The sequence below is a fragment of the Phocoena sinus genome, chromosome X (genome assembly GCF_008692025.1).
Source record: "Phocoena sinus isolate mPhoSin1 chromosome X, mPhoSin1.pri, whole genome shotgun sequence".
NCBI classification, from domain to species: domain Eukaryota; kingdom Metazoa; phylum Chordata; class Mammalia; order Artiodactyla; family Phocoenidae; genus Phocoena; species Phocoena sinus.
The window spans coordinates 20249418-20392575 of NC_045784.1; the positions used below are offsets into that span (position 1 = coordinate 20249418).

Sequence of the window (143158 nt, forward strand, 5' to 3'; positions counted from 1 at the left end):
CTAAAGAGGCAGATGACCGCAACAGAAGTGTGGGTCACAAGAGAACAGGGTCTGACAGGGAGTTTATTGGCCAGTCAGAGGAAAGGCACTGGATGTGACAGGAGTCTGCAGGTGAGTCCCTTTAGGAAGCTCAAAATGTACCCATGAGAGTGTGAGCTCAGAATTTCCTCTGTATCACAAAGCCCCAAAGCCTCATTACAACTTTGCCAACCATAGGTATATGTTACTCTCACACAAGCACCTCTCTTCCTGGGGATCACATTTGGAGTGGTGGGGCAGATGGATAGATACATCCATCCTATATAAACATATATACAAATCACTGGCAGGATGGCAAAACTCATGACACAGACAGTTGCATATGTGGGGGGTCTCCACGCACCCTCCATGACGACTCCTACAAGGATGGGATAAAGAGACAATGGCTTACCTCACTTTACCTGAGCACAACTTCCCAGTATTCTCCTGTGCCCCCTCTTTTCTCTCCTTCTCTGCCGTGTTCCCCTTTTTCATTACTTTTCCCCACTTCTCTCCTATTCTCACTCATTATGCCAAGAGATATACCTAAGAATGCAGCACTTCTCTGGCTCAGGTCAGAGCCTCAATCCTACAAGGAGCCTTTCATAAGGGTACCTGAAAGAGTCCTAATAAAACCAGTTTCACATTTTCATCTTCTACATGTATGTTCTCCTAAAGTGTATCTACCTAAAAAGAATCCTGGCCCTCAATCACATCCACCTTCCCCCCTTTTCATAATCAACTTCTTATATTTACAAACTGTAAATCACTTAGAAAAAAAAGTATTTGTAAATCTTTGTGACCTTGTGTTACACAATAGTTTCTTAAGTATGACACCAGCAGCACAAGCAACCAAAGAAAAAGTAGTTTAATTGGAAATCACCAAAATTAAACAAATTTTGTGTCAAGGGACAGTATCAAGAAAGAGAGAAGACAATCTATAAAATGGGAAAAAATATTTGCACATCATATATTTGAAAAGAATTTAGTATTCAGAATATACAAAGAACTCAAAACTCTACAGTCAAAAGACAAACAACCCAGGACTGGTTGTCCAGTGGTTAAGACAAACAACCCAGGACTGGTTGTCCAGTGGTTAAGACCCCACGCTTCCACTGCAGGGGGCGTGGGTTCAATCCTTGATTGGGGAACCAAGATCGCACATGCCACGCAGTGTAGCCAAAAAAAAAAAAAAAGACAAACAACCTAATTAAAACTTACGCAAGCATATGAATAAACATTTCTCCCAAGAGATTATACAAATGGCCAAAATGTGCATGGATATCAATGCTCATTAAGGAAATGCAAGTCAAAACCACAATGAGATACCACTCCACATCCACTAGGATGGCTATAATCAAAAACACAGACAATAACAAGTGTTAGCAAGGATTTGGAAAAACTGGAATCCTCTTCCATTGCTGGCCTGCAGTGATGCAACCGTGGTGGGAAACACTTTGGCAGGTCCTTAAAAATTCAAACACAGAGTTCCCATAAGACCCAAGAATTCTAGTCCTTGGTATATACCCAAGAGAACTGAAAACATATGTTCACACAAAAATTTACCCTCAAATGTTCACAGTACCATAATTCATAATAGCCAAAAAGTAGAAACAACCTAAATGTCCATCAGTTGATCAATCCATAAACAAAATGGTTACACAGTGGAATATTATTCATCCATGAAAAGGAATGAAGGATTGATACATGCTGCAACATGCATGAACCTTGAAAACATTATGCTACATGAAAGAAGCCATTCACAAAGTAACATATTATATGATTCCATGTATATGAAATGTCCACTATAGGCAAATCCATAAAGTCATGAAGTAGATTAGTGCTTTTCAGGTGAAGGGAGAATGGGGAACTGGAAGTGACTGATAAGAGGTACTGGGTATCATTTCTGAAGTGATGGAAATGCTCTGGAATGAGCTAGTGGCAATGTCTGCACAACACTGCACATATACTAAAAACCAATGAACTATAGTTAATAATACTGTATTGCATACTGGATTGTACACTTTAAAATGTTGAAATCTTACGTATTGAATTATATCTCAATAAAAACTGTAAAATAAAATAACAATAAACATTATGAAACTCACAGGTTGTGTGGGTCTCAAACTCAGGAATGGCTGTCCCAGGGCATCCCATGAGACTGCGGCCAAGATGTCACCAGGGCTGCAGTCATCAGAAGTGACTGGAGCTGGAAGACCCGCTTCCAAGGTGGTGCAGTCCCAGGCTGGCAAGGTGGTGCTGGTAGCTCATGGAAGGCCTCAGTCGCTTGCCACGTGGGCCTCTCCAGAGGCTGCCTGAGTGTCCTCATGACTCTGTGGATGACTTCTCCTAGAATGAGAGAGGGACAAATGTTGCTACCTCAAGCAAATGACAAAAAGTTTCAGAAAACTTGTGTCTCCTGTAGGTTGAGTATCACAGGAACTAGCGTCTGACTCACTCAAGTGAACTCTAGAGGCTGGGGCTGGAACTGACCCTGGCAGAAGGGACAATAAAATGGCAGCCTGAGATTAAACTGAACTGCCTACAAACGCAGAAAAATTTGTGTTTCCAGGGAACACATGTGGACCCCACAAAAGACAGTGGTCTGAAACTGTCATAAAAGGAAAAGCAGCCAGGTGGGCCACCCAGGGGAGCAGAAGGATCCCAACACAGGGGTGGGTCACAAAAGCCTAGGGACTGAGGGAGAGTCTAAGTGGCTATTCAGAGGAAAGACAAGGGACGTGGCAGAGCCTGCACTCAGGTCCATCATGGAACCTGCGAATGTCCCCATGACAGTGTCAGACAGGGATTTCCTTCATACCACAGGGCCCCAGGCCAGGCTGCAACTTTGTCAACCATGTGAGGGTGCACCCTTCCCCCACAATCCTCACATTCTCTGGACCCCATTCTAGATCAGAAACAGTATGTGGTCAAATCTACATTTAGACATTTATGTCACCATGGACTAATGTCTGTGAGTGCCACTGGAATTTTAGCTCACTAGTAGTAGGACGTGTCTCTTTTGTTACTGCTGCACCCCAATGACAGTGTCTGGCACACAGCAGGTGCTCAAAAAGTATTCCTGATCCGTACCTCACACCATAGACAAAAATTAACTCAAAAAGGCTCAAATACCTAAATGTAAAAGCTATAACTATAAAACTCGTAGAAAGAAACGTATTATGTCTTTATGACCTTCGATTAGGCAATAGCTTCTTAAATATGACACCAAAGCACAAGCAAGCAAAAAATATAAATTAGACTTCATCAAAATTTAAAAAAGGACACTATCAAGTAAGTAAGAAAAAAACCCCAGAGAATGGGAGAAAATATTTGTAAATCATATATCTGATAAGGGTTTAGTATCCTAAATATATAAAGAACTCTTACAACTCAACAACAGAAAGAAAAACAACCCAATTATAAAATGGACAAAAGAGTTAAATAAACAGTTCTCCAAAGATGATATACATGAAAAGATGCTGAACATCATTAGTCATTTGGTAAATGCTAATTAAAATGATATCACTTCACATCCTTCCCATGACTACGACCAAAAAAACAGACAATAACAAGTGTTGAAGAAGATGTGGAGAAACTGGACCCCTCACACACTGCTGGTGTAAATGTAAAATAGGATAGCTGCGGTGGAAAACACTTGGGCAGGTCCTCAAAAAGTTAAACATAGAGTTATCATATAGCCCAGCAATTCCAGTCTTAGATAGATACCCAAGAGAATTGAAAACATAAGTCCACATAAAAACTTGTAAATGAATGTTCACAGCATCATTATTCATATTAGTCTAAAAGTATAAACAACCTGAATTTCCATCAATTTATGAATGGGCAAACAAAATTGGTATATCCATACAATGGAATATTATTCAGCCATAAAAAGGAATAGAGTACCAGTACATGCTAAAACATGGATGAACCTTGAAACCATTAAACTTAAGTGAAAGAACCCAGATACAAAAGGACAAATATTGTATCATTCTACTTATATGAGGTATCTATAGTAGTCACATTCACCTGTGGCTAATAACCTGCCTGCCAATTCAGGGGACACAGGTCCGAGCCCTGGTCTAGGAAGATCCCACATGCTGTGGAGCAACTAAGCCCGTGCGCCACAACTACTGAGCCTGCGCTCTAGAGCCCACAAGCCACAACTACTGAGCTCGTGTGCCACAACTACTGAAGCCCACGTACCTAGAGCCTGTGCTCCACAATGAGAGAAGCCACCGCAATGAGAAGGACGCACACCACAACCAAGAGTAGCGCCCACTCGCCACAACTAGAGAAAGCCCGCACACAGCAATGAAGACCCAATGCAGCCAAAAAAAAAAAAAGACAGTATGGTACTGGCACAAAAACAGAAATATATATCCATGGTACAGGACAGAATGCCCAGAGATAAACCCACGCACATATGGTCACCTTATTTTTGATAAAGGAGGCAAGAATATACAATGGAGAAAAGACAGCCTCTTCAATAAGTGGTGCTGGGAAAAATGGACAGCTACATGTAAAAGAATGAAATTAGAACACTCACTAACACTATACACAAAAATAAACTGAAAATGGATTAAAGACCCAAATGTAAGGCCAGACACTATAAAACTCTTACAGGAAAACATAGGCAGAACACTCCATGACATAAATCACAGCAAGATCCTTTCTGACCCACCTCCTAGAGAAAGGGAAATAAAAACAAGAATAAACAAATGGGACCTAATGAAACGTCAAAGCTTTTGCACAGCAAAGGAAACCATAAACAAGATCAAAAGACAACCCTCAGAATGGGAGAAAATATTTGCAAATGACACAGCAGACAAAGGATTAATCTCCAAAATATACAGGCAGCTCATGCAGCTCAATATCAGAAAAACAAACAATCCAGTTAAAAAATGGGTGGAAGACCTAAATAGACATTTCACCAAGGAACACATACAGGTGGCCAAGAGGCACATGAAAAGCTGCTCAACATCACTAATTATTAGAGAAATGCAAATCAAAACTACAAAGAGGTATCACCTCACGCCAGTCAGAATGGCCATCATCAAAAAGCCTACAAACAATAAATGCTGGAAAGGGTGTGGTGAAAAGGGAACACTCTTGCACTGTTGGTGGGATACAACCATTATGGAAAACAGTACGGAGGTTCCTTAAAAAACTAATAATAGAACTACCATATGACCCAGCAATCCCACTACTGGGCACATACCCTGAGAAAACCATAATTCAAAAGCAGTCATGTACCACAATGTTCATTGCAGCACTGTTTACAATAGCCAGGACATGGAAGCAACCTAAATGTCCATCGACAGATGAATGGATAAGGAAGATGTGACACATATATACAATGGAATATCAGCCATAAAAAGAAAGAAAATTGAGTTATTTGTAGTGAGGTGGATGGACCTAGAGTCTGTCATACAGAGTGAAGTAAGTCAGAAAGAGAAAAACAAATACCGTATGCTAACACATATATATGGAATCTAAATTTAAAAAATGGTTCTGGGCTTCCCTGGTGGCGCAGTGGCTGAGAGTCCGCCTGCCGATGCAGGGGACACGGGTTCGTGCCCCGGTCCGGGAGGATCCCACGTGCCGCGGAGCGGCTGGGCCTGTGGGCCCGGAACCTGTGCTCCGCGGCGGGAGAGGCTACAGCAGTGAGAGGCCCACGTACCACCAAAAAAAAAAAAAAAAAATGGTTCTGAAGAACCTAGGGGCAGGATAGGAATAAAGATGCAGACGTAGAGAATGGACTTGAGGACAAGGGAAGGGGGAAGGGTAAGCTGGGACAAGTTGAGAGAGTGGCATGGGTATATATACACTACCAAATGTAAAATAGATAGCTAGTGGGAAGCAGCCATATGGAACAGGGAGAGCAGCTCGGTGCTTTGTTACCACCTAAAGGGGTAGGATAAGGAGTGTGGGAGGGAGACGCAAGAGGGAGGGGATATGGGGATATCTGTATACGTATAGCTGATTCACTTTGTTATACAGCAGAAACTAACACAATACTGTAAAGCAATTATACTCCAATAAAGATATTTTTAAAAAATTGTTATTTTTAGTGAGGTGGACGGACCTAGAGAGTCTGCCATACAGAGTGAAGTCAGAAAGAGAAAAACAAATACCGTATGCTAACACATATATATGGAATCTAAAAAAGAAAAAAAAGTACTGATGAACCTAGTTGCACGGCAGCAATAAAGATGTAGACATAGAGAATGGACTTGAGGACAGAGGGTGGGAGGGGGAAGCTGGGGTGAAGTGAGAGTAGCATCGATATATATGCACTACCGAATGTAAAATAGCTACTGGGAAGCAGCAGCATAGCACAGGGAGATTGGCTCAGTGCTTTGCGATGACCTAGAAGGGTGGGATAGGGAGGGTGGGAGGGAGACTCAAGAGGGAGGGGATATGGGGACATATGTATGCATATGGCTGATTCACTTTGGTGTACAACAGAAACTAACACAGTATTGTGAAGCAATTATATCCCAATAAAGATCCATTTAAAAAAATTTTTTAATTAAAAAAATTTTTAATTAAATAAATACGTGCTACAGTACCACATGGTGTGGAACCGTGGCTACAGAGCCCACTATAGGACTTGAGTATTCCTGGATTCTGGCATTTGGGGGCGGGTCCTGGAACCAACCCCCAACAGATACTGAGGGACGATTGTATTTGTTTTGAAATTTTGCAGGTTAACTCTTTTTTTTTTTTTTTTTTTTTTCCACGGTACGCGGGCCTCTCACTGCTGCGGCCTCTCCCGCTGCGGAGCACAGGCTCCGGACGCGCAGGCTCAGGGGCCATGGCTCACGGGCACAGCCGCTCCGTGGCATGTGGGATCTTCCCGGACCGGGGCACGAACCCGTGTCCCCTGCATCAGCAGGCGGACTCTCAACCACTGCGCCACCAGGGAAGCCCCAGGTTAACTCCTAATTTGACGTGCATTTAAAGAGATGCTTTCAGACTTCCCTTGGCGGTCCAGTGGTTAAGACTCTGCACTCCCAGGGCAAGGGGCACGAGTTCGTTCCCTGGTCGGGGAAATAAGATCCCGCATGCCGCAGCCAAAAAAAATAAATAAATGAAAATAAATAAAGAGATTTAAAAAATGGTTAAAATAGTAAGTATGATGTTATGTATATTTTATCACAAGAAAAAAAAAGGAATGAAGTACTAATACATGCTACAAGAGAGATGAACCCTGAAAACATTATACTTAAGTAAAAGAAGCCAGACATGAAAGGACATATGTTATATGATTCTATTTATATGAAATGTCCAAAATAGGCAAATCTATACGACAAAAAATAGATTAGTCATAGCCAGGGGCTGGGGGGAAGGAGGAATTAACCACTAACAGAAATGAGGTTTCTTTTTTGGGGTGATGGAAATGTTCTGGAATTAGATAGTGGTAAGCACAAAGCACAACACTGTGACAATACTAACAACCACTGAATTTATTATATATTTTTAAATGATAAATTACATGCTTTGTGAATTTTATCTCAAAAAAACTTTTTGGACAATAAGTCTTCCAGCAGAATGAGTAATGTAAATAAAGACAGATACTATCTTTTTTCTGACCTTGAGTCAGAAGTCACAAAGCATTCCTCCCGTCATATGCATTAGAAGTGAGTCCCTAAGTCTGGCCCACACTCCAAGTTAGCTTTCACACTTATATCATGAAACTCATATCATTTCAGTCTCACAACATGGGGAAGGTATTAATGACTCCCATCTGCAGATGAAACTAAGGCTCAGAGAAGTTAAATTAACTTCCCCAGGCCATAAGGCCAATAGGTGGCAGAGCTCAGATTGGAACCTAGAAACAGCTGAGTCCACCACTTGTGCTCTTAACCTCTATCAGCGGTGGTTCTTAACCAGACACATCATTTGTGAAACCACAGACGCTTGAGACCGCCTCCACCCTGCCCCACAAACATCACTTAAATCATCATTTCTAGGGCTCGGTCCATACACTCGAATGTTTTTAAGCTCCGCACGTGTTTCTATATACACAGAACCACCTCCCTGTGTCTGATGGTTTTGTGTTATTAATATGGGCAGCTGACTCCAGCTGGATGGTGAGTGTCTTGGGGGAAGGGCCCTGCCCTGAGCCTCCCTGTGACTGCCACAGTGAAAGCACAATGTCTACCCGCGGGAGGCAGGCACACGGGGACTATCACTGGACATAAGGATTCAGAGCAACTGCCACCCAGAATGTCAGCTGCCAAGGGATTCCAGCGAGGAGTGCGGTTTGTGCCTGGGAGGTTCACTGGGGCCCATTTGCTGGGCAGCCCTTGCTGCCAACTGGGGCACCTCAGCTCAGCCCAGGGCAGAGGTGTCAGGAAATAACACTCTCCACGAGTTTCCTCTCCCAGTTCCTAAACTAAGAGACCCAGCTCAGGGCCTAGAATTCACTGAGGCTCTGTGGCTGCTTGTCCAATGATCAACATGGATCACCGAAGACGGCCTCGGGGTACAGGCCTGAGCCGAGTCCCTGGGACTGAGTCCTGAATCCCCTGGGCCCCATTCCCCTTCCCCTTAGAACTGGAGGCCAGAGAAGGAGAAGAAGGGGAGGTGCGAGGGCCACCTCACCCGAGGACTCCTAGCTACAGGACCATGGAAAGTGAAGAATTGACAGACAATGCTATGGGTAAGGACGTGCTTCCCCCCACCCCCCGCCTACCCCCCTCAGCAAAAGAGAGGTGGCTTCCTCCTTTGCCCACAGGAAACAGAGGTCAGGAAACAAAAAGCAGAGCATGTAATGGGCAGGACTGGGCTGAGGGATGAGTTTGTAAAGGGCAGGTTTCCTATCTGCCTCAAAGGGTTGCCACAAAGAATAAGGATATAATATGTGAAAACAACATGAAACTATGACAGGCTATCAGGAACATTAGGTGTTATTTACAAAATCAAGTGTTTACAATAGCAAATGCTCACCTTGTGCCAGGTGCTTTGGGAAACAAAGATGAATTCGACATCGATTTTGACCCCAAGGAGCAGACTGTGTAATAGAGGAAAGAAACTGTTAGGATGGCTTCTGTGGGATTCAGAAAGATGACAAGAGCTCACAGGAAAATAGAATGGACCCTGGGGGCATAAAGGCTGCCGATGGCTTCCGTCTTTCTGGTGTGTGTTGTGTTTCTCCCCTCAGTTCTCATCTGCCATCTTAGCAAATGGGTGAGTGATGGGGTAATTGTCAGAAGATGGAACAATATCACGCCTGGGAGAAAGGGTTTTGTGGGAACTTATCAAGTCTTGATTTAAAAAAAAATAATACACATCTTGAGACAGCCTGAAGTCACCAAACTGTGACTTTCCTGCCTGAGCTTCTTTCCCTTTGGAAGACAATAAATGGTCTCAAGATATTGCTTTTCAGGTTAGACTTTTCTTCTCTAAGTCTTCCCAGTACTTAAAAGGACTACAGCCAGTCATGGCACCGTTCGCCAAGCTCACTGCAGGAAAAGGACAATAAGTATCTGTTAAACGTATAAAATGCAAGCCATTCAGAGGCAGAAGGGTTACTTTCAGGTTTTCGGGGAGGGGGTGGTTTGGGGGGGGATGGTGTGTGGTAGTGAGACTCTGTAGGAGAAGGAGGCGCGGAAGGATGAGAGGGTCTAAAACAGTACTGCGACTGCACGACCAGTCACTGGCAATGGCGGGAAGACTATCACAGCAATGGCGGGGGACCAGTCTCTGGCGAAGTTATGTGAAAGAGATGAGCCTGGAAGAATGAAGAGGCCCTAAAACATTGCTGAGGGCGAAGGCGAAGAGGGGAGGGAGCACGAGACCTGTCGCCATCAACGTCACAAAATGCTATACTGAGTTAGGCGTCGCTGGGCATCCTGGGCCTGCCCCCAGGGCACAGACGCAAACGCCTGTGGGGTGGAGAGTCTCGGGAGAGACGGAGGCTGGAGCCAAGGGCCTTCGGGCCACAAGCCCATCAAACTCTTCCGGGTCCTATAATGGGCAGAACTAGGGTGAGGGATGAGTTTGGAAAGGGTTGTCACAAGGAGTAAGGATAAAACATGTGAAAGCAACTTGAAACTATGACTGGCTGTGGGGAACATTAGGTGTTATTTACAAAATCAAGGGCTTACAAGGGCAGGCACTAACCTTGCGCTAGGTGACTTGGGAAACAAAGATGAATTCCACATTGATTTTGACCCCAGGGAGCTGACGGTCTAGAGGAAACACAAACTATTGGATGGATTTCGTGGGATTCAGAAAGATGACAAGAGCTCACAGGAAGACAGAAGGGACCCTGGGGGCATAAAGGCTGCTGAAGACCCCTGTAAAGTGATGGGGTAATTATCTGAAGATGGAACTATACTGTGCTGGAACAAAGTTTGGTTTTCTGGGAACTTTTCAAGTGTTTAAAAAAAAAAGACACCTTTAAGACAGGCTTAAGTCACAAAACTGCCTGTTTGCCTTGCCTGCTGAAGGAGAGTAAATGGTTAGGCCTTTCTTCTCCAAATTCTCCCAAGACTTGGGCTGCAACTAAGGGCGGGGATGGGGGGGCGGGGAGTCATGGCGCTGTTCACACAGACCACTTCAAGGAAGAAACAAGTACTGTTAGAAGTATAAAGTGAAAGCTATTCGGAGGCAGAAAAGTTCGTCTCACTTTTTTGCGGGGATGGTGTGCGGTGGCGAGGCTTTGTGGAAGAGATGACGTGTAAGGACGTCTAGCCCAGAGCAAGGGCGGGAGCACAGGAGTCACAGGCGATGCCACACTCTGCAGAGTTAGTCTAAGCTCCCAGCGTTGGCCCGCCCCAGGGCGCATGCGCAAACGCCTGCAGGAGCGGAGCAGGCGGGGCTGACGCCCATGTGGCGGGGCGGGGTGGGGGGGGTGGGGGAGCCCGGGAAGCGAGGGACACGGGGAGCGGGGAGGGGCCGGGGGAGTGAGGAGGCGGGGCAGCTTTCTCTAGGCCGCGCTTCGTCTCTCGCGGGTGTCCGGCGCGGGATTGTAACTACCTGGCGGCGGGAGAAGTAGCTCTCGAGCCAAGGGACGTGCGACTATCCTCGCGTGGTCATGGAGGCGCGGCGGCCGCCGCTACCCGCGACGACTTCGGCCCCTGGCCGGAGCCGAAAGCTACTGCTGCTGCCGCTGCTGCTGTTCCTGCTGCCGGCCAAAGCTCTACGGGGCTTGGAGGCGGAGGAGAGGCCCCGAACCCGCGAAGAGGAGTGCCACTTCTACGCGGGTGGACAAGTGTACCCGGGGGAGGCGTCCCGGGTTTCGGTCGCCGACCACTCCCTGCACCTCAGCAAAGCCAAGAGTAGGTGGTGCCCCGCCAAGGCGGGGTGACCGGTGGCAGAGGGAGGCGGGAGGTGGGGAGGGCCAGGAGACACGTGTACCCTGGTTACGGTGGCTACCCGGGGGTCTGGCTTGGGCGGCACCCCCTGGGCTGCCTTCGGTCCCAGGGAGAGCCTGGCTCTCTCCTTGGGGGGTGGGGGGGATGGAAGGGGGTGCGAGGTGGGAAGAAAGGGATGGTTCCACTAATCAGATTTTGGAAGAAGTAGTGGTTACCCCCGAAGCCACAGATGAGGGAAAGAGGATGGCACTGGTCCGGGGCTTGCAGGCGACGAGGATGTTGTGCAAACTGAAACACTTCCTCAAACATCGCAAAGAGCCTGCAGCACGTCGCGTCTGTTCTGCGATTTCGGGGAAGAATGCATTGATAAGTTGAATAATGATTCACAGACAGTTTGATTAAACAGAAAAGCGGCTAAACAAAATGCTCAGGAGGGCAAGCGTTTCATTTTTCTTTTTTCTTTGATTGTTGTTGCATCTTATAAAGAAGACTATTAAAAGCCACCTTCCCAAAGACCTGTGTAGTTAATGGGTATCCTTTGTGTTTCTCAGAAATGAGGAGCTTGTTTACAGGGTGTACTTTGGAGGCTCTTTGTACGGAAATGGGAAAAGGGAGGTTAGAAGTAATGCATTTGGGTTGATGATAAACCTCGTGGCAAATTTGTGTCCTGCCAATTTGGCTTTTGATTATTTGCATTTCTGTCCAGTGTACACAACTAATGGCCACTTTCAGGAAGGACACATCAGACTAAGTAGATACTGAGAAAGTTGTGGCCTGCTGCATCTGGATGTTAAGATTAGCCCCAAAAAAGTGGCTAGGGGCTAAAGGATAAAGACTGTCCCTTACTCGGTTTTTTTTTTTTTTTTGCGGTACGCGGGCCTCTCCCCGTTGTGGCCTCTCCCGCTCCGGAGCACAGGCTCCGGACGCGCAGGCTCAGCGGCCACGGCTCACGGGCCCAGCTGCTCCGCGGCACGTGGGATCCTCCGGGACGGGGGCACAAACCCAAGTCCCCTGCATCGGCAGGCGGACTCCCAACCACCGCGCCACCAGGGAAGCCCCCTTACTCGCTTTTAAGCAACTTGCTTTTCCTACTTACCATTTGGCATTCTGAAGATGTGTATTTGGCTTTTGTGGTACAGTTACAGAATGCTCCTTGCCCAGGTTCAGTGAAAAAAAGTAGTGCTTCACAATTATGAATCCCCAGTGTTAAAATGCACGTTGCTATGCCTTAGGATGGAGTGGGAGTGATAAATGAGAAAAACTGTTTCGCCTCCTTAAACATCTGCAGTTCTTTCCTACTGAAAGTTATCTTTAGATTTTTGTTTTTAAAAAAGCTAGTGTTGCACTTCTAAAATCGTATTTCCAAGTCCCATTGGTTTTACTTGCCTGGGAAGATATTTTGAAATATGTCAGCCAGTTAAGTGTTTACTGGCATTGCATATATTTTTCATAACAAATCCCATCCAAGTCTGCACACGGAAGCAAAAAATAGTAGTAATAATAGATTTCCTTCTACCAGCAAACCTTTTCAAGTTTTAGGTATTTGCTATATTTCTCTCATGTGTAGGCTCATCTAGAATTAAAATTACAAGGACTTTTCACTCATAAAATGGAATGTTATGGCATTATTAAGTTCAGACTTTCAAATAATTTTTAGTAACATGAAAAACTTCATGATCTACTGCTCCCTTTTTTAAAAAGTGGGGCACAGAGCTTCCCTGGTGGCACAGGGGTTGAGAGTCTGCCTGCCGATGCAGGGGACACGGGTTCGTGCCCCGGTCCGGGAAAATCCCACATGCCACGGAGCGGCTGGGCCCGTGAGCCATGGCCGCTGAGCCTGCGCGTCCAGAGCGTGTGCTCCGCAACGGGAGAGGCCACAACAGAGAGAGGCCCGCGTACCGGAAAAAAAAAAAAAAGTGGGGCACAACGTGATCCAAATTTATGTGTTTAAAAAAGACTGGAAGGAAAGACATCAAAATGTTAACAGTAGTTAAATTATGGGGGTTATGGGGAGAGGGGATTTAAATATTCTTCTTTATACTGCTCTGCATTTGCTTTATTAATTATATGATTTATATTCGGGACAATTTTTGTTTGTTTTTTAATACATGCAAGGGTTTGCTTTGGGAATTCCATTTATAGATCTTAGCATACTGCATTCTTTTTGCTCTATAAACTGATGACAGTTTTTTTTTTGAACTAGCACTGCAGTTCTTAAATCAAGAACCCAAAATTTCCCAAGGAAAAAAAAAAAGCAAGCAAGCAAGCCATATCCAGGATATGAGGGCCTGCCTTTCCACCACCTTGCCAACATTGTGTTATCATTTAACAAATCTTTCCCAATTTGCTAAGCCAGATAATAACAATAAAGTATTCTATCAGTGTTTAAAAAAGAAAAAAGAACCCAAAATTTCCAAAATCAAGGTTTTCAGAACAGAATTTTTCAGTTTTATTGGTTTTCCCAATATGCTAAAATCATTAAGGACTATCATTGTAACACATTATTTTTTTTAATTATAGTTAATTTATTATAGAAGATTTATTTTATTTCATTTTATTTATTTGGCCACGCCACACCACATCACAGGGCGTGTGGGATCTTAGTTCCCCGACTAGGGAGTCTTAACCACTGGACCACCAGGAAAGTCCCTGTAACACATTGTTACAATTATAAACTCACACTTGAGTAGCATTTTAAGTAATGTATATAAAGCATATATAGTTCTGTATCCTTCTGCTATCTAATTCTCCCTCCTAGCCTTTACCAAATCATATCAAGATATTTCTGGCTCAAGATAAGGAATCATGTATTACATATTTTTTTTGGGGGGGGGTGTTTTTTACTCCATTTTACTAAAAATATGTTTTCAACTACAGTAAAATGAAAGCAAGCAATCCTCTGGTATTTCCTGAAATACATCCTTAGGAAAATAACCACTTTGGATCTAGAAACTTGGCCTCTTTATAAATTACCTTGCAAAATAGAAAATATTTCTCAATGATGAAATAAAAGATTATTCTTATAAATCTAAAAACAAAAAATAAAAAACAAAAAAGTCAGCTGAACTCTACAGTGTGCTTAGTGACATAGTCTATTCACATTGTGATGCAACTCCTTATCTGGGCAGGGACTGCTAGCCAACAGATCACGCCCCACCAGGCGTCTGCAGGCTACTCTTTGAGTAGCACTGTACATATGGGGTAGGAGTAAACACCTAACACTTCAGTTTAAGCAGGGTTCAAGCTAGACTCAGAGAACACGAACGTTTGTGTGAAATGTTCAGGGTATTTCTAATCCCTTCTTGCAATCAATCAAAACACTAGTTTCTATTCTGTATACACAACAAATAAGGCACATAGTAGAAGGTGGGGGTGATTTTAAAACTCAGGATCCTTGCCCACCATAGGAAGTTTGCCACCTGAATAGAGAGAAAAACTAATGCCAAAAAAACCTACTTATACTTAGGCATTAATGATAAAGGCCCAATAAATGATCTGTGTAGACCACAAGAGCTCATACGTGCAGCTGCGGGAAAAAGCTCTGAGGCGATCTGCCAAAGCTTCAAGGTAGAGGGAAAATGTAAGCAGGTCTTTTTTTTTTTTTTTTAACATATTTATTGAAGTATAATTGCTTTACAATGGTGTGCTAGTTTCTGCTTTATAACAAAGTGAATCAGTTATACATATGTTCCCATATCTCTTCCCTCTTGCGTCTCCCTCCCTCCCACCCCTCTAGGTGGTCACAAAGCACCGAGCTGATCTCCCTGTGCTATGCGGCTGCTTCCCACTAGCTATCTACCTTACGTTTGGTAGTGTATATATGTCCATGCCTCTCTCTCACTTTGTCCCAGCTTACCCTTCCTCCTCCCCATATCCTCAAGTCCATTCTCTAGTAGGTCTGTGTCTTTATTCCTGTCTTACCCCTAGGTTCTTCATGACATTTTTTTTCTTAAATTCCATATATATGTGTTAGCATACGGTATTTGTCTTTCTCTTTCTGACTTACTTCACTCTGTAGGACAGACTCTAGGTCTATCCACCTCATTACAAATAGCTCAATTTCGTTTCTTTTTATGGCTGAGTAATATTCCATTGTATATATGTGCCACATCTTCTTTATCCATTCATCCAATGATGGGCACTTAGGTTGTTTCCATCTCCGGGCTATTGTAAATAGAAAAGAACATCATATATTTTTCTTTCTTAGTTTCCAAGCCAGCACCTTATTGGGAAGGAACAGCTGTGATAAATGGAGAATTTAAGGAGCTGAAGTTAACTGATTATCGTGGGAAATACCTGGTTTTTTTCTTCTACCCACTTGATTTGTAAGTAATACATGTACATAGCACCTAGTAAAACCTCAGTCATTATCAGTCATTATTCAACAACATCAAATAGTTAGAAATTATTTTATTTAGCACTTGTTCTTAAAGGGAAAACTGAGATGAGTTTTTTCAAGAAGGTAACATCTTGAATATATTTCAGAATCATAAACCATTGATCCCAGTACTTATATCTACATGATTGTGTTATCAAAATGTAATCATTAGAGGAAAGCCACATTTATATTCATTAAGCTATACTTACTAAGGCAAGAAAATGGACTGAGAATATTTTAGAAAGCATTTAATTGCAAGACTTATGCCACAAATCTGTTTCTCTGTTAACTTGAATGTTTATATGCCTTTTTCTCTGGTGATGCCATTTAACTGTGGTTTTACTATTTTTATTCTTTGCTACATCTGTTGCTTTTCTGTGATTTGAACATTTTCCTGAAAATACTGGATATGCTTAAGGAATAATACCTATTAATATAAATTATGGTTATGGGGGTAGTTCTCTTACTTTAACTCTGGCAGTGAGCACTTTTGTAGATAGAAAGTTGACTCAAAGTAAATACTCTTGGAACTTTAGTCACATTGAGGATTTAACTTTGAGTGTTTTTCAAATTCCATGAAAGTGAAAAGATACCAAAGAGAGTTATCCCAACTTTTATCTTTTTTGTTTGAATATATTTTTTGGTTACAAAAGTAAATAGAAGATTCTTCTGTCTTTGCCACTGTATATTAAGGTCGTTTTTACATTAGGAGTAATCTAGAACTAAGTAAATATATTTTAAACTTGCAGGGAGGATATACTTAAGCTCATATCTTTAGGTTGTCTCTAGGCCAGAGGTCAGCAAAGTTTTTCTGTACAGGGCCATATAGTAAATATTTTAGTCTCGAAGTGATCTTCATTGCAACTACTCAACTTTGCCTTTGAAGCACAAAACAGTCATAGACAATAATGAATGAGTGTTGTTGTGCTCCGTTGAAAGTTTATTTACAAAAAATAAGATAGGCCAGATTTGGACTCTGAACTGAAGTTTGCTGACCCCTACTCTAAATCCAAATCGAATTCTCATCAAAATTTGTACATTGAGGCTAAAACAAATCATGAATCTGCATAATATGTAATATTTTAAATTAGTAAGAACTTGCTTCTTTCTAATCAACTTGTACTATGGCTTGACTAGCTAAAATGTATTATATAACTTAACTTCAAATAGAAACCAGAAGTAGAAATTTTAATATATATAAAACGATAGGCCTTCTAAATTCATGCTGTAAAACTGAAAAGCAACACATATATTAAATATATTTGATGCTAAACCTGAATTTTGAAATTAGTGGAACATAGACAAATATGCCGTTTCTCCAGTGTTATTTAAAACTCCATAATGAATAAGATATATCTAATTAGAGCATGATGTTAGCAGTGGTCTTCTGGGGCAAGGAGCTGAGAGAGCTTCTTTCTGTTGTTTCTGTGTAATGCCTGCCGGACTGGGCCTGGTTAGAGAAGGAAGAATCCTGGGACATTTGCCACAGTCTGCAAGGAAGAAAGTCAGAATTCTGCCGAGATTCTGAAGAATTTCAGTTTTCTGCCTAAACTTTAAGTTGGGCCAGTGTGTCTCTAGGTAGCATTTCTTGGAATAATAGGAAGGAGGGCAGGGGCCGATCATTCCTACCTTTTGGAAAATATTAAAAATACATTCATAGGCCAGGTTTCCAGGGACATAACCTGGATTAGAATTGTCTGCTTGCATATGGCAGTCCTCCACTCGAACAACTGAAACATTTGAAAAGCCTGTATTGGGCTGTGGTAGGAACTTGTTGTCCTGTAAGTCTATTTTTCAAACTTTCTTGACGATGACACATGGTAGGAAATATATTTTTCATTGCCGCCCAATACACTTATACATACAAGGTAATATTTAGTCTGTATGCACCGGTATAGTTCATGCTCCTTAAAATACTGAACAACTTCCATACCAACGCCCTCCCCAAGTTGCCCCTCCCACCTAGTCCCTTTCAGAAACCTCCAGAGAGAGCTAAAGCCAACCTTGAGTTAAGGTGGTTAAATATTTTTAATATCACTCCTGAATACACACATATATATGCACTTATATATAAATATATATGCTTTATAACTTACCCTTACTGTGTGTGATATATGTGTGATCATACTTTCTATTTCACTTTTTTAAAATGTTGGTTGGAACTCAATAAATTGGCTTAAGGAGTCCCTAACACTGCTTGAAAAATACTACCCTAAGGTAATATTCTCTAAATGTGCCCTTCTGACAACAGGACTGGGAGACGAGGTAGTAAGTAGAAGAGGACCTTCTTATCAAGGACCTTTTCTTATCAAGAAAGGGAGAGGGGTGGGAGAGTATTTCCTCATCTCCAAAATAGAGATAGATGCATCTAGCTCATAGGGTTGGCATAGGAAGGTTAAAAAATAATAGTGAAACAATGTAAAATTTGTATTGATCCTTTGAAAGCTATAAAGCACTATATAAAGTATTATTGAATAAAAGCTAATAAAATGGGGGATGCTGCCATAAGGGAGACGAGAACGTTGGTTGACCACTGATCCATTAAGTTATAAAAGTAAAGTTTATCAAGATGTAATTGGGAACTCTGTACTTTTTAAATTAAATAAGATTTGATCAAATAACCATTTTTTTAGACTACTCCCATCTTGAGAAGCTTCATATACAAAATTGTTCTTCATGTGTGTTTTTATATACTAAAGGTGTTTACAAAAACAAAATCATTTGAAACTAAGTATATGTGTATTCTGAGAATAATTTTTTTTTTTAACTTTCAGCACTTTTGTGTGTCCAACTGAAATCATCGCCTTTGGTGATAGAATTGAGGAATTCAGATCGATAAATACTGAAGTGGTAGCATGCTCTGTTGATTCACAGTTTACCCATTTGGCCTGGTCAGTATCTTAAACTTAGTATTTGTAGGGGAAAAAATGGACATACTCTTAAATTATGGGCAGACAACTCTTAACATGACAGGAATATAGAGGCGCTCCAGTGGCACAATCAGTTAGTGCATGGTACTTGTATGACAGGAATATAGTTATTTATCAGACAGTTCAGGAAGAAATTTATCTGAGAGCTGCTAGTTCAATGAAGGTACAGTAAAAATGCTTAAGGATTTTATAGGACATTGCAAATTTGGGGAAAAAAAAGTTAAATTCAAAAGATGTAATATCCATAGCAGAAACCACTGAATTGTATGATTACTTTATTATCATAAATTGGGTAACCTTAATCTGGAGAAATAAAATCTAAAATACTATGTCTCTCTGTTACCCAGTTGTCTAGTATTAAGTCAAACTCAAAATAGCTTTTATCATTACTTTTTAAGAAGCAATGATTTTTTAAATTAATGCTTTAAATAATTTTTAAAAATTCATTAAACGTGAAAAGATGCTCTGCCTAATTAATTGCAGAGAATTTACAATAAAATGACAAGAGATGCCATTCTTTTCCTCTGTCTGGCCAAGAGTTCAAATATTTAAGAATTTCATCCAATGTTGATAAAGGTGTGAAGAAATGGTACTTACACAAACACAGTTGATTCAGCATTTCTGGAGAGCAGTTAGGCAACATGTTTCAAACATTGAAATGTTCATGTTGATGTGAGTTTTGTTTTATAAATTTATTTATTTATTTATTTTTGGCTGTGTTGGGTCTTCGTTGCTGAGCACGGGCTTTCTCTGGTTGCAGCGAGCGGGGGCTACTCTTCGTTGTGGTACGCAGGCTTCTCGCTGCGGTGGCATCTCTTGTTGCGGAGCATGGGCTGTAGGCTCGCGGGCTTCAGCACGCAGGCTCAGTAGCTGTGGCTCATGGGCTCTAGAGCTCAGGCTCAGTAGTTGTGGAGCACGGGCTTAGTTGCTCTGTGGCATGTGGGATCTTCCCGGACCAGGGCTCGAACCCATGTCCCCTGCATTGGCAGGCGGATTCTTAGCCACTGCGCCACCAGGGAAGTCCCTAATGTGAGTTTTTAATAGCATCCATAATTTTGTTCACAAAATTTTTGCACAATAAAGATTGTGCAGAATTATTTTGCTTTTAAAATTTAACATTCAATTCATTAAAGTAACAAAGTCAAAACAGGTTTTTCTCCATTTACAATTATGTATATAAATATATATACATGGATATATTTGTGTATATAACTGTAAATGTATATAAATTATAATTGTAAATTATACATACACACATATATGTATGTGTATATGTAAGTAAAAGTTTAATTGGTTCAGGAGCTACAATTTAAATTTAATTTACATTTCCTTAAGTAATTGATTCTCTTAAGTATTTTAAGATGCAGTTATATATTTAATATATTTAAGCATCTCAGTTTTCAGACAAACTTTCCCAAGGACTTAATTCTTGCAAATCTAATAAATAAATAGGTGTGTCTTAAGTCCTTTTAAAATGTTTCTTTACTAGTTATAAACTAAAATTTCAGATTACACATTTCGAATTGGAATCATAAAGTGAATCTGTTATTTTAACATGCCAAATCTCTTAAACATTATAATTTAGTATACAAATATATACTGATTATTTCTTAATATAAAAATATTAAAACTATGGTTTGAATTTGCTTCATCATTTCTATAGTAATTCTAAATCTTTGCAGGATTGAAACACAAATCCACTAAGGAGAAAGTTATGTCATCCCAAATAATTTGGGATTGCTTTCCCAAGGAATTTTGGGGGATACATTCTCAGCTGGATAGGTTTCATATCAACCAGAGATTTCTACTTGGATGTCAGAACTGCGGCTGCAAACATCTGGAGCCACAGTTCCCTGTTTCCTAACGGCTACGTCAGTGTCCTACCATGAGGGCCCCAACCCACATCCTCCAGTTTCAAGTTGCAGAGTACTTAAATCTGAAGACTGATGAGTCAGATTACAGCTAGCGTCCTTGCTGCTTCAAGTGGACTTGGCGTTTCTTGTCTCTCAGAATATTAAAATGCCATCCAGTTGTATCATGCTTATCTCACAAGGCTTTGTCTTGCAATCACAATTCTAAGCTTATGCTCATGACAGTGCATATCCTTTGATCCATAATTCCACTTCTAGGAATTAATCAGACAAGTATACAAAGTTGAGAATTATCAGGATTTTCCAGCAGTGTTTATAAAAGCAAAAAAAAAAAACGCAATCAGTTTAAATGACTGTCAGTAGAGATTGGTAACATATATTATGTCTGTACATTAAAAATGTGACGTATATCTCCATATTTAGTGTTTAAAGGATATGAATATATTGTTAAGGGGAGGGAGAGGCAAGAAAAATAGAATGTGTATTAGCCTGTCTTTGTTAGAGAATGTGTGTTGTGTGTTTGTGTGCATATGTGAAGAAAGAGTGCTGTTTTAATATATGCCATTTACTTAACCCTGAAAGGTAAATTTTCTGTTACAGGATTAACACCCCTCGAAGACAAGGAGGACTTGGGCCGATAAGCATTCCACTTCTTTCAGATTTGAACCATCAGATCTCAAAGGACTATGGCGTATATCTGGAAGACTCAGGCCACACTCTTAGGTATCTTTCAGTGGTTTTACATTATGACAAATATGAATATATTTGTAATCCTCCTTGAAATGGAGTTAGAAGATACAAGGTTTGATCAAGAAATATTTGCTCTGTTTGCAAAAATGTTGTAGATACCGTTAAAAATAATTGGTAAGTGCCCAACTTAAGCTATGTGAGTGTCACAGACTGTTAGAGCCAGAAGATTATTTAGAGGTCTTTGACCAACCCTGTCATTTTACATAAAAAACAGATTCAGAGTCCCATGGACTTAGCCAAAGTTACTACAGTTAATTGCAGAGCCCAGACATGAACCCGGGTCCCCAAATGGTTTGTCCATTTCTTTCTCCTCTTTTCCAAACTGACTCTAGTAATGGTTTTTCTAAATACAAGTATCATAGTATTTATTTAACAAACCTGTGTCCTTGGAGTAGGAAAAATTAAGGAAATATTTTACCCAACAACCCTCATTGAGTTACTTGAGTTAATAAATACTGATAGAATTCTTTGGAAGAAAGGGCAACTTCAACTTGAAACAGTTTTAATTTTCTTATATACTGTTGATTTGCTTTGCAGTGCTAAGTTTTTTTAATGTTTTATGTGAAGGTGTCAGTATTTTATAATCCTGTGGGTTTCATACAACAGCTTTATTGAGATACAATTCACATACCATACAACTCACCCATTTAAAGCATACAATTCAGTGGTTTTTAGCATATTCACAGGTGATGCAACCATCACCACAATCAATTTCAGAACATTTTCATTGCTCCAAAAAGAAATCCCATCCCCATTAGCAGTCGCTCCCCGTTTCACCCAGTCCCCCTCCCCTAGCCCTACACAACCACTAATCTACTTTATGTCTTTCGAGTTGCCTATTCTGGACATTTCATAGAAATGGAATCCTACAGTATCTGCTCTTTTATGACTAGCCTCTTTCACTTAGCATAATGTTTTCAAAAAAGGTTCATCCATATTGTATCATGTGTCACTACCAAGTTCCTTTCTCTTTTTTTTTTTTTTTTTTTTTGTACTTGCCAAGTCTGTAATGGTTTCTGCCTAGAGTTTATTACTAAGTTAACTCCCGAAGAGTAAATATGCCACTAAAAAGATTGAGGCACTTTTAAAATTTAGAATTATTTGAACATTAGCCAAGTAAAATTATCTAATATTAGCTATTTTATGTGATTTGAACCAAGTTCGTTTTTTTAATTTTTTATTTTCATCAAAGTAATATATGCACATAGTTTTTAAAAGTCACATTTTCTTAAACAGTCCTCTCCTTACTCTTAGCCCTGCTTCATGGAGGAAGCTACTTTCAGCCCTTTAGCTACTGCTTGCATTATTTGACTCCATATTTCTAAATAGTATCTTATATAATACATCTGGATATATCAATTTTGGTATTATTTTTCATGGTAAATAGGACTTCATCTTTCTTACATCATCCCCAAATTAATTTTCCCAGTATAATGTGTCACAGTTTTGGATTAAGTCAATATTCAGTGTTTATATAAATATTATTCACTGCTAAGCCTTTAAGTGTAGTGTGCTGAAGATTACCTTCCCCTGTGGCAAATTTGTTTATTTTCTTGTAGCTAATAAACTACTTCATTTCTTTCATTCCCTTAGTTTTCTATATATCCATCACTAATTATTCCTCAATTCCACACCTGGATTGTAACCCCTCTAAGTACTGCATTTTTCCTCTGTCAGTTTTTTTCCTCCATCCTCCTGCTTCCAGTCAGACTGATGGCTCGCTAGGCCTGCTACATAGCTGTTGTCCTAGCACTTTCTGCACCAGCATCCTGGGACGTTCCTTCACCTCCTCTCTATCAGATACCCAATTTTCTGGCTCCCATGCCTGCCTGCCTTCTTTATGTAATTCTTTGTTATGGTGAAGCACATCCTCATAGCTTCCGAATACAAGGTCATTGGAAGGTAAAATGCTTGAGGGCCTTCTGTGTCTGAAAATGTTTTTATTCTGCTCTCATGCTTGATTAATAATGTGGCTGGGTGTAGAATTCTAGATTGAGAGGCATTTTCCTGTGGACATTTGAAAGCATTGCCCTGATACCTTTAGCTTCTGGGGCTGTTATTGAGATGTCTGTTGCCATTTTAATTTCATACTTTTTGTAAGAATGACCTGTCTCTGTTCTGTGGAAGAGACATATATACATATTACACCAAGTATGGCAAATGCCTTAGTCTCATAGTCTACCAAAGAAGCAGTTCACACAATCAGAACAGAAAACAGAAGCTACAATTTGCTACCAAAGAAAAGGCAGATTTGTTTTTGTGTGGTGTGTGTTGGTATGATGTGCCTTACAGAGGCAAGGTCAAAATTTCCCATCAGGGTCACTTACTTCAGAACAGACTTGATCACCTTTGATGAGAATTTTCAACTGTAAAAGTAGTACATGAAAGGATACCCATATGAGTAGTAATTAACAATTTTGCCTGAGTTTGGCCAAGTTGATCTGGTCTAAGGAGATTGAGCCCTAGTTACTTCAGACGTTGAGTTGCTCATTCAAAAAAGCTGTTGTAGAATGAGGAGGAACACTTCAGTAATGTTTAACATGATTATGGAATAAGATTTCATGTAATAGATATGTAATGCCATGTATTTCTACTAAATATATATATCTCATCATTATTTTAATACTTGTACACAAGCAGTTAGCCCTAGTACCCGAGATCCTTTTCTAATCCAAAGTAAGTATTGGGTTGAAATCCATATTGACTGAAATAAATAGATAGTAAAATCCTTTGACAATTTTTATCTCTAGTATACTTTAACTCTTAAAGTGCCACCCCGATCTCAATAGCAGGTCTTTTAGGTCGAACTATCTCATTATTCCCCAGGCCTTAGTAGTGAATCACATATAGAAAGATTCAGAAGGAAAGGCAACTTCATATTGGTGACTTTGTCTTTTTCCACCACTGAAAAAGGAAATACAAAGACATTCTAAACAGCCAGTGATAAGAAACATGGATCACTCCTTCACCCAAAGGAAAGCTTTGCTAGGTAGTTTAATCATTTCATTTACAGTACAATCCCAAACCTAGTACACGTCAAGATTCAACTGATAATACTACAGTACATTTCATAGACAAAAACAAATCATTAAAGCTACCGTTTAACAGTGATAATCCCAAAATATACAGTAGATAAGTGTGGGTATGGGGGTGTGTGCATGTGCATACCAGTCAGGTAGGTAAGTAGTGAGTTTTTGGTTCTGTATAACATCCTTCTGTGTGAGCGGTACAGGGATTCATGTTAACTCATATTTTTCTTGACTGAGAACAAATGTCCTCACCTTTACCATTCTTATGTTTTACAGAGGTCTCTTCATTATTGATGACAAAGGAATCCTAAGACAGATTACTCTGAATGACCTTCCTGTGGGTAGATCTGTGGATGAGACACTGCGTTTGGTTCAAGCATTCCAGTACACCGACAAACATGGAGAAGGTGCCCTTCCCTTCTAACCATCATAGCCTCTTGATTTTTTAGTTTGAGAGATACTAGCATAATTAGTTTGGTTTCTTATCTTACAAGTAATTTTCATGGTTCCAAATCTTCTGATTGTTTTCAGATTATTAGGTCTTTTGAGCAGATCAAATTATAATTTAAAGTGCTTTTAACAAAACATCACTAATATTTTCTACTAACTGAATACGATGGACAAAATATTATTTTCATAGTCCTTTTGGCTAAGCTCAGAGAAGTTTCTGCTACTGTAATTTTTCAAATTATGTTTCTATAAACTTAAAATGCACCTGCCAATCTGGCAGTATCTAGTAACGTAGGTTTTATTTGCATGTTTACATTATTTGATTTAGCTTTTTCTCCTCAAAGTAATTCAGAAATCCTTAAGGTTATTCAGTATCACACTGGTAACCTGTCATTTCATCCTTTCACTTCAAGTTTTTGTAGTAGCCAAATGGAAAAGGTCAGATCTTCTTAAAATAGAACACATGTTATATATTCCTTTCAAACGTGTAACTCAGTGCCTGAGTCAGGGTGCACTCTAAATCAAGGGGAAATCCTACCTTCCAAATAATGTTAAAGTCTTTTTCGACAAACAGTGAACCATGGCATCAGTACAGAATACTGCAGGACATAGCAGATAAGCTTAAGGGAATGTACATTCAAGGAATTTTTGCTGTACCAAGACCTTTCAGTTTACCAGATTCCCAAACTTTCCAACTGTATTACAGGAACACTCAATTTGGTTTCTTCTATTGTAAATGTAACTAAACATAATTGACAAAAGTGAAAATAGATTAGCTGCCTGCTGATAAGCTCCATGACTAAAATTTCTGGCTGCAAGCCAGTAAGCTAACAGAAGTCAACTGTCCTGTAGCAATGTTCTCATTAATATAGGCTCTATTTTCAGTTTCATTTGGAAAAAGAAAACACAAGAGCTGCTAAAGAGAACTGAACTCTGTTTTTAAACTGTCTTTTGCCAATTTTTGTTTCTTTCAGTCTGCCCTGCAGGATGGAAACCTGGTAGTGAAACAGTAAGTCAAATTGATTTTTCTGTTAAGAGGATGGCTGGGGCAAAAAAAAAAAAAAAAAGCCAACCCTAGGATAATCTTTCCTTGTAAAAGAACTCCCTTGATTTTGTAAATGAAGTAAACATTGCTAGGCAGAACTCATAAGACTACAGACATTCTTTGGACTGTAACGGAGAGTAGCTGCAACTGGGAAAGCAGAATATGGGACCTGACGCTGTGAATTTTAAAGCCAAGTATACAGAGAAAGATACCATTAAAAAAGGGGAGGGCGACAGTGGAGACGTGGTAGAATCAATTCAGGGCAAAGAAGACAGTCACAAGCAAAACCTTCAGTGTATATTAAACGCTTTTAAGAAAATCTGGCTTACTGGGGGCAGACACCAAAAACAATGGGAACTACGAACCTGCAGCCTGTGAAAAGGAGACCCCAAACACATTAAGTTAAGCAAAATGAGAAGACAGAGAAACACACAGCAGATGAAGGAGCAAGGTAAAAACCCACCAGACCAAACAAATGAAGAGGAAATAGGCAGTCTACCTGAGAAAGAATTCAGAGTAATGATAGTAAAGATGATCCAAAATCTTGGAAATAGAATGGAGAAAATACAAGAAACGTTTAACAGGGACCTAGAAGAACTAAAGAGCAAACAGACAGTGATGAGCAGCACAATAAATGAAATTAAAAATTCTCTAGAAGGAATCAATAGCAGAATAACTGAGGCAGGAGAACAGATAAGTGACCTGGAAGATAAAAGCGTGGAAATAACTACTGCAGAGCAGAAGAAAGAAGAAAGAATGAAAAGAATTGAGGACAGTCTCAGAGACCTCTGGGAGAACATTAAACACACCAACATTTGAATTATAGGGGTCCCAGAAGAAGAGCAAAAGAAAGGGTCTGAGAAAATATTTGAAGAGATTATAGTTGAAAACAATCAGATTAATGAACAAATCCATCATCTCACAGTTAGCCTTTTTTGTGTGGGGTGAGAAGGCTTAAGATCTACTCTTCTAGCAAATTTCAGGTATACCAACAGTATTAACTATAGTCAACCGTGCTGTGCATCAGCTCCCCAGAACTTATTCATCCTAAAACTGAAGGCTTATACCCTTTGACCAGCGTCTCCCCATCTCCCCCAGCCCCAGCCCCTGGCAACCACCATTCTACTCTGTTTTTATGGGCATTCATTCAACAGACATTCCTTGGGCACCTGCTATATGGCAACTATTCGAACTTGGATGATAGCCAGATGATACTTACTACTGAACACCACAGCCAATGTCCCAGCCCTCAGAGTTACGTTCTAATTTCAGCTGTGGCCAATGCTTTTAGAAACAGGTTGATGGCAGTTGGTGAGACAGTGCCTGGGATGGGGATAAAGTGGTCAGGAAAGACTTTTCAGATGATATTTGAGCTGAAACGTGAGTGAAGAAAGGGAGCCAGTCGTGCATGGAGCCGTGCAGAAAGAGCATCAGGGGCAGAGGCCCTGAGGCCGGTAGCAGCTCAGCGTGGCGGGGGAGCAGAAAGGGTTGGCGCGGGCAGAACGCTGAGCTGTGGGAATGGGAGAGGACGCCAGTGTCCCAGTGCACGGAGGGTTGGAGTCCCATGAGTTGACTGAGCAATGTGGAGTCCCTCGTGACCACAGGGAGGGCAGCAGGTGGTTTGAGGATAGGGCAAGAAGGAAAAGAAGGAAAGAAAACAGCTGGAGGGGGGGTGTAGGATCAGAAAAGGTTTGGTGGTGGCGTTTCTTTGAAGACAGATGAATTTTTCATCTCCATTGCACAGGCCTCCTGATTTGTCTCCCCGACCTCGGTTTCTCTCCTCTCCAACACATGTCATTCTGCAGACCGGAACCTCTTAGTGGCTCTGCAGTACAAAGTCCTCATGCTCGGGCACAGCCTTCAAGCTTCTGCGTTCTCTCGTTCCACTGCCTCTCCCTGGTCATCATCCCATGATTCACACACGCACACACACATGCACACATGCTATGCTCCCACCAAATCACGTGACTCATCCTTCCCCAAACTAAGCCCTACTCTGTCACGCTTTTGTGCCTTTGCTCAGGTCTTTCTTTCTGTAGCCTGGAGTACCTCTCTCCCCTTCCCTAAATTCCCCAAATTCTTCTTTCAAGACCAACTTAAATGCTACTTCCACTCTGAGGCCTTCCCTGATGCCATCTCAGCCTCTGTTGAGTCACAGAGCCTGTGTCCTAGTTTTGTGTGTTGCACCAAAAGCAGTTATGTACACGTACATCTTCCCCACGTGCTTGTACGAGCCTCCAAGGCGGGGACTTCGGTGGTTACCACTGGATCCCCCACCGTGCAGCATACTGTTGGCACCCAGTTGTTATGCCATAAGTACTCTTGAATTGAATTGGAATGCAGAGAGATTATACATTGGCAAAGACAAAATACTCCTGGAGTGATGCCTGAAATGAGGTAACATTTATTTTATGCTGAAGAAAATGCATATAGAACTATCATAAGCTGATTACAATAAAGTACAAGGTTATTTTTTTATATAGGGATAAATGTACTTTACCTGTAACTAGCAAGTAACAGTTACTGTGAGAAGTTAGAAACCTAGGAGGTTTCTAAGGCTGTAACGCTCTAGGAGGAAACACTTTTTCTTTCATTCAGAGTATTTGTCCATTCACTAAATAGGTACCCACGTTGTTTTTAGAGTACTTCTTCTACTTTGCGGTTTGAGATTAAAAGGTTACAGTTCTGGACCTCCAAGCAATCCATTTGAACCCACTGCCCCCTTTTCAGGTTGTAGCATACCATCACTTCATCAGCAGATAATTTTAAAAATACATTAACATCTGTAGCCATGCTCTCTCAACATGTTTGATTTTACACCATACCTGAAGATGCCATGAAAGCCTGGTGGCAAAGAGAAGAGCTGTAAGTAAATTTGAGGTGCTTGAGTACAGATGTTAATTTACTAGCAAATTATCTGCCTTCTGGGAGAGCTGAGATTAGCACGACAAATCCAGTTTTTCCTAAATATATATGATATAATTTGGTACACAAAATAATCTTTATCTTTAGTCAAGAGATAAGCAACTAATGTCAGACTACTGTTGATATACTTTGGCTTTTAAAATGAATAATTTGCTTTTTTTCTTTAACAGATAATCCCAGATCCAGCCGGAAAGTTGAAGTATTTTGATAAACTGAACTGAAAAATACTTCCTCGGGTCATGATGTTTGAAACTTCTCAGTAAAGTTCACTGTTTTATTACCACATTGTGTTGCAGTAGTAATTTCTTGAATAATATAAAAATCCATGTCAGGGTCCAAAGATATTTAGTGTTTGGTAGACACTGATGCCAAAAGGTAGGCAGTTATTCTCTATCTTTCCAATATACAAAAATGTCAGACTGACTCAAACTCGTAACAAGAGTAATAACTGACATTTATGGAGTACATGCCATCTACCAGGCATTGTGTTAGGAGGTTAGGTGTATTATTTCACTTAATTCTCACAGGAACTCTTTGAATTCTTTATTTTACAGATAAGGAAACAGCTAGCTAGCAAAGGTAAACTCAGTCTTTGAACCCAGACAGGCTAATTTCTAGTTTCGGGGCTGTTACCACTCCACTGTGGCTCACCTCTCTGTACCTTTGAGGGTGGCAGGAAAGAATAGGTTGTGAGCACAGTCACCTTCTATAGAGTCTGGTAGGGACGGTGAACCCCAGACTCTCTGTATACAACATAAAGCCCCTTGGTTACTCCTTTTTTCTAAATTTACATTTACAGCTTGTACTAAATTTATAAGTAACAACTTACATGTTTAGATTAACAATGGGAGTTCCCTGGTGGCCTGGGGTTTAGGATTCCGGGCTTTCACTGCCATGGCCCGGGTTCAGTCCCTGGTCGGGGAACTAAGATCCTGCAAGCCACGTGGTGCAGCCAAAAAAAAAAAAAAAATGGTATTTAGTTTAACAGAAGTTGAATCCCTAAGTATATGTAGCCAGCTATTCACAAATGACCACATATAAAGCTGAACTCCAGTGGTACTTCGTCACCCCAGTATGGCAATGGCTTTACTATAGTTACATACATGCCATGTAGTTTAAGGGAACTGGGACCCGAGAGCATCTGCCTCGTCCTGTCTTCCACGCTAATCCCCTCTCAACGCTCGCAAAAAGCCCCTCGCCCCGGGGAGGCCGTCCTAGAGTTGGGGATGTCCCTGGCCTCCTGGCTGATGCTCTGAGTTCTGTCATAAACGGCAGGGGATTAGTGACAGGCATTCAGACGTGGACACAGGAATTCAACTGCCATTTATAACCCTCTGCTATAGCAAAGTATGTTCTAAGTGCTACCTTACAGTCAACATTTTAGAAGCCAACTATTAGTAAAGTTGAAGACTGCTACTACTTTGGTGTTCAGACAGGTTTGTGATAATCCTGTCAATCAATACTTGCAATACAATTGGAATCTTATTCTCAGGTTTCCTCTTTCCAATCTGAAAAGTATAAATTTTTTTACTCATGGAATAAGCTTGTATCCTCTTGATTAATAGTTTCCATTCTTTGGAGCTTTTCTAGCCTCATGTTCATTTTAGGTATGTTTACAAGGAAGACAGCTATTTTTGGATCCATTCAAAAAAGCCAGTCATTAATGTTTTCATTCAACTTTCAGGAACTATTGATCACCTACTCTAAACACCTGGCATATATCAGTGACCGAAGACAAATTTCTGCCCTCAAAGAGCTTAGTATTTGATTACAAGCAGGTCCTAATAGTATAATTTCCAGGTACCTACAAATAAGTGACAATACATCCTGACTCACCACTTTTCATATTAACTGGGTAATGTTAATAGCCGATAAACGCACTCCTCAGTGCCTTTTATCCCTTCAAACAGCTGATTTCTGAAAGTCCACAGGCCCAAAAGTATACCCTAAAGATGATCTCATGTGGCCATTTACAGAAGGCTAGAAAGTGTTCCAAAAGCACAGTCCCCTGCTCTGCTGGAGAGGATGGGCCCAGGCCTGACCAGGATGAGCTACAAGAGACAACTCCCAAACATGCTGACCTACCGTAATCTACAGCAGTGGTTCTCAACTGGGCACAATTTTCCCAAGGGACATAGTAATGTCTGGAGATGTTTTTGGTTGTCAACTATGGGAATGCTACTGGCATCTAGTGGGTACATGTCAAGGATGCTGCTAGACATCCTACAATGCACAGAACATACAACACGATTATCTGGTCCAAGTTGTCAATAGTAGTGAGGTTGAGAAACCCTCCTCTAGGGACAGTTGCCAACAGATTATGGAAAGGAGACCAGTATAGCTTAGTAGCTACCTGTGCAAGAGGAGGACAGACCATGACGTGACAGTAGCTCATCCAAAATAATAGGTCAAGAGGTGGCCCGAAGTCTCTATGAAACACACTAGGCAATGTCTTTTCAGTGCACTTACATATATACGAATAACATCTGTGATCCCCTGCTTCTCCCTCAAATTTCTGACCTTCTGTTGAATATTTCCCAATTAAGCCTAGCCAGTGTTCTGACCTTTACAATGATCAGAGTGGACTGCTCTTTCGGGGATTTCTTAGTCCCCAGAATCTCATGCAAGGAATCATTCCCCACCCCCATCATTTCTTCTATATCCAAGGGCACATCTAATCCTACACCCTAAACTTTCTATGTCAGTAGACTTCCAGGTTTTATATTTTGTTCTTAAATACATTAACCACTATTTTATTAATGATATTTTTATACCCTAACCCCCCCCATATGATACCATGGAATGCATCCTTGTATTTTGTTACCCATGAATTCTGATGTTATGTCACTGAAATATCTTTGAGTAGAATTCTTAACATATGAATGTGAAGAAATGTATATTTCAGGTAAATATGTCCATAAAGGTCTCCATGCCAGTGTGTGGGGGGGGGTGTGTATAAATATTAATGTTTGTGTATACATGCATATACATACACATACACATATACCTACACACGTCTATAAAATCATTAAATTTTTTACTTAGCTTTTAAAAGGAAATAAAATATCATAGCTACTGTGTATTTAGTCTCAGACAGCAAAGCAACTTTTAGCAATTCCATTATTAACGTAATAACACAATTTGGGCATAATGCTGTACACAAGTAAAATCCTAAAAAAAAATTTTTAAAGATCCACCTTCCTGAGCCTTAAGCTTAAATTTTTTAAATTAACAAAAAAGTCAAACACCCAAATTCACCTGAATCATACACAATCCGTTCCCTCAAGAAGCCCACAGTTTCCCAAAATCAGCATGTAAAAAGAGCAATACGGTGAATAAATGCTAAAAATGCTGACACCTGTGTTGGCTCCAAGGCCAGCATGAGCAACAACAAGGAAATATAGGGATGATGGAATGTGTCACAGGAGGGGAGGAATAAGCCCATTTGCTATTCGTCCACTGAAGGCTGTTATCTCCTGCCAGTGTACTGTCCTTATACAAAAAGGCAGTGCTTGGGGCTTCCCTGGTGGCACAGTGGTTAAGAATCCGCCTGCCAATGCAGGGGACATGGGTTCGAGCCCTGGTCAGGGAAGATCCCACATGCTGTGGAGCAACTAAGCCTATGCGCCACAACTACTGAGCCTGTGCTCTAGAGCCCGTGAGCCACAACTACTGAGCCCACGTGCCACAACTACTGAGCCCGTGCTCCACAACAAGAGAAGCCACTGCAGTGAGAAGCCCGTGCACGGCAACAAAAAGTAGCCCCCCCTGCTCTCCGCAACTAGAGAAAGCCCGCATACAGCAATGAAGACCCAATGCAGCCAAAACTAAAATAAATTTAAAATAAAAATAAAAAGGTAGTGCTTGTGACCCAGCCTCGAGACAAAGCGTTGACTGGTCTTCCTCTCTCATGATCATCTACTGGGAGATGGCACATACTACAGAGTTGATTGGCTAGATTCAGGGGTCCAGTGTGCGGCCAAGGATAGTAGGTAAGAATTGAATCTGCAGGCCTGGGTTTGTTAACTTCAAGTTCTGGCCATTTGTGCAGCTCAGCCAGGACATCAGAAAAAGGATTTGCAAGTTTTCTATCAAAGGGAGTTATGTTGCACTGTAACCCAAAGCCCATGAGATGGCTCCCAGCACACCGAAATCCCCTTGTCCTGAGGCACCCTGTCAGGATAAACTAAAAGAGCATCAACTAACTCAAACGATTTTTGTTTTTAAACCAATCTAATTTACAGAAAAAAATGGAAAAAAAACTTTTAAATTCAGACCAATCAAAACTAAGTACAACTCAAAGAAGCATGTTAATGTGTACTGAGAGGACCCCTTCCATTAATGACCATGACCCATTTAGATGTGTATTTTACACGGTGACCTAGCACACCCATACATGTGCATGTGCACCATGCATAACAAGTTACACAATACTATGGGTGATGCAGTCTTTTATTTTTGTCATGTTGGCCACAACCCACTAAATTTCATGACCTACTAATGGGTCACTTTTTTTTTAACAAATACATACATATAAAATATAAATTTAAATTTATATATGTGTGTGTGTGTATAAATAAAATCAGGATACAGTAAATGCCTGGCATATCAATACCCTGTCACGTAATTTTCCTTCCATTATGGTACAGTTCATTTGTTTTAGCCATACTATTCCCTCTATTAAAGGTACACAATTTCTGTGACAAAAAAACCAAAAATATCCTACCCTTTCTTTTGTTACTACAACCCCTCCTCTGAGGTATTACTTTTATCGATGCCTCTGGCTTACTGAATGGTTTTGAGAAGGTCCTGTTTCATTCTGAAGATCCTTTTTTTTCTTAGCATACACATCTTAACTGGAACTTGATTTTTTAAATTACGTGCAATATAGTCATTAAAATGTTTCTCTAACCAAACAGCAAATCAAGTGAAGGGAAGTAGGTCGAAATCAGGAAACTCTGGAATGAGAAAGCTGCCTCTCCTTTTATGGAAAAGGAAACAGAACCCAAAGAGATGAATCCTCTACCCTATGCCCTGAACTAGCTGGCTGCAGACACAGTTGAGACCTCAGAGGTGCCTAAGAGCCAGCATTCGAGCCAGCAGCACTCCTCCCACGTCACACTGCCTGCCCGAAACCCACCTGCTGGACCAAAGGACCCCAAATCCACCTCAGATTGATCCCCTTACATCAAAATAATCCCACGATACAACAGTTTTACTAGAAGCAACGTGACTGGTCAGGGGTCCTTAAATCCGTTTTTTGGGGGGTTTTTTTGTTTGTTTTTTTGCGGTACGCGGGCCTCTCACTGTTGTGGCCTCTCCCGTTGTGGAGCACAGGCTCCGGACGCGCAGGCTCAGCGGCCACGGCTCACGGGCCCAGCCGCTCCGTGGCATGTGGGATCTTCCCGGGCCAGGGCACGAACCCGTGTCCCCTGCATCAGCAGGCGGACTCTCAACCACTGTGCTACCAGGGAAGCCCTTAAATCCGTTTTTGAACTTGCCGAATCCCTATTTTTAATTCCTCTTTCTTGTTATCTATTTTAAAGTAGTTCATTATTTGTTGCCCAGGGAGGGACAGAAAACATTCACAAGTCAATTTAGAGAGTCAATCACAACTGCAGCAAAAGTTTTTCTCTAAGAGCAAATTAAAACAAATGCCCAAAATATTTCAGCCATCCTTGTCTCTTATGGTTGAGACCAGATTGTATTCTCATGTATGTGTCTGTGTATGTGTGTGCGTGTGTGTGTGTGTGTGTGTTTATCTCACAAGTTAACCCTTTATCACACTAGTTGAGAGAATATATATGAAATGTGGCAAAGGGCCAAGATTCTAGACCTGGTCTAGGCCTACCCCACCTAACCTCACCTATATACAGTTACAAGGTGGGCTGTGGGAAGTTACTTTCCCTCTCTAAGTCTCACTTTCCTCGTCTGAAAAAGTGGGTAATAATGGTATTGACCTCAAAGGCTGATTCTAAGGATTAAATTAGAAAATACATTTTGATGTCATTAGCAGCACAGTGCTAAGAATCCAATATGTGTTAGCCATATATAAAATGTCTTATTTTATGATGATTACATACTGTGACTGATTTTTTCCTGCACTGCACTAACATACAAGTTGCCACGGGGTTCTATATTACCAAATAAAGAATCCGTAATTACTTCCAAATGTTTTCATGTTAAAGCATAAAGCACTGAATTTGAGCTTGAGGCTCTTATACAGAAACAGAATAACACAAACTTATATTCTCCGTATCAAAATGGAGGCAAATATCTTATGAACTAACCTTCACCATCTTCCTGATGTACTTCCTTTCGCCTCCCTCTTCTAATCTATAAAGGAGCATAATGCTAAAAAATTACTATTCAGAATTTGTTGTAAAGTTAAACGCATTGTTACAAGTTAACGTTTTATAAAACATCAGCAGTGACAGCAAGAAATTATGCTCCTGTTGAAAAGCAAGACTGCCAACCCTTGGAAAGCAGGAAAGTCAGTGAGATCTAAAATGCTGCCCTAAATTTGTTTTTAAGAAACATAATACTAATACTTGATTCTTCATAGCAAAAGAGGGCATAACGATTTACCCCTTAGACAATAGAATACAGAGTATAATCCCGGCTCTGTAAAAGTTATTAAAACTCCTAGTGTGTTCCATTTATTCATAGGTATTAACAACAACAACAAAGTCCATTATCAAATAAGTTTCACAAAAGCTGACATAAAAACTTAAACAGGTGTTCTAATGGCCCTACTTTTCAGTCCTTTGTAAGCTAATACGCATTATAAAATACCAGAGGAGAGGTATCCGATGCAGTATCTCCTAATGTTACTTGTCAATAAAATGTTTAAGACATTTTATAAAATCATATATTGTATTAAGCTGTTTATAATATAAACATATAAAATGTTTATGAAAGAGCATCTCACCAGTGACCAAGGACTTCACCCAGGAAAGAGAGTTGGATGCTTGGAATTACTCAGCCCCTTGCCATCCAGCCCTAGATACCACCGCTTTTTGAAACTGTTTTTTCTTACCAGCGGCCTTTCAATCATCCAACCAGTCGCCTCTCCCCAGTGATCATCTTTGTGAACTTCCATGACACCACTGATCACTCTGCACAAAAATGGCTTTGAGAAGCAGGAGGATAACGTGGTTAGGAGCTGGGAATCCGGCTGTTTGCTCATGGAGCCCCCGCGCCACCATTTAAGAAGTCCAACTAGCCTCTTAAGAGAGGCCTGGCTGGCCCCCATCCGTTCCAGCCTCCCCAGCTGATGTGCCAGATGGTCTAGCCCCTGACGAGCTCCCAGGTGAGCACAGTTGCCTGAGTGACCCCAGCCAATGCCACACAGAGCAGAAGAACCTCCCAGATGAGCCCAGCCACCCCACAGAATCAAATGTGTCTTTTGAAAGATGAAAGGCCTTTTTCTCTGCCCAAGTTCATTGAAAAGAAAAATAAAATGTTGAACTCCCTGGGGTGGGGGTGGAGGGCAAACTTCAGTTTTTCAGGACTCAAGCTACTGGCTCTATTCACAGAGAGGAGAAAGAGCAGACGGTATAGAGAATGCCAGTAGCAAAGGGAACACGTAGACATGCAGAATACTCGGGCTACCACGAGAAGTGGAGCCACAGCACCACATGGGCACACGGAACACAGTGCAGAGCATACTAGCGTGAAGTGAACTCTTCTAAAGAAACCAAAAATAAAGACACCATCCTCGAAGACTGCCCAATGAAGAACTACCTAAGCAAAAACTAAGAACTTGGTAATAAATGCCTGATGTAAAATGGGGTATCTCAGCATGGACTATTCAATACAAAACTATGTCCAACCCACATTAGGAAGTTCTGTGCTAGACAAGTAGCAGTGCCGGTACTGGTTAAAAGCCTACTACTCCTTAAAGAAGAGGAACAAAACACTAAACATCGACAACCTACTGTATATCCCTTGGACTTTCCTTCGTCTCATCTTCTTAAAGTCCTGTATTAAAAATAAAAATCTCTAGCTCTTACAAAAACTTTTACTGGTAGAAAACGTACTTTGATTTAAAAATCTGATATTCAAAATTAATTGAACAAGTAATTTAACTAAAAAGACAATAAGCAATTTTTTAAGAGTTCAGTCTCAATAGAATTCAAAGAAAGGCAATTAATGAATGTCATTTTTCACCTACTGAAATGGCAAAGATGTTTTGAAAAGTAAAGGATAAGGGCTTCCTTGGTGGTGCAGTGGTTAAGAATCCGCCTGCCAATGCAGGTGACACAGGTCCAAGCCCTGGTCCAGGAAGATCCCACATGACGCAGAGCAACCAAGCCCGTGCGCCACAACTACTGAGCCTGCGCTCTAGAGCCCACGAGCCACAACTACCGAGCCCGCGTGCCAAAACTACTGAGGCCCACGTGCCTAGAGCCCGGCTGTGCTCTGCAACAAGAGAAGCCACTGCGATGAGAAGCCCGCGCAGTGCAACGAAGATTAGCCCCCGCTCACCGCAACCAGAAAAAGCCTGCGCACAGCAACAAACACCCAACACAGCCAAAAATAAATAAAATAAATTTTTTTAAAAAAGTAAAGGATAAAATTCAGCCAAGTTCAGGGAAATTGCTAATGAGTTAAGTGCATGTGTACAACTGCTCTGGAGGGATACGTGAACTATTCAAAGCCTTGAATGTGTGCATACGATTTTGACCTACAGATCACTTATCAACAATTTTCCAAAGGAAATAGTTTAATGATTAAATATTTTAGTTTTAGGATATTTACTGCAACATTTCTTACAACAGCGAGAAAAGTTCTTGCAAAAGCTTCCGTGTACAGCACTAAGTGGTTAAATGCATAACGTACAATCTATACACCAGCATGCAGTAGGTCTCTTAACTGAACTCCGCTTAACACGTTCACACAACTCCCCAGGGCCGTCCCTTCCTGCGAGGCAGCTCAGGGACCTCACCGGGTTACAGGCAGATCTGCAAAATGCTGTACTGAAGGGCCAGGTGAAGCTTAGGATGGTAGTAAGTACAGCGACGGGGGCGAGGACTGATGCTAGCAAGCTTACGGTGCAGCACACGCTGGGTGCCATGAGTCCAACTGCACGCCTCCAGAGTAGTTGTTTGTTCCCGTAACTATTTATGCCAGAAGTGCTCATTCACATTAACTGTGATTTCAAAAAACATTAAATTAATACAAATGTTTTTAAAAGCACTCCAGCCGATTCTGACGCAGAGCCAAGTTTGTGACCGCTCTGTGTTTAGAACCCACACTCAAGACTGTCTCTTTCCTGGGAGGCCCTTTTCAGAGCTGAATTCTTTCCCTCTGTGCAGCCTGGTTTCTCTTTCTTCTGAACTTGATCAACTTCCCATCCCATCAAAGGAGAAACTGGGTCTTGGCTGCAGACTCGTCGGAATACGTCCCTTTGGGTTCCTAGGTGGCACTGTGACATTGGGTACGGCCTCCCTTACTATCAGTACATTCCCAGCTTTACTGTTTACTTCGGAACCAGGTAGTGTGAACCCCAGCACCACCATCTACTAGCTGGGGGAGTCTGAGCAAATTATCAACCTCTCTATGCTTCAGATTCCTGAGTGGCCAAACCCTACAAGCGGGTTACAGAACCTACCTCATAGTGTCGGTGGAAGAAGTAAACACGTCAAGTGCTTAAGAGAGTGCCTATCTAGCAAGTGGCAAGTGCTCTGTGAGCAAAAGCATCTGTAATTATTATTACTGTTCATGTTTTTTAATCAGATATATGCTGCCCAGCCCCTAGCAGAGTGTGCTGAACAGCTGTCAGGTGAATGGAGGAATGAACACTTGGTCCTGTGTCTCCTGTGTTCACCATCTGTGAACACCTCCTCTTGGCATGGTTCCTTTTTTTTTTTTGATACATCTTTATTGGAGTATAATTGCTTCACAGTGCTGTTACTCTCTGTTGTACAGCAAAGTGAATCAGCCACATGCATACATATATCCCCATATCCCCTCCCTCTTGAGCCTCCCTCTCACCCTCCCTATCCCACCCCTCTAGATGGTCACAAAGCACCAAGCTGGTCTCCCTGTGCTATGCGGCTGCTTCCCACTAGCTAGCTATTTAGTGTATATGTGTCAATGCTACTCTCACTACACCCCAGCTTCCCCTTCCCCCCACCCGCCAGTGTCCTCAAGTCCATTCTCTATAAAGCATCTTTATTCCTGTCCTGCCACTAGGTTCATCAGTACCATTTTTGTTTTTAGATTCCATATATATGCGTTAACATATGGTATTTGTTTTTCTCTTTCTTACTTCACTCTGTATGACAATCTCTAGGTCCATCCACCTCACTACAAATAACTCAATTTTGTTTCTTTTTATGGCTGAGTAATATTCTATTGTATATATGTGCCACATCTTCTTTATCCATTCATCTGATGATGGACACTTAGGTTGCTTCCATGTCCTGGCTATTGTAAATAGAGCTGCAATGAACATTTTGGCACCTGACTCTTTTTGAATTATGGTTTTCTCAGGGTATATGCCCAGTAGTGGGATTGCTTGGGTCGTATGGTAGTTCTATTTTTAGTTTTTTAAGGAACCTCCATACTGTTCTCCATAGTGACTGTATCAATTTACATTCCCACCAACAGTGCAGGAGGGTTCCCTTTTCACCACACTCTCTCCAGCATTTACTGTTTCTAGATTTTTTGATGATGGGCATTCTGACCAGTGTGAGGTGATACCTCATTGTAGTTCTGATTTGCATTTCTTAATAATTAGCGATGTGGAGCATCTTTTCATGTGCCGCTTCGCCATCTGTATGTCTTCTTTGCTGAAATGTCTATTTAGGTCTTCCACCCATTTTTACATTGCGTTGTTTTTTTGATATTGAGCTCCACGAGCTGTTTGTATATTTTGGAGATTAATCCTTTGTCCATTGTTTCATTTGCAAATATTTTCTCCCATTCTGAGGGTTGTCTTTTCGTCTTGTTTATGGTTTCCTTTGCTGTGCAAAAGCTTTTAAGTTTCATTAGGTCCCATTTGTTTATTTTTGTTTTTATTTTCATTACTCTAGGAGGTGGGTCAAAAAAGAACTTGCTGTTGTTTATGTCAGAGTGTTTTTCCTATGTTTTCCTCTAAGAGTTTTATAGTGTCTGCTCTTACATTTAGGTCTTTAATCCATTTGGAGTTTTTGTGTATGGTGGTGTTAGGGAGTGTTCTAATTTCATTCTTTTACATGTAGCTGTCCAGTTTTCCCAGCACCACTTATTGAAGAGGCTGTCTTTTCTCCATTGTATATTCTTGCCTCCTTTGTCATAAATTAGGTGACCATATGTGCATGGGTTTATCTCTGGGCTTTCTATCCTGTTCCATTGATCTACATTTCTGTTTTTGTGCCAGTACCATACCATCTTGATCACTGTAGCTTTGTAGTATAGTTTGAAGTCGGGGAGCCTGATTCCTCCAGCTCCATTTTTCTTTCTCAAGATTGCTTTGGCTATTTGGGGTCTTCTGTGTTTCCTTGGTATGTTTCAGATCTAAAGCTTCCCACAAATCCTTACAAATGCTGTGTCTTTTGTTGAATCCCTTTACTACAACTTTTCATCTACCCTCTGCTAACAACAAAAGCTGGGAAATAGAAGGAGGCAAAAATACAAAGGAATCACATAGGGTTGATGGGATTTAAATAATACAGGGGAATTGCAGTAAAGGTCAGGTTTAAAGAATGCCCTCCAAATGCCCTGGCAGGAAACCAATGTAGATCGATAGTTGCAATATGTGTAAGAAAAGAATGTGTCCAGTCACATAAAAAGGCATTCAGCCCTCATTTCCTGAGTAGACAGGAGGAAACGTGGTAGGTTCACAATTTAAATTGTCTTGAAAGTATTTATTATTCAATAATTCTTTCCCCCTCTGCCCCACCCAGCCATTCTCTCATTCTACTTTTCTGATCAACCTAAAAGCTGAATACATCCTTCTTCTCTATGGAGCATGAGAATAAACACTAAGAGCAATATACTTGCTCAGGCCTTCATCAGGCACCGTGTCACTGTGGGGCACTGGCCTTCAACAAACGCAGTCTTCCTAGGGCTCGATGAGGTGGTCCTTTTTCAAGGTCACTGGTGCACTCATGGAGCTGAAATGCCTCTGCCCATCTAAATACAACATGGACTCTGGAATATAAGAGAGAGAGCTCTGGAGACACGTGCAGCACCTAAGAAAATCACTATACGAACACAAAACTACTTGGGAACACTGGGACAACAATGAAAATTCAAAACCGGCACCAGGCATGTGCTGCTGGGCCAGAGAGTGCCTCGACTCTGGCCCTTTGGCTGGACTGGTCCTGACCACCAGTGGCTGCCTGCAGCTGACACTGGCCCTTCAGACAACAGCCAGGCAGGCAGACCAGCAATGGCCACCTGAACGCCATGAGGCATCCTGACCTTCAGGGCTGCAGAAACTCAAAAGCACAATCCCCTAAAGACATGCTCTAGGGCTGATGGGCATCAGAGTACTTCCTACAACAATTTAAAAGGAGAGAAATGTCTTTAAAAGTTCCCCTCGTTAGGGACAAGCAGTCATTTGCCACTTACCTCCATATGTTCTGGGGAAAACCAAGGGCACTTCTTTTTCCGACATGAACGTGAAATGAAAGACATTGGTGGTCATATGCTCTTTATCCTGTAGAGAGGCCACCTCACTGTGTACTCTGACTTGAATGTAATTTCCCTGAGTAAAGCAAACCTAAGCGATTATGGACACGATAGTTAGTTAATTGCATTAGGAAGGGGGAAGAAAGCAGTCATAAGAGAAACGGTGGCTTTAGAATATAAAAACCTCTCTTCTAGGCCCAAATAATAAAAATTGTATTTCATCTCTCATCACACACCTACCTGCGAAGAAAGAAACAGCAATGATCCAACCTCAACAGGTTTCTGAAACATGATATCATCCACGGTGACTATAAATGGTCGAGAACCACTGTTGGGAAAACACAGTACTTGGGGTCAACTGCAAAATTCAGATGATCTCTAGTTTTTTCCTGACAATCAGCTGAAGCAAACTTTAAATGGTCAAAGAATAAACCTAGAGAAGGAGGGAATAACCATACCAGATGGTAAGAGATGACACTGTGACCAGATCAGTATCTAAATCATCTTTTCCCTTCTGCGTGTCATCACCCCTTTTTCTCAGCAGGCATTTAATGTACTAAGTGACAACATCAGAGCGAGAGCCTTCTAAAATGAAGGTCAAACCCACCTGGTACAAGTGTAGCATTTATTTAAAAACACAATATATTCCCAAACACATCCAGACGGGTCCAAAATGTTTCACTGAGTGAGGCAGTATAAACGGCTTCTCAGGAGTTAAGACTACCTGAAATCCAACTCACCCGAAGTTACAAGCAGTAGCCCATCCAAGTTCATATGCTCTCCTCATAAGGAAACCACCAAAGATTCGATTGAAAATGTTCCGCTCCTACAGGACATAAAATAAATATTAATAAATACAAGCCCTGTGACGATCCGAATCTGTAGAACAAAGGAATTCACAATGCCATAGAACAGAGGTCAGTTTGAAGGCGTGTCAACTCTTAGATGAGTGTCCTGAGTCCAAGTTATCCTGTTTAGAAGATTTTTCACTAAATTCCAATACCTGAGGGTGGCAAATATCCAAGCTCTTCAGTTTTGAATTCTCCATCCACACTGCATTAGGAGGCAAAACTCGACTTCGAAAACTTACAGTCCTGTACAAATGGAGATCGAGTAAACCCTGTCAATGCCATGGTTTTGCTGCTGAAAAGTAAAATATTTGCAAACAATGCCCAATATGTTCAAGCAACTGTAGCTTGTGAGAAGGCCAAGGATTAGATGCTTTCCCAACCAGGAATCTCACCGTCCTAACTTACTTTGGATCCAGCGTGTTAAGAAACATCTCATGTATGGTTGTCCTCTCCTCAGCAGTGGGAGCCATTTTCAGTAATGACATGGAGCTGAAGGCGACCCTTGTCCCCTTGTTCACTGGAACAGGAGACAGTAAGGAGCTATGATCAGGAGGGCCACACTACAGCACTGGGTTGCCGACCGGGGCTGCCTCGGACCCCATAAACGCAGTATTTCCAGATTTCGAATAGCCCACTGGAAATTGCACATCTATGCCAGAGAAGGCTGCTGAGGCTACATAACACTTTCAGTGATTTTTTGCTTTCAGATGGAAATCATGTCTGCTCAGTGTGAGACCACTTATAATCACCTTGACCTACAGCCCCAACCAGCAGTTATCTCATTAAGATACATTTCCCATTTCATTAAATGTGAGAAAACAGATTACTTCACTTAATATTGTATCATCAATAAAAACCGTTCGGGGCTTCCCTGGTGGCGCACTGGTTGAGAGTCCGTCTGCCAATGCAGGGGACGTGGGTTTGTGACCCGGTCTGGGAAGATCCCACATGCCGTGGAGCATCTAGGCCCGTGAGCCATGCCTGCTGGGCCTGCGCATCCGGAGCCTGTGCTCCGCGGCGGGAGAGGCCACAGCAGTGAGAGACCCGCGTACCGCAAAAAAAAAAAAAAAAAAAACCGTTCAAAGTATGGACTCTGTGGATACTTTACTGGTATGAGGAGTCCATACATACTCTTAAATAATCTCCTCTGCAGTACAGTTAATGTGCTTTTTAAATTGTATCTTATTATGAACAAATTAATATACATTCTCCTTGTCTAAAGATCTCTTCTTCCTCTGGGCTTTCAAGGATGAGTGGATTTACAAATGCCGGCCTAAAGAGAAGAAAAGAAAAGAAAAATTTTAAGACATGCCATTATCTAATAAAAACTGAAGGTGTTCATTTTGGGTAACACTTACTGATTGCTTCACATAAGAACTCTGAACAATTAGGGGACTCTTCTGGTTACAGACTTATCTACACACTAGAAAGTTCACGTTGTAAAAGGATATGGCCACTTGCCAAAATGTTTCACCTGATTCTAATTATGAGGAAACAGTAAAATATAGGTTGTAGAACATTCTGTAAGACAACCGGCCTGGACTCTTCAAAAATGTCAATGCCTTCCCAAGGCAATCTACAAATTCAATTCAATCCCTATCAAACTACCAATGGCATTTTTCACAAAACTGAAACAAAAAGTTCTTAAACTTGTATGGAAACACAAAAGATCCCAAATAGCCAAAGCAATCTAGCAATTTGGCTAGAAAGAAAAACAGAGCTGGAGGAATCAGGCTCCCTGACTTCAGACTATACTACAAAACTAGTCATCAAAACAGCATGGTACTGGTACAAAAACAGAAATATAGATCAATGGAACAGGATAAAAGACCCAAAAATAAACCCATGCACTTATGGTCAATTAACCTATCACAAAGGAGGCAAAGAATATACATGGAGAAAAGACAGTCTCTTCAATAAGTGGTGCTGGGAAAACTGGACAGCTACATGTAAAAAAATGAAATTAGAACATTCTCTAACACCATACACAAAAATAAACTCAAAGTGGATTAAAGACCTAAACGTAAGACCAAATACTATAAAACTCCTAGAGGAAAACATAGGCAGGATACTCTTTGACATAAATCGCAGCAATATCTTTTTAGATCTGTCTCCTAGAGTAATGGAAATAAACACAAAAATAAACAAATGGGACCTAATTAAACTTAGAAGCTTTTGTACAGCAAGGGAAACCATAAACAAAATGAAAAGATAACCCTCAGAATGAGAGAAAATATTTGCAAATGGTGCAACTAACAAGGCATTAATCTCCAAAATATACAAACAGCTCATACAGCTCAATATCAAAAAAACAAACAACCCAATAAAAAATGGGCAGAAGATCTAAATAGACATTTCTCCAAAGAAGACATACAGATGGCCAAAAGGCACATGAAAAGATGCTCCACATCACTAATTATTAGAGAAATGCAAATCAAAACTACAATGAGATATCACCTCACACCAGTCAGAATGGCCATCATCAAAAAGTCTACAAATAATAAATGCTGGAGGGACTTCCCTAGTGGCCAGTGGGTAAGACTCCGAGCTCCCAATTCAGGGGGCCCAGGTTCGATCCCTGGTCGGGGAACTAGAGCCCACACGCATGCCGCAACTAAGAAGTCTGCATGCCACAACTAAAGATCACATATGCCGCAACTAAGACCTGGTGCAGCCAAGATAAGTAAATAATAAATAAATATTTTAAAATAATAATAATAATAAATACTGGAGAGGGTGTGGAGAAAAGGGAACCCTCCTATACTGTTGGTGGGAATGTAAATTGGTACAGCCACTATGTAAAACAGTACGGGAGTTCCTTAAAAAACTAAAAATAGAGCTACCATATTATCCAGCAATCCCACTACTCGGCATATATCTGGAGAAAACCATAATTTGAAAAGATACATGCACCCCAATGTTCACTGCAGCACTATTTACAATAACCAAGACATGGAAGCAACCTAAGAGTCCATTGACAGATGAATGGATAACGAAGATGTGGTATATATACAAAATGGAATATTATTCGGCCATAAAAAGAATGAAATAATGCCATTTGCGGCAACATAGATGCAACTAGAGATTATCATACTAAGTAAAGTAAGCCAGATAGAGAAGGACAAATATCATATGATATCGCTTATATGTGGAATCTAAAAAAAATGATACAAATGAACTTATTTACAAAACAGAAATAGACTCACAGACATAGAATACAAACTTCTGGTTACCACAGGGGAAACTGGGGGGGGATAAATTGGGAGTTTGGGATTAAAATATACACTCTGCTATATATAAAATAAATAACCAACGAGGACCTACTGTATAACACAAGGAACTATACTCGATATTTTGTAATAACCTATATGGGAAAAGAATCTGAAAAAGAATATAGATAGAGATAGAGATAGAGATATATAACTATCACTATGCTGTACACCTGAAACTAACACAACATTGTAAATCAACTATACTTCAATAAAAAATTGTAAGAAGTCAATGTCTTAAAAGACAGAAAGCAGCAGGGGGATTATTTTAAGGGGAATTATTTAAAGAAACATGATTACCGCATATAATATATTGTCCTTAATCAGACCCTGACTCGGGGGAAAAGAATATTTTAGGGACAATTGGCAATTCATATATGATATGAATCATATATTAGATAATATAATTGTATCACCGTTAAATTTCTTGGATATAATAAAGGCACTGAGGTTATGTAGGAGAATGGCCTTATTCTTAGGACATACATGCTGAATTAGGCTAAAGTAGTCTCAAACTTACTTTGAAACGATTCCAGGGGAAAAAGTATATATGTTTGTATTTATCGAGAAAGGACAAGAGTAAGGCAAATGTGGTAAAATGTTAATTCGAGAATTTAGGTGAAGGGCATATGGGTGCTCATTGCATTATTCTTTCTACATTTCTGTAGATGTGAAATTTTCCAAAATAAAACACTGAGAAAGGGATAGTACTTCACTGTGGTAGAATCCAAAGGTTGGATGAAAGAAAAACGGAAACAAAAGTACAGAAATGGGGGCTTCCCTGGTGGCACAGTGGTTGAGAGTCCGCCTGACGATGCAGGGGACACAGGTTCGTGCCCCGGTACAGGAAGATCCCACATGTCGCGGAGCAGCTGGGCCCGTGGGCCATGGCCGCTGAGCCTGCGCGTCCGGAGCCTGTGCTCCACAACGGGAGAGGCCACAACAGTGAGAGGCCCACGTACTGCAAAAAAAACAAAAAACAACACAAAAGTACAGAAATGGCAGCTTGGAAAATTAGAATGCACCAGCTGGGAGAGAAGCTTTAAGTAACGCCCTCAGTGCTGGAAAAGGAGCCCCAGGGTAGCCCCTAGGAGCGGCAGGTCAGCTGGAGCTGGTGAGAGGAGCTAGAGAAGATGGGTGGATTCTTTGCTCAGATCAGAGTCACCAAGGGGTTTTTTGATCTTAAGTCGGGTTTCCAAGTCAGCTTTCCATGCAGCAGAAGAGATTTCTCATTGCAGACTCCTAACTCAAGTTTCTAAAACAAATTAGACTTCCCATAGGCCTCTAGACTCCGTCTGTACAAACAGCAATCCTGAAACGTTCCCCCCCACCCCACTCCCACACACATAATTAAACAGTTTTTCCCAGTCTGAATGCCTTGTGTAACTGGCATTAGGGAACCAGGAATCCAGTATAAGAGAAAAATGATAAAGTGTTAAAGTCTGTACAGTTAAACTGGACTTGGAAATGACAGTACAAATTTATGAGGTTTTTTGTTTGCTTTTTAACATACATCCAAGCCCTGTCTACTGAAAAGGCCTAGAAACATGACAAACTAGTTAACAACGTATAGTTCTAGTACCCAGATTTTGGTGTCTAAATACCAGTTTCCCACTAAAAGGAACCTGAGGACTCCTTGGAAAACTGGCTGATTCCAGCCCTGGGGCAGGAAATGTACAGAATGAGTCCAAGACATCTCATTGTACCAGAGAGCAGGAAGTTATCAAAGACTAACTAGGAAATGTCAAAATAGCTTATCACAGCAGCCAGCTTAAAGGAGTTCCCACTGACCAAAGATGTTCACTCTGAGAAACAGGAAGAACAATGGCTGCAATGTATTAAAACATATTTACTATATTAAAATCCACGAACACACAATGATACTTTTTTAAAAAGCAAAATAGCAGAAAAACTATGTCATCACTAGCTAGTAAATGTGTAAATAAAAGCAAGAATGAAACACTGATCCTAACTTTCCTTTACAAACCAAATTGCCCTAGTTGATAAGGGAAAGCTCTTCTTTACAGATCTCCAGCTAATAAATATAGAAAGAAATGACAGAATTTGAGAATCATTTTACATCCCCTAATGAAAATAATAAAAGCAATGATCAGCAAAGGACATTAAAAGCACTGGAAGGGGCTTCCCTGGTGGCGCAGTGGTTGAGAGTCCGCCTGCCAATGCAGGGGACACGGGTTCGTGCCCCGGTCCGCAAAGATCCCACATGCCGCGGAGCGGCTGGGCCCGTGAGCCATGGCCGCTGAGCCTGCACGTCTGGACCTGTGCTCCGCAACGGGAGAGGCCACGACAGTGAGAGGCCCCGCCTACCGCAAAAAAAAAAAAAAAGCACTGGAGGAAGACTGACAGGAAACTAGCTATTCATAAGACTGGATACATTGGATACACCTTGTACTGTACTACACCTGTAGATTATTGCTGATCACAAGAGGATAAACTGAACTACACAAGGCAAAAATTAAAGTGTGTCGCTACTTGAACCCACACACTAATCTCAGCATTACTATGAGTGGGACAATCTATACCTCCTGACATGATACAATATGAGATACAGAGACATCATCACCTAGGAAGCGCTCTCACCAAATACGCTGAACTCAAATCTAATCAAGGTTTAGACCTAACTTCAATTTACAGAAATTGTAACTACCATTTACAGAAATAAAAAAAAAATACCACGAGGAAGCAATGAGACAAATCCAGAAAGTGGGACACTGTAAAGAACAGTCAATCTGGGCTTTCAACCAGTTGATGATATGAAAGGATAAGGGGACAGTGGGGACACACAACCATTCCAGATTAAAACAGACTGATGAGACTGCACAACTCTTTGAATATACTAAAAGCCATTAAATTGTACACTTCCAATGGGTGAACTGTATGGTATGTGAATTATATCTCAATAAAGCTGTTAACAAAAAAAAAACAGACTTAAGAGATATACAAATCAAATGTAACATGTGGACCTTGTTTGGATCCTGATTTGAATAAGTCGTTGAAGATACGTGGGGAAAAGTGAATATGAACTATTAGAATATATTAAGGACTTACTATTATTTTTGTTAGGTGTGCGAATGGTAATGTAGTTATTTAAGGAAATAGGCTCATTTTTAAAGCAGTGCCCTACACTGAAGTATTTAGAGGTGAAATGTCATTATGTCTGGGATTTGCTTTAAAATATTATAAAGAAAATAATATACTTTAAAAAAAACATAAGAAGCAAATATGGCAAAATTTTAAAACTCTTAAGTCTAGGTGATGGTATCCTAGAAATTTATTAAAGTCTTCTCTTCAATTTTACGTATCTTTGATATTTTTCAAAATAAAGAATTAGGAAAAAAACTGCAATTACCCTTTGTTTTCAGAATCACGAGCCACCATTACAAATGTCGCATCCAAAACAGGGGAAAATTCATTGTCGTGTAACTAGAGAACAAAGGAAAGAAAATGCAGATGTAAAAAATGCATTTACTGGGAAGACCTACTACAATCCTAACTGATATCACAGCCTTTGGGAAAGGCTGAAATTAGCAAAAGAGGACGAGTGCTTTCACTAACCACCATCTGCTGAGATGCCAGGCACACAACTGGGCTCTAGGGGGGAAAAGGCAGCAAGAGTAAAGAGTCTGTGGTCTAGCGGAGGAGAGAGATACCCAAAAACCCAAACAGTGCACAGTGTGAGAAGTGCTGGGATGGGCACAAACTATGGGCCTTGGAGCTGTGAGTGACTGGGATCCAAGGGCAAGGGTCACGGGGGGACCTTGTGCATCACCATCATTTAAGTGTCCCGCATCTTGCAGAACGCTGGCTTTCTCCAGGCCTACCTGTCCTCCCAAAGGCACACACAGCCAGGCGGACCTCCCATCGCTCTCCCAGACATTTGTATTTTCAGGGAACTTGAGTGTGCCAACTACCAGGATGTGTTTGTTTCCTTAGCCTGGCACGGGGGCTTCCAAGAAAGGGTAAGATCAATGAGAATTCTGTGGATTAAGCTAAATATTTACAATGCAGAGGCCATTGAGATTTTTAAGGTATTTTTTTTCCCCTAGAAGTCTGTACTTCCAGGAGAGTCATATCATCAAGTCATATCGTAACCTGAGGGTACAGGTGGTTCCATCCTCAACAAACCGACCACTAGTCCTCATCACCACTACCTGTTCAGGCCGTTATGAGCCTTCCCCTTCGACTTTCAGAAGAGTCTCACCAATCTTACTATGTCCCTGTCCTATTCAAACCTTGCAAGAGGTCTTCCTTTATCCCAGCATCTGGTCTACGCCTGCTGGCATTCTATGTAAAGCCTCCACCACGGAGCCCAGATTCCACTCTAGTTGTTCACCAAACACTCCCGGCATGCCTGCACTCCTTTCTCCAGCCACAGCTAACAACTTGGAGGTCCTGAAATGTCCCATTTTGTCACCTGACCGCCTCCCCTCCAGGCCTCTGCCAGATGCCTTCCTCAGGGCCGGATTCCTCAAGACACTCCTCCCCTCCCCGGCCCCAGCCCTACTCCCCAGGCAGAGTTCATCACTCCCTCCTTTGTTTGCCACCTAAGTGGAAACAAAGTCCTCTCCTGACAGCGGTTCTCAACATAAGTGAGGAAGATGTCATCCCCCGGAGGGCATCTGGAAATGTGCAGCGCTAGTGATGGCTGTCCCATGAGCTGGGGGACACTACTAGCGCAGCGAGGGGTAACCAAAGAGCTAAACAGCTCACAAGGCAGGGAACGGTCCTGCAGAGCAAAGAATTTTCCCACATACAATGCCAATACTGTCCCTGTTCAGAAATAGTGCGTAATAATTTACTGTATCATAATCATTTATTTATGTGTCTGTCTCCCTACTGCACCAAGAGCTCCTTGAGGACAACGACCATTTTTATTCTCATTTGTTTCCCAGCAATTGACACAAAGGCTGGCAGACAGCAGATACCGGATCAATGGCTGCCAACTGCCGACGAATGAACTGAGGCAGCTAACTACTGAGCACTACTAGAGTGTGAACTCCAAGAGAATGGAACGTCCTGTTTTGCTCACTGTTGTACCCCAAGCACAGACGGGGCACTCCATAAATCACTGCTAAGTCAACGTTAAATGAATGCCGTCAGGAAGTGGGTGAGGTGACTCACACCCGGATCCTGTTGTTGAGGCGCACATAGTCGAGTGGAAAAGAAAAGACGTTCATACACAGCTCTGCAAGGCAGAGGACAGCAGGTACCAGGAGAGAAAGTCAGAGGGACGAGGCGTGGGGAAGGAACAGGTACTATGAGCTGAAAAGATCAGGGAAGGTTTCGAGCATGAAGTGACCCAGAAGCACAGGTGGAATACGGATATGCAGAGACAGAGCCCAAGGAATCCCGGCAAAAGGAAAAGTGTGCGCGAGGACGCTCATCCGCTCACCTACTGTTTACGTTCCAGTGTATTACAATGAACACTAGTGCTGAGCATCGGGGATGCAAGGTGAACAACTCTCTACTCTTAGGATGCTCAAGGTCTCCAGCTGTGCGCTCCAATAAGGTGCGTGAACGGTAAGTTGGAGGGAGTATAGCTGCAAAGGTAGGTTGGTGCTAGTTTATGGAGCACCTTAGATCCTAACTAGTCAAAGCAATTTAGACTTTGATCCGCAGATAATGGTCACGGAAGGGTTTTGAGAAGGGAAGAGATGTGATTGAAGATCGGCTTTGCAAGACCTATCTGGAAGAGATGTGTAAAATTAACACAGAGAGAACAGACAAGAGGCAGGCAGAGTAATTAAAAGATAGCTAAAGTACTCACACAAGAGGCAGTGAGGGCTTGAATGAAACACAGAGGCCAAAGGGAAGGGAAAGAAAGGACTCTGGTGAGTAGCTGTGGGTGATGAATTCGCAAGACTTGGCAAAAGGCTGCACAGGAAAGGGAAAAAAAATTAAAGCTTTCACAAAGGTTTGGAGCTGGGAGAAATCGGAGGGTGGCAAAGGGGAAACGGGAGGAGGGTCAGGATCGGAAAGGAAGCCGATGCACTCAGTTTGGAACACACTGGACTTGAGGTAGCGAGAGCACACTCGGAAGAGAGATCTAACAGGAACCCCAAAAGGCAGGTCTGACGGTCAAGCGGGACCACCTCCATAGTAATGACGATAAAGTAATATAATGGCCAACATTTGATTAGTGGCTACTGTGATAACAAAACAGCATCTCAGAGAAGGCAAGAAATTTGCCCACAGTCACATGGCTAATAAGCAGCAGAGCTGGGATTTGAACTTACATTTCAGCCAAACCAGAGGCAGGGTACCTATTGCCAAGCTGCCTCTCTGGAATAAAGGATCACTCAAGCCGTGAGTTATTAATCAAAATGGCCAATGAGAAATGCAAATTTAAAACAGAAGTCTGTACTTCCCTGGCACTGATTTTCACTGGCTCTCTCCTCCCAATAATTCCTGTATCTCTTTTTCAACCTATTTGTCCAAGATTCCTTAGAAAGCAGGTCTTATGCCAGGAATTCACCGTGCATCAACCATGAAGATTAAAAAAGGGTGCGAACAAATCAGAGGAGCATCCCCAACAACTTTACGATATTTGCTTTAAAAGCAGTATTACCGTCAGTTACAGCAACATGGAAGTTAAAAAATTCAACTGTTTACATACAGCATCAAATAAAAAACTACTTACCTATTTTGACAAATAACTTTTAATTACTGCAGAGCAACCTTCAGACTTTTTCCAAAACGTGAAAGGCTTCATAATTTCACGTATCTGAATGACAGATCCACTGAATACCCTGACATAACTGAATAAGTCACTCTTAAGTAAGTTTTCACAATGAAATCTTCAACATACTCTGAATTATTTGATTTCTGTACTATTACCCTCTTTGAGGTACTTTTTCTTGACAAATTTCTTCATTTCTTTATAATAGCTATTCTGAGTTATGCTCATTAGAGAGGCTGTTCCTAACTGCTGTAGTAATCTCAGTGACTGTTATGGGTTGAACTGTGTCCCCCAACAAGATATGTTGACGTCCCAACCCTCAGTACCTGTGCACGTGACTTTATTTGGACATAGGGTTGCTGCAGATGTAATCAGGTAAGATGAGGTCACACCAGAGTAGGTGGGCCCTTAATCCAGTATCACTGATGTCCTTATAAGAAGAGAAGAGGACTCACCTGGTGGCACAGTGGTTAAGAATCTGCCTGCCAATGCAAGGGACAGTTTCGATTCCTGGTCCGGGAACATCCCACATGCTGCGAAGCAACTAAGCCCGTGTGCCACAACTACTGAGCCTGTGCTCTAGAGCCCACAAGCCACAGCTACTGAGCCCATGTGCTGCAACTACTGAGCCCACGCTCCATAACTACTGAAGCCCGTGCACTCTAGGGGCCCGCATGCCGCATCTACTGAGCCCACATGCTGCAACTACTGAAGCCCACACGCCTACAGCCCATGCTCTGCAACAAGAGAAGCCACCACAATGAGAAGCCCACACACTGCAGCAAAGAATAGCCCCCCGCTCGCCCCAACTAGAGAAAGCCCACATGCAGCAACAAAGACCCAACGCAGCCAATAAATAAATAAAAGAAGAGAAGAGAAGAGACACAGACACACAAGAGAAAAATGCTATGTGATGAAGAAGGAAGAGATTGAAGTGTTACAACTACAAGCCAAGGTATGCCAAAGGGCCAGCAAACCATTAGAAGCTAGGAAGAAAGCACGGAAGGCTTCTCCCCTACGGGTTTTAGATAGAGCATGGTCCTACTGAGACCTTGATTTTGGATTTCTAGCCTCTCAATTGTTAAGACAATTAATTTATGTTATTTTAAGCCACATGGTTTATGGTACTTTGCTACAGCAGCCCTAGGAAACTAACAGTCACCAATCCGATTCATGCTTAACAGAACTCAGACTGTAGGGAAATTCTCTGGGGCAAAACTAGAAACAAGTACCTTAACATGGAGCTGTATATGATTTCAAAGTAATAAACAGTAAGCATAAACACCAAATTACGTGTCAGTCTATGTCCAGGAGGAGGATATTAATAACACACCATCTGTATGACATGAACTTGAATTGTTTTTCTATAAATGGGTGAACTATATATCTGTCTATGGATAGACAGGTGAATAAGCTTTTCTTTCACTGAGACTAGCTGGTTGTATTGGAACAAGGGGGCAGTCTTCGGGCACAGACACACCTGGAACATATGCATCTTCACTTCCATGGACGTCTTCCCAACCCAACTAACATGGCCACTGAACTTGATGTCCTGTTCTGGGCTTAAGCTCTTCTTACACATATCTACAAAACAGAAAAATCAACCTGAGCCCAAACCATACTCCAAATGTTCTATACTGTAAATGGACAATTTCATTTGAAATTTTGGCAAATTTCACTATATTTCCTTTTTGTCTTCAAAACTAATTTTTCAAAAATAATTTTTGAAAAATTAGACAATGCAGAGAATATAAAAAATAAAACTGGAATCATGCAAAACTCTTCTACCCAAAGATAATTATAATAAATATCTTGGTATATTGCAATCTAGACATTTTCATATGCACATATATACATAAAAATTCCCCCATAAAAGGAAAACATTTCCTCTAATCTCAATAATATTTTATAATTACTAAAAATTCTAAGTATGTCTAGAAAATAATATCACTTACCAATCCTGTCCACCAGGGCTGTAACTATCGATAAAGGAGACATCTTAGCTGAATGAATTTTGTTGTGCATGTAGCAAATAAGAACTGTAGGAAAACAGAAGAGAACCAAATAAAGGAAAAGCAAAATTATTTTTTAACATTCGCAATTTACTCCCTGAAATCAGACGGGGACCTGCTGGGGAATGGACTTGGGGATATGGGGAGGGGGAAGGGTAGGCTGTGACAGGGCGGGAGGGTGGCATGGACATATATACACTACGAAGCATGGAATGGATAGCTAGTGGGAAGCAGCCGCATAGCACAGGGAGATCAGCTCGGTGCTTTGTGACCACCTAGAGGGCTGGGATAGGGAGGGTGGGAGGGAGGGAGACGCAAGAGGGAAGAGATATGGGAACATATGTATATGTATAACTGATTCACTTTGTTATATAGCAGAAACTAACACACCATTGTAAAGCAATTATACTCTAATAAAGATGTTAAAATTAATTAATTAATTTTTTAAAAAAGAATTGATATGTGAGAACAAAGATGAAAAACAGGAACCTGATACAAAATCCTGATGTCCAGGCTGAACTATATAGACCATTTAAATCAGAATCTGCAAAAGTCGAATCCAGGCATCAGTTTTTAAAGCTACTCAGGTGATTTCAATGAGCATCCACGGCTCAGAACTGCAGATAAAAAATAACAACCCTTTCTGACTTACTTATATACACTACCAAATGTAAAACAGATAGCTAGTGGGAAGCAGCCGCATAGCACAGGGAGATCAGCTCGGTGCTTTGTGACCACCTAGAGGGGTGGGATAGGGAGGGTGGGAGGGAGGGAGACGCAAGAGGGAAGAGATATGGGAACATATGTATATGTATAGCTGATTCACTTTGTTGTGAAGCAGAAACTGGCACACATTGTAAAGCAATTATACTCCAATAAAGATGTAAAAAATAAAATAAAATAAAATAAAGTCTTATCTGGTTTTGAAGACCCAATCCTCCATATTCCACTAGTGGTCTTTTCCTAGAACCAAAGACTGTTTTATACGTTGAAGAGATCTGGGAATCCTCTACTCTGACTGTTCAATTTTAGATTTGGTGAGGAAACTGAAGCCCAAAGCCCAGGCCCGCCAGGTGGCTTATTACCACTCAACAGAGACACAGTGCCTAAATCAGAAAAAGACCCCAGCACATGAGTCTGACAGCATCAGACATCTTCAAAAAAGAGAAACCAATCACAAGGGCTCAGCTACCTGTTTTCCTCTTGACTCCTTCCTAATCATGAAGCTATTATTTGCCTCAGAGTTCTCCCTCCTTCCCTCAATCACCCTCAGCTCCTACACCACCCTGTGGTTATCTGTGTACTTTCCATATTTTAACAAGCATTTAAAGGTGCAAAGCATGTTTCTACTCATTTAAAACTGTACTGTACTTCTTTATAGTGGTCTCCCTGCTTGCCCTATGATTCATTCAAATTTGTATCATCGGGACTTCCCTGGTAGCATAGTGGTTAAGCATCCTCCTGCCAATGCAGGGGACACGGGTTCGAGCCCTGGTCTGGGAAGATCCCACATGCCACGGAGCAACTAAGCCTGTGCGCCACAACTACTGAGCCTGTGCTCTAGAGCCTGTGAGCCACAACTACTGAGCCTGCGTGCCACAACTACTGAAGTCCATACGCCTAGAGCCCATGCTCCTCAACAAAGACAAGCCACCCCAATGGGAAGCCCGCACACCTCAACGAAGAGTAGCCCCTGCTCGCCACAACTAGAGGAAGCCCGTGCGCAGCAACGAAGACCCAACGCAGCCAAAAATAAAAGAATAAATAAATTTATTAAAAACAAATTGTTTATCATCAACCCTCAGGACAGGGTCTGTGCTCAATAAATACTCGTTGAGTAACAATAAACCCTTTCATCCATGCACCTGCTAAAGAATGCAGTGGGGGGATGAGGGGCGAAAGGCAAGAAACTCCATTCAAAAAACTTGTGGTACCCAGAGAAGAAATCCTAAGTGTTTGACCTTCCACAGCATTAGTGGAAGTGAAAGCAAGAGAAAAGGTCCAAGAGCTAAGAAGAAGGCAGGCTTGACAAGACCTGAATTAACTCAGGTTTCTAACTTACATGAGTGAAGATAGTGTACCATTCACTGAGAAACAGAATACAGCACAGGAAGAGCAGAACGGACTGTTTTCAACATGCTGAATTTGAGAAGTCCACGGCACATCCAAATGAAGATGGCCAGCAGGCAGGAGGACAAACTGGTCTACAACTCACAAAGCACGTCAGGAAATGTAGCTTCTGAAGTATTCCACATACTGAGAGCAACTGAAGCACCGGGATTGAAGATTATTTATAGAGAAAGTGCAGATACCAACAACAAAAAGGGCAGCAGACAAAACCCTGAAGATAAGCGACATTTAAAGGATCAACAGAGAAAGAGGAATCTACAAAGGAGACTGGGAAGTAGCAGCCTGAGAGGCAGGAGGAAATGTCACCAAGGCCCAAGGGTGAGTTCGACATCATTAGGAGCTTCAAAGAGTTTGGCACAATCAGCTCAATGGCATGGAGGAGCAGAAGCCAGAACACAAAGGTAGCTCTAAAGTGAGAGAGAAAGAAAACTGGAGAGTGTTATAAGGGAAGGAGGCTTTACCTATTTTTCATTGCAAGATGCAAGAGCCTTGAATATGTTTAGAAGTTAAGGGAAAAGTGAGGTTGAGAAAAGGCTTGAGATACGAGGGAGATATCTTCAGGGTACGTGATAAGGCAAGTTCCTTGAAGAAACGGAAGGAATAGAAACAAGTGAACAGGTGAAAGGGACTGGTCATCAACAGGAGGTGATGAAGAAAAACAGGGTAGTGGCAGGGGAGTTTGTATATTTAGGGACACCTAAGTAAACCGAAGTCAAGTGAGTGAGTGAGTGAGTGTGTGTGTGTGTGTGTGTGTGTGTGTGTGATTATTTTTTAAAAGGCCAATAAGAATTTTAAAGGTTTATTTAATCTAAAGAAAAATGTAGCTAGCCGTAAGCCTAACAATGGATTTGTGTCTCTATTTTAAAGATTATTACAGCCTTTTTTTAAACCTTTTCCCAACATTTCAGTCCAAAAGCCATTACGTAGGAGCAAGCAAGACAGACAGCCCAGAGTCGGGTGCTGAAGCCCAAGAGGGGTCAGGAAGATATGCAGGGAGGCAATGAGAGTGATGGCCCAGCAAGCCGCAGCCCGAGCACGAGGAGGGGGACCTGGGATGGAGCAGAATCCCACTGAGGTGAGGAGAGCGTTCATGAGGGTTTCGGGATGGCAGCAATATGAAATTGGCTACATACGGGGGAACTGATCAAATAAGTAAATATACTACAGATAATGGAGCCAGCTGGAGAAGGGAATTACAAATATGAAAAGGGAGGAATTAAGAATGAACCTGTGGTTGAATTAGAATTGGAACTATCAGTATGAACCCAGGGTTCCGATAGATAGATAGATAGACAGACAGACAGACAGGTAGACAGATAGGTAAGGAGGGAGAGACAGGGAGGGAGGAAGGAAGGAAGGAATACACATACAGGCAGGTATAGATGTAAATGTACATGTACGTGCATATATTCCCCAGCTCATCCACTGAAAGCACAGAGGAATAGTGATACCCCAGCAACAATGACAACTCCCAGCACCCAGATCTTGGTTTCTAAATATCATTCTCCATTAAAAAGAATCAGGGCTCCTCAGAGATTTGGCTGATTCCAGGACTGGGGCAGGGAAAGTACAAATGAGCCTAGAAATGTTGCACCACAAAGTGAGGAAGTGCTCAAAGAATGATGGGGACACAGCCCAAAAAAATCCACAGAAGCCAGCATGAAGAATGAAGGGCAGTCCTGGGACAAGCTGAGCATCAAAACAGATGATAGAAATATATTATAATCCATTCAGTAAAATAGGAATCCCTGAGTCCATACTGATTTTAAAGTAATTGATAAAAGTCTAATGAAGAATGGGATATTTACAAGGTCTCAAAGTACCTCCCTACAAGGTACTTATTAATTACAAAGGGGAAAAGAGTAACTACAGCAAAGAACCCTGGAAGACACCACCTTCATCAAGGAATCAAAGTCAACATCACAGTAATGGGACAAATTAGAACTATGCACTACCTGCTAAGATGCAATAAAAACACAGCATCCCTTCTGTGGACACTCCTGCCAAAGATGCACATCCCAAATCTAACTTTGGGGAAGCATCAAACATACCCGAATTGAGAGAAATTCCACAAAAGAACTGGCCCATAACCTTCAAAAGTATCAAGGTCATTAAAGTCAGGAAAAGACTGAGGAACTAACCCTGACACAACAACTAATTGCAACATGTGATTCAGAACTGGATCCAGATCTGGATCCTTCTGCTATAAAGGACCTCTGGCCAAAGCTGAATGGGGTCTGAGGATTAGACTGTCTAAATATCAGTGTTAATTTATTGATTTTGAGGGTTATATTGTGGTTATGAAGGAGAATGTCCTTGTTTGTAGGAAATACACATGAAAATATTTGGGGGTGATGTGCATCGTGTCAGCAACATACTCTCACATGATTCAGGGGAGAACAACTCTTTGTACTCTGCAACTTTTCGGTAAATTTAATTAAATAATTATGACAATTCAGAAGTAGCAGATGCCCTTCTTTTTCTGCTCATTTAGAATATCTTCAGCTCTGCAAGTTAAAGAATAAAAAGACCCTTTCCAGGGAAACTGGGATGAAGTGAGAGAGTGGCACGGACATACACTACCAAATGTAAAATAGCTAGTGAGAAGCAGCCGCATAGCACAGGGAGATCAGCTCGGTGCTTTGTGTCCACCTAAAGGGGTGGGATAGGGAGGGTGGGAGGGAGACGCAAGAGGGAGGGGATATGGGGATATCTGTATATGTATAGCTGATTCACTTTGTTATGAAGCAGAAACTAACAAACCATTGTAAAGCAATTATACGCCAATAAAGATGTTAAAAAAAAAAAAAAAGACCCTTTCCAGCCAGAGGATTCAATGTATTACTGTAAGTACCAGTTTAAAAATACTAAAATATCAGTACCTCCTAAGCTGTCAAGATCCTCAAGAATCCTGCCAAACCTGTGAAATAAAGAAAACTGTGATGAAATGAAAATCATAATGATCACCCTTTAAAAAGAAGAACACTATGGGGTGATAAATATCTACCAAAATTGATTATGGTGATGGTAGCACAACTCTCTAAATATACAAAAAACCAGAGAATCACACACTTTAAATAAGTGAACAGTATGATGTGTGAATTATATCTCAAAGTTGTAATAAAGAAAGGAAATAAAATAAAAACAAACGACACAAACAGAAATAGTGCCATGTTACCTTACAGTGTTTTGAACAGTCAAATATTTCTCTCTTAATTCAGGCTGACTGCCCAAAGGTAAGAGAACTTCAATGTAACTGTCTTTCATTCTCCTAGGTGGCAGACCTTTCTGTGACGCAGCCAAAAAACTATGAAGTAATTTTCTTTCCTCCATTGCTTTCACATGGTCTCTGAGAAGAACGGACACAAGCTTCATAAAACATAGGACAGTGCTATCCCCCAACTCCAGTGACATACAGGTCAGTCAGACACCATCAAAAGAGGAAACAGCAGGTCCGGACCTACCTCATCTCCTTTTCCTTCCCTCCCTTCCTACCTGCCACTTGGTGAAATCAAAAATTTCTGTTAAAATTTCTCAGGCTAGTAGATAAGAAAAATACACTTATAAGTGATATAGATATATCCAAATGAACTATATATTCACCCTCATCAAAAAGTGTATTCAGGGCTTCCCTGGTGGCGCAGTGGTTGAGAGTCCGCCTGCCGATGCAGGGCACACGGGTTCGTGCCCCGGTCCGGGAAGATCCCACATGCCGCGGAGCGGCGGGGCCCGTGAGCCATATGGCCGCTGAGCCTGCGCGTCCAGAGCCTGTGCTCCGCGACGGGAGAGGCCGCAACAGTGAGAGGCCCGTGTACCACAAAAAAAAAAAAAAAAAAAAGTGTATTCAAAGAATAGAATCTTTGAAATGAAATTAAAAATACAGAAATGGACATAATAGAGTGTAAATATATGTACGTATATATATATAACTGCGCTAAAGAACAACATAGCCACTGAACTCCATATTCCCATTTCTCACCTTGACAAGTCTCGTAACCTCTGTGCCCCAGCTCTCTCTCTCTCTGCCTTCAATTTCAGGAAAGAGAGACAGAGGAGGAAAAATGGAGTATATCCAATAGAAGTTTGGAAGGCAGAGCAAAAGGTAAAGAGGAAGGGAACATGAAAAGGAGACAGAAAGGGAAGAAAAAGAAGAGACGATTAAGGTGGAAGAAAAGAGAGAGACAAGGGGACAGGGAACTAAAATGTTGACAATATCACTCTTTCTAAGCTTTACTTATGAAGTATTATTGCCAGAAAAGTGTAGCCTACAAAAATATAGGGAGGGAACTGACGAACAAGTTAAATGGCACCAGGTAAATCCAGAACGTGGAACATTCAACAAGACACATGGCTTGGCCTCTTTAAAGTCAAGCTCGTGGGGGAAAAAAAAAAGAGGGAGGGATAACTATTATTCTAGATTAGGGGAGACTAAAGAGTCATAACCATGAAATGCAATATGCAGTTGTTTACCGGATCTTGATTTTTTTTTAAAAAAAGCTATAAAAGATATGTGGGGAATAATTGAGGAATTCTGAATATGGGTAAATAATATGCTATTAGGGAATTACTGTCAATTTCATTATGTAAGAGAATATCTTATTTGTTGGAGATGCACGACTGCTGATTTTGTTACAAAGGAAAATATATTTATTTATTAGAGAGGTATTGGAATATAACTGGAGCTGAAGTGTCACGATACCTTTATAGTTTAGCCAGTATATGTATATTGGCAAATCTGGAAAAACGTTCATAAGTATCCAATTCAGATAGTGGGAACAAAGGTATTCATTTCTTCTACTTTTCAGAAAACTGAAATTTTTCATATAAAGAGATAAAAAGAAGTCATTAGATAATTTTTATACCAAATAGATTATTATTGTTATTGTGCTTTTTCTTTTTATCTCATTTTAGCCTCAAAATTCTATGCACCAAGAGGGATACTATCCTATTTTAAAGCAGGGAAATACTTAGAGAAAAGAGAAAGATTGTATGGGAGGCCTGGTTAATTGTGACCTGACAAGAAGCAGTAGTCAGGGTGCATGAAATAGAAAAACCAGGAACTTGGGTTCAAGTCCCAAACCTGGTACTCAATCACTCAATGTCTGAGTTTCAATCTCATCATGTGCAAAAAAGGAAGAGGAACATATGTCATAAGCACGTCACAAGTTTCACTGAGAATCAGTGAGGTAATACTCCTGAATGCACTTTGAAAAATGCAGAGTACGTGTAAATTACATGATTTTATGACAACAAAGCATCACCTGATGAGTATGTTGTAATTTTGATCTTCTCCCCCAAGTAAAAAAACCTCTCAACCCATTTCTGAACAAAGGGTTCCCCCCATTCCTACAGTGGGACCATCAACTGAGCCTAAACACAGGCTAGCACACCACTTAGGGATAGAAGAACGAATAAACACAGAGCACATACCTCCAGTTTGTGGATGCTCCTACTATCTCCCGCAACTTATCTCGAACTGAAACAAAAATAAAGAGGTCATTCCATGAAACAAAGAAAGTAAGAAATGGATTATGGCAACCAGCTCAAAAACTACGAAAAGCGACTCATGCACTCAAAAGCTTCAAAGATCCATGAATTTCCATTTAATGCCACAAAACAAACAGCTCAGGGAAGGGATCAGGCCTCTGCTTCCCAAAAACTTGAAACAATTATTGTCTCCTTAGTGCAGAAAAGAATATCCTTGTGTCAATCACTGGGATTTATACAAATAAGCAAAAAAGGATAACTCCAATTATTCATCTGCTGGGGCTGTATCAGTGTTGGTAGGAGTCCCTTTACGATGGAGATATTATGAACAGAATCCCTGCCTATCTTCTTATAGGCAGTAAGACTAAGACTAATATCAAAATTTGAGTCTCACTCTAATTGATTTCTCATATATGTATACTACCCTAAATGTTAGAAAAGTTGAGGCAAGAAAAATGAAGCAAGAAAGGAAAGGCAAAAAAAAGCAATTTAAGTTTAGTTAATGCCCATTGCCCAAAAGTGCAAGAATGAATTAGTGCGAAAAAAAATTTAAGCACTTATAAAAAAATTGATACTGATTACCACACACACCATGATTCACATGTATTGGTGAACATGCTATATGGATAAAGGGGAAATAAATTAGATAAGCAGTAGTAAGTCAATACTAAAAAATAAATCTATAGGATTTTAAATGTTTTGAGTTCATGTGTTTTTTTCTATCATTTTAAAATACATATTCTGGTTACAGAAAATTAACTATAGCAATCCTTGGTCCTTCAACAACTAAATATCTGATCAAAACCAAATATGGTTAGATGAACATACATCTTAATTTTCATGAAAAAGTGGTTGATTTTTCTATCAATTGTTAATTTTTCTATCAATTGTTATAGGGAATTCCCTGGTGGTCCAGTGGTTAGGACTTTGTACTTTCACTGCCAGGGCCAGGGTTCAATCCCTGGTCAAGGAGCTAAGATCCTGCAAGCCACGGCCAAAGGAAAAAAAAAAAAAAAACCCACAATTGTTATATACCATAAATTAGGTGCAAACTCTAATTACAATGAAATCATAGAGTAGTACTGAACCAAAAATATCCATTAGTAGATTAGTCTTATTTCTGATTTTTTTTCCTCCTGAGTTCCTTGAATAAAAGAATGGACAGAAAGTATCCCAAGTAGTACACAGACTACTGATGCTCAGTGACATAAAATGATTATTACTAGTTTATATTCAGTGTAAGAAGAAAGGCAGGTGTTGAGGGCCAAGAAACAAAGCAGAATTTCAAATTACATATATGCATATATATTCATTGGGATCCTTTAAACAAGTCCCAGTTTTCATTATAATGAATATTCCTACATTGACAAAGACATCCATAGTTTGCATATGGATTAGTTACTGAAATTAACTTCAATTAACAGGGTCCCTCTAACAAAACTATAGACTAGGAGCATTTAGTTGGTACAACTGAAAGGCCTGTCTCTTGTTTATGCATTAGATCTCTTTTTTCCATGCCTTCCACTTCAGTACCTACACAAAGGAAACAGAAATCATTTAACTAAAAGAGCTCAGTCCCCAAGGCTCCCAGGAACCAAAGCTCAAGTACTGTATGTGATTTCTACCCCAAGCTATCCTGGTCATTTTCTAAGTGAGAAGTTTATGAAAGATCTACCTTTAGTATGCCTCATTTGCCCTAAACTGTCTATCTACATGCTTCATAAATAAAGCAGGGTTTTCCCCCAACATAGGCCTAAAAGGTAAACACCCATGCTTGCCTTCATGAATGTGGAAGACTCTCTCGGGATTCTGAGATCCTTGAGTCAGTCCTCTGCTGGGAGCAAGCAGCCCTCTGCTCAGGGTACAAAGCCTACAAAGCAAGATGAAACACGCTTCGAGAAGGTTCCATGACTTCTTCCCTGGCAACCCCAAAGACCTGTGCCTCCTCCAGAGCACTCAGCCACCCCACACCCTTAGTAAATACTGTCTTATAGGGTCTGTACGTGTTTCTCAAGTGTATGTATATTTGCATATGAGGCTACTCCGTAAATCATCTCTCCAATAAGACTAAACATTTCTTGAGAGCAGAGACCAATTAGGTAATGATCTACAAAATAAATAAAAGATATCAACCAGGTTTAATGGGTTTATTCTTATTAGCTTCAGAAGCCCAAAATCAAGTCGGTAAACAGCTGAGTAAACTAATTATGAACATTTATTTTGTTATTGTCATACCATACTTCCTCAATAAATAAGCTAAACCCAATTATAAGTCAATCAACTTTGACAACAGAATTAACCCTTTCCAGGATTACTCAAAGAGAGTATTTATTGGACCTAGGCAGAAATTTCCTACTCCCCAATGGAATAAAGTCAAAGCTATTTACCCCAATATGCCGAAACTGTTCTCCCAAAATAAGTTGTTTAACTTGATTTTGGCTCACTATTGCTTAACTGTCGACTCCTAACCACACACTATCCTATCAGGGCTAACACACGTATAGTATCAGGGACTGACAAACTGATCTGTTGAGAGCACAGTGGAAGAAGGCAAAGCATTGAAAAGGTAGAGAACCCCAGATACTCTTACTCATTCTAGCTCAAGTGACTAGTAAATTCTTACTACCTAATGCCAGGTCCAATGATGACTAACCTATTTTTTTTTTTTTTTTTTTTTTTTTTTTTTTTTGCGGTACGCGGGCCTCCCACTGTTGCGGCCTCTCCCGTTGCGGAGCACAGGCTCCGGACGCGCAGGCTCAGCGGCCATGACTCACGGGCCCAGCCGCTTCGCGGCATGTGGGATCTTCCCGGACCGGGGCACGAACTCGTGTCCCCTGCATCGGCAGGCGGACTCCCAACCACTGCGCCACCAGGGAAGCCCGACTAACCTATTTTTAAAAAGCATATTTTAAGTTTTCTTTAGAGCCCAAATTTATTATAGATTTCTCTTCTGAATTACAGCATAAAGGAAGAGCCTCTGAGTAAAAATATTTGGTAAAATCTACATGTAGTTTTGATACTTGTCCTACTGGAACAAATCCTGGTCCTTTCACCAAGTCAACTACTCTAACTGCAGAGAACACAAAAATAGCAGCACAAGCTCACTGGCTAATTCAACTCCTTAGCCAGCCACTCATCACACTGGCCCTGATACAATCCCTGCTGGTTCACTAAGCCTGGAATGCTTCCTAAAGCGTTTGGGGTTTTGGTTTTGTGTTTATTCTCCAATCACACAGCTAACAAGCCTCTACCTTCCATAGTTGTGGTTTATTTTTTCACAATGAATTTTCAATTTATGTACTTTTATATGTGAATTAATATTTCAGTCTTCTTGCTCTTGACCTAATTTGCATTTTCTCAGAACGTTGAGTTAAACTTTTTTCTTTTTCACTATTTCATTTTATGTATTTTCTATAGGTTCAAATCCCTCACTGAAGGAAACAAGAGCATGTGGTCCTTCCTTCTGCCATCTCAGAAACTATCGTTCTGCAACTGAATATATCGGGTTTTAAAAAGCACACTGGAAAAAGCTAAAATCTTCCATTGCTACTATTAACTGAAAGAGCAAAAAAAATCATGCCCTCGATACATTAATTAGCAATAATAATAGTTGCTGTAGATGATCTCAATATAAGAAATGAGATCTGACTCTGAATGGCTAAATACTGTGAATACTCATCACAAACTAACAGGAGCTGTAAAACTGATCTCACATATTTGGGTAAATACACATATATACAAGCATTTGTTTTGTTCCTTAAGAAGCAGCATTTTCTGAAAAGTGATGAAAACCATCCCATCCTGCCTGAGTGAAAAGCAGTGTAGTATACGGAGGTTCAGAGCCTGACCATGGGGACTCCCCTGGTGGCACACTGGTTAAGAATCCGCCTGCCAATGCAGGTGACACGGGTTTGAGCCCTGGTCCGGGAAGATCCCACCGCAGAGTAGCCCCCTCTCACAGCAACTAAAGAAAGCCTGTGTGCAGCAATGAAGACCCAACGCAGCCAAAAAAAAATACTTAAAAAACTCTATTCCAGAAAGGCAAGCTTCTCCAAAGTCTCCCCTAAAAGTCAAAAATGACCAGAAATTTGGAAATAAGCCAGGCACTACAATGGACCATCTCTGAATGGAGACTCAAACGGAGATAGTAAAGAGGGGGCTGATGAATACAGAGAAACAGTTGGGCCAAATTATTTGGAAAACTGTGGTCCTGCAGCCCTGTTGGTTGCATACTGCCATAATAAATTTGAAAACATATCCCTGTAACACAGCAAAGGCCTAATGTGAGTGCTTTTTAAAAAATCATTGATTAGGGCTTCCCTGGTGGTACAGTGGTTGGGAATCCGCCTGCCAATGCAGGGGACACGGGTTTGAGCCCTGGTCCGGGAAGATCCCACATGCCACGGAGCAGCTAAGCCCGTGCGCCACAACTACTGAGCCTGTGCTCTAGAGCCTGCATGCCACAACTACTGAAGCCCGTGAGCCGCAACTACTGGGCCCGCGAGCCACAACCACTGAAGCCCACGCGCCTAAAGCCGGTGCTCCGCAACAAGAGAAGCCACCGCAATGAGAAGCCCACGCACCGCAACGAAGAGTATCCCCGCTCGCTGCAACTAGAGAAAACCCGCGCACAGCAACGAAGACCCAACGCAGCCAAAAATAAATAAATACATAAATTTATTAAAAATATATATATTAAAAAAATAAAATCGTTGATTATACTAATCATATACTGGTATAATAAATTTCTATTCTCTTGTGAACATTCAGCTTATTGTAACTTTTCACTACAATTTGATATAATCTCTACTGATAATCAGATGAAACCTGTGGACCCTCGTGCCTAGTAGTTGGTGGGGGGGAATACATTTTTATCGATACACAAAATAGTATATACTATTTCAGATGGTTCACAGACCACTCCCTTTTGACACCCCCATGGGCCCCTCGATTTAAAAAATTGTGATTCAGACCAACCTCCTGAAAAAACTTGAGGCCCGAAGGAATTAGATGACTTTTTCCCTGCTAGTCAACTGGCACACTGGATAGAGCCCAGCTCTTCTAATCCCTCCCCACCTCATACACACCATACATGTAAGGAAACTGCTCTTCTCACAATCTCAGGCTACTTCCCTTTATGTATGCAACACTGAGGTGGAGGGAGCAGGGGAATGGTTCAATCACTGCTTAACACCTCAGTACCTCAGGGTTAATGGCTTATTCCCTGCGAAGCCCTCAGGAGTTTTACCTACAGCAAATCCCTAGGCCTTTAGAAGAAACTGTCAAGAGGCCTCTACAGTCAGGCCCTAGGACTCCATGATTCAACCTTTCCAATAAAAGGAGACCAAGGAGCCCAACCTCTCCATGGCTAGCCAAGGGAGTCACAAAAGTCGCATGAAGGTGTGAACGTAAGTGTCTTAGCTGTTCTGGGTTCCAAGCTTAGGGTGGGTGTCCGGGAAGAGTTTTCAGTACAAAAACAGGCAATGCCACTCATATGCCCTCCACTCTGGGGAAATGCCTCAATTTAGAGACTAAACAAATTCAGATGGCTCTTTTGTGAGCTGGGGGAAAAAAGAAGTACAAAGATTGCCCACCAGTCAAATAACCTAATCATGTCAGACAGTCTGTATTCATTTATGTACTCTTTCTCTCTCTAGACACTAATGGAGTACCTGCTTAAGGTTCAACAGGACTCAAAGGAAACGAGCCACAGGTTTATAAGGAGTTCAGGGCAAAGACAGAGGACTTCCAAACTGGGGGGGAGGAGAGACCAAGGAAGGTTTCCTGGGAGAAGACACATGAACCAAACCCTGGAGCTTGTAAGAAGGCCTGTCACATCATGTCCAATGCAAGCTAAAGCCAACTGTGGCTCTTCTTGTAATGACCTTCAACCCATCTTCAAACGGTATAACAAATAAGAGAATGAGAGAGACAGAGAGACACAGAGAACCTTTTTCAAATGAGAGCAAGGTCCACAGGGACAGTGAGAGAGATCCAGGGCCCCCAAGAGAACTGCTGGGGATCACTCGGAACCACTGTGGGCCACACCAGGGGGGCTGGCATACCTATAGTGGGATGAATTCAGAAGCTGCAACAGGGGTGAGCCCCCTGGGACCCAACCAGGCAGAAAGAACTTGGAACAGCCGGAGTGCTCCGGTGAAGGGGGTTGGGGGAGAGCCAGACATGCCCTGGAGTCTAAAGCCCTACACCTTAACTGGACAAGCTGGGATGATGACTTACGCAAAAAGGCATCCTCCTTGTCAAAGGGGCCCAATCAAAGCCACTCCCCCACCTAGCCTTACCGGCCTTGCTGCTCAGTAAAAGTAAAGTGCAATCAGCACCAGGGGCCCTGGTCACACAGTCCTGAGGTCCTGAAAGCCCAAAAGATGCCCTGCAATCTCTACCCACATTACAACACACTTAAGTCGAGTCCAAGTCAGTCAAGCACTCAACCTTTAAAACGCTCTGCAAAGGAGGGCAGAGGGCCGGAAACGCAACGTGCAGCCCTAAGTACTAGCTTTCTGACAAGGGGCTAACTCCAAACCACCCCCCTGATGAGCAAAGAGATAGGAATTTCAGGGAACGCCCAACTTCCTCCCTTAAAGTGCCTCTTCGCTTTTAACATCAAACTCCGGGCCGGAACACGCGAAGGTGGGGGGTGGGGGGCGGGGGGCGCTGGGCCCCACCCTAGGCCGGCAGGGTCGCGGTAGGCGACCGCCCTTCCCCACCCGGCCCTATTTTCTGCCCAAAAGCCCCGGCACTAGTTCCGCCCTTCGCAGCCCGCTCCTCCCGCCCGGGCCAGCAAGCGGCGCGGAGGGCGGGTGTGGGCGCCCTCCGGTCCGCGCCCCGCCAGGCCCCTGGCTACCTACCGCAGCGCCGCCCGCCTCATGGCGCTTGCCCGCCGCCGTGCACGTGACCACAGACCCGAGCCCCGCGCGCCGGTTGGCGGAGGGAAGTTGAGGCAATGGAAGGCGGGAGATGGAGAGCGTTCGCGGGCGCCTGACCGGACCCGGCTCTCCAGGATCACACCCTTGCAGCGCGGCCGCGGGCGGGGGCGGGGCCTCGTTGCCCGGGGGCGGGGCCACGCTGCGCTTGAAGGCCCACTCTTTGGCGAGAAGCTGGAGTTAGTCTCTCTCCTCCGTTGTTTTTTTTTTTTTTTTTTTTTTATCTTTCTGCCATGGCTGGCCTTTTTTTTTTTTTTTTTAACATCTTTATTGGGGTATAATTGCTTTACAATGGTGTGTTAGTTTCTGCTTTATAACAAAGTGAATCAGCTATACATATACATATGTTCCCATACGTCTTCCCTCTTGCGTCTCCCTCCCTCCCACTCTCCCCATCCCACCCTTCCAGGCTGTCACAAAGCACCGAGCTAATATCCCTGTGCCTTGCGGCTGCTTCCCCCCAGCTATCTACCTTACTACGTTTGTTAGTGTGTATATGTCCATGACTCTCTCTCGCCCTGTCAAAACTCACCCCTCCCCCTCCCCATACCCTCAAGTCCGTTCTCCAGTAGGTCTGCGTCTTTATTCCTATCTTACCCCTAGGTTCTTCATGACATTTTTTTCCCTTAAATTCCATATATATGTGTTAGCATACGGTATTTGTCTTTTTCTTTCTGACTTACTTCACTCTGTATGACAGACTCTAGGTCTATCCATCTCATTACAAATAGCTCAATTTCATTTCTTTTTAAGGCTGAGTAATATTCCATTGTGTATATGTGCCACATCTTCTTTATCCATTCATCCGATGATGGGCGCTTAGGTTGTTTCCATGTCCTGGCTATTGTGTTCCTCCGTTGTTGATTAAGTGCATCAGGCGGCACCGCTGGGGTGTGCCTAGAGGCTAGGTGCAGCCACGTTCTTGGAGCTTCGTTATCCCGCTTCGCTGAAGGCTGCGCGACCTTCACCCCCAAACCCCGGCTCCCGGTTGGCCTTTAGCTGCACGTTGGAATCTTCTGGGCAGCTTTCCAAAATACCGATGCCTGGGCCTCACCCTATGGAGATTCTGAATTAGGGGTGCAGCCTGGTCTTCAGGATGTCTAAAGGCGCCCCAGATGATGCTAACGTTGAAAACCTTTACTCGAAGGGGAAAAAAATTGTTCCTCTCCTAATCTCGGTCTGCCCCCTAGTGTTTGACAGTTGGAGATCTTGGCCCGCCCAGAGAGATTCAAGGCCGAAAAGTTAAGATGATTTTTACCCTAGGATCTGATTCTCCATTTCATTCAACGAATTCTTATTCAGCTGTTTGCAGTGCGCAAGACGCTGTAGATTCTGGAGATGCAACAAAACAGACAAAACTCCCTGCCCTTAGGGGGCTTACCTTATAGGGAAGGAAAACAAGTCAGCAAGCAAGTTGGCAAATTATATCGTTTCAAACGTGATAAAGTGGTCTAAGGAGGAAATAAAATAAGGTAATGAGGGGGGACCTTTCCAGAATACATGCCCGTCTTGCTTTGTCCTTGAAGATGGTAATTTCCTAAAAGGCAGGGTTGATACCGTATGTTTTTTGATACTCCATGCTTACTAAAAGTTTGTCAATTTTAATTAAGCTGGCTTTTTAAAAAAATCACTTTATGAATTACAAATGGAGCACGGTCTTTGGCTTCCTCTTTCCTCACCACCTAACTTTCCCTGCTTTTATCAGTCCCACATCCAGAAGACTGTCCTTTTGGCCTGCAGAGATCTCGCCTTCAATTCATGTTGTCCATACCTTATGATTGACGGTTTTGTTTTGTTTTGTGGCGGCTATACGGAAACTGAGCAGTACCCCACAGGGCCTTCCCAGGTACAGATTCCCCCTTCCCCCACCATATCTCCTGCCTCTCGTTTATAGAAAAGCTTTAGCCTCCTAGGCCTTCCCCAAGTTCTATGAAGCAAATTTACTCAGAGAAGTGAGAAGATACAGAAACAAAGGGAAAACAGTCAAGCAAGACAAAATAATAATAATTTAGCCATAAAGCAAAGTCAAGGACCTTTAGCTCCTCCTCAAGAGCTATAGACAATATCCTGAGCCACGTCCTTGATTTGTTTGGCAGACACTGAAACTCACACCAGGTGGAAGAAGTTTACTGCATGCTGCCCATAAGCACGTAGACCCCAGACCAGCTGGAACCAGAAGGTTGATGACTTTTAACTCCCAAAATACCACCCTGTTACCTCACCGCCAACCAATCAGAAGAATGTCCACAAGATGATCAGGCCCCCTACAATCCTCACCTATAATATGGCCTTTAAAAGCCCTTCCCCGAAAGCCATCAGGGAGTTCGGGCCTTTTGAGCACGAGCTGCCCTATCTCGTTGCTTGACCCCACTTTGGGCGCCTTGCAATAAACACTATACTTTCCTTCACCACAACCCGGTGTCAGTAGATTGGCTTTACCATGAGTCAGGTGAGCAGACCCAGGTTTGGTTTGGTAATAATACTTCCTTATACTCTACCACACCTAACACAGTGCAATAAATATTTTATCAAATTACACTTTTTGGTTGGTTTTTACTCGAACTTTCGGTTGAGGCAATAGTAGGTTCAGGGAAAAAAATTAAGTTCAAGAGAATTTTTTAGGTTACATAGCTGGTGTAATGATACGTAGGGGTAGCTTGTAATTTTGTGCAATCAAGTCACCTTCCAGCCAGACACATTCTCATCAGTATAATCAGGGTATAAACAGTGTCAATGTTGGCTGGAACAGCTAGAACCAGGGACTCAATGCCATGAAGATGCCTCTTCTCCATCATTTATCTTTGCTATACTTTGCATACTGGCTTCATTCTTTTTTTTCTGAATAATGGCTTCCTCCACATGGCCAAAGCATCTCCTGAACTTCACATTTTACAATCGCAGACACATCCACGTGCTTGGAGACTGACCCAAAAATCTGTATCCCAAATACAAAAAGTCCTGAAAAGAGATTCATTGGCCCAGGTGGGATCAGGTACACACCCCTGGACAGGTCAACTGTGGCAGCAGGGCAAGGTGATGTGATTGGCCCATTTGACTTACCAGGAACCTCCTTACCCAGGCCCATGGACAGGTCACCATCTACTAGTATGGCTATTTCCATAAGTAGCCTCTCAGAGGGGAATATGCAGCACTCCTTAGAAAAGGAGTACAGAGCAACCAACCCCACAGATGTCCCACTGCAGATGTTATTTATTTATTTTATATTTTCTTTTTGGCTGTGTTGGGTCTTCGTTGCTGCGCACCGGATTTCTCTAGTTGCGGCGAGCAGGGGCTACTCTTCGTCATTGTGGTGCGCGGACTTCTCATTGCGGTGGCTTCTCTTGTTGCGGAGCACGAGCTCTAGGTGCATGGGCTTCAGTATTTGTGGCTCGCGGGCTGTAGAGCGCAGGTTCAGTAGTTGTGACGCACGGGCTTAGTTGCTCTGCAGCACGTGGGATCTTCCCAGACCAGGGCTTGAACCCGTGTCCCCTGCATTGGCAGGCTATTCTTAACCACTGCACCACCAGGGAAGTCCCAGATGTTATTTAAAGAGAAAAAAAATGATCTCATCACTTAGCCCACTTACCTTAGTTCTAACCTCAGGGAACCCCTGCTAAAACCCAGCCAGCCCAGCATTCAACCACATGTCTACAATTATCTCAGTTGGCAGCATGAGTAAAATTCTTAAAACAGCTTAGCAACCCTGATTTCTATGTGTGTGGTGGTAGTGGGGTTGTAAGTGTGGTATATGCTACACCAAATTTTGGACAGCAGGGATAGAAAGGAAAGTGGTCACAAAATCAGGCCAGGAAACATGCAACAGTTGTATGGTGGTGAGGATCACTGTCCTGAATAATAGATTGTCCACCCCACCTGTTTGTTGTTATTCTCCGTTAGTTCTATTCTGAAATGGTCTCAGGGTAACAGAAATGGTATCAAATGTATCATTAAAATCAAAGACACCTCATCATACACTGACAGATACATAAGACATTATGAATGTCATTATTATTACAAGTAGAAGAATCATAACAAATAACAAAACCTAACAATACGTTATCAGTTCAACCTAGCATTAAGAGTGAAAAGTATCTAGTAAGCATCCTTGGGCTGCTAAACCATACATACTTTTGGATATCTAATTCAGGTAGAAAATGTTGTTGGAAAACTGTCATCAACTTTCAAACAAATTGATTCATGCTATTATTTCATTAGGATAGAGAAACCACTTTTTAAAAAATAGCTTATTTCCCAGACTAGAGATTATACAAAATAAAGTTGTGAGGGGGAGGAGGAAACAATGGAAAGGTGATTTTCTCCCTAAACCTGAAAGACTAGTGAGCTGTTACATGAAAATGCTTAGTATTATATCCACTTGTTCCAACAGAAGTAAAACCCAGGCTAGGAAATTTCAAAAGAGTGGTGATTTTTTATCACTTTCCTTACCTTTCCTCAGCTCCACCTTTATGACTGCTCATCAAATCCAAGTGTTGAAAGGTTTTATATCTTTAGCAGTGCTCTTTTTCCTCTAACAATTTCCTCTTGCTTAAAAATGGCAAACATGTAAAACATGTCATACTGTTAGTGACATGGGATCAGAGGGTTTCTTTAGGATAGGACATCTTCATCTCAGGGTGTCCTCTTCAATAAAGATGTCTCTTTCAATAAAATAGGACTTAAAAGGTAAAATTTCAGTGGGCAACTCTCCTACCCACGCCTAATCTTCTGATCATTCTTCACCTTGTCATGGCCACCCTCCCTCCCACTTCATCCACTTTCTCCAACAAATTCAGTTCTCTTCCATTCGTTCCTCCCTCTGCATCCTATTTCTCTCCATTCTCTTGCCCACCCACTTTCCATCATTTTTTTCACACCACCCCAACTGCTACCATCCTAGCTGGGAAATAGAGCCTCCCTTCAGACCCCAAGGCAGCCCATTCAGCTGGGCCAGCGTAGGAGCCAACCCTGCCATTCCTCAGCCCAAGGAAAATCAACAAGAACCTCTGATACAATTACAGCTGCACCAGGATGCATAGCCATTGAGGGAACAAAGCTATAAACATACTTCACTATCTCTGCAGAAGCACATGCTTCAGAGTGCCCGCAAGCTTTCGAAACTGACTTTACGATGAGGATTTGTATATTTTATAGACATTAAAATCATGCTGGTTGTTTGAATTTACATAACACGTTTTCGGGTATAAATTTGTATCTTGTGCTATTTGGAGATGGGGCCACACAAAGACAGGATGGTGCCATTAGTATTAGTTGACTTTATCTTCAGAAACAGTGGCATTATTCTAGCTGGTTTATCGGTATATGTGATCTTTATGGGATTGCTAGACTGCTTTGTTCTGTTTATATAAGTAACTCATTAGCACACTGCACAGGACACCACATATGGCTTCTGTCTGGCCTCGTCTGTGGAGATGAAAAAACCAAGCCTGGAGAGAAGAAAGATCCTTGTTTTACTCCGAAAAAGGCTCTTCAAAGTGGCCATTTTTTCCTTGACTCCAGTTCCTATTATAACCCACAGTTATTCCCCATGTATTGCTCAGGCTCTTGCATCTCCCTCACCCTGGCCCTAGCAGTTACTGTAAAAATTCCCTGAGGAGATATATATATCTCCCTGAGGAGGTATAGGTATAGATAAAGACATAGATATAGATATATAGATACCGTAAAAAATGGCACAACTAAAACCACCAAATCAATAAATAGTATTTAGCTCTCAAACTGGGAGCTTCCAAATTCAAAGATTGATATGAAGCTCATGGGCATGAAATTAAAGGATAGTTTATAAAGTGAAAATGAGAAAGTTATTAACGTTTACAATGACTCGTTATTACAATGGGGGTTCCAGATGGCAGGAGATTGGTTAAAAGTGATTCTCTTATACCATTTTTAGGAAGATGACTTAAGTTTTATTATGACTGTCAGAGGCATTTATAAGAAATAACCTAAGGGGGCTTCCCTGGTGGCGCAGTGGTTGAGAGTCCACCTGCCGATGCAGGGGACACGGGTTCGTGCCCCGGTCCGGGAAGATCCCACATGCTGCGGAGCGGCTGGGCCCGTGAGCCATGGCCGCTGGGCCTGCGCATCCGGAGCCTGTGCTCCGCAGCAGGAGAAGCCACAACAGTGAGAGGCCCGCATACCGCAAAAGAAAAAAAGAAATAACCTAAGTTTTGCTTATGTTCATGAAATAATCTAAACTTAGTTTTGCTTCCGTGGCTTGCATGGTTTTGTCTGCCCAGGGAAGCCTCAGGTTTGGTCTCCCTTTTGTTATGTTTAGCAATTCCCCCCTTTCTGGTCATTATCTCAGCAAGCTAAGGGTGTGGCCGACTAGTTTAGCATTACTCTTGGTAACCACTGTTGATACAGCCAGGCTAAAGAATCACACGTTCATTGTTTCCAATAGTTGAGTCAACAGGATGGAGGGTCATGTAGTTGCTGTTACCAACAGCTGCATCATCATAGACATGGGAAGTTAGATCACTGAGTTCTTCAGGTTGTCTAATCCTGATGGATGTCATTTGGTGTATGAGAGGCCAGCAAAAGGCATTTAAAACCCTTGGGAGGATACAATGCACTAGAAAGGTTAACACGATGACTATAATCAGAATAGTAGCCAAGAATTTTAAAAATTCTCAAGGGCAGAGAATCCCAGAAGCTAAGATCTAACCAACTAGATAACTCGAATGGGCTGTAATCAAATTCAGGCTTTACCTATATATACACATATTTTATATATATATATATATATATATATATATATATAATATATTTTTTTAACATACGCACAACGTGATGTATTAGCAATCATATATCCTCATGATTACCTAGGACAGGATGAACATGAGGATATTTTAGTTCAGGAGGTGGTACTGCAGGTGTGCCTCCACCTAAGTTAGGCCTCTATACGATGTGAGCAATAAGGTAATTTAATAAGACGCATTTCTATGGAAATAAAAGAAAAACAAGGGTTAACAGTTCGAGCAAATTATAAATTCAGTTTCTGAGTTTGGAGAGCAGCCAATTGAGAACATTTCTAGATTTGAATTCGAAGCATCTTTAGGGAGTGGAATAAGGATGGCAGTTTCAATCTGTGGATTTTCCTGGTTTGCAGCTTAACTGTCTTTGATGTCATCAAGTATTCTACTGAACTTTCTTGAGCAGCCTTTACAGCAACAAGCATGAAGGTTGTCCGTACATGATCTATTGTGGTGATTTCTCTGAAGTTTACAAGTAGATAACGAAACCTCAAAGACAATTAACAGGACTAGAATTTGATAATGAATACACCATACTTTTCTATACTTACCTGGTAGGAGAGATACCATGATAACCATAGTTTTCTAGTGAAACAATTTTTTCCATAGTCATCCCACTTTTGTCAAAATACTTATAGTGAAACTAATTTGTTTATAAGTCATCTTATTAAACTTGGATAGATTATTTACATAAATGTAGTAAGAATAGTAATTCTATGCAGATTCTCAAATATGAGATTTTGGTCAAAGCCTTGGTAATATCCAAGGGGCTTTACTGGCTCCATAAAGTCAACTTTAGTTCTTTAAAATTGCCTGGTAATAAAGAATTTCAGATTAGACCTTTAAAGTCTCTTTAGGCTAAGAAGCCAAGCTAAGGACTTGTTTACTTGTGTCCTGCTACAAGAAGAACAAATTCTTATTGAGTTTATATAAAAACATATATTGTCATGAAAAGAAGAGTATTTAATAAGAGTTCCTGAATTCTGGAGGGATTAGGTAGGGAGAAAAAGATAAATGTTTCAAATTTTGTTTACAAAAGTATACTTTCTCAAATTGCTGTCAAGTTATAAATATTAATAGCTTAAAAGAGAGGAGCAAAAGGAGTCCTTTAAATCTGGAAAACAAAACATTAAACAACCAGCAATATTTAAAATGAAGTCATAAAAGTTATAATCATCTTCATCAGTTCATTCAGTCTCCTGTAATTAATTTTTGTTTTGCTTCATCTTGGGTTAGTAGCTTTATGAATCAATCACTTTTCCAGTAGAGTCTTAGAAATTCTTACCCAGTTCAGTGTCATGATCTTAAAGTTATCAGAAACTTGTATTCTAGAGTACTTGTTAATATATTTTCCATAAATCTCTTTGAAGATGAAGCATTTTGCCTGTAGATGATTACAAGTGCTTTCAGAGAGGAATCAAGAGTAAAACAATAACTGTGACAAAAGACTTAAAAACATCCATGGTTAAAGATCTAGTCAGAATTCACCAAAAAATGATGCCCAAATTATTATTTTGTGACATACAATATTATAAAATAATCACTGGAATTTTGACTGATAACATTATACAAGGACATATCAGGTTTTTAGGAATTTCATATAATTTCTAGAACACACATTAATAATATATACTATGTAAATATAATCTAAGAAGGTCAAACATTACTTTTTATTTGACAATGTTTGCCATGCAATTTAATATCAAATAAGCCTCAATAAACTGAGATTTCTCTTTTATAAGGAGAAAGAGCAAATTTTTTCAGAACTTCCAGGGGCCCTCTGGAAAATTCCAAAGTTAGTTTGAGGTCAAAAAGACTTCATTCAGAATTTGATTTGGGGAAGTTTGTTAAAAATGTCAAAAGATTTGAAACCCTTGATCAATTAGGAGTGTAAGTTATCTGTTCACCAAAGTGATAACTGAAAGATTTCAAAGGCAAATATAGGAAGTTATATAGTTGTAAAAAACCTTAGCTCTTAAAATTGAAAAAACTCAGTTTTCCTAATTAAAGATCTGATAAAGACAATGTGGAACACAGGAAATATTTCCCATGACACGGAATCCTTGTTTCCTAGGCAGATTACATTAAAGGTAAAGAAAAACCTTTTATAATATTTTATTAAGAACAGACCAATAATCTAAGAAATTTTGTGATTTTAACAGAGAGAAAATTAAACTCTAGTTTTGTATCAGTACATTACTGGGCTCATTTTAAAAATCCTTGTAAATAAATCTATTCAATTTTAGCCAGCTGTGACCTCACAACATAAAATTTCTCTTCCACAAACCTTTTGCATCTTTCTATATTCATTAAGGTTTTGCCTTCTTCTTTTTCCTTTCATCTTCTGAAAAAAAAAAGTCATTTTATTTTACACATTACTCTCTTTCTCCTTAACAAAAACACATCCTATATTCCTTGCATACTCCTCATATGAAAATACATTTTATTGTAAATCAACTACAATTTTTTAAAATTACAAGTTCAAACCTCATAATAAGGATCACTTTGATGTTCCATATCCCTAGAATCAGCAATATTTCACTATTATATTGATTTCTTCCAATCAATGTGAGGGAGAGCAATGTCAGTTTTCATTTCTTTGAATCAAAGTACAAAACTGCAGGGCAGAATAGTCTAACAAATAATGTTCATGTGCTGTTGGTTGTCAAAGAGAAGAGTTAGAGGGAAAGAGAAAACCAGACATCAGCTCCTCTCCCTAAAATACACTAAACAACCAGCTCAGGTGGTTTTGTGTCCTATTCACTTGTGCAGTAACTATTGCTCGTATCCATGCCATGTAAACTCAGTCTATTATTTTCAGGATGTAGAACATACCTCTACATCCTTAGCAAGGAAACGGAAGAGCCAGTCTCATAATGAATGAGTGCTTTGGCACTTGTTAGGGGTTTGTATCCTCGGGTTTAGACCAATGAGTTTATTAATTTCCTAATGCTAGATATTCAGGGGCTTTATGGAGAATGAATAGAAGTTCTGTTAACAGAATTAAAGGCTATGTAGCTGTGACAACATTAAGAATGTCTCAGTTCTACTCTGTTTTTGGAATCTGAAGGGAGAAGGAAGTATGTAGAAAAAATATGCAAACACTTACTGAAAACTGTTCGTTCCTTTTTTATTCAAATATTTTATGGAGTTGTTTTTTATGAAGAAATGAAATAAATCTCTACTGATATTTTTTTAAATCCAATTTTCTTCCCTTTCTTTGTATACAAAGTTGTTTTCCTTCACTGTTTATTGTTTCTAGTAGCTCTATTTTTACATATGAAAATTACAAAGCAGGCAGCAGTGAACTATCTATCATATATTAGCACCCTATAGTAAATTAGCAAATTTATAAATACATAATTGTAAAAACTTATATTTTTCAGAAACACGTTTTTCATAGTACAATATTTAATGTGGTTTTAATGTGGCAAAAGACATATTTATTAATAGACCCAAATATCTTTGTCTCTGTAAAAATTAAGAAAAATAAATAAATTTAAATTTATGTTTAGTGATCAATGTCTCAGTAAATTATCTTATTTGGAAATGATCTAGAGAATAAATGTTCATTATTTAGTTTAGCTTAGTATAAACTTTTATTTTATTTACATTTATTTAAATTACTTGTTTTTAACAATTATGCTTAGATTAGCCATCAAACAGCTAGCCATCATCTTAAGTTATTGTTTTTTGTTTTTTGTTTGTTTGTTTGTTTTTGTTTTGCGGTATGCGGGTCTCTCACTGTTGTAGCCTCTCCCGTTGCAGAGCACAGGCTCCGTATGTGCAGGCTCAGCGGCCATGGCTCACGGGCCCAGCCGCTCTGGCATGTGGGATCTTCCCCGACCAGGGCACGAACCCGTGTCCCCTGCATCGGCAGGCGGACTCTCAACCACTGCGCCACCAGGGAAGCCCTTAAGTTATTTTGTAACATAAAGATAGCATGAGCCTATTTGACAAATAAACCAAGGTAGAAAAAGTTATATGTTTGCATTACATTTAGTATTGACAATTCCAAAGACAAGGCTGTTTTTATTAAACCAACAAACTTAAACTGACTTTTATTTAACAAAGATTATCCTGATCATGTGAACTTGAAAACAGTTGGATTAGAGTTTCCATTTCTGAGAGTTTTAGGAATATTTAATTTATACAGGCACTTATTTCTCTTTAAGCTAACTAAGTAGAATTCTTTTTAAAATATCAGGGGCAGAGTCAAGATGGCAGTGTGGGAAGATGTAGAGTTAGCGTCTCCCCACAACTAGGGCGCCTGCCGGCCGCTGGTGGGGAGTCCCGCAAGGAGACAGGAGGAACCCCAAAGTGAACCAGTAGGACGTAGGGGTACTGAGCAGGGAGGAGAAGTGGAAGCCAGACAGAATCAGTGCCCCTGAGGCCAGGGAGATCAGGAGAAGCAGGCAGTAGGGGCCCTCCCAGACCGGAGAAGCAGGACAGGAGGGCGTTTACACCACCCACTCGAGCCCAGGAAGCCTGCTGGGCTCCTAGGTGAGGTCCCCTGCCCTCTGAGACCAGGGGTTGGTGGGACACACCTGGGCCCCTTCTGTTCCTTGATCCTAAGCCCCAATCTCCACAGCCCCCAAGGCCTTTTCCAGCCCTGTGGGTCCTGAGCATTGGCCCTGCCCACCACCCAAACCTCACCCTTGCTTAGGCCCTGCCCTCCACAGCCAAGGCCTTCCCCCACCTTTTCTTCCCCCTCCTCCTCTTTTTTACTATTGTGGTACTGTAGTTCTTTCCGGTTGTTGATTCATCTATATTTTTATTTTTATATTCTTCATAACATATCTGTTAGTTTCCTAGTCTAATTTTATATTTCACTTTGTTATTGGGGGTTTTTTTGTTTTTTGCTTTTTCTGCCGCTCCAGGTGGCTTGCGGGATCTTGGTTCATGAGCCCAGAATTGGGCCTAAGCTCCTGCGGTGGGAGCTCCGAGTCCAAACCACTGGACTAACAGAGAACCTCAGACCCCAGGGAATATTCTTTGGAGTGAGGTCTCACAGAGTTCCTCATCTCAGCACCAAGACCCATCTCTACCCAAGAGCCTACAAACCCCAGAGTTGGAAACCTCAGGCCAAACAACCCGTAAGACAGGAACACAATCCCACTCATAAAAAAAAAAAAAAAAGAGAGACACGGCAAAAAAAAATATCACAGATGAAGGAGCAAGGTAAAAACCTACAAGACCAAATAAATGAAGAGGAAATAGGCAATCTACCTGAAAAAGAATTCAGAGTAATGATAGTAAAGATAATCCAGAATCTCAGAAATAGAATGGAGGCATGGATTGAGAAAATACAAGAAATGTTTAACACAGATCTAGAAGAACTAAAGAACAAACAAACAGAGATGAACAACATAATGACTGAAATGAAAAATACACTAGAAGGAATCAATAACAGAAAAACTGAGGCAGAAGAACAAATAAGTGAGCTGGAAGACAAAATGGTGGAAATAACTGCCAAGGAGCAAACTAAAGAAAAAAGAATGAAAAGAATTGAAGACAGTTTCAGAGACCTCTGGGACAACAATAAATGTGCGAACATTCGAATTATAGGGGTCCCAAAAGAAGAGGAGAAAAAGAAAGGGCCTGAGAAAATATTTGAAGAGATTATAGCTGAAAACTTCCTTAACATGGGAGAGAAAATAGTCATTCAGGTCTAGGAAGCACAGAGAGTGCCATATAGGATAAACCCTAGGAAAAACACACCAAGACACATATTAATCAAACTAATAAAAATTAAACTCAAAGAAAATATATTAAAAGCAGCAAGGGAAAAACAAAACATAATATACAAAGGAATCCCTATAAGTTATCAGTGGGCTTTTCAGTGGAAACTCTATAGGCCAGAAGGGAGTGGCAGGATATACTTAAAGTGATGAAAGAGAAAAAGCTACAACCAAGATTACTCTAGCCAGCAAGGATCTCATTCAGATTTGACGGAGAAGTCAAAAGCTTTTCAGACAAGCAAAAGCTAAGAGAATTCAGCACCACCAAACCGTCTTTACTGCAAATGCTAAAGAAACTTCTCAAAGGGGGAAACACAAGAGAAGAGAAAGACCCACAAAAACCAACCCAAAACAACTAAGAAAACGGTAATAGGAACATACGTACCGATAATAACCTTGAATGTAAATGGATTAAATGCCCCAATGAAAAGACACAGACTGGCTGAATGGATACAAAAACAAGACCCATATATATGCTGTCTCCAAGAGACCCACTTCAGACCTAGGGACACATACAAACTGAACATGAAGGGATGGAAAAAGATATTCCATGCAAATGGAAATCAAAAGAAACCTGGAGTAGCAATACTCATATCAGATAAAATAGACTTTAAAATAAAGTCTGCTACAAGAGACAAGGAGGGACACTACATAATGATCAAAGGATCAATCCAAGAAGAAGATATAACAATTATAAATGTTTATGCACCCAACATAGGAGCACCTCAATACATAAGGCAAATGCTAACAACCAGGAAAGGAGAAATCAACAGTAACACAGTAATAGTAGGGTACCTTAACACCCCACTTACACCAATGGACAGATCATCCAAACGGAAAATAAATAAGGAAGCACAAGCTTTAAATGATACAATAGACCAGATAGATCTAACTGATATTTATAGAACATTCCACCCAAAAGTGGCAGAATACACTTTCTTCTCAAGCGCACATGGAACATTCTTCAGGATAGATCACATTTTGGGTCACAAATCAAATCTTGGAAAATTTAAGAATATTGAAATCATATCAAGCATCTTTTCTGACCACAACGCTATTAGATTGGAAATCAATTACATGAAAAAAACTGTAAAAAAACACAAATACACGGAGGCTAAACAGTACACTACTAAATAACCAAGAGATCACTGAAGAAATCAAAGAAGAAATTAAAAAATACATAGAAACAAATGACAACGAAAACACAACGACCCAAAACCTATGTGACGCAGCAAAAGCAGTCCTAAGAGGGAAGTTTATAGCAATACAATCTCATCTCAAGAAACAAGAAAAATCTCAAATAAACAATCTAACCCTACACTTAAAACAACTAGAGAAAGAAGAACAAAGAAAACCCAAAGTCAGTAGAAGGAAAGAAATCATAAAGATCAGAGCAGAAATAAATGAAATAGAAACAAATAAAACAATAGCAAAGATCAATAAAACTAAAAGCTGGTTCTTTGATCAGATAAACAAAATTGATAAACCCTTAGCCAGACTCATCAAGAAAAAAAGGGAGAGGATGCAAATCAATAAAATTAGAAATGAAAAGGGAGAAATCACAACTGACACTGCAGAAATACAAAGGATTATAAGATACTACTACAAGCAACTATATGCCAATAAAGTGGACAACCACGAAGAAATGGACAAATTCTTGGAAAGGTACAATTTTCCAAGACTGAACCAGGAAGAATTAGAAAATATAAACAGGCCTATCACAAGTAATGAAATTGAAACCGTAATTAAAAATCTTCCAACAAACAAAAGTCTAGGACGAGATGGCTTCACAGGCAAATTCTATCAAACATTTAGAGAAGAGCTAACACCGATCATTCTCAAAATCTTCCAAAAAATTGCAGAGGGAGCAATTCATTCCATGAAGCCACCATCACCCTGATACCAAAACCAGTAAATGATATCGCAAAACAAGAAAATTATAGACCAATATCACTGATGAACATAGATGCAAAAATCCTCAACAAAATACTAGCAAACAGAATCCAACAGCACATTAAAAGGATCACACACCATGATCAAGTGGGATTTATCCCAGGGATGCAAACATTCTTCAATATACGCAAATCAATGTGATACACCACATTAACAAATTAAGGAATAAAAACCATATGATCAAAAAAAAAAAAACCATATGATCATCTCAATAGATGCAGAAAAGGCTTTTGACAAAATTCAACACCCATTTATGAAAAAAACCCTCCAGAAAATGGGTAGAGGGAACCTACCTCAACATAATAAAGGAAATATATGACAAACCCACAGCAAACGTCATTCTCAATGGTGAAAAACTGAAAGCATTTCCACTAAGATCAGGAACAAGACAAGGATGTCCACACTCACCACTCTTATTCAACATAGTTTTGGAAGTCCTAGCCACAGCAATCAGAGAAGAAAAAGAAATAAAAGGAATGCAAATTGGAAAAGAAGAAGTAAAACTGTCACTGTTTGCCAATGGCATGATATTATACATAGAAAATCCTAACGATGCCACCAGAAAACTACTAGAACTAATCAGTGAATTTGGTAAGGTTGCAGGATACAAAATTATTGCACAGAAATCTCGGGCACTCCTATACACCAACAACGAAAAATCAGAAAGAGAAATTAAGGAAACACTCCCATTAACCATTACAACAAAAAGAATAAAATACCTAGGAATAAACCTGCTCAAGGAGGCAAAAGACTTGTACTAAGAAAACTATAAAACACTGATAAAAGAAGTCAAAGATGACATAAACAGATGGAGAAATATACCATGTTCTTGGATTGGAAGAATCAATATTGTGAAAATGACTATACTACCCAAAGAAATCTACAGATTCAACACAATCCATACCAAACTACCAATGGCATTCTTCACAGAATTAGAATTAAAAAGTTTACAATTTGTATGAAAACACAGAAGACCCCGAATAGCCAAAGCAATCTTGAGAAAGAAAAACGGAGTTGGAGGAATCAGGCTCCCTGACTTCAAACTATACCACAAAGCTACAGTAATCAAGACAGTATGGTGGTACTGGCACAAAAACAGAAATATAGATCAATGGTACAAATAGAATGCCCAGAGATAAACCCACGCACCTATGGTCACCTAATTTATGACAAAGGAGGCAAGAACATACAATGGAGGAAAGACAGCCTCTTCAATAAGTGGTGCTGGGAAAACTGGACAGCTACATGTAAAAGAATGAAATTAGAACACTACCTAACATCATACACAAAAATAAGCTCCAAATGGATTAAAGACTTAAATGTAAGACCAGACACTATAAAACTCTTAGAGGAAAACATAGGAAAAACACTCTTTGACATAAACCACAGCAAGATCTTTTTTGACCCACCTCCTAAAGTAATGGAAATAAAAACAAAAATAAACAAATGGGACTTAATTAACCTTAAAAACTTTTGCATAGCAAAGGAAACCATAGACAAGACAAAAACACAACCCTCACAATGGGAGAAAATATTTGCAAATGAAACAACAGACAAAGGATTAATCTCCAAAATATACAAAGAGCTCATGGAGCTAGCTCAATATCAAAAAAACAAACAATTCAGTTAAAAAATGGGCAGAAGACCTAAACAGACATCTCACCAAGGATGACATACAGATGGCCAAGAGGCACATGAAAAGATGCTCCACATCACTAATTACTAGAGATATGCAAATCAAAACTACAATGAGGCATCAACTCATGCCAGTCAGAATGGCCATTATCAAAATATCTAGAAACAATAAATGCTGGAAAGGGTGTGCTGTAAAGGGAATCCTCCTGCACTGCTGGTAGGATACAACCACTATGGAGAACAGTATGGAGGTTCCTTAAAAAACTAAAAATAGAACTACCATATGACCCAGCAATCCCACTACTGGGCACATACCCTGAGAAAACCATAATTCAAAAAGAGTCATGTACCACAATGTTCATTGTAGCACTATTTACAATAGCCAGGACATGGAGCCAACCTAAATGTCCATCAACAGATGAATGGATAAAGAAGATATGGCACATATATACAATGGAATATTACTCAGCCATAAAAAGAAACGAAATTGAGTTATTTGTAGTGAGGGGATGGACCTGGAGTCTGTCACACAGAGTGAAGTAAGTCAGAAAGAGAAAAACAAATACCATATGCTAACACATATATATGGAATCTAAAAACAAAAATGGTACTGATGAACCTAGTTGCAGGGCAGGAATAAAGTGACAGACATAGAAAATGGACTTGACGACATGGGGTGGGAGGGCGAAGCTGGGGCGAAGTGAGAGTAGCATAGACGTATATATACTACTGAATGTAAAATAGTTGGCTGGTGGGAAGCAGCTGCATAGCACAGGGAGATCGGTTCGGTGCTTCGCCGTGACCTAGAGGGGTGGGATAGGGACGGTGGGAGGGAGGCTCAAGAGGGAGGGGATATGGGACACGTGTATGCATATGGCTGATTTGCTTTGTTGTGCAACAGAAACTAACACAGTATTGTGAAGCAATTATACCCCAATAAAGATCTATTAAAAAAATATATAGGGCTTCCCTGGTGGCACAGTGGTTGAGAGTCTGCCTGCCGATGCAGAGGACACGGGTTCGTGCACCGGTCTGGGAAGATCCCACATACCGCGGAGCGGCTGGGCCCGTGAGCCATGGCCACTGAGCCTGCGCGTCGGGAGCCTGTGCTCCACAACAGGAGAGGCCACAACAGTGAGAGGCCCGTGTACCGCAAAAAAAAAAAACCAAAAAAAAATATCATATATACATCGGAATTCCGTGGAGGTCCAGTGGTTACGACTCGGGGCTTTTACTGCCAAGGGCCCGGGTCCAACCCCTGGTTGGGGAACTAAGATCCCACAAGCTGCACGGGGCGGCCAAAAAAAATATCATATATGTATATATATAATATACATACATATATGGATATACATAAACATGTAGACAGAGACAAAGGTCTTATAGTTTTTAATTTTAGCCATATCTCAGGTATAATAATACAAAACTCAAAAGAATCTGGATCCAAATTGTGTTTCTGGCCGACAGACTAATTTAAGGTTACCTGCTCAGATGGCCAAAGTTTTTTAATGAAGATTTTGTGCGTGTGTGTGTGTGTGTGTGTGTGCGCACACACGCACACACGCACTGTAAGGATTCTTTTAGAAAAGTTATTTTTAGAGTCATTTTTTCTCTTAGAAACTTCTGCATACCAATCAAAGAGTATCTTCCATCGTCTCTGAGAGGTTTGCAATCCTCTTTTCAAGGGCACCCCGTAAAGTGGACTATCTTATCTAAGTTAAAATTTCCCCGAAGTGGCCACTACAATTCCAAATTATCCTTTGTAAAGTTCATCCATTTTGCCAGAAAGGCACAAGATCCTGGTCCATAGTAGGTATACATACAAGAAGCAAGAGTTTTTAAGGGAGGAGGAGAATGAGATTTAGATGAGGTGGAACCTATCTCTTCCTCTAGATTCCCTGAAACAATCTGTGAGGAGCTCAGTAATCCTACCATTGCCTAAATCCCAGGGAATCACAAGTTTCTCCCCTTTCAGACAGAAGGGTGACTTACCAAGAAGCTTCAACAAGCAGAATACAGGTATGCACAATAAATTCCGAGAGCTCAACATGCAAAGAGAGCAACATTCAGGCTGACTGCAAGGTTGGCAAGAAAGTGGTGAGCTCAATGGGCCCAGTGGGTACCAGCACATGGCTGCTCGCTGGCCTCAGAGCTGTTGAGGGTCTTCTCTGGATACCACTTCTGATGTCAGAAAACTGTCAAAAATCCAGAAATAACATAATCAAAACCACCAAATCAATAAATATTATTTAGTAAGAGTTTGTTGTGTATATAAAAACAGGAACTGGGAGCTTCCAGAATCAAAGATGGATATGAAGGTCACAGGCATTAAATTACAGCAAGGCTTATAAAGTGAAAATGAGAGGAAAAAAAAGTGAAAATGAGAAAGTTATTAACGTTTACAACGACTGGTTATTACAATGGGGGGTTCCAGATGGCAGGGGATTGGTTAAAAGTGATTACCTAATACCATTTTAAAGACCATGACTTAAGGTTTTTTTTTTATGATTGTCAGAGGTATTTACAAGAAATAACCTAGGTTAAGTTTCATTTATGTTCATGAAATAAGCTAGATTTAGTTGAGCTTACTGGCTTAAATGGTTTTGTCTGCTCAGGGAATTCTCAAGTCCAGTCTCCATTTTGTATTTAATTTTAACCACACACACACACACACACACACACACACACACACACACACACACACACACACTGAGAGCAATCTGCTTTAATGTACTAGAATAAATGTCTCAGGCCAAGCCTGCCAGAGTTTGGTTTTGCTATTAAAGGGCACATTCAGGGCCCCTCAACGTACTGAAATCTAGTGTTGGGAAACTACAGAAACAGTGTCACTCGCAGGAAGCCCAAATTGAATAATTTAGTGATTGGAGCTGCTCCAATTCTAACTGAAGTCTGTGCCTTCCTGTATGGGACTATAAGCGTTGAGAAACACTCTGGGTGAGAGAGTGGGTGGGACGGAATCAGAGAGGGGTTCACTACTGAGGAGGCGTATGCGGGAGACTCAGAAGTCTGTTCAATCATTCCCGGACCGAGAGCCCCATGGAAATCAAGCTGCTTTGAGCACTTCCTCGTCATGCCCGCAGTGAACCTGCAGATTCTCTGCCTTCCAGCCCTGCCAGCCCACACCGCTGAGAACTATCGTCAGCCCATCCGGTCCCCGCCAGTTCTCGCAATTTCCCTCCCTAATGCTGACGCCACCATCAACAGGTCTCCGCCCCACGTGCCTCCCCACTTCATCCTTTGTCACTATAGAAACACACAGAGATTCAATGACGTTTGAGGCACTAAGAATACAGATATGAAAAAAAGCACAGTCTTGCACCAGAAGAGGCACACAGCCTACGAGAGCGAGAACACGGAAGTAAATCAATATAATATGACATTAACTGAGGAATACGCAAAATACTCCTGATACAGCAAGAGTGAATTATTCCTGAACAATGTGATTTGGACAGTATTTTCCTCACCCACTATATTAGCTTCCTATTGCTGCTGTAACAAACTACCACAAACTTAGTGGGTTAAAACAACACAGATTGATTATCTTACAGTTCTGGATGTCAGATGTCTAACACACGACTCAGTGGGCTACAATCAAGGTGTGTTGGCAGGGCTGTTTTCTTTCCTGGAGGCTCTTGGAGAGAAATCATTTTAGAATCCCCTGAAAACAAGTTCTGGGGATAGCTTTTACTTGGCCAAGAGGCTCTTACAGTCTCAGATAAAGTCAAGATAATGAACAGGAGGAATTTTTCTGATGAATTCTATCTTAAATTCTTAAAAAATCATCAATAGAGGGCTTCCCTGGTGGCGCAGTGGTTAAGAATCCGCCTGCCAATGCAGGAGACACGGGTTTGAGCCCTGGTCCAGGAAGATCCCACATGCCGCGAAGCAACTAAGCCCGTGCGCCACAACTACTGAGCCCGCGTGCCACAACTACTGAAGCCCACGCGCCTAGAGCCTGTGCTCTGCAGCGAGAGGCCACCGCAATGAGAAGCCCGCGCACCACAACGAAGTGTAGCCCCCACTCACCGCAATTAGAGAAAGCCCGCGCACAGCAACGAAGACCCAACACAGCCAAAAATAAATATAATAAATAAATAAATTTATTTTAAAAACCAATAGAGCCAATATATTAATTTAATCCATTTATTAAGCACCTACTATATGCCAGGTGCTTTGCTGGGTGCTAAGGCTACAAAGATCAAACAGAGAGAGTTCCTGACCTCCAGGAATCCACCACCCAGAGAGGAAAAAACAGAAATGTGGTCAAATGCACTGTGATAACTGCTCCAGTGAATAATGTGCCATAAGATCTCAGAGGAAGCAATATAAATAATGCATTCTGCTGGTATGCAGTGTTGGAGGAGTCTTGGTGAGGAGACAGGATAGTGGCCTGTAGAGCCACAAGAGAAGGTGACATTTGAGAGTTCTTCCCTTAGAGAAAAAGAGACTAAATAACCTAAATTGAATTTTCCAGTTTCATAAATACACTTTTTATAAATAGGCTAAGAACGCTTCCCAAATAATTAAATGGAAACGTGTTTGTTCATTCTTCTGTCTCACATTATCACACATACATGGCTAATTAAAATATGTCATTTTAGGGACTTCCTGGTGGTGCAGTGGTAAAGAATCCGCCTTCCAATGCAGGGGACGTGGACCCGATCCCTGGTCAGGGAACTAAGATCTCACATGCCGCGGGGCAACGAAGCCCACGCGCCACAACTACTGAGCTCGCGCACCTCAACGAGAGAGCCCGTGTGCCACAAACTACAGAGCCCACTCGCCCTGGAGCCCGTGCACCACAACTAGAGAGAGAAAACCTGCATGCCGCAACTAGAGAGAAGCCCACGCGCCACAACGAAGAGCCCACACGCCACAACTAAGACCCAACGCAGCCAAAAATAAAATCAAATAATAAAATAATACTAATAAATAAATCGTTTAAAAAAAAATAAAATGTCATTTTAATTAAAGGCATCCATGGAAGGTGGTCAGGTATCAATGTACCGATGGCCCAGCTGCTCATTTCCTGGCAAGCAATTTCCCTGAGTAACCTACCAATATCACCATCATCCCCAACCCAGGTGAAACTTATGCTGGAGGCAACCAGGGCTATGTGTCCTCAGAGGAAATGAGTTGCATAAGCAAGACATCCTTTCGCTGTATTCTCAGAGGACTTAGCTCCACGCCCAGGGAGAAGTAATGTGACTCTCTCAGGATGGTTCAGAGCCAAGCCCCAGATTCCTGAGGGAGATTCATTGCTTGCTAACATGAACTTTGGCCCTGGGTAGACAAATCTCCAAACCATCCCCTTCATATGTCATGTTTGTTCAAGTCAAGACACACGTATCAAATGCCTACTCTATGAGAGAAACTGCTTTGATGCTGGAGCCACGAAACTGAAAACGACAGTCTCTGCCACACAGGGGCTCATGTCTGGCTTCCTGACTCATTTCCCAGATGAGGAAGCTAAGGCTCTGAACTTTCTGGTTTCTTTCTCTGGTCTGTTCATGTCGTACTCTCTTCATGGAGTACTTTCCTCCCTTCCTGGATTCGCAGAGCCCAACTGAAGTCCAACTTCTTCTAAGAGGATTTCCTGACTCCTGTAATCATTAACTTTCACTTTCTCTACATTTCTATTTCACTAAGTCTGTATCTGACAACTTATCACTTAATTATACTTTGCTTTGTATTATTTCTTTAATTATTTAAAGTGTCCATCACGGAACTCCAATGATATTGTAAGCTTCTTGAAGGCAGGAGTCATCATTTAAATTTCGAGTCTGAGCACAAAGTTAATTCTCAATATTTAGTTAAGATTTAACTGATTGGATGATGGAAACCAGCTCTCAAGCAGTAATGGAAGGACAGGAATGGTAAGCAATGCTCCCGCCTTCAACGGCTGGTTTAGTCCTAACCCAGGCTTCAAAAACCAGCTGCATTGCATTTAAAGAACCTTCCACAAGAGCATAACATAAAAACAAAAGGGTCCACATTACAGATCATATTCACAATCCATCCAATTAAAGATTGAGTCCATCAGAGTAAAAACAAAAAAAGGATGATTTATTATATGGGAGAACCATGTAAATGTCAACCTCAAAAGCTAGCCTCCCAGCATCCTAAATTTAATTTAACCAATCTATTATCCATGCATTAATCTAAACCCTTTGAGATGTTTTTAAATTAAAAATAACTTTTTTTCTTATTGCCATAAAGGACTGTTTTTTCCCTCCCTCTCTCATCCCTATTCTTGGGGTCTGGCATCTTCTAGGAAAGCTTGATTAACAGAAGTAGGCATTTAGTAAGGAAAGAGACAGCAACTCTTTGTAACATTACAACGCCTGAAAGCACATGAATGTTGGCAGTGGGAAAGGTCTGATTTTTTGTAACCATGGTAAGGGCCTCTTTCTTTTCTCCCCCCTCCTACTTACTTGCAGGATTCAAGCCCAAGGAAATCCTCAATCCTTTTCTAACCCCTGGCCTGTCTCATCCAGAAGGAACTGGATGACTGACACCCAGCTGAAGGCTATGGAGTGGAAGAAGGCTGAAGAGCTGCGTTTCCCCTGTGGGCTGTAAAAAGGCAAGTCCACTACTTTCTTCTGGTCTGTGTTGCTCTGTGTCTATATTCTTTTCTCCTGTTACAGTAGAGTTTTTCCCCTGGTACTTCGGCAGAACTTTTTCCCTAGTACACTAGGTTCTGGGAAAGGAAAGGGAAAGGGATAGGGATAGGGATAGGAAAAGGAAAGGAAAGGAGAAGCAAAAGCAAAAGCCCCATCAGGAGCAGGTTATCTGCCACTTGCCTATGTGGAGCAAAAGCTTTTCACATCCTTTATACCCCTCTTCCATCCTATAGTCAGCCAGAACCTGGCACACTGTAGGAAGGCATCTGACAGTGATCTCTTTCACTGCAGAGAAGATATCATTGAAGAATTCCAAAGAACTCATAAGGGAGAAGAGGATTCCCATTGGTAGAACCAGAAAAGCTTATCCAGAGTCTTGAAGGTTCTGTCTTTATTTACTGGCTCCTAAACTTGGCACAGTGCCTGATACCCTGTAATTATATAATGATATGGATTGATGAAATGGCTAAATAGCAGTATGATAGCTACCATGTATTGAGTACTTACCTCAGTGCCTAACACGTTGAAAATCTATAATAAATATTTGTTGAACAAAGAGGGAATAGCAGTAAGGATAATATTATTTGTTGAGAACTTATTGCTCAATTATCTTGTTTAATCCTCACAACAACCATAGGAGATCGGTATTCCCATTATTCCCATTTTACAGATAAGGAAAAATCAGGGTTTACAGGCATTAAGTAACTTTCCCAAAAATCAAAATGGCTAGCAAGAACTTCCCAAATAGCTATTACCAGACGCACAGTGAATGGTGTCCTTCACCAGAGGACATAGTCTTATACCCCAGACTTGCCCTGAAAAACTGATGATGCGGGTAGATCTGGGGAAGTAGACTCATGATCCCAGCCATGTATAACAGCAATCGCTGCTGGAATCAGGGGATTCTGCACGGTCAGAGGAACCAAACTGGGAAATGAGAAGGCATCTCGAAAACTAGGTGATCACAAGGCCTCAAATCATAATCCTCAAGTTCCCCTCTCATGTACATATTCAGCATTTTCTAAGCCTTCAGCCAATATTTCTCCCTTTCTGGTTTGTTTCCCCATGTGGACAAATGTATTCTACATCTAATTTTTACTTTACTAAATTATAAAGTAATGACACATGGTTCTAACTTAATGGATGTGTTAGCATCAAATGGCTCCCCAACATACTGTAAACAAAATGTTTTGAAATTCGTCATTTCAGAATCCTATATCTGAATGTTAATTTTCCTAATCCAGGACTCTTTTCTATCTCAAGCCAGTAAATAAGGAAACTCTATTTCTACTTCTTTCCTTTCCACTGTGTTTTAGCAAAAATAGATTCAGAACTTATTACTATTTAATTTGATCCTTTCAGGTGGATCTGAGTCTGTCTCATTTATTGGCTAGATCCTTACATACATATCATTCTCATCCACCCCTTGGTCCTGTCCACCATGGAAACAGTAAGTGATAAGGGGACAGAAACAAGCATGAAATTCAAAACCAGATGCAACCTGGTACCAGGGCTACAGGGCCCTTATTTTCTGTAACTGGGGTGGACCATTCCTACTTGCCTGTTCTCGGTATAATACAGTAACGTTAAAGTCAAGATTGGGAGAAAAGACATACCAGGTAAATACTTACCAAAAAAAGCTGTATTAGCTGTATTTATTTCATAAAAAATGTACTTTAAATAAAAAACCACTATAAAAATAAAGAGGCACAAACGTGAGAATAGAAAAAATTCACCATGAAAGTATAAAAATTCTGAACTTGCTTGAATTGGCAATTCAATAGAAGAAAAAATATATGGCCAATAAACATATGGAAAGATCAATATCACATTAATAAAATTCAAACCACAGTAAGATACCATTTTATACCCATCAGATAAGCAAAAACCATGAAGTGAAATTACCAACTGTTGGTGAGGATGGAGAGCGCTAAGAACTCTCATTCACTGCTGGTAGAAGTTGTGAATGGCAGAATCACTTTGGAGAACAATTTGGCTCTATTTCATAAAGTTGAATCCAAATATTATATGCTTTGACCCAGCATTCCAGTCCTTGGCAAGTACCCTATAAATTACTGCTCCTGTACTCAAGGACATATACAAGAATGTTCATAATAGCATTGTTTGAAATGGCAGGGAGGGAAAAAAGGAAACAATCTAAATGTCCATGAATAGGAAATTTTTTTAACCTTGAATCCTCTGAGGATGATTTTTTTTTTTTTTTTGTCTGTGTTGGGTCTTCGTAGTTGCACATGGGCTTCTCACTGCAGTGGCTTCTCTTGTTACAGAGCATGGGCTTTAAGCGCACAGGCTTCAGTGATTATGGCACATGGGCTCAGTAGTTGTGGCTCGTGGGCTCTAGAACACAGGCTCAGTAGTTGTGGCGCACAGGCTTAGTTGCTCCGCAGCATGTGGGATCTTCCCGGACCAGGGCTTGAACCGGTATCCCCTGCATTGGCAGGCGGATTCTCAACCACTGCGCCACTAGGGGGGGAAGCCCCTGAGGATGAATCTGAATCCAATTCATTCATAATACATTGCACAAATCATGGTTTCAAGGTCAGGACTTTTTTTTTTGATAGATTTCAATGTTTATAATTTAATATTTCCTTCTTGTATCCCTTTCACACATATGAATAAGCCTAAACATTCCAAATAGGGAAAACATTCACTATTGGATTATTAACTGGAGAAAGCTGTGTAGCTCTCTGTCTTCCACAATGGCTCACAGCGTTGAAATGCCTTGTTGAATTTACCATGGTTCAGGTACTAGCCCTGAGATGTGCAAGTCAGAAACTTGAGTTGTCACTTCACTAAAGGTGAATCTATGTCCTTAGGAAGACTCACATCAACCAAGAGACTGATACATGAAATAAGAATATCAATTTCTTAATTCATAATTAGATGTGAGACTGCTTGGGGGGCATGAGAAACCCGGTCGTAATCAGAAAATTTACTGATAAGCAAGGAATCAGTTGCATTCAGCTAAGACACATTCACTAGAATGTAAGCGCCATGAGGACATTTTTGTCTGATTTTTCCACTGCTAAAATTCCAGCGTCTATAACAACACCTGATTCAATAAAAATCTATTAAATGAATGAATAAGGAGAAACTTAATTATCCATCTCCACAATATGCAAAGACTGATCTCAAGATTCAGCTACTGGAGTTCTTGCATCAGGGTATTCTAGTTCCACTACAGTGCCAGAGCAGGAGGCGCCAATTTTGGCGTCTGAGATTCTTATCCTATGCTTCCAGGACTGATCCTAGTAGATACATTTAGTTGCCCAGACTACAGCTATTCCCTTCTAATACCTTGCTAACAGCATCCCAATTTTGTTCAGGGCAGCAACGTGCTCAACCTCAAAGAACGAATCACAATTCATCTTGGCCAAACATAGCATCTCTGTTCCCCTGTGCCAAATACTCACTGTCCCAGCCTCCCTTGCAGCCATGGGTAGCCGTATTACCCAGTACTGTCTGATAAGACATAAAGGGAAGACTTCTGGAGTATTCTAATAAAGATGTTGCTTTCCAGATAAACAGACAGAGCCTCAGCCAGAGAAAGATTTTAGCTCCTGACCTTCCCTCCCTGTTTAGGATGCAGATGTGAGGAAATGATGCTTGGAGCTACTGCAGCCCTTTTATGTTCAAGCGATGAGTTGAGAATAATTGGCAGAGTGGAAGAGTTTTAAAAGCCCAGTTCCTCTGTAACATGGTTAATTGCTGAAGTAGCCCGGAAACTGGCTACCTCCAGTCTTCTAATTGAGTTTTTTAAGTTTTCATGGCTTAAGCTACTGTAAGTAGGTTATTCTGTTAGCTGTAGTCAAAAGCATTCCTAACTGATACAATGATTAAGGTTGTTATAAGATATACCTTTTCTCTTTAGGTATGTTAATACAGTCAGTCAGTTTATAGTCAAATATTAACTGGCCTAGGATACAATTTGAATATCTCTGCTCGATTTTAAATTTCACTTTCAGAGCCTATCCTAATCTCACTTGATTTCTAATGCCACTACCCAATGTGACAGCACTGAGCACCTCAGGTCTCCTTTTCCCAACACTCCTTTGCCTGATCTGTTCCTTCCTTCAAATGTATCCAAGTTGTGCCAGGTTGCTGGCACTTCTGAACCAAAATAATCTCTTTTATCATGATAAACAGAAACTGATTTCAATGCTGAATGAATCAGAATATAGTTGATGTTATCAACAAAAGCTACTGAATTCCATCTGTGGGAATCTGGATATCATGCTTACTTATTCTTTATTTCATTCCTTTTTTTTTTTTTTTTGCGGTACGCAGGCCTCTCACTGCTGTGGCCTCTCCTGTTACGGAGCACAGGCTCCAGACGCGCAGGCTCAGTGGCCATGGCTCACGGGCCCAGCCACTCTGCGGCATGCAGGATCCTCCCAGACCGGGGCACGAACCCGTATCCCCTGCATTGGCAGGCAGACTCTCAACCACTGCGCCACCAGGGAAGCCCTCATTCCATTTTTTTTTTTTTTTTTTTTTTTTTGCTGTGCGCGGGCCTCTCACTGTTGTGGCCTCTCCCATTGTGGAGCACAGGCTCCGGACGCACAAGCCCAGCGGCCATGGCTCACGGGCCCAGCCGCTCCGCGGCATGTGGGATCCTCCCGGACCGGGGCACGAACCTGTGTCCCCTGCATCGGCAGGCGGACTCTCAACCACTGCGCCACCAGGGAAGCCCCCTCATTCCATTTTTGAGAGGTAAATATAAAATGTTTTAGGTGTTTCCTTTGGTGATTTCTTTTTCTTTTTTCATTTCTTAGTTAAGTGGTTTATTAATATTCTTTCCCATTTTCATTTTCACTCTCCTTCAACTTAACAAATATACTCCTTGTCCTTAAAAGCAAGCGAAGACCTATCGTTCATATTTTTAAAGGATTCCAAATTTAAGTTACCTTTAGGAGAAAAAAACAGTCCTTAGTGTTCAAATATACAATTTGAATAAATTGCTTTATTTCCCCTCCCTACTCCTTTTGTGATTTCTTACCTGATAGGTATAAGATATCAGAAACAACAGCAGTCCCACACTTCCTGTTTGTCCCATCTGTTCTTTATTCCTTTTTTCCTCTTTTCCTGTCTTCCCTTGGATTATTTTTTATGAACTCATTTTATCTCCTCTATTGACTTATTAGTTATACCTTTTTAAGAAATTTAGTCGTTGCTCTGAGCTTTACAATATACAACTTTAACTTACCACAGTTTACTTTAAAGGTTATAGCATTTAACATATACTGTAAGAATCATATAACAATATACGTCCATCCCATCTCCCCCATTCTTTGTGCTCTTGTGCTCATACATTCTACTTCTACAAATGTTATAAATCCCATAATATACTGTTGTTACTCTTACTTTAAGTAGTTAGGTATCTTTTAAAGACATTAAAAGATGATACAAATAGATGGAGAGATATACCATGTTCTTGGATTGGAAGAATCAACATTGTGAAAATGACTCTACTAACACAAAGCAATCTACAGATTCAATGCAATCCCTATCAAACTACCACTGGCATTTTTCACAGAACTAGAACAAAAAATTTCACAATCTGTATGGAAACACAAAAGACCCCGAATAGCCAAAGCAATCTTGAGAACGAAAAACGGAGCTGGAGGAATCAGGCTCCCTGACTTCAGACTATACTACAAAGCTACAGTAATCAAGACAGTGTGGTACTGGCACAAAAACAGAAAGAGAGATCAGTGGAACAGGATAGAAAGCCCAGAGATAAACCCACGCACATATGGTCACCTTATCTTTGATAAAGGAGGCAAGAATATACAGTGGAGAAAAGACAGCCTCTTCAATAAGTGGCGCTGGGAAAACTGGACAGCTACATGTAAAAGTATGAAATTAGAACACTCCCTAACACCATACACAAAAATAAACTCAAAATGGATTAAAGACCTAAATGTAAGGCCAGACACTATCAAACTCTTAGAGGAAAACATAGGCAGAACACTCTATGACATACATCACAGCAAGATCCTTTCTGACCCACCTCCTAGAGAGATGGAAATAAAAACAAAAATAAACAAATGGGACCTAATGAAACTTAAAAGTTTTGCACAGCAAAGGAAACTATAAACAAGACCAAAAGACAACCCTCAGAATGGGAGAAAATATTTGCAAATGAAGCAACTGACAAAGGATTAATCTCCAAAATTTACAAGCAGCTCATGCAGCTCAATATCAAAAAAACGAACAACCCAATCCAAAAATGGGCAGAAGACCTAAACAGACACTTCTCCAAAGAAGATATACAGATTGCCAACAAACACATGAAAGAATGCTCAACATCATTAATCATTAGAGAAATGCAAATCAAAACTACAATGAGGTATCATATCACACCTGGCAGAATGGCCATCATCAAAAAATCTACAAACAATAAATGCTGGAGAGGGTGTGGAGAAAAGGGAACCCTCTTGCACTGTTGGTGGGAATGTAAATTGATACAGCCACTATGGAAAACAGTATGGAGGTTCCTTAAAAAACTAAAAATAGAACTACCATACAACCCAGCAATCCCACTACTGGGCATATACCCTGAGAAAACCATAATTCAAAAAGAGTCATGTACAAAATGTCCATTGCAGCTCTATTTACAATAGCCAGGACATGGAAGCAACCTAATTGTCCATCGACAGATGAATGGATAAAGAAGATGTGGCACATATATACAATGGAATATTACTCAGCCATAAAAAGAAACGAAATTGAGTTATTTGTAGTGAGGTGGATGGACCTAGAGTCTGTCATACAGAGGGAAGTAAGTCAGAAAGCGAAAAACAAATACCGTACCCTAAGACATATATACGGAATCTAAAAAAAAAAGGTCCTGAAGAACCTAGGGGCAAGACAGGAACAAAGACACAGACCTACTAGAGAATGGACTTGAGGATATGGGGGGGAAGGGTAAGCTGTGACAAAATGAGAGAGAGGCATGGACATATATACACTACCAAACGTAAAACAGACAGCTAGTGAGAAGCAGCCGCATAGCACAGGGAGATCAGCTCGGTGGTTTGTGACCACCTAGAGGGGTGGGATAGGGAGGGTAGGAGGGAGGGAGACACAAGAGGGAAGAGATATGGGAACATATGTATATGTATAACTGATTCACTTTGTTATAAAGCAGAAACTAACACACCATTGTAAAGCAACTATACTCCAATAAAGATGTTTAAAAAATAAAAATAAAATAAAGACATTAAGAACAAGAAAAATGTCTTTTATATGACGCACACATTTACCATTTCTGGTACTCTTCATTGCTTTGCATAGATTCTTGTGTCCATCTGGTATCATTTTCCTTTAACCTGAAGAACTTCTTTTAGCATTCCTTGTGGTACAAGTTCACTAGTGATGAATGCGCTTGGCTTTAGCTTATCTGAAATGTCTTCATTTTGCCTTCATCTTTGAAGGACATTTTCACTGGATATAAAATTCTGAGTTGAAAGCATTCTTCCCATGCTTTAGAGATGTTGTTCCACCATCTTCTGGTTTGCATAGTTTTTGATGAGAAACCAGTGATTAGTCTTAACTTAAGATTTTCTCTGCATCACTAGTTTTGAGAAATTTGATTCCGCAGTGCCTTGATGTGGTTTTCTTTGTGTTTATGCAGCTTGGCATTCACTGGGATTCTTGGATATGTTTGTTTGTAGTTTTCAACAAATGTGGAACATTCTGGAAGCTGAGTAAGAGAATTATAAAATTGTAAACTGAGCTTCATTGTTATAGAATGCTGAAGGTAAATGAAGAGTACTTAACCACTATTCACAGCTCTTTAACAGCTTTTTGTTTTTAACCATGGATTCAGAGACTAGATACTGAAAGAAAGCTTGGGACATTGTTCTATCTGCTGTCTTGCCCAGATTCTAAGCACTGTAACTGCATAACTTCCCTCTGTTTGGTATAACCTTAAAATATCTGTAAAAAGGAGAAGGGAAAAAAAAGTTGTGTGAATCAATACGTTCTGCCTAATGTTTTTCAATATTTTCTCCTGTTTTCACTAAGCCTACCCCTTTAAAAAAGATCTCCACATGTGGTTTAGAGTTGGAGTGTTAATTAGGTCACAGATGAGGTCCACTTTTAGAGACAGGATTGTAAATAATTTATCCTGCATAATGTGTTCTGGATTTGACCTTGTCCACATGATGTCTGGCTAGGCAGATGAAAAACTCCAGGCAGAGTACAATAGGGATTACAATACTGATTACCCAGCCTCTGTGATCATTCCTGATTCTATGATCATTAGAGCAATGTTCCCTCATTGGTTGGCAAATGTTAACAGAATCATTGCACATTTATTATTCATGAAGAAGGTGAAGCTTCATGACAAAGGTCAATGAATAAGAGAATGATCCCTGTGTAAAGGCAGGAAGAAAACTGATTTAAGGACAAATCCTTCTCTCTCTGCATTGGACCATTCACAATTATTCTTCCTAATCCAAAAATTGTTAGTCTTTATTTTACCAAGTAGACAGAAAGGAATAAACATTTAGAGGGTAAGTGCTGTATTCTAAGTACTTTACAAAGGGCTTTACAGCAGCATTTAATATTCACAACCTTAGGAAGCGGAAATTATTCTTATTAACTCCATTTGAAAGGTAAGCACACTGAGATGCAAGAACCTTGTCCAAAATCACACAGCTGGAGCCTACCCCGCTCTTTGGTGGGGCTAATGGCAGACTCTGGGAAGGCTCACGCCAAGCAGCACTTCCCAGAACTTCTGCTGCCAGTGACCTTGTCCCCACGGTGAGCCACAGCCACCCCCGGCCTACACAGGAGACCCCCCAACACTAGCAGCCGTGTGGCTGACAGGGTCTTGGTGCTCCGGCCAGGTGCCAGGCCTGTGCCTCTGAGGTGGGAGAGCTGAGCTCAGGACATTGGTCCACCAGAGACCTCCCAGCTCCATGTAATATCAAGCAGCGAGAGCTCTCCCAGAGATCTCTGTCTCAATGCTAAGACCCAGATCCACTCAACGGCCATCAAGCTACAGTGCTGGACACCCCATGCCAAACAATGAGCAAGACAGGAACACAAGCCCACCCATTAGCAGAGAGGCTGCCTAACATCATAATAAGGCCACAGACACACCAAAACACACCACCAGACGTGGATCTGCCCACCAGAAAGACAAGATCAAGCCTCATCCACCAGAACACAGGCACTAGTCCCCTCCACCAGGAAGCCTACACAACCCACTGAACCAACCTTAGCCACTGGGGACATACACCAGAAACAACGGGAACTACGTGCCTGCAGCCTGCAAAAAGGAGACCCCAAACACAGTAAGATAAGCAAAATGAGAAGACAGAAAAACACACAGCAGAAGAAGGAGCAAGATAAAAACCCACCAGACCTAACAAATGAAGAGGAAATAGGCAGTCTACCTGAAAAAGAATTCAGAATACTGATAGTAAAGATGATCCAAAATCTTGGAAGTTGAAAGGAGGAAGTATAAGAAACGTTTAACAAGGACCTAGAAGAACTAAAGAGCAAACACGCAATGATGAACAACACAATAAATGAAATTAAAAATTCTCTAGAAGGAATCAATAGCAGAATAACTGAGGCAGAAGAACGGATAAGTGACCTGGAAGATAAAATAGTGGAAATAACTAATGCAGAGCAGTATAAAGAAAAAAGAATGAAAAGAATTGAGGACAGTCTCAGAGACCTGTGGGACAACATTAAACACACCAAAATTCGAATTATAGGGGTCCCAGAAGAAGAAGAGAAAAAGAAAGAGATTGAGAAAATATTTGAAGAGATTATAGTTGAAAACTACCCAATATGGGAAAGGAAATAGTTAAGCAAGTCCAGGAAGCAGAGAGAGTCCCATACAGGATAAATCCAAGGAGAAACATGCCAAGACACATATTAATCAAATATCAAAAATTAAATACAAAGAAAAAATCTTAAAAGCAGCAAGGGAAAAGCAACAATTAAGATACAAGGGAATCCCCATAAGGTAAACAGCTGATCTTTCAGCAGAAACTCTGCAAGCCACAATGGAGTGGCAGGACATATTTAAAGTGATAAAAGGGAAAAACCTACAACCAAGAGTACTCTACCCAGCAAGGATCTCATTCAGATTTGATGGATAAATTAAAACCTTCACAGACAAGCAAAACCTAAGAGAATTCAGCATCACCAAACCAGCTTTACAACAAATGCTAAAGGGACTTCTCTAGGCAGGAAATACAAGAGAAGGAAAAGACCTACAATAACAAACCCAAAACAATTAAGAAAATGGGAATAGGAACATACATATCGATAATTACCTTGAATGTAAATGGATTAAATGCCCCATCCAAAAGACACAGACTGGTTGAATGGATACAAAAACAAGACCTGTATATATGCTGTCTACAAGAGACCCAGGGACACATACAGACTGAAAGTGAGGGGATAGAAAAAGATATTCCATGCAAATGGAAATCAAAAGAAAGCTGGAGTAGCAATTCTCATATCAGACAAAATAGACCTTAAAATAAAGACTATGGAGACCTTCAAGATGGTGGAAGAGTAAGATGTGGCAATCACTTGCAAACAAGAGGCCTGATTAACACCTCACTTATTGCTGACCCGGCTCTTTTAATTGCGGCCTAAAGTCATATAATACTTTACATTTATAAATAGAAGTCTTACACTTTTGATGGTCTACCCCAAAGATGAAACAGCTTTCCACGTCCTAAATTATAATTTCTCAAAAAGAAATGTAAGGTAAGGTAAGGTAAAGTAAGGTAAGGTAAGGAAAAAAAAAGAAAAGAAAAGAATATCTTGGCCCATAATTCAACTACACTTCAATAAAAAATAAATTTTTAAAAAAAGGAAATCTTGGCCCAAAACAAGGTGTTTTCTTGGAGGTGGTTGTATTTATTTATTGATCATTCTCACAGGTTATCACCCATCTGTGATATGTAGCAAGAAAACCACTCTCTGAGAAAGACTCAACTTCTATTACAACTGTGGAACCCAGATGTTATCAAACTTTAGATAATTCAAGCTAGAGCAAGCACATCTAGAGAGTCATCTCAAATTACACTTTCATGTAGTGAGGACCTGACGTTTTAGAGTGTTTCTCTAGCTCCAGATCAACAAAATTACATCTCTCCTCACCTACTAATTTCACTTCTAGGAATCTACCTAAGGAAACAATCAGAAACTGGGCTAAAATTTGGGTAAAAAGATGTTTGTCAAAGTATTAGGGACTTCCCTGGTGGTGCAGTGGTTAAGAATCCACCTGCCAACGCAGGGGACACGGGTTCAATCCCTGGACCGGGAAGATCCCACATGCTGTGGAGCAACTAAGTCCGTGCGCCACAACTACTGAGCCCACGAGCCATAACTACCAAAGCTCGCGTGCCTAGAGCCTGTGCTCCACAATAACAGAAGCCGCCGCAATGAGAAGCCCACACACCACAACAAAGAGTAGCCCCCGCTTGCCACAAGTAGAGAAAGCCCGCACGCAGCAACGAAGACCCAACACAGCCAAAAATAAATAAATAAATAAATTTATTAACAAAACAAAGTATTATTTATCATTGGGAAAAAGCCCTGCATCTTCAACAACAGAATAGTAAAATAAATTTCACAATGGAACTCTAAGGAGCCATTATATATATTTTTTAATTTAAATATACCCAGTGACATGGGGAAATACTCCATACTATTAATAGTAATAATGCTAACAATTATGCCAGGTGCTATGCTGGGTATTTTTTTTTTTTTGCCACACTATGAGGCTTGTGGGATCTTAGTTCCCCAACCAGGAATTGAACCCAGGCCCTCAGCAGTGAGAGCGCAGAGTCCTAACCACTGGACCACTAGGGAATTCCCACTGGGCACTTTATATGTATTACTTCATTTAATACTCACAACAATTAACCATATGAAGGGTACTATTATTATTTACTAATTACAGATGAAGAAATGGTGACTTAACAAGGTTAAGTATTGACACAATCACACAGATGGGGAGTATCTAAGTCCAAAGCTGTAGTAGATAAGAAGCCACTACATTATGCTACAGGATAGACATTATAGATACACGATACCAATTTTTTGTTATTACATACGCACAACGCACTCAGGTGATTTTTAAATTTTTTTTTTCGGTACGCGGGCCTCTCACTGTCGTGGCCTCTCCCGTTGTGGAGCACAGGCTCCGGACGCGCAGGCTCAGCGGCCATGGCTCACGGGCCCAGCCGCTCCGCGGCATGTGGGATCTTCCCGGACCAGGACACGAACCCGTGTCCCCTGCATCGGCAGGCGGACTCCCAACCACTGTGCCACCAGGGAAGCCCCTAAAATATTTTTAAATGAGTATTGCAAAGCACAGACCAGTCGGAATGGACACTACAACCAATCAGGATGGAAGCCAGGTGTAAACAACCTAAATGGCCGTCTGATTTCGGTTAGCTTTTGTTGTGTAACAAAGAACCCTAAATTTTAGTGGCTTAAAACAACAATTCTATTCACTCATGTTGCTGTGGGTTGATAACATGGACTGGGATCAGTGAGGGGGTTCTTCTGCTGGTCTTGCCTAAGGTCACTTGTGTGGCTGCAATCATTTGACAGCTCAATTGGGACTGAATGGTCCAAGGTGGCATCGCTTACGCATCTGGCCTCACTTACGCATCTCCTCATGAGGTCTTTCATCCTCAAGGAAGCTAGCTCAAGCTTCTTCATATGGCAGCAGCAATGTTCCAAGAGGATGTGAACAGAAGCTTTAAGTTCTCTTGAGGTCTTGCTTAGGAGTCGTACACCACCACTTTTACTGTATTCTATTGGTCAAGGCAAGTCACAAGGCCAGTCCAAATTCAAGGAGTGGGGAAATAGATTCTACCTCTTATTTATTTGTTTGTTTGTTTATTCATTTATCCATTTATCTATTTATTCATTTATCTATTTGTTTTTTGGCTGCGTTGGGTCTTCCCTGCTGCGTGCGGGCTTACTCTAGTTGCGGCAAGTGGGGCCTACTCTTCATTGCAATGCGCGGGCTTCTCATTGTGGTGGCTTCTCTTGTTGCCGAGCACGGGCTCCAGGTGCCTGGGCTTCAGTAGTTGTGGCACACGGGCTCAGTAGTTGTGGCTCAAGGGCTCTAGAGTGCAGGCTCAGTAGTTGTGGCGCACAGGCTTAGTTGCTCCATGGCATGTGGGATCTTCCCGGACCAGGGCTCGAACCCGTGTCCCCTGCACTGGCAGGCAGATTCTTAACCACTGCACCACCAGCAAAGTCCTAGATTCTACCTCTTGATGGGAGGAGCTGCAATGAATTTGTGGTTATTTTAATCCACTACACTGTATATACCAACTGAATATCAGCCCTTTATGTATATGTACATAGAAAAAAAGACTGGAAGGAAATCAACCTACTAATAGGGATTATTTTTATTAACTTTTTGTATTTCTTTTTTTTATATAAATTTATCTATTTATTTATTTTTGGCTGTGTTGGGTCTTCATTGCTGTACATGGGCTTTCTGTAGTTGCAGGGAGTGGGGGCCGCTCTTCGTTGTGGTGCGCGGGCTTCTCACTGTCGTGGCTTCTCTTGCTGTGGAGCACGGGCTCTAGGCATGCAGGCTTCAGTAGTTGTGGCACATGGGCTCAGTAGTTGTGGCTCGCGGGCTCTAGAGCTCAGGCTCAGTAGTTGTGGCACACGGGCTTAGTTGCTCCGCGGCATGTGGGATCTTCCTGGGCCAGGGCTCGAACCTGTGTCCCCTGCATTGGCAGGCGGATTCTTAACCACTGCACCACCAGGGAAGCCCCCTTTTTGTATTTCTGCACTTATATTTTCTTAATCAATATGCATTATTTTTATAAACAGAGGAAAAAAAAAAACTATGACACCTTCCATAATAGTTTAAGAGGGCAAGTTGGACAGTTTCACTTTGGCAGGGAAATCAACAGAATTCCTTCTTTCCTAGCTCTACCACTTCCTGGCTGTTGCAATTTTGTAGCCCTCTGAGCCTCTGGGTTTCTCTGTTGCGAACATTGAGCTAACATTAGCTATTTCACAAGACAGTTGATATTAAACAAGTCAATGAATGTAAAACACCCACGATGTCCCTTGTCTGTTTCCTTTCCTCCTACTCTCCCCCTACTCAGACCTCTTCAGTTATAGGAATTATATTTCTCACAAAGATTAAATTCTGTTGTAGTAAACTACAAACATATCTGCAAAGTAAACTGTATGCCCTGAGGGCTCGTTTCAAAACTTAGTCCTCCTTTATAACTCCCAAGTACCTAGCATAAGAGTCAATAAATAGTTATTGATTTGTTGACTCATTAGCCAAATAAAAGTTTTCCAAATGCTAGCGAGTTAACCCCTTTTTATGTAGTTTTAAATTTAAATTCCAGTATCAACAGGGGGTAATGTTGGTCCTCCATCGCATCTATCTATTCCTGACAATATAAAACCTAACTTGATGCATAAAGAAAATTCACATTTCTTAGGGTTCTAAGCTTTTACATGTGCAAAAAACGCAATCACAATGAGCTTTTTTTAGCTGCCTGTTTTTCAGAATGGGCTCTCCTCGTCATAATGACAAAGTGAAGCATAAGAGCATGAAACTTAAACTGGAAAAACAGAATAAATAGAAAAAGATTATAGTGTGTTTTAATGAAACAATCATTATTCTAAAAACCTAAGCAGCCCACATTGAAGACGACCTTGTTTTTGCTTCAAGGAGGCAGCTATTATTAGCGCTTAGTCACCTAGTTCTTACTTACTGTTAGCAGTAACTCGGTAACAAGCTCTCCTGAGTCCTCCCACAAAACAGAACAAAGCACAGGCAGGAAGGGCCTATGTCTGGTCATCCGTGTGCAGTGGTGTCAGGAAAGACACTACCTGAAGTGGCTTTAGGCAGACAAGAATCAATGCTATTTTTAAAGATCTTTGAGAAACACATTTCATAAATTCTCCCAATGACTCACTACGTATGATATCCCCAGAGGGTGGGAAGGGTAACAGAGGAGCTACTTTTGCTTTCTTTTCTACATACAGGATATTGCGAGCAAAGCAGAGAATTACTTGTTGAATGTTGGGGGAGTCATTTGGTGATAATCCACCCTATAGACTGAAAACACGGCAGGCTCCTTTTATGCTTTCTCTTTGACTCATTCCAGAACCCAGGCAGGGCAGCCAAAGCAGGGCCCTCAGAGGACCTGTCTGGGAAGGTGGTTTGTAAAAAGCCAAAAACAAAAAAACAAACAGAAAAACCCTCTATCTGCAAGAGGCTTGAGTACTTGTCCCATTGGGTATAATCCAGGAAGAGCTATACTCTAATCCAACTGTTCTCAAACATTTTACTGTCAGGACATTTAAAAATAATTGAAAAATCCAAAAAGCTTGCCTTCAAAAATTCTAGAAAACATGAGAACACACAAGCACACATTCCTTTAGTCACCAGAGCAATGATGTCATCACACATCTGTAAACTTGTAATTGGTTCGAAATAAAAAGTTTTAAAGGGGAGAGGAGAGAAGCACAGGGAATGAGCAAGGAGGGAATATAACAATTTTCAACAGCAATGCAAGCCAGAAGATAGATATCATCAATATGCTGAACGAAAAAGAACTTCCAACCTCAAACTCGCTAACAGTGAAATAAATCCTTCAAGAACTTTAAGATGAATTTAAAGACATATTTAGACAAGCAAAACAAAAATTTTACAAGAGCAGACCTTCACTAAATGGAAGTATGAAGGAGTGTACCTCAGGCAGAAGGAAAGTGTTTCCACAAGGAAGGTCAGAAATTTAAGAAAAAATAAGGAGAAAAGTAAGAAAGAAAATATTCTGTTAACTCTAAAAATTACCAGCAGAGGGGGGAAAAAATCATTGAGGAATCGAAGTAGCTTACCTTAGGAAATCCTAGAAAACGCAATACAAGCACACATTCCTTTAGTCATGAGAGCGATGACGTCATCACACATCAGTTCTCTGGAAAATTTCAGCGAGAGTTAAGAAAGAGAAACGAAATCCTACCATTACTATGAAACTAGTTTTGAAAGGATCTTCGGACCCACAGGGCCCCTCAGACCACCCTATGAGAGCCACTGCTCTAATCCCCTTATCCCCCCATCGCCCAAAGCCAGGTCTCTCCAAGGAAGAAACAGCAAAGTCACTGGGCCAGGGCCAAAAGGGGAACCCCTCTCTTCCTTTTTGCGAAGGTTACTAGGGGACGCTTAGGCTCCGAGGTCGGGCTTTCGGGAAGGCTCCTCCAGGTGCCGCTAGAGGGCGCCGCTAGAGAGCCGCACCTGGCGCCTCACCGCCCGCGCCCCCGCCCGCGCGGGCCGGGTTCACACGGGCGGCCGGAAGAGAGGGAGGTGCCCGGAAGAGGGGGGCGGTCGCGGCCTCATTGGACGAGGAGCCGCGGCCTCATTGGACGAGGCGCCTCATTGGACAAGGTGCCTCCGCCTCACGGCCCGGGGCGGGGCTTCTTCGCCCTAAAAAGCGGAGCCGGGCGGCCGAAGCGAGTGGTTGCTGCCTCAGTTAGCTGGTGTTCGTGTTTCGTTCGCCGAGGTTTCGTCGGGTCATGGTGCCATCCTGACTGGGAAGAGGACGCTCCCGGGAGACGAATGAGGAACCACCTCCTCTTGCTGTTCAAGTACAGGGGCTTGGTCCGCAAAGGGAAGAAAAGCAAAAGAAGAAAATGGCTAAATTCGTGATCCGCCCGGCCACCGCCGCCGACTGCAGTGACATTCTGCGGCTGATCAAGGTAGCGGGAGGCATGGGCTCTTCCTGTGGCGGGCGGTGGGGTCCTTGTCCCCAGTAGGTCCCCCTCTCTCCGCCTGCCTCCCCCAGCTCCGGCCCGGCCGCGCCGCTCCGGGCGAGACTCAGGGTATGAATCTCCGCCCAGCCCACCCCATTCCCCCGAGCTGGCCGGGCCGGGGTCTCACTTAATTTTCTGCTTCTCTTCTTTTCTCTTGTGTACATCAACCCAGGAATTGGCTAAATACGAATACATGGAAGAGCAAGTAATATTAACTGAAAAAGGTAACGCATCAGTGGCGGGGCGGGGGATGAGCGTCCGGTGCCTGCCACCTTCATCGAGGCCAACACTGTCCCTGCTGCCTCTTCTTGCAGATCTGCTAGAGGATGGTTTTGGAGAGCACCCCTTCTACCACTGCCTGGTCGCAGAAGTGCCGAAGGAGCACATGACTCCAGAAGGTAATCGCCCTCTCCTTCCAGAAGCCGGAGAGACCGAGTGTTGTGGAAGACGTAGTGGCTGCTCTGTAGAAGCACTGACAACACAGGCTGAAGTTACTTACTGAGAAGTTGGCCAGAAATACTAGCCAGCCAGTGTTCAAACTACTGAGAAAAAAAAATAGATTGCTGCACTTAATAATAGGGCGGGTTAGAAGAGCTGTTTAAGTATCAGTGCTGTGGAGACCCGGAAAAGTTAGGTATAAAGTCGTTTGTTGTAATTCAGTTTCATAAATGGTTCTTGTTTGACCCTAACGTAACCGTTTTTGTATTTGTGTTAAATTACATTTTTTTCTTTAATTTGTCCCAATCTTCAGGTTACAGTCTCTAGCTTCGCCATGTACATGGCCCTTCCGTGTACATGGATGGGCGGGGAGGTAACTAAAAGATCCTTTACACAATAAAGTAGATGATCATGATAAATGAGGTAAGGCCCTATTATCACACACTTAAAACACGGTAGATCAGAAGCTCCATTGTACTCACTTCCTGTTTGCAAAGGACTATAAAATGGCTAGAAAGTTTAATTTGAAACCTTTGCCTCCAATTGGAATTACAGACACCCATAAAGAAGGAGTCAGATGCTTTTTTCCTTTTTTTCTTTGTTTTTTCTTTGTCGTTGTTTTTTCCTTTCTGGTTCTTGTTGAATGGGCAGAAGACGGAGCTAAAGAGGGAAGTTGTTGGGCAGGGGCAGTGGGGGGTGCTTAAGGGTTTTTCTGAGGTCATTTCCTCATACTAGAAAAAATGAGCAGAAAACATAAGGGATGAGGTACTTTCCAGAGGTATGTGGATGTTACATCACACCTGGGTACCTCTACTTCTTCCAGCTTAAACATTGGGGAGAGCAAATGGAAAATGTTGAATTGGAAGGCAAGTTCTGAAATTAAACGTTGCTCTTTTGGCCTGATGTCCTGACCTTAAGGAAGCAGAGTTTCTAAACTACAAATACTTAACTATTCTGAACTGCCGTGTAAACCTGACTTATTCCCAAGTCAAGATACCAATATATCAATAGGATGTGAATAATGTGTGTGTTTAGTTTTAAGACCATAGCACTTTCGTTCTGGCAAGTAATGAAAGCATTCTCACTTCCTGAGTGTGAGATCCAGCAGATTGCAGAGTGGCCAGTCCACAGTTTTAGCCTGGTTTCAGCTAGCTCTAATGTGTGCTTTTTGCAAATACATGTTCTAAGAACAGTGAGATCATCCAACAGTGGCCTGGATTGCACTAGCATAAAAGTCACGAGACAGTCTGGCCCACTGGCTACTTATTTCTGTAATACATGCATGTATGTTTTTTAAAAACTTATGATAGACTTCTGATTTTGCAGCTACAACTTTGACGGATTGTTTTTTATCCATAACTCATGTGATACTCTTATTACAGGACACAGCATTGTTGGTTTTGCCATGTACTATTTTACCTATGACCCATGGATTGGCAAACTGTTGTATCTTGAGGACTTCTTCGTGATGAGTGATTATAGAGGTATGAATGAGTTCAGGGGGGCTGCTCTAAAGAGAAATCAGGGCTTGAAGTCCTTAAAATGACCTTTTAAATGGTACTTCTCTTTCTTTTTTAGGCTTTGGCATAGGATCAGAAATTCTGAAGAATCTAAGCCAGGTATGTCTTGGTGTTTCCAAATTTGTAAGGGTTACTGGATTATTTTAACACCTGAATCAAAATTGGGTCTTGGAAAGCAGGTGAAATGTCACTGAGTTTGTGTTTTCCTCTCCTGCGCAACAGGTTGCGATGAAGTGTCGCTGCAGCAGCATGCACTTCTTGGTAGCAGAGTGGAATGAACCATCTATCAACTTCTACAAAAGAAGAGGTGCTTCTGATCTGTCCAGCGAAGAGGGATGGAGACTCTTCAAGATCGACAAGGAGTACTTGCTAAAAATGGCAGCAGAGGAGTGAGGAGTGCTGGTGTAGACAATGACAGCTTCCATTCTATTTTAGAATAAATTCTCAACTTACCTTGCTTTCTATCTTATTTGTAGTGAAATGATAGAATGAGCACCCATTCCAAAGCTTTATTACCAGTGGCGTTGTTGCATGTTTGAAGTAAGGTCTGTTTAAGATGGCAATCCTTGTATGCACGTTGGAGTCAGACTTCTGTTGGAACATCTGTAATGAACAGCAAGGTGGTATGATAATGTCTATGAAAAAACTCCACTCTTGTGAGTCATTTCAATGTGTACAATGTACACACTGGTACTTAGAGTTTCTGTTTTGATTCTTTTTTAATAAACTACCCTTTGATTTAATTGTTTGGTGTAAGCATTTTTACTGATCCTTTATTTCTTAGACATTTTTCTTGCTGTTGAGTGCAAAGTAAAAATGCCCAAGAAACATGATAACTTGACAGTTTTTTTAAAAGTTTTTTTCTTGTTTTTTGTTTTTGCGGTACACGGGCCTCTCACTGTTGGGGCCTCTCCCGTTGCAGAGCACAGGCTCTGGACGCGCAGGCTCAGCAGCCATGGCTCACGGGCCTAGCCGCTCCGCGGCATGTGGGATCTTCCCAGACCGGGGCATGAACCCATGTCCCCTGCATCGGCAGGCGGACTCACCACTGCGCCACCAGGGAAGCCCCTAAAAAGAGTTTTTAACCCAGTTTAAAGTGTCTTATGGTCAGAAGCTATGTTGTGCTGGTATTCCCAATGTCTAGAAAGAAGCCAGTTGAATCCCAAGGTTTTATATGTAGCAACATATAAAAATATGACTTTATATTGATGACACTACACTTAATCCAACAGAATTTTCAAGAGCTTAGAAACTAAGGCCCACAATGAAAAAGCCTATTTGTTACACCAGTAAAAGAGGTGGAAATGGGTTCTGAAATACTGGAAACTGGGGGAAAAAACATCTTGCCCACAACAACCTCATCCCACACACAAATACTATTCTGAAGGGAAAGTAGATCACTTTGCTAGTTAGGAACAAAAATTCCACATTTTTAAAGGAATTTTGTAAACTAAAAGGCTGGAGTTGGACACAGGTACCAGTCAGGGTAATTAGCATCCTATTTGGAGGGCAAGTTTCTGATAACTGTGTTAACACATGGGTTTCTAAGCGGAGAAACAATAGGAGGGCTTAAAACTGCTGGGGGTTGGGGGAGAAGTAAATAGAAGCTTTCTCCAGGACTGAAAATGAAACTCACAGAGGGCTGAGGAGGAGACAGTTTTAGATAGGTGAACTCCTTTTATTACTCATGACACTGACCTAAATTCCTAAACCCACTAATTCCCACAGTAATGAAAGTGGTAGTTAATAACCACTGTACTGATTTCCAAGATTAATGTTTTCCAAAAGAAATCGTCAGATAACTGAGAAGCAGTACTCTGTGTCTTCTTACTGTGTTCTCCAGGAAAGAAACACTGGACTCCTCACTCAAAGGGCGATTTGTCCTGCATCCCTTGGTTTCAGTGTCTTTTGTGGCTCCCTAAATTAGAAGGCAGCCATATAAACAAGCAGGATCCTGTACTGTGTTTAACAGGAGCGCTTTGGGATTTATCGGTAGCTCAGAGAGCATGTCATGAAAATAGACTTAGAGTCCGTTCTCAACCAGGGTCCTGCTAGACTGGCGAGTAACTATAGGAGAGAAACGCTGGCAAGCATAAAAAGGGTTAACTAAACACAAGGAGCTTTGTGGAGAAAGGAGACATTTTGAAAATTGTGTTTTGGAAAGTGGGCCTCCTTGAGGAAAACAACTACATGCTGACTGTGGTTAAATATGTGAATAAATTAGATTAACCAAGTGAGTTACAATGTAACTCTTTGTTTTCTCATACTTAGAGCTTAGCCCTAAAGGCCCAGTGTTGTCACCATGAAAGCTTTTAGGAAGTTTTTGTATCCACTTTAAAAAAGTCCCTTGAGTTTAAAATTTAGAAGCTGAAACACCACAGCATCAGCCTACTGAATGTTCAACGCTGTTACAAAGACACCTCTTTAAAAACTGAACTATAAAAACAAATCCATAAAGCTTGAAATCACCAGGCAAGTAAGAAAACACAATCCGGGGAAATTATATGAAAGGAAATAATAAACAATGATAAACCTGGAAAAGGGGGGCAGGGGGAGTCCAGGTAAGCAACACCTCTGTAAAGATAACTTTGAAATTACTATTTTACTAAAATATTATGTCTGACATAATCATTTGGGAGGAACAGTATTTCAGGCCTAAGAACTTGCCAATTATTACATAAGAATATTTTGGGGTTTTCTCTGTGTAGTTAAAAAAAAAACTTACTTGCTAAGTTTATTAGCTCCCTTAAAGAATAATAAAATCAAAAATTTTGATAGTATTAAAACAGGAAGTAGCTGGGTTTGTCCACACATAGGCTTACAAGACATCCTGCCACCAATCTGATTACAGGGTCAACAGTAGAGGCACCTTCTGTCACGCTCCAAACCAGAGCCCAAGGTCATCAACTGCTTAGATTCCACTGGGCAGCCTTTCTAGGGAAAGAAAGTAGAGTCTTTTTCACAGAAATGCACAAGCAACAATTCAGAAGAAATCTAATGATTTATTAATGTCTTAACACCCACTCTACCCAGTCCCACTCTACCCAGCAGGGCCTAGAATGATGGCACTTATCTGTGCTCCTTGAGGCAAGTGGCTGCTCAGAGTCTGCAGTGGCCACGTCCGCTCCCAGGATTCTGTTTGCGAGACCGGCCTCATCTTCGTCTCCTTGCTTCATCATCTCTTCATGTGGATTGTCATCTCAGGGTGACTCTGTGCTTTATTCTCATCCCTTTACTTTGTGCTGCCGGTCTGGGCTTCAAGCTAGTCAACTGTCACCCACAGCCCAGACTGACAGGCCCACACCCTTATTGAGTCCATCCCACCCCCACCCCTACCATCATTGCCTTTTATGCCTCATCTATCAAAGGCCGCCAAATACCCTTCCTTGCAAAGGTCTCCCAGCACCCTCTTCCCCCAACACCTTTCTTTCTTGTGGCTTGCATCTGCCCAGCAAATGTTTTAGTAGCTTCCAGGTGGTTGTCAACATAATAGTTAATGAGAGCTAACGTTTAGTAAGTACTCACCAGGAACCAGGCATTGTGTTTAGCACTTTGTATAGTTATTATGTCATCTAATTCTCACAAACATCGTGTGAGGTAGATGCTACTATTTGTTTCTTTTTATAATGAGAAACTAACCCTCAGAGCAGTTAAGTTGCCCAAGGCCACACAACTAGGCCTGGGAATCAAACTCCCAACAAAATTTCTCAAACCCCTGGGGGTTCACTGCCATCTTCTCAGAGGACCTCATATTCTCCATAAGAATGACTGAATTTGGTGTTTCTTTTGGATTATACTCTAAAGAAGAATAAGTACAGTTGTCCCTCAGTATCCGAGGGGGACTCTGGAATTTTTTTTTTCTGAATATTTTCCATCCACTGTTACTTGAATCCGCGGATATGGAACTCACAGATCAGGCAGGGCCAACTGTATAAGCATTTTCTAGATCATTGAAATCAGTAGTTCTTAGTACGGGCTGCACATTAGAATCACCTAGAAAGATTTTAAGAAATACTAACGTCCCACCCGGAGAGAATCTTTAATTATATCTTAATGTCCATTCCAAAGTGAAGGCTGGATTGATCGCCACTGATGTAGATAATCACCTTTAACCGAATCCTAGTCACAACCGTGAGGACAACCATTTCAGTCTGTGTTTACGCTGCTCACCTTGGCACCACATCATTAACAAGCAAAGAACAAGTGAAATCACATCACGCTGCATGAGGGAGAACCTCCTGGAGAGTTTTTAGAGAAAAATGGTGGGAGAATTGTGTCAACCAACTGCATACAATGCTGAAACCGGAAACAGCCATCAGTACCACGCTCCTTTGCGAGGAGCAACTTCATTTCAGCAAAACATCTTCCCTCACATTAAATCAGTGTTGCCCATTTGAATTTTATTCATTTGGTAGTTTTGTCTGTATTTGACTTGTAAATGTATATGGTTTCACAGTTGGATAAGAGCTATGAACATCAAACGTTCACATCTAGTTGTATGTCTACAGTAAGTAAATATAATAAGAATGATTTCAATCACCACTATGAGAAGTCTTTCCTTTAAAAGGAGTCTGTGTTACTAGAGTTTGAGAAACACTGCTGTGACCATAATGCAATACTGCCTGCTTCTGACTGGTTAGAAAAAGGCCAACGGCATCAGAGGTAAGACTTTACCAATTAAGCCCCAATTTGGACAGATTTAGTCTTGATATTTCAGCAAGAATATTTCATAGATATGTTTTTTTTCCCACCAAGAGGCATATAATGTTTGTTTGTCTCTTTTTGTGATGCAGCCGATGATGTCAAAACCTAGGTGCACTGATTCATTAGGAGTTTCAAACTGTGATACTCTATCATTCCTTCTTCACTTCTTAGCTAAAATACTTCTATAAAGAGAACCTTCTCCTATATTGTGTTTCGTTACCATGAAGTACAGTTCACCCAGCAAAGGCAGGATACATGCTTGATTCTTTTAATTTACTAGGTTTCAAAAGAATGAACTGGTTTCCCCAGCATCTTCCAATTCGGTTCCACCCCCCCCCCCCCGCCAAGTATCTTTATTAACTCGTGGACTTTAAATATTTCCTGTGTCTTAATTCCTTGCCGTCATTTTTCTGATTGAAGCTTGGATTGCTCTAATTGTCCAGTGAGAGCTTCTTCAAGTTGGCTTCAGAATCCTTTGGACACGACTGCAGAAGCCTTTCTTTGTTAGCTTCCTCGCTTTTACATGACTGCAGAAGCCTTTCTTTGTTAGCTTCCTCGCTTTTAAGATGTCCCAGGTTCATCTAGTACATTTCCTACCCCAGACCTGACATCAATGGCTAGGTAACTCCGAGCTTCTGAGATTTCCAGGGAAGCAACATTTACTGGGTTCAAGCAGTGTTCACGGCTCTGTTTTGACAATAACATGGGCACAGCCGACTGGTGCCATTCACCTCCAGCTTAGCTCAGGGAGCCTTCCACCAGCTGCGGCCCAGGGCTGTCTTCTTCCACCTCGGGGCTTATGCCGCCTTCTTTCCTTCAGTGAATCAATAACAAAAACAACAAAAGTGGTTACAAAACAGCTAAATCCACAATGACAGTGATCCTTGTTTGCAGAGCAACACGGTCTGTCCAGCGGCAGTTTGGGTCTGGTGGAAAGAATGCTCCACTTGGAGTCAAAGAAAACTGAATTGGATCTTGGCACTTCTTCATTTACAGGACTAAAAATAAACTACCTCAGAGTTGCAAGTGAGATTATGAATATGGAAGTGCAGGATGTACATGATTAATATATTCTATATGATATACTTAGAGTAACCCTACATTGAGCATCTACTATGTGCTAGATACCATGATTTTATTTCATTAATCTTCATAACAACAGTGGCAGAATATGCCACCCCAAAATATGCCACTTTGGCATTAAGGATTATTTTGAGCTAAAGGCACTCGAAAAACAGCAGATGCAAGAAGAGCATTCTAATCTCCCCTTTTCCTTCTGAAAACAGGAGATAACACTCCCATCTATTTGTTACTTTTCCACAATCGCCCCTTTGTCCAATCTGTTAGAAGAGCATTTACGTTTGCCACCTCTTCGAGTGTTCATTTCCTCATGAGGGCTCCCATGTCACTGTAAAACATATTTGATCAATTTGTGTGCTTTTCTCCTGTTGATCTGTTTTATATTAATTAAATTCTCAGGCCCAGCCAAAAACCGCAACAGGGTAAAGGTCAAGTTTTTCCTCCCCCCACATGTTCCTGTGGTGTGCCAGTGAACCAGCTGGGGTTAGGGAGGAGCCTTGATTTGTAGAATTTGCTGATTAACAGCGTGTAAATACTTCCACCAAGGCTGATTTCAAGCTACCAAAGGCTTCAACAACTAGCTTGCAAAATTCCCGAATACTTAACAGTAGGCTCTCCCAAGCCAGTAGGAGCAGGCTTCAGCACACCACTGAATCAGGCCCATTTCAAAGATGAGGAAATGGAGGCTTAGGGAGGTTGAGCGACTTGGATTCACGGCAGGGGGTGTGGGTCCAGGCTGTCAACCCGGTCTGTGCCTCCACGAACGTGTGCTTTCTCTACCACATAGCTGGCCCTTCTCGAAGCAGCTGATCCACACTCTTTGACCTCCTTGACTGTCAACATCCCAGGAGCAGGGACATGTCCCATAATCTTTATATCCTCAGGGCCTCATTCCACGCATGGCACGCAGTAGGCATTCAACAAACGTTCATTAAATAAATGGAATCAACCAGCCCCAGTTTTGGGGGGAAACAGAAAGAGAGAATCAACTTTAATTTCATGCTTTACCTGTAACAGGCATCCACTTTGAGAGTCAGAATTTAATTGGGGAAAAAAAAGCATATAATTACAGGGCACTTTCTACATTCCACATGTTATACATGGATTATGTCATTTAATCCTTAAAACAAATCCATCCTTTTGTGTATGAGGCAGGTAGGGTGTAGGGGGTGAAACAACTTGTTCTGTGTTATACAACCAGAAGGCAATGGGGTTGAGCTTTGAACTGGACAGCTGGGCCCCAGACACACCTCACAAAGCACAACTCACTGTCTAATTTAACTGTACACAGTGGCCTTGAGTCATTAATACTGGTGGTGCTTTGGGACTCAGACTTTCTTTGTCACCTGGAAAAGGTCTTGCCTGTGCTTACGTTAGGTGTGGAGGAGCCAGGGGGAAGGTGGGATTGAGACCAACTGCTTCCTGCGGCAACGCTTCCCAGCCAGCTCTGCAAGAAAATGTGACTTTTCCGCAGAGGACCAGCTTCAAGGCAAGGCAAGTGGTTCAGGAACCACCCCATTTCACTTTCTCTTCCTCAAATTATATACAAGTTCTGTTACAAGAAACAAAAATTTGCTCTCCTAAATTTTCCACACGGGCCTCCAAGGAACTGAAAAACAAAAATCATTTTCCAGTTTCTCTGGCTTCAAGCCTGATTCCAGGACATGATCCAACACTAATCACCATCCAAATGCCTGTCAGTGAGATGGTGGCGATGTACTCTGGCATATAGTACTGAGGCAGCCTTGTGCAATGTTGTTACAGCATTATGTTATAATTACACCCCAGCCTTGTTTCCTGCACATCTCGCAGATGCTTATCCACCAACAGGGTGATAGCTGACAATCACTCTAAACAAGCCTGGACAGAAGAAATAATAGCGGTAACCCTGAGGAACTTCTGAAAGAATATACAGCTAATATTCTAGAACGTTTGGCCAGTTCAGTAGTCTCTTACAGGCAGGTCAAACGTCAGGCAGCATTTCTACCTTTTCCTATTCTGCTTTGAGCTCTCTCTGTGCTCTCTTGTCTTGTCCAGAATAACATCACTTAACTCCTCTGTATCTTGAAACATGTTGACTTAAAACATGAAACACCGGAGGAAATTCTTACAATCCCTCAGTCCCCACCCCCACCTCCCAGAGGAGCTAAAAGCTTAAGGAGTGGTGTAGCAGGCTGTTTGTTATAACTGCTAGGGGGGTGGGGGAGCTGCCTACCCAACCTCCTACCGCTCCTCCCCTGGGATGGGACAAACAGAATCCTATTGGTCATGGACACTGGGTCCGACCAGATGGAAGTCTCTGGAAATGTTCCCACCGAAATCCAGGGAAGTGGGGAGGAGGAAGTTCCAGAGGGAAGAATCTAGGTGGTGGTGTGTGTAGTTTGCATTCCTGTCTGTGTTTTAAGAGGTTTCCAGGCAGGTTTTAATTAACCTCCAGCTGAAACTTGCTAAACAAGTTTTGCAACCCAGGTTGTTGTGTTAGTATTTTTCTGGGTGTATTGTCCTAGGTTTGAATTTCATGAAGTTTATTATTCTTTCTAATTAAAACTCAGTGGGAAAAAGCAAAGTGTATGTTTTAAAACCTAGGTATTTCCTGGTAATGGCTTGTAGGAAAGAATGAGATTTGGATTGAGAAACGAAATGAGAATTTATTTACAAGTGATAAGACAAAACTAAAAATATTATTTTTTCCAATGAAAAATACACCACCTTTTGGGTCAAATGCTAATTGTTTAAGACTTCGTTTTTAAAACAAACCCTTAGGTTTCATATGCTCCAACACCTAGGGGTGAAACAATACTTTCTTTCTAGTTTCCTTCATCAAGGCCTGCATTTCAGAAACTAAAGCACAGCATGATGTTTCTGCAACAATAACCAGTGAATAATAATCACTCTGTCCTCAAAGGAGCCACTGAGAAGAGTGGGCTTTGAGGATACTCCACAAGATGCAGGCTGCTGCCGCAGGGGCCTCTGTCCCCAAACCCTAAGCATAATCTTTTGACATGATCTCTGATAAATCACTCTCTACAGTCATTTATATAACCCTCTGCCCCTAGCACAGAGGAGTCTGCTAGTTCAAGTTCTTCAAACTGGGAATTATTTGCCATTTGAAGTATATGAGAACTTTCCAGGTGACTGAGATTTAGGAACTTGCTTTCCAAACCTCAAATTCCATATGTAGGGCTCCCCTGGTGGCGCAGTGGTTGGGGGTCCGCCTGTCGATGCAGGGGGCGCGGGTTCGTGCCCTGGTCCGGGAGGGTCCCGCGTGCCGCGGGGTGTCTGGGCCTGTGGGCCGTGGCCGCTGGGCCTGCGCGTCCGCGGCCTGTGCTCCGCGGCGGAGGGGCCGCGGCGGTGGGAGGCCCGCGTACCGCAAAAAATAAATAAATAAATAAATAAAAATTCCATATGTACTCTTTCTGGAAATAATCTGCCTGACAGTGCCCCTGAGGTAACAAGGTCACGCTCGGTTCCTCTTGACCATCTCCCCTTCCATAATAGTCCTTGCACTTGAATACAAAAAGATGTATCCCTCATCTACCCTGAATCTTAGCAGAGTGTGTTACCTCAAAGTGTAAAAACCTCTGGGCACCAAACCAAGGAGTAATTCAGCAATGTATAGCTCCTGAGGAAAGTTCCCTGAGAGTTAAGCCAGAGTCAGGGAGAAAAAATAATTTTTTCTCTACCCTTCTAGGTTCTTGGCTGAGATCTCCCTATAATGAAAGACAGATTAACAGGAGATAAACAAACAGAAGTTTAACAACATGTATGCCTCCTGTATACCCAGGAAAACTAATTCTCCAAAATGGCCCAAGGCACCACCTTCAATACCATCTCTAGCTAAAGACAAAAGAAAGATGTTAGGGGAGAGGAGAGCCAGTTACGGATGGTTACCAGAAAAAGCACAGTAAACAGTAAAGGGTATGGCAGATTTAAGTTGTTGTCTTCTCCACTGATAATAGGTTCTAGAGACTTAGATATTTTCTTTGTCCTAGTACACAGAGGGAGACACCCTTACAAACGGATATTTCGCTAATAAGTGTAAACGTCTCTTATAAAAGTGTAATTTCTACTCGATTTTCAGAGCTTCTCCTGTGTCTGCTAGTTCTTAAAAATAATCAGCCTAAAATAATCGTCATGCCAAAGAGGCATGTTTGGGGGGAGGGATAGATATTCTGCTCCCCTTCACCAGCTTCTCAGATTGCTTAGGAGCACAAACCAAGGTTTATATTTCAAACTCCACAACGAAAGAGGCTCCTGAGCAAGCCAATTCAAACTGTCTCTCTTGGTAGAAATCTAAGTGGTACAATAAAGGAACTACTGGTTAAAGAGTGTCAGCAGTCAGTTGGCTCCGGGCAGGGGCGGGGGCGGGGATGGGGGTGGGGGTGGGGGTGGGGGAAACGACATGACCATACATTTCCACGAGATTGCTGGCTCAAGCATTTTATCATGATTGTTTATTACGTCCCAGAAGAGACTGTAAATTCCATTAGACATTTGGGACAGTTTTCTCTCTCAAGATCTGAGAAAGAGATCATTTGGTTAAAAAACAAATTGAGAGGAACGGTAACTTATTTTACCCAGCTGACAAACTGCTTTATCTAAGCATTAGAAGTGGAAGGGAGATAATATTTAACATTTATTTGAATTGAAAAATAAAGTCAGGTTTTCTTTAAGGATTTCCATTCCCTTTCACCTAATTAACTCCTACTCTTCCTCAACTCTCCACGTAAACGTCACTTCCTCAGGGAAGCCCTCCCATACCACCTCTAGTATACATTCCACTAACACCTCCTTCATTGCAGTCTTCCCATTTGTGACTTGCTGTTTATCTGTGAAATTCTTTAAGATCTGTCTCTCTCATTAGAACAGAAGCTCATAAGGGCAAGAATCATGTCAGTTTTAGGTCCACCATTGGTTGGTGAGCAGGGAGACGGTTAATATTTTGCACATTTCTTTAAAAGTTAGTTTGCTTTGGCTGATTGGTTTGACAATGAGGACTGGCTGTGCCATTAGGTGTACAGCAGGCACTTTCCATTAACTGAATGAGCTAAATGAGCTGTGCTGAGATTTCAAAGCAATTAAAATAGATTTAAAGTACGTGCATAATGTACAGTACATCAGAAATGATGTTCTTTGCAACTATTTAACCTATGATTTTACAAATATAAAATGTCAATTCAAAATGTACAAGAGAAAATTTGAAAATTAAAATTTTAAAAGATGAAATATATGGAGAGGTACATAGCTGTTCAAAATTCTTTTGAACAGAAATGCTTGAACGAAACTGAAATAGTACAATCACTGCATGAACACAGGACTCCCACTTCTACTCTTCCTGGGTGGGCGTCAGTCAGCATCTGCTTGAACACATTCCGTGCTGGGGAAGTTACTACCCTACATGCTAGCTCAAAGCACTGTTGGAAAGCTCCATTTGTGAAAAAGTTCAGCTAGCTTGAAGTCGAAAACTGTCTCTTTGTTGTTTCTATTCACCCAACTGTGGCCTTAACTCTGCCACTGGAGCTGGAATAGCCCCTCACCCACTGAGCAGGCTTTTAATGATTCCAAGATAGACACATCCAATATCCAACCCTTTAAAAATTCTGTATTATATTATTTCTTGGCAGGGCACCATCCTTCTTTGAAGATCTCCATTCCCCTTCACCTAATTATAGACTCCTACTCTTCCTCAGCAATCAGCTTATTTATTTATTTATTTATTTTTTTGCGGTACACGGGCCTCTCACTGTTGTGGCCTCTCCCGTTGCGGAGCACAGGCTCCGAACGCGCAGGCTCAGCGGCCTTGGCTCACGGGCCCAGCCGCTCCGCAGCATGTGGGATCCTCCCGGACCGGGGCACGAACCCATGTCCCCTGCATCGGCAGGCGGACTCTCAACCACTGCGCCACCAGGGAAGCCCTCAGCAATCAGCTTAAATGTCACTTCCGGCACCTCCAAGGAATGTGTCCATTTTCTACGCAGGGAAAGGGGGAAGGCAGAGGGTAAAATACACAGCCTGTCCTTAAACAGCTTGTCCTTTTAAAAAAAATTCTGTAGAAAGCCATCTCAAAAAAAAAAAGAAAGAAAGAAAGAAAAAAGAAAGCCTTCTCTAATCACTTCCATCTACATTTCATTGGCTGGGATATGTCACAAGGAAACTCTTAGTGGTAAAGGAGGCTGGGAATTCTAGTATGTTGCTTTCCGATTACTCTTATAGAAAGCCATGGGTATAAGGTGAGCAATGTGATAAATCACATATTGGAAAAATTACAAGCTATGGTTTTAGAAGTTATTTGGAAGACTGTAAAGTAAACTAAATAATCAGCTAACGAAGTAGTTATTAAGACAAAACAAACCTTTGACAATGTGTAAAGCTATGCAATTTTCTAGCTGGGTCAAAGCAAAAATATAAACAGTTCATCAAAAAATGTAGATTCGCAAAAAAATAAAAGGTAGTATACATGGCCTGACATTGCTTTGCTCTTAAAATTTTCCAGTGACTTCTCTTTCCACTCCCAACTCCAACCACCCTACCCCAAAGTGTTAAATGGTTGTGACGTTCACGTTTCCTAATCAGCATGTAAGTCAGAAATTCTTAAAATGCATTTTAAATTGTGAATCACACCAGGACATGACTTTGTCTATAAAGCAATTTGATTTTTAAGGCTATTTAATTTTAAAAAGACTTGCACACAAATGTTCAGTTGATTACGATTAAGACCATTTTCTTCTGGTGAATCAGCATGATTTCTTCATCAAATTATGCATTTTGTCTGCTTTGTGGAACACTGGCAGTTTCATTTCCTGTTAAGGAAACAGTATCTTCAAAACTCAGATAAACCTTTGCCTTTACTATTTGAGTACTGGAAATAAACCAGGAAAAATCTCAAATAAGTCTTCATGATTATTTAAAGGTTTAGAAGGGGATTATTTGTTCTGATTGAAAAAAATTATCTTTTCATGTGAGTACTTTATATGGAAGGTCATTTCTGAGGCTTCTGTGGCTGATGCGGTTGGATTTGTACCTAACTTTCTTCTTGTAAAATAGAATCCTGTCATCATCACAATCTATACTCTCCCACCTAGACTCTCAGCAGGAACCCTGGGGTGGCTCCAGGGGTAAGGGCCCCAGTTCTCTCAGTATACATTGCATACAAACATCCTAACAACTTTTTTCAAAGTGTTTCATTATTAGTGTTTTGTTTGAGAAAAAGTCCAAAAGAGGATCTGGTGAAAAGTCTACAGGATAAGGAACATGAGGAGAAAGAGACAGCATTTTAAAATAGAATCACATGATTTGCAAGCAGGGAAAAAGCAAGAAGAAAAAAAAAAGAGGGGTGGTGAGAAATCATAGAGAAATTGTGCTGAGTGGCAGGGAAGAGAGGCTAGTACCATACTGAACATTTTTTGAAGTGTCTGTATAGGCGTTGGTATGACAGTGACCTTAATGTACCAATAGCATCCTGTAGACAATACAGGGGGGCTACAAATAAGGTTGTTTGGTTTCTGTTTTTTTTATGGAACGGTTCAGATTTTTAGTTTTCTGTCTAGAAAGCAAAAAAATCAAAAGTGCAAATACCATGGCCTGCAGAGGCTCTAGTTTTCGCCCAGCCCACTCCCCATCTCCCTCCTTCTGTTTATTAGCAGAACTCCCCTTCCACCTACATGGTCCCGGTGTCCTGGTAAGATTATCAGTCAGGATGCCCTGCTCCTTTCGAAGCTCCCATCACCCCAGGACTTGGCTCAGGGCTGGGTGTACCCGGGCTCCACAGCTCTTACTAGTTCACAGGCTAGAGGCTGTAGCCAGGGGCTGTTGGCTGCCACCTTCCTCGCCTTGAGGGAGCACCTGCTGTGAGAGGCCTGTGGGAACCAGAGCCAAGCGCTGGGTTTGACATGTTCCTCCTCCCCTTGAACTCTTAGCTCACGCTCCACCGTGAACCACAGCCTCCCCATTTATAGGTTGCCTCATATTCTTGAATCTACCCCATGAGGGTAGCTCTTCTCCCCACCTAGGTCCTAAATGGCTTGGCAGCAGGCCATGTTGTGTTGAGTTTTTTTTCCCCAAGAAACAAGGAAATGTAGTTAAGATCTGATCAATTATTTTCTTGTGACAGAAAGTATACTAAAACCAGAATGTTTTTCTAATAAGCGAGCACACTAGGTGGTTGCTTAAAAAACAGCATTTATGGTACAGAACTTACATTATCTCGTTTAATCTGCACACGTAACCTGTGAGGTGGATGTTCAAGTTTATGACCTTGGAATTTTGAGCTGAATTATAAATTGCAATGAACGCAAGTAACTCTGACTCCAAATTCTGTATAAGAAAACAAACAGCCCATAACGCCTCCTCTTCACGCGCCCCCCCCCCCCCCAGCAACCAACAAGCAAAATTGCACCACCTTGTTATTCCTGGTTATCTCAGGGATAAAGGATGTTCAAAGACAAGGCCTTACAAGCTGAATAAACTGGACAAATTATCCACTTGAATTTCATCAAATACATTTCCCAAGCAACAAAGTAGGTGATTCAGCATAGAAAAAACTAACTGCTCATGAAGATAACACATTTTCTGAGAGTGCCTTTGGCCAACCTTAATAACTGTCTCCGCAGGAGAGGCCTACATTTGGGCAATGGAGGGAGGGAGGACAAGCCAGTTGTTGGACTGGGACCTTCCAGAACCACAGATGTGACCCTTAACAAGATAGCTGACCTGGGCCTTTCATTTCTTTGACTTTATTTATGCTTTTAATTCCAAAGTTGCAAATAACAGGAAATGAACCACAGTGTTAGCCAGTTAACATCAAAGGTAGAAGGAGACCAGGAGGCCGACTGTGAAAAAGAATTAAAAGGGTAAACATTCCAGTGAGTCACAAGCATTCAAAACTCACTAGAACCACAAGAAGCAAATAGTGTGGGAACCCAGAAGTGGACACCCCAAGGAAGAGCAGACCTGGAGCTCTTTGAAAAGTATAAAGTTCTATACAAATGTGAGAAATAAGACATAAGTCACAGGGAAAATATTCATAAGATAGAAAAATGATTTTTAATGGGAATTGATTTGGAGATATACTGACCTGCACTACGTACACGCTAGCCCTTTGTTCTTTCTTGTAGAGAGAATAATCCTTGAAGGATACTTGCTCTTATATTTTTCAGACCGTAAATATCACAGATTATATGGTACTTCAACTTTGAAATGAAAGTTTGTGTGCTGTGTTTTAATAAAAATGGTAAATTTACAAATCATGGTGCTGAGAGGAAAGCAGTAGCAATCTGCTTTTTCTCTTTGGCACAGTGGTTCCCAGCCTTGGGGAGTCTTACAAAATACTCATGACTGGGTTCCCCCCGCTCGCCTGCCGGAGAGAACCTGATGTCATTGGTCTGAGTACAGCCTGGACATCGGACATTTAAAAATCACCCCAGGTGATTCAAATGTGTGGTTAAGGGCAAGAACCACTGTCCTCAAAATTACTTAGAAAGCAAGGCAGCTGCCCAGAGAAAGAAGGGAATTTCTTTTGAAAAAAAAAATTATTTATTTGGCTGCTCTGGGTCTTAGTTGCAGCACGTGGAATCTTAGTTGCCGCATGGGCATGCGGGATCTTTAGTTGGGGCACGCGGGATCTAGTTCCCTAACCAGGGATCGACCCGGGGCCCCTGCATTGGGAGCACTGAGTCTTAACCACTGGACCACCAGGGAAGTCTCGGGGAATTTGAGGTAGATGGAATCCATAGTTCTGATTCCATCCCCCTTAGCTTAGCACCCTCCACCACAGCTGTATCCTCAGAGTTTCTACTCCAAGAAATCTGGGCATCAAAAAAAAAACTTTTTATAGCTGATTCACTTTGTTATAAAGCAGAAACTGACACACCATTGTAAAGCAATTATACCCCAATAAAGATGTTAAAAAAATAAAAAAATAAAATAAAAAATAAACATTTCCACAACAACAAAAAAAAACTTTTAGGGAATTCCCTGGGGGTCCAGTGGTTAGGACTCCACACTTTCACTGCCGAGGGCGCAGGTTCAAACCCCGGTCAGGGAACTAAGATCCTGCAAGCCACTCGGTGTGGCCAAATTAAAAAAACAAAACAAAAAAACACCTTTTAATTTTCCCATTCTTTCAGATGTTTGGGAGAAAAGGGTATAAAGGAAAAGTTCCACGGCTGGCATCTGTCATGCTGGGTTTGCTCACCACCACTTAGGCTGAGTTTGAACGCCAAAAATGTTAGAAGTTAGACTGTTTAAGAGATGTGACCTGCATGTGTGTGTGTGTTTTAACGACAGTCAGAGAAATCTGGTGTAAAGGTGCATGACATCACACTTATTGCTACCTCCATCTGACTAAAAGCTCAGGTAACTTTAGTCATAAAAATATTTATGTAATGATGCACAAGCGGGAGCTTTAGTTTCTGTCTAGGTTTATTTCACCTAACAATTAAACAGCGCTAGATGAGGGATCTGTAACTTCCCTTTGTCTCTGAGAACTCATTCTAGTAAAGTAAAATGAGGTTTAATGAGAGGAGGTTAAAAAAATAGTATAAAGAAGTGAAAATCAGATTGAAAATGAAGATACATTTTCAAGTCTGATCTCGAAATGAAACGTTCACTGCTGTGACTTCATTACAATTTCATTTTGATCATTTCAATTTGATATAAATTCTGCTCCACCTTTTTTTCTGTGTCTGCCAAAAACATTGGTATTTCCTTGATGTACACTTCTGACTCTGCAAAGAGATTAAGATTTACATATCTCTGGGTTAAAACTGAAAGAGAAAAACAGCATGGAAGTTCCTCAAAAAGTTAAAAATAGAACTACCACATGATCCAGCAATCCCACTTCTGAGTATTTATCTAAAATGGCTGAAAGCAGGTTCAAAGAGATATCTGTACACTCAGGTTCATAGCAACATTATTCACAATAGCCCAGAGGCAGAAGCAACCCAAATGTCCATAGATGTATGAACAGATGAACAAAATGTGGTATATACATACAGTGGAATATTATTTAGCACTAAAAAGGAATCCTGTCACATGCTACAATGAGGATGAACCTCGAGGATATTATGCTAAGTGAAATAAGGGCAGCCACTAAGGATAAATACTATATTATTTCATTTATATGAGGTATCTATCTAGTCAAATTCATAGAAACAGAAAGCAGAATGGTGGTTCTCAGGGGTTGTGGGGAGAAACAGGGAGTTGTCATTTAATCGGTATTATAGGGGAGCAAAACTTGCCATCCCAAAATGTGTCTCTTCAGCATGTGGATTATTTCGAGCTGAAAACAACCAAGGCCCAAGACTCAGAAAGAACCTCTGACCTGCCGCCTAACTGCCTAAAAGAATTTAGGTAAAAGGCCTGCTCCCCAAATAGAGCTATCACCAGAGATCTCTGTAAAGAACATGGGCGAGGTGTGATGGAGACTCAGCAGGGCCTACAGAGATCAGAGTCTACTATGTACCCCACTGTCTCTGCCTGGCCCAGCAATCATTGTTTATGAAACATTTGCTTATGGTTCCGTCTTCACAATGAATTGCCTTCCTCTCCTTTGAAGTCCCAAACCACTACCCCCAACATGCTCTTTTGTCTTTAGCTGAAGATGGTATTCAAGGTGAGGGCTTAGGCCGTTTTGGGGAATGACTTAGTTTCCCTGGGTCTCTCCCATGTATACATGTTATTAAACTTTTGTTTGATTTTCTCCTATTAATTTTTTCATGTCAATTTAATTCTTAGACCAGCCAGAAAAACCTAGGAGGGCAAAGGAAAATTTCTTCCTCCCCAACAATACAGAGTTTTAGTTTTGCAAGATGAAAAAGTTCTGGAGATTTTTTCACATCAATGGGACTATATTTACTACTACTAAACTGTACACTTTAAAATGGTAAATTTTATGTTATGTGGTTTTTATGACAAGTTTTTAAAAATCTTGGTTTCAAACGTCAGAAACAGAATCTGGGTAACTTAAAGGAAGAAAATTTGGAAGATGATGTGACCACTCATGGATCAAATCTGAGAAGGCTGAAGATCCAAACTTTAAGAACAAGAAAGACTGGGAATCAGGAAATTGGGTGGTCCCTTGAAGTTGGTGAGTTTTGCATGTTCCTTTGACTGGGAAGCATCCAGTAATAAATCTCAGGTTCATAAATATCATGGAGGAAAAAAAACTAAAAAAGGAAGGCTGAGCTAAAGGAAGTCAAAGGGTTTAGGCAGCAGGTGCCCTCCATACTAAATTAGGACAGGAACAGTCGTGCAATTGCAGACTCTGAAACAATAAAAGGCAGAGGACTCAACAGTACTCCGAAAAGGTATTCCATTGTGATGTATTTTGATCTGAGTCTGTTCTCATTCTATTAAAAGAAAAGTCTCTCTTTGGTGGGAACTAAAAACAAAATCTGATTCATATTGAATTTTTTCCCAAAAGTTACACAAAGGGAAATAATAATGCCAACTGTGAGAATTGAAGTGGAAATCAGATCTCAGCCCGACTAGAACAACCAATGGGGACAATAGACAATAACTGTGACTCTAATGAAATTCATTTCTCAGCTGAAGGCACTGGGCCTATGTTTCTCTTGTTCTATTCTTAGTACTAAATTTAACTTTTTCCCTTTCAGGGAAACAGCTCTCTTCAGTTTGAAACAATAGATATTCACACTGCATTCCGTATTTTCTGGGTTCTCAGTGTTGCCTAAAATGTCATGACCTCCTCTCTTCCCCCACAATATTTCCCCTTCTGGGGGGGGGGTCACAGCTGTTTTCAGCACATGAGAGTGGAGAGTTGGGGTAGGCGGTGCAAATCTACGCAGCAGGAGCAGTAGTGATGAAGTGAGGGAAGGCACAAAAGCTGTATCTTACTCATCTCTTCCTCTCCAGTGCTATGCTGCCATTTGCTGGCATTCAGGAAATTTTGTTGAATGAATAGGACAAATTTAGTATCTTTCTACACATGAAAATGAGCTAAAAATTTTAAAGTAAAAGTGGTTGTTGCATTACAACACCTCAATAAATGCTAAAGTAATGTGTGGCTGAATGAACTAGATTTCCTAGTAACCATGCCCACTGTTGCCTTTTAGGTTGTTGTGGTGCAGGGCCCAGCTGCCTACCAAATACACTCTCCAATTCTCTCTCACATTAAGAGAATCCCAGTTTTTCACTTGGCATATTGTTTCTCAGCTAAAAGACATTTGTCAGACTCCATTGTAGCTAGGTTAAGTTATAGTCAACAAGTAAGCTGAAGTAATGGGTGGAACATCTGGGAAGTCTTGGAAGGGAGGTGGCATATGCACCATCCTCTCTTCTTCTATTCTGCTGCTTGGAACTATGGTGTGATGGCTGGAGCTCCAGCAGCCATTTTAGACCATAAGGATGAAGAGTCTATCCTAGAGATGGCAGAGCGGAAAGCTGAAGGGAGCCTTAGTCCCTATGACCATGAAGCTGTCACACCAGCCCTTGGACTGCTTACTCCTAAGGTTATTTTATTGGGGAAATAAACTTCTGTATTTTCAGCCACTAGTTTTAGGCTGAACCCAATCCTAAGAGATACAGCTGTGATCTCAGAAAATAAAGAACTAGGAAAGAGGTCTCAGACCCTCCCCTTTCTCTCCTTAGCACATCACACTCAGTTTAGGGAGGGTACCAGTCCTCTACCTTACAAAGGTACCCCTTTGTTTTCATGATATATTCCTGTATTACTGCAAAGGTAGTTTAATTTGACTGGCAGTCTCCTGGCTCCTGACTCCTCTTCCGTATTGCTAGAAGACAGTTCAGTGCCACGGTGCTTACCAAAGACTCCCCTTGGCCTCTCTGCCGCCTTCCCTTGTGACCTCTTCTAGGCCTGCCTTCTCCCTACGGCAAAACTATCCAACACCCTCTTGCAATCTGATTAAACGGATTCACAGTGAGAATGAATAATAGTCTTCATCTAGGGAGAAGGGTAGGCGAGCACACATTCTATGGGTGTATAATTCAGAATGCATTTGTCATTTGGGGAGAGTGAGAGTGGAACATGGTTGTAAAATGATTTGTGAGGTCACAAAGGCGGTGAGGCACAGGTCTGGGACACGAATCCAGGCCTTCTACCTCCTGGTTCAGTGTTCTTTCCTTCAAGCCAAGGAGTCAGGCACATTAGGCACTCCACTTCAAAACTGGTGTTGCCATGTCCAGGAAGAGCATGTGGAGGGTGAGACGAGTGCCTTATGAGCTCTGCCAAGTTATAATCTGTTGGCAGAGCTGAAGCCACAGGAGTGGGAGGCACATGGGGAGGATCACAGGCTGAACTTTTAACCCAAAGGCTCTGAGCGGCACATGATGGGAAAGGGAAGAGGCTCCCACTGTGTGCACGTGACTTCTCTCGTGTGGCTCTTTCATGGAAGGCTTGTGAGGAATAGATGAAACTGCCCAGAAGGCATCTCTATTGCTTCTTCCAGGGCTAAATTTGTGGTATGGGTCTCGTATCTTCTTGGTGATGTTCAGAAAACAGGCTATACAGAAATCTTTTTTTTAAGTTGTAAAATTAACATAATGTAAAATTTACCATCTTAACCATTTTTAAGCATACAGCTCAGTGTCATTAAATACATTCACATTGTTGTGCTACCATCCCAACCACCCATCCACAGGACTCTTTTCATCTTCCCCAACTGAAACTCTCTCCTCATTAAACACTAAGCCCCTGTTCCTTTCTCTGCAGCCCTCAACAATCACCATCCAACTTTCAGTCTCTATACATTTGACTACTCTAGGTGCCTCATATAAGTAAAATCATACAGCATTTGTCCTTTTGTGTCAGGCTTATTTCACTTACCTTAACGTCTTCAAGGCTCATCCACGTGGTAGCATGTGTCAGAATTTTATTCCTTCCAGGGCTGAATTATGTTTCATTGTATGGAGAGATATAGGAATTGTTTTTAAAGAAAAGATACATACACGTGTACATAAACAAAGACACTGAAGTTATCTGATACTGTACAAAGGGGTTGAATTTTGAGTCTATGCTTCGTGCGGTGAGTATAGAAGGAGCTGGACCATGGACTCTGTCTCCCTGCTCTGAGCCCTTGCAGCAACATGTTCTGATGTCTCATGCCACATATTAGGTGCCAGTGAAGAGAGACAATACAATGTGGGCCCGTCCTTCAAGACAGCTCACAGTCAACCTGGGAGGCAGACACAAGTAGCTTTAATATGACAAACGTTACACCAAAATAGAGGTGAAACAGATGAATTCTCCCTAAGAGGCGTCAGAATGATTACCGGGTGACCTTTTTTTTCAGCGTGACCTTTGACTAGGCCTTTGAGAACAAGGAAGACGGGAGTATCTGGACTGGCGATCTCAATGTCAGGACTGAAACTCTCACAGGTGTTATGTGGGGTTCCTGTTGCGATGGTGGTGAAACAAATTATACCCAAACTTGGAAGCTGAAAAACAGCCCTTTATTTACGCTCATGGATTCTGTGAGTTGTCAATTCCATCATGGCTCAGCAGACACAGAGGGTTGCCGCTCCACTGCATCTCGGCTGGAAGACCTGAAGCCTGGCTCAGTCTCATGTCTGACAGTCTGCCAAGATCATAGCTGGAACCATCAGTGGAACACCTACACTTGGCCTCTCCGTGCGACCCGGGCTTCCTCACAGCATGGCACCTGGGTTCTGAGGGCAAGCTTAGCGAGGCGACCAGGTGGAAGTCACATTGCCTTTTCTGACCCAACCTCAAAAGTCATGCAGCTCACTTCTGCTGCATCCAATTTGATATGAGGAAATCACTAAGGTCAGCCCGCACTCAAAGGGAGGAGAATTAGATTCCTCCTTTTGGTGGGAGGTATGGCCAGGTTCTACAAGAACATGTGGAACCAGAAATACTGCTATGGCCATATTTGATCATAGCAGGTTTGGCGGTACATGCCAGAGGCTGGAACTATCTTGGCGTGGGGACTCCCTGTGGGACAAAGGCCGAGTCCACGAGTACAAATCAGCTACAGGAATATAAAGAGTGGTAATCTTAGGCCACCATTCCAGCCGTTGCAATGACGAATTTCAGTAGTGAGTAGGTAGTAATGGCCATGTGTCTATCTTACATTTAGGACTGACCGATTCAGACCTACTAAGCCCCTAGGGTTCTTGAATACAATGGGGGGGGCGCTTGAGAGAGAGAGTGCAATATTGGATTGGCTACTAATTTGGGTATGTGGGTGTTTGAGCAATTAACTCGGTTATAGGGAAGTGACATTTGTACCTCCAAGCTGGTGAAAAGGTCATACCTACTACAACTTTCATATGCTAATTTGTGGGCCTACCTGCCCCTCCCACCAGATTAGAAGCTCTTTTAAGGACAGGACCCATCTTACCTGGTCTCCCCAAAGGATTTAACAACAAGCTTGGCCTTTGGAATTACACAATTCTCTCTTTTTTAACATCTTTATTGGAGTATAATTGCTTTACAATGGTGTGTTAGTTTCTGCTATATAACAAAGTGATCAGCTATACATATACATATATCCCCATATCCCCTCCCTCTTGCATCTCCCTCCCACCCCTCTAGGTGGTCACAGAGCACCAAGCTGATCTCCCTGTGTTATGCAGCTGCTTCCCACTAGCTAGCTATTTAACATTTGGTAGTGTATATATCTCCATGCCACTCTCTCACTTCGTCCCAGTTTACCCTTCCCCCTCCCCGTATCGTCAAGTCCATTCTCTATGTCTTCGTCTTTATTCCTGTCCTGCCCCTAGGTTCTTCAGAACCATTTTTTTTTAGATTCCATATGTATGTGTTAGCATACAGTATTTGTTTTTCTCTTTCTGACTTACTTCACTCTGTATGACAGACTCTAGGTCCATCCACCTCACTACAAATAACTCAATTTCATTTCTTTTTATGGCTGAATAATATTCCATTGTATATATGTGCCACATCTTCTTTATCCATTCATCTGTCGATGGACACTTAGGTTGCTTCCATGTCCTGGCTATTGTATATAGAGCTGCAATGAACATTTTGGTACATGACTCTTTTTGAATTATGGTTTTCTCAGGGTATATGCCCAGTAGTGGGATTGCTGGGTCGTATGGTAGTTTTATTTTTAGTTTTTTAGGGAACCTCCATACTGTTCTCCATAGTGGCTGTACCAATTTACATTCCCACCAACAGTGCAAGAGGGTTCCCTTTTCTCCACACCCTCTCCAGCATTTATTGTTTGTAGATTTTTTGATGATGGCCATTCTGACTGGTGTGAGATGATACCTCATTGTAGTTCTGACTTGCATTTCTCTAATGATTAGTGATGTCGAGCATCCTTTCATGTGTTTGTTGGCAATCTGTAAATCTTCTTTGGAGAAATGTCTATTTAGGTCTTCTGCCCATTTTTGGATTGGGTTGTTTGTTTTTTTGATATTGAGCTGCAAGAGCTGCTTGTAAATTTTGGAGATTAATCCTTTGTCAGTTGCTTCATTTACAAATATTTTCTCCCATTCTGAGGGTTGTCTTTTCGTCTTGTTTGTGGTTTCCTTTGCTGTGCAAAACTTTTAAGTTTCATTAGGTCCCATTTGTTTTTGTTTTTATTTCCATTTCTCTAGGAGGTGGGTCAAAAACGATCTTGCTGTGATGTCATAGAGTGTTCTGCCTATGTTTTCCTCTAAGAGTTTTATAGTGTCTGGCCTTATGTTTAGGTCTTTAATCCATTTTGAGTTTATTTTTGTGTATGGTGGAATCACACAATTCTTGATTTAAATCTCAACTCTGCCACGTGCTAGTTGTGTGGACTTGATCATGCCAGACTTAAGGGTCCTCATCTCAGAATTATTAAAATGATTCAATGACATTATTTTGCCCTGCACCAAGAAGGCAGCCAATAAATATTAGTTTCTTTCTTTCCCACTCAAAAATGTATGGTCAGGGGCTTCCCTGGTGGCGCAGTGGTTGAGAGTCCGCCTGCTGATGCAGGGGACACGGGTTCGTGCCCCGGTCCAGGAAGATCCAACATGCCGTGGAGCGGCTGGGCCTGTGAGCCAAGGCCACTGAGCCTGCGCGTCTGGAGCCTGTGCTCTGCAACGGGAGAGGCCACAACAATGAGAGGCCCGCGTGCCGCAAAAAAAAAAAAAAAAAAAAAAGTATGGTTCCGCAATTCCCACAATGATAGGAGGAGGAGTTGGGAGGCAGGAAGGGACCAGGGGCTTTAGGAATAAGAAAGAGGAGCTGGCATGCCTTGGGGAGCAGGGAGGAAGCTCAGTTACTAGAGCAAGTTAAATCCATTTCATTCATTGATGAAATAAATATTGATTCCATCTCACTAGGTCCTAAGGACTATGCAAGAAGCTGGGGATACAGCAATGAGGAAGAACAAGGTCTCTATCTAATCTTTGCAGACTTTTGGAATTTATACTAGTCATTAGTATATTCTATGTGGGGAAAAGATGGTGTAGACAAAAGATAGACAAACAAAACATAGTGATAGTGCAAGAAGGAAAATAAAACTACCTTACACTGGTTGATTGGAACCCACCCAACTGAAGATCGATTTAGGTCAAGACCTGGATGTCAAGGAGCTAGGCTTGCAAAGATCCTGAGCAGGGCTGCTAACCCCCAGCACTACTGACATTTGGGGATGGATCATTCTTTGTTGTGAGACTGTCCTGTGCATTGCCAGAAGTTCAGTAGCATCCCTGGCCTCTGCCCACAAGATGCCAATGGCACCCACTCTCCTAAGTTGAGACAGTCAGAAATGTCTCCAGACGTTGTCCAAGTGTCACCTGGGGGGCAGAATTGCCTGATTGAGAACCACTGGGCCCAGCCTGCTTGGCCTCACCAGTTCCAGCTGCCCTTCCCTCTCAGTGAATCTGTCAACTGTGACAACTGGCAATAGATCTTGAAGATGAAAGAGGTAAACCACGAAGTGAGAATACTTCCTGGTTCAACCCTTCTTCATGGGCTACTTTTCTTCCCCACTTGCAGCCTGAAACTGGGGTGAGATACTAGCAGAATACCACAGAGTACACAGTCAGGCGGGTACCATGGGACTGGGTTCTGCATCACTCCCCTGAAGAGGACCCCCCAGCAGTCCATCAAACTTAGAGGAGGGCCAGGCAGCCACATTTCTATCATTCAAGACCGGATTTTTAGTTGCTTTTAGCAGTTGTCTTAGTTAACTGGAAAAAATAAATGTAAACAACTCTACCTCAAATTTTATCATGTAAACTCACCATCTCTAAATATCATCAGCTTCCTAGAAATAAGCCACAAATACAAGTAACTGAGCTAATATCACTTGAACTTCCTAAGTATACTTTTATTACATTTTGAGAAATTCCCTCATTTTCATTTCAGAGACTATGTATAACACGATATGGGACAGAACAGGGTGTTGGGGCAGAGTTCAGGTAATAGGGGTGTTGCTTGGGCAATGCAGGACACAAGGTCTTTTTTTTTCATTTTTAAAATTGTGATTTAAAAAAACAACATAAAACCTACCATCTTAACCATTTTTTTTTTTTTTTTTTTTGCGGTACGCGGGCCTCTCACTGTTGTGGCCTCTCCCGTTGTGGAGCACAGGCTCCGGACGTGCAGGCTCAGCGGCCACAGCTCACGAACCCAGCCGCTCCACGGTATGTGGGATCTTCCCGGACCGGGGCACGAACCCATGTCCCCTGCATCGGCAGGCGGACTCTCAACCACTGCGCCACCAGGGAAGCCCCATCTTAACCATTTTTAAGTATGCTATTTTTAAGTTCAGTACTGTTAAGTATATTTACATTGCTATGCAAAAGAACTTTCCCATCTTGAACTTTTTCATTTTGCAAATCTGAAACTCCAGAACCTTTTCATTTTGCAAATCTGAAACTGTACCCATTAAACAAGAACTCACCCTAATTCCTGGCAACTACCATTCTTTCTGTTTCTATGAATTTGACTATAGTAATACCCCCTTAACCATGGGGGATACATTGTTCCAAGACCCCCAGTGGATGCCTGAAACCAAAGATAATACCAAACCCTATATACATACAGGCATACCTCATTTTATTGCGTTTCACTTTATTGTACCTTGTAGACACCGCATTTTTTACAAATTGAAGGTTTGTGGCAACTCTGTGTCAAGCAAGTCTTTTGGTGCGAATTTTCCAAACATTTGCTCATTTCAGGAGGTCTCTGTGTCACATTTTGGTAATTCTTGCAGTATTTTAAACTTCTTCATTATTATTATACTTGTCATGGTGATCTGTGATCTTTGACGTTACTATTACAAAAAGATTATGACTTGCTAAAGGCTGATGATGGTCAGCATTTTTTAGTAATAAAGTTTTTTTTTTTTTTTTTTTTTTTTTTTTTGCGGTACGCAGGCCTCTCACTGTTGTGGCCTCTCCCATTGCGGAGCACAGGCTCCGGACGCACAGGCCCAGCGGCCACGGCTCACGGGCCCAGCCGCTCCGCAGCATGTGGGATCTTTCTGGACCAGGGCACGAACCCGCGTCCCCTGCATCGGCAGGCGGACTCTCAACCACTGCGCCACCAGGGAAGCCCAGTAATAAAGTATTTTTACTTAAGGTACATACATTGCTTTTTTAGACAAAATGCTATTGCACACAATAAACTACAATACAATATAAACATAACTTTTATATGTCCCAGGTGGGATGGCGCAAGATTTCATCACACTACTCATAATGGTAATTTAAAACTTACAAATTGTTTATTTCTGGAATTTTCCATTTAATATATTGGGAACTTGGTTGACTATGGGTAACTGAAACTGGGTAACTGAAACTGCAGAAAGCAAAACCATGGACAAGGGGGGACCACTGTACTTTAGATACCATATCAGTGGAATCACACAGTATTTGTCCTTTTGTGACTTATTTCAATTAGAATAATGTCCTCAAGTTTCATCTATATTGTAGCATGTTGACAGGATTTCTTTCCTTTTTAAAAAAAATTTTTTGGTTTTAGATTTCCTTCATTTTTAAGGCTGAGTAATATTCCATTTATGGATATATTACATTTTATTTATCTGTCGATGGGCATTTGGGTTGCTTCCACCCCCCAGCTATTGTGAATAGTGTTGCTATAAACACAGGTATGCAAATACATACAGTCTTTTAAAAAACATCTTTATTGAGATATAATTCACAAACCATACAATTCTCCCATTTAAAGTGTACAATTCAATAGTTTTCCATATATTCAGAGTTGTACAACCATCACCTCAATTTTAGAACATATTCATTACCTCAAAAAGAAAACCATTAGCAGTCACTTTCCCTCCATGCCCCTGCCCATGATGGTCAGTTTTATGTATCAACTTGTCTAGACTACAGTCCCTAGGTGTCCAATCAAACACTAATCTAGGTACTGCTGTGAAAGTTATTTTCTAGATGTGATTAAGTCCATAATCAGTTGACTTAAATCTAAGTGGGCCTGATTCAATCAGCTGAAAGGCCTAAAAGCAGAACTGAGGTTTCCCTGAAGAAGAAATTCCACTTATGGACTATAGCTTCAGCTCACACCTGAGAAGCCTGCCCTTCCTGATGCTCTGTCCTATGGATTCTGGACTTGCCTAGCTAACCCCCACAATCACCTAAGCAAATTCCTTGCAATAAACCTCTCAGTATATATCTCCTACTTGTTCTGTTTCTCTAGTTGAACCCTGACTGATAACACTCAACTCCACTCCCACCGTGCACAGCCCTAAGCAACCACTAATCTACTTTCTGTCTCTATGGATTTGCCTATTCTAGACATCTCAAGTAAATGGAATCATACCATATGTGGTCTTACAATACAATATGTGACTGGTTTCTTTCACTTAGCATAAGGTTTTAAAGTGTCATCGATGTAGCATTTATCAGTACGTCATTCCTTTCCATGGCTGAATAATATTCCATTGTGTGAAAATACATTTTGTTTACCTATTCATCTGTTGATGGACATTCAGTTGTTTCCACTGTTTGGCTGTTATGAATAATGACGCTATGGACATGTGTGTACAAGTTTTCATGAGGACCATGTTTTCATTTCTCTTGGGTATATACCTAGGAATGGAATTCCTGGGTCATATGAATACTCTAGGCTCAATATTTTGAGGAACTGCTGGACTGTTTTCTTCACATTCTCATCAATGCTTGTTATTGTCTGCCTTTTCTATTATAGCCATCCTAGTAGATGTGATGTGGTATCTCACTGTGGTCTTCACTTGTATTGCCCTAATGACTAAGGATGTTGAACATCTTTTTCATGTATTTATTGGCCATTTGTATACCTTCTTTGGAAAAATGTCTGTTCAAATCCTTTGCCCAGTTTTAACTGGGCTATTTGTCTTTCTATTGTTGAGTTGTAAAAGTTATTCATATATCTGGACACCGACTCTTATCAGATATACGTCTTATTATACAAATATTTTCTGCACTCAATGGGTTGTCTTTTAATCTTCTTGATAGTATTGTTTATAGCACTAAAGTTTTAAAATTTTGAGATAGCCCAATTTATCTATCCTGTCGCTTGTACTTTTGGTGTTGTATCAAAGGAACCATTGCCCAACCCAAGGTCATGATTTACTCCTTTACCAAGATTTACTCCTATGTCATCTTCTGAGAGTTCTGGTTTTAGCTCTTACATTTAGGTCTATGATCCCACACAGTCTAAAAGTCTTACCTATTTGGTAGTGCTTTCCCAGGGAAATATTTATGGCACCATCAAAAAACAAACAAACTATTGTGTTTAAAACAAAATGTGCAATGTGTGCTCTTTAGCATTCTGATCTGGGCTGAGAACAATATTTGAAATGAGCTAGTGCTCTCTCTGTAGGACAAATAAATGCTTTCATAAGTACGTCACTTTTGAATGGAGTGCAGTTTATGACCTATTTACTTATGAACTAGCCCAAACAGCTTGCCTCCATAGCGTGAGGGAAGGAAGAAAGACTCTATTGTAAGAATCAGAAAAAAAAATCCAATCACTAATTTGGTCTAAATAAGGGAGCTTAGTTTTTGGTGGCTTTCAAAAACTACTTTCTTGTTGCTTGAGGAAGACGAATAAAAACTGTTTTTTAATGTCTTGTGACCTGGAAATATTTAATGTAAATATAATAGTCCTTTTATATTTATGTTTTTCCTCTAAAGCAGAGGGGAAGATGGCACAACATAAATGAGACAAATAGCAGCTCAACATGCTGTTTTGCGTGTCCCCAAGATTACCCACACATTCGGCAATTCGCTGAGATGACTCACAGGACAGCATACAGTTGTCCTCGTGGCTTAGGTTTATCACGGCAAAGGGTACACAACAAGACCAGCAAGAGAAAAAGACAAGGGCAGAATCTGGAGAAATGCACGCATAAGCTTCAGAGGCTCTCTCCCGCCCAGCCTAACAGGGATACATGAGTGTCTTCCCTTCTCCAGCAGAAAAACTGCCACCACACATGTGCAGTGCTTCTGCCGCAGGGAAGCCCATTAAAGAGACTCAGCACCCAAGGTTTTTACTAGGGGCTGGTCGCAGAAGCAGCCCCTGCCTAGCAACTACCAAAATTCACGAGCCCCAGAAGGAAATCAGGTGTTTGCCATAAATTACATCATTTGCACAAACAATCTACGTGACCTGACAGAGCAGAGTCTGGTGCCTCAGCCTTTATCAGCTTGGGGAACTTCTGAGAAGCTGAGTTTCCTAAGGGCTAACCCTGCAAGAAAGTCTTTCTAAAGATGGCAGTCTCAGGCCTGCTATGTTAACTCTCTTCTGCACAGAGGCCATCGCATTCACTTAAGCTCTAATTTGAAATTTACTTAAGGAAACATTCAAATTTGGTGTCTAATGATATTCTGATTTTGTCATCATTTTAGTGAGATGAATTTTATACTATCAATGAATTTTAAAAAGTATATTACAACAGTAGATATTGTATGGTGCATGTTTAAGCTAAGAGATTTTTAAAGGACAGTGGCATACCTTACTATGCAAACAGATATTAATTTTAAATTAAACATATCTATCCATTAAAGCACGAATTGCAGGATCTCAACTGGTACTACTCTTAACCAGACATTTAAATTCCTATTCATACTGAAAGTAATAAGACATTAAATCTTGTCTAGGACTTCCCTGGTGGTGCAGTGGTTAAGTATCCGCCTGCCAATGCAGGGGACATGGGTTCGATCCCTGGTCCGGGAAGATGCCACATGCCTTGGAATAACTAAGACCGTGCGCCATAACTACTTAGCCCGCACTCTAGAGCCCGCGCACCACAACTACTGAGCCCGCATGCTGCAACTACTGAAGCCCACGTGCCTAGAGTCCGTGCTCCGCAACAAGAGAGGCCACCATGATGAGAAGCCCGTGCACCGCAATGAAGAGTAGCCCCCGCTCACCGCAACTAGAGAAAGCAGCAAACACCCAGTGCAGCCAAAAATAAAATAAATAAATTTATTTTAAAAAAATCATTCCTCCAACCACACTCAAATTTGGGGTCACTAACAAAATCCCAGTATTGTGTCAAATAAGCATTTAAAGGACTCACTAATGACTTCACTTTTGAGTGTGGGGAGCAGTCTTCGCATCCTGGATTTTCCTCCATCTTTGCATTTGTTTGTTGTTCCACCTGTCCTGTACACTCCCAAAACAGGCCAGCACTGAAGTGAGTCTTCAGTGTGTACCTTCAGGGTGTACCTGAGAGGAGAGAGACTTTACGGAGTGACTTTGCCAATGCTGAGTCTGAAGACTACGTCACAGGTGGGAGGGTGGGCAGGGAGAAGAGTCACTTCCTTCGCTTTTCTTTTGCCTTCAAGAGTCACAGCTAAAGTTGAACAACTAAGTTCTAGAGCTGATTAAGATGATAAAGGCCCTTAAATACGAAATACAGGTGACTCAGCACTGAACAAAATGTGAAATAGTGAAACGCTTGTTTATGAAAACAAACTTTTCTCCCACTGAGAAATGTGCTTGGCTATCATTTCATAAACTTAAATAAGCCTGAACTTCGGTTATATCTGGAGTTTGACCTAATTGTACCTTAGAACTATGTGCTGGCTAATTATTGACTTGGAATCTGAACCTCTCAGAAGGGAAACAAAACATCAGACAGGAGGTAGACAGGGTGAAAACCAAAACCTCAAGCAAGTTTCTTTCAACCAGTGGTGAACAAAACCATTATTGCAAATATTTACTTTTAATTAAAATTAAGCCTCGGATGAGGGTGTAGTCCCACAAATATACTGCTGGTCCCTCTGACAGTGGGTTTTGCATTAACTTGGGTGGGTGCAATGAATTAAATAAAAAGTGAAAACGTACACTCACGGTAAATTCCTCAGCTCCTATAAATAATCATGAATAGTGCTGGTCACAGACGAAAATGTTCCTCTAAATACCCAGCCTTTTCCAAAAGATTGTGCCAAGTGTGTTCATCAAGATAGGAGAATGAGGAAAACATAATCTCTTTTTTTTGCTGAGCTCAAGCCTTCTGAATTTTATCTTTAAACTAGTGAAAATCATCATTACTCATTACTTGGCCTAATTTTAACTGTCACAGATTTGCTATTTAACCACAAGCTAGTTGCATTTTTCTATCTCTACATGTGAACACAGGCATTTTACATATATTTTGAATTTTCTTTGAGCCATTTAGATATAATGTCATTGATCCATTAGGGAAGTGCTTTGCATCACACAGGCCTCTACTGGGCTGGGATCCAGCACTGCACTTAGCACAAAAGCTGCTGACCCAGCAGCCCAGGCACCTGCTACTCCACTGCCTGGGTGGGTGGTCCCTCAGCGGGCCTCGATTCTTCTATCTACTACTATTATTGTGACTCTGTCCCAAGGCGTGACATAGGTGATAAGATTGATGAAGGCATTCTTTAGCACCACTAGTCTCTTTCTTTCCCACTGAAACAAATGCTTTTAAATCTTGATTTTTGACAAAGCAATCTTTCTTAGGGCACATTATTACAGAATAAAACATGCCACATCTGTCTCTTCAGAGAAGCTTAAATCACTCTGTATGGTAGAGAACGTTGTCTCCAAAGCCCTAAAGTTATTCAAATAGAACCATCCTGATTAAGTTAGAGATAAATTGGATTGAGAGTCAGTATTATTATAAGAAAAAAATGGTCATAAGAAACAGAGTAAAGAGTGTAAATGTAAGGAGAGAGTACTACCTCAGGACAGAGAAAAACAGAGTACAAATGCACTGAGGTCAGGAAATAAGCCAAAAAGGAAAGATAGAAAATAGCATTAGAAAAGTATAAACAGCTAGGGAAATGTAAGATACTATAATATGCAAAATTTATATTCCCTGCAGTTCAAAGTTCATGGAAGGCATGCAAAAAGTATTAAATACAAAAAAAGGCAGCACTGGATACAAACAGCCATGAAAGGAAAAGATCATAGTATAAAAGCAACTGAGTTGCCCTGGGTGGGAGGCGATTCACTTGTTATCCTAAATATGGGCCAGATACTACTGGGTGCCAGCTCTGTGAGACCCACCGTCCTTGGAGGAGTTAAGAGATTTTAAGGCAATGTTTCAACACGACTAAAGTATTAAAAATGGAAGTAATACCTTCCAATTAGGAGACTCTGAAACACCTTTTGATTGATGATCTCCAGAGCACACTGTGGTGGGGGCCATTCCTTCATCTTCTCTAGATCAAGAGTGAGGAAACCTGTGGATTCTCTACTTTCTGGAGGTGACAGAGGAAGCCAAGCCAACGGGAAAAGCCTGAAACAATAATAGTATATTTATAGTGAGATATTATAATTTAGGCACAGCTTTAATGTACTTGGTTGACTGGTATAGTAACACGAAAGTATTTCAGTATAGCAGGAAGTAAAAGATTTCTGGGTCACTAGGGGGATTATTCTGGAGACAAATATGCTTCTGCTCATTAATCCAGTAACAATGCTGGCACCGTTCCTGTCATCTTGGCTCTGTCAAATGTATTTAACATTAACATGTGCATGTTCCATTTGTGTATTGCTATCTTCCCAACTGCTATCAGTTCTGGAAGGTCAACAATTTAGGAATTAAATTGACACTATAAGAATACAAAGATGACTTATAATTTCTAAGCTTGACTGAAATTTGGAAATTCTCAATCCTCTTTCATATAGTTTCCCCACCCATCCTTCCTGGCTGGCTGACAA

The 143158-nt window shown here is 41.4% G+C and overlaps 3 protein-coding genes and 1 long non-coding RNA gene across 12 annotated transcripts; 2 read left to right on the top strand and 2 right to left on the bottom strand.

Moving 5' to 3' along the window:
• Positions 1–10938: 10938 nt before the first annotated feature.
• Positions 10939–29014, top strand: PRDX4 (peroxiredoxin 4). 3 transcript variants are annotated; one of them, XM_032618739.1, is made up of 7 exons: positions 10948–11315; positions 15559–15676; positions 18504–18620; positions 21131–21253; positions 24586–24716; positions 25734–25768; positions 28900–29014. In XM_032618739.1, exons 1-7 carry the CDS (start codon positions 11072–11074, stop codon positions 28948–28950), a joined length of 819 nt encoding a protein of 272 aa, XP_032474630.1. In that variant the 5' UTR covers positions 10948–11071; the 3' UTR covers positions 28951–29014. The 3 variants fall into 3 exon arrangements, with proteins under 3 accessions (XP_032474629.1, XP_032474630.1, XP_032474631.1); XM_032618738.1 differs by having other exon boundaries at positions 10939–11315; positions 25734–29014; XM_032618740.1 differs by lacking the exon at positions 18504–18620.
• Positions 29015–35041: 6027 nt separating this feature from the next.
• Positions 35042–68857, bottom strand: ACOT9 (acyl-CoA thioesterase 9). 3 transcript variants are annotated; one of them, XM_032618735.1, is made up of 16 exons: positions 68672–68856; positions 63581–63672; positions 62394–62420; positions 61746–61791; positions 59494–59664; positions 59198–59235; positions 54129–54212; positions 53654–53757; positions 48844–48917; positions 43410–43477; positions 42610–42721; positions 42357–42447; positions 42094–42179; positions 41594–41681; positions 41294–41444; positions 39007–40870 (listed from the first exon to the last, which is right to left on the bottom strand). In XM_032618735.1, exons 1-16 carry the CDS (start codon positions 68689–68691, stop codon positions 40782–40784), a joined length of 1341 nt encoding a protein of 446 aa, XP_032474626.1. In that variant the 5' UTR covers positions 68692–68856; the 3' UTR covers positions 39007–40781. The 3 variants fall into 3 exon arrangements, with proteins under 3 accessions (XP_032474627.1, XP_032474628.1, XP_032474626.1); XM_032618736.1 differs by lacking the exon at positions 62394–62420 and having other exon boundaries at positions 35042–40870; positions 68672–68857; XM_032618737.1 differs by lacking the exons at positions 62394–62420; positions 63581–63672 and having other exon boundaries at positions 39004–40870; positions 68672–68840.
• A 3392-nt stretch (positions 68858–72249) lies between these two features.
• LOC116746971 lies at positions 72250–107873 on the bottom strand. Its single transcript, XR_004347933.1, has 4 exons — positions 107396–107873; positions 98779–99218; positions 86838–87040; positions 72250–77860 (listed from the first exon to the last, which is right to left on the bottom strand). It is a non-coding gene; the product is annotated as an uncharacterized LOC116746971 (long non-coding RNA).
• An 89-nt stretch (positions 107874–107962) lies between these two features.
• Positions 107963–111008, top strand: SAT1 (spermidine/spermine N1-acetyltransferase 1). Of its 5 annotated transcripts, XR_004348132.1 has the most exons (7): positions 108003–108253; positions 108480–108531; positions 108622–108705; positions 109059–109168; positions 110128–110229; positions 110324–110364; positions 110488–111008. XR_004348132.1 is itself a non-coding variant. In XM_032620517.1 (6 exons), exons 1-6 carry the CDS (start codon positions 108188–108190, stop codon positions 110656–110658), a joined length of 516 nt encoding a protein of 171 aa, XP_032476408.1. In that variant the 5' UTR covers positions 107963–108187; the 3' UTR covers positions 110659–111008. The 5 variants fall into 5 exon arrangements, 2 of the variants coding, with proteins under 2 accessions (XP_032476408.1, XP_032476407.1); XM_032620517.1 differs by lacking the exon at positions 109059–109168 and having other exon boundaries at positions 107963–108253; XR_004348131.1 differs by having other exon boundaries at positions 108622–109168.
• The last annotated feature ends 32150 nt before the right edge of the window (positions 111009–143158 follow it).

Coding starts and splice junctions, on each gene's coding strand:
- SAT1 (XM_032620516.1), top strand. CDS start 108,188: ATGGCTAAATTCGTGATCCGCCCGGCCACCGCCGCCGACTGCAGTGAC. Junction 108,254..108,479: donor ACATTCTGCGGCTGATCAAG/GTAGCGGGAGGC, acceptor ACATCAACCCAG/GAATTGGCTAAATACGAATA. Junction 108,706..110,127: donor GGAGCACATGACTCCAGAAG/GTAATCGCCCTC, acceptor CTCTTATTACAG/GACACAGCATTGTTGGTTTT.
- ACOT9 (XM_032618735.1), bottom strand. CDS start 68,691: ATGAGGCGGGCGGCGCTGCG. Junction 63,673..68,671: donor ATGAGGCGGGCGGCGCTGCG/GTAGGTAGCCAG, acceptor CTTGCTTTGTAG/GCTTTGTACCCTGAGCAGAG. Junction 42,448..42,609: donor CTTAACACGCTGGATCCAAA/GTAAGTTAGGAC, acceptor CCATTTGTACAG/GACTGTAAGTTTTCGAAGTC.
- PRDX4 (XM_032618738.1), top strand. CDS start 11,072: ATGGAGGCGCGGCGGCCGCCGCTACCCGCGACGACTTCGGCCCCTGGC. Junction 11,316..15,558: donor GCACCTCAGCAAAGCCAAGA/GTAGGTGGTGCC, acceptor TTTCTTTCTTAG/TTTCCAAGCCAGCACCTTAT. Junction 15,677..18,503: donor TTCTTCTACCCACTTGATTT/GTAAGTAATACA, acceptor TTTAACTTTCAG/CACTTTTGTGTGTCCAACTG.